At 34.8% G+C, this 111058-nt stretch overlaps 4 protein-coding genes and 1 long non-coding RNA gene across 6 annotated transcripts; 3 read left to right on the top strand and 2 right to left on the bottom strand.

Annotated features, from left to right (window-relative positions):
- Positions 1-27087: 27087 nt before the first annotated feature.
- Positions 27088-41740, bottom strand: LOC105218988 (netrin receptor unc-5). Of its 2 annotated transcripts, none has more exons than XM_011194896.3 (12): positions 41141-41740; positions 39477-40111; positions 39183-39399; positions 36979-37187; positions 36709-36787; positions 36482-36652; positions 36363-36410; positions 36046-36273; positions 35851-35979; positions 35624-35792; positions 35486-35559; positions 27088-29963 (listed from the first exon to the last, which is right to left on the bottom strand). In XM_011194896.3, exons 2-12 carry the CDS (start codon positions 40047-40049, stop codon positions 28621-28623), a joined length of 3240 nt encoding a protein of 1079 aa, XP_011193198.1. In that variant the 5' UTR covers positions 40050-40111; positions 41141-41740; the 3' UTR covers positions 27088-28620. The 2 variants fall into 2 exon arrangements, with proteins under 2 accessions (XP_011193198.1, XP_011193199.1); XM_011194897.3 differs by lacking the exon at positions 41141-41740 and adding an exon at positions 40219-40545.
- On the top strand, positions 30442-32023 carry LOC128922499 (uncharacterized). The gene is made up of 2 exons (XR_008471719.1): positions 30442-31140; positions 31211-32023. It is a non-coding gene; the product is annotated as an uncharacterized LOC128922499 (long non-coding RNA).
- An 8915-nt stretch (positions 41741-50655) lies between the features above and the next one.
- Positions 50656-52483, top strand: LOC105218992 (uncharacterized). Its single transcript, XM_054234825.1, has 3 exons — positions 50656-51106; positions 51168-51402; positions 51473-52483. The coding sequence occupies exons 1-3, from the start codon at positions 51065-51067 to the stop codon at positions 51766-51768; spliced, it is 573 nt and encodes a 190-aa protein (XP_054090800.1). The 5' UTR covers positions 50656-51064; the 3' UTR covers positions 51769-52483.
- A 20128-nt stretch (positions 52484-72611) lies between these two features.
- On the top strand, positions 72612-74284 carry LOC105218993 (uncharacterized). The gene is made up of 2 exons (XM_011194905.2): positions 72612-73555; positions 73984-74284. Exons 1-2 carry the CDS (start codon positions 72612-72614, stop codon positions 74282-74284), a joined length of 1245 nt encoding a protein of 414 aa, XP_011193207.1.
- Positions 74285-75930: 1646 nt separating this feature from the next.
- Positions 75931-101610, bottom strand: LOC105218994 (photoreceptor-specific nuclear receptor). The gene is made up of 11 exons (XM_029044702.2): positions 101213-101610; positions 89795-90059; positions 85127-85230; positions 82418-82532; positions 82256-82311; positions 81957-82193; positions 80989-81066; positions 80107-80312; positions 79241-79402; positions 78957-79121; positions 75931-76127 (listed from the first exon to the last, which is right to left on the bottom strand). Exons 1-11 carry the CDS (start codon positions 101256-101258, stop codon positions 75945-75947), a joined length of 1617 nt encoding a protein of 538 aa, XP_028900535.1. The 5' UTR covers positions 101259-101610; the 3' UTR covers positions 75931-75944.
- Between the last annotated feature and the right edge of the window lie 9448 nt (positions 101611-111058).

Genomic DNA, 111058 nt, shown 5'->3' with positions numbered 1-111058 from the left:
CCGAACTTAGCCTTTCCTTACTTGTTTTTAAATATATACAATCATATATTTGGTTTAAACAATTCAGCATATCAAACATACATAATTAAACAGTATTTTGATAAATTTTTATGTATTTACAAATTCCGAAAATTCAGAAGTTGGCACATCATCTCCCATGACGTATCTAAAAACAAGCTCTTACTGTGGACATCATAACTCATGATTGGTTCATCTAAAACAATATCTAAAACAAAAATATTTCGATAGTACATATATAAATCTAGTAAAAAAAAATAAATCTAAGGAAAAAAGATAATATTTATATTTAAATTTTTGACAGAATTCTAACCAAAAAACTCACTTTTTTGGTCAAAATATCGCTGAATATTGGCTGAAAAAAATAGCTAGATAATGTTATTTTAAAGATGTGTGCAAAATTGAGTTTTGAGATAAACGCGTTTAAAGTTTTACATTCGTACTAACGTGGCCTGATGGGTGGAATTTACAAAGGGTATATCTCTTAGAGTAGTACTCGGATTGATTTGATATTTTCGGATAATATTTAAAAAATAATGCACTATTTAATAAGACAAAAATATTTTTTTTCCAATTTTGACACCCATCTAACCCCTAAAAACATACGAGATTTTGGAAAACACCTCAAGTATGGTCAGTGCTTACGAAGATGATTTGAAGAACAGCCTAGGCGACGAACTAGTGCAGTTCGATGAACTGCTGAAAACAGATGTGGTTACTGTTATTAACAGAAAGAAACAAGAGCTTTTGAAAATGCAATTTTATGCACTTTTATTAAATAATTCCATAGAATCGTGTTTCCCAAACATACAAATTTACTTGCCTCTCGAATATTGTTTTTCAACGATGAAATTTATTAGAAATAATCATCACACTTGGATGAATATAGAGTATCATTTGCTTAAAGAAATCGATATTGAAAGCGTTGTCTCTAAGTTTTGTCCATATTAAATCCAAAAAAGTTTATTTGTCAAAGGCTCCTTGACAATATTTTCTACAGACCCGTGCTGGCTTAAGCCGGCACTGGATCGCAACAAAATTACACAGATATTGCATTTATAATGTAGCATCGCCCGTCTAAAAATTGGACTATATTTTATCAAGATATCAAACAGGAGGACCTCAGTGCATGTGGCTAATTTTTTACCGAAAATATCGTTAAATCTCTCAGGTATTCTAAAGAAATTCAAAGGAGATTTGTGTCTTCCGATGGACTCTATATATCGGTTAATATGTGAGACATCTAACAAAGTTATGTAAACGTAAAATCTAGTGGCTTGGTAGCAAAAATAGTTGCAATCGAACCAATGATTATATTATATATATTATTATAGGAATATAATACAGTGATCCCCGCTTAAGTTATCAGACTTATACTTTACATGTCCCCAGATACCTAACATGTGAACCTCAGTATCCAATATTTAATACATTTTCACTCAAAATATTTGTAAGCCTTTCATATATTTTATAAAAATCATCATATTTAAATTCGAGTCCTATAAATAGTGACGGATTAATAAGAACGGCCGCAGTCCTTCACGGCCTTACCACTTGATTTACGACCTTCGGCACGAATTGGGACAACGAGTGGGGATACCTAGTTTGGTTAAACCCTGGGCTGGTGGGTGCGGCATTCTGTTATCTGAGTATGATATGGTGACACACATCAGAAATGGTTGGCGGGTTAATATCGCAACCGCCTCCGTCTCGTTAAAACCATGGCAGGCCTCGGAGTACGTTCCCCCCGCTCCGACTATGAAATTAAAGTCAGACCGACGTCTGGCCACCAAGATTGTGAAGCGATACGGCGGTAAGCAGGAGGACCCGTCGTCGGAGCAGCATGCCGGCACGCTCGAGTTGGCCAAGAAAATGCGGAGCGAAGGAGGCAACCAGGTGGCGTTAGGGCGGAAGGCAGTCTCAGCAGTCAAGCGGCAAAGATCGCAGGAGGGAGAATCCTCTCTCGGAAAAACGCCGCGAACGGGCGCATTTCCATCATTTAGCCAAATCGCTAAACTAGCTGGTTCGATTGTTCTCGGCGTGTTCGACCGAAGCACGGAAGATTCATCATGGGACGAATGGAAAAGGATGGCCATCTCCGCCGTTTTCATGCAGTTAGTCAGAGGAAACCATGGACCACCGCCAAGGTGTGAAAGTGCCGGTTGGCAGCACGGGATGCACAAGCTGATAAGGTGTACCGCTGAACGCTCGGCAACGCTCTACAAGGAGGTAGTTTCTCCAGCGGGGGAAGTTTGGAAGAGGGCTTGAGGCTGTGGATAAGGCTGAACTGATGCTACGACGCTAATGGAGACGTTGTGACTAAGTGGTGCAGAAGGGCGTCGGCTGATCTCGGACTGGAGGGTTCTAGAGGACCATTCCTTCTTGGACCATAGATACATCGCGTTTAGTCTCGATGAAGCACTTCCGCCCAGCAAAAGCTAATGGAATTTTAGGAAGACGAACTAGGAACTATATGGTAAGAGACTCCGACTTGCTGGTTGGCCCCCATCTATGCGAACGGTATTAGATTGGGTCATATTCCGGGGTCTTGGAGGCAGTCTCTCCTCTTTATTATTGAAAACTCTGGAGAGGTTGATCGATCGGTACATTAGGGGAAGGATATCGCACACACAGAATTTACCATTTACCATACCCTTCTCGATATCGAGGGGTTTTCAATAACGTTCTGCCGGAAGCGGTAATTGGAGCCCTGAATAGCTTCGGGGTTGAATCCAACCTTAAGCATCTTTTTTCCATCCTTCTCTGCGATAGCACGATCGTTGCTTGACGACGTAGTTCTCATGGTTGAGGAGAAATTCCTAGGTTGTATGAACTTACGCAAAGTTAATTCGGCGTCGTAACGAAATGGGCTGCAGTATGTGACCATTCCGTAAATCCAAGCAAAACTGAAATGGTTCTGTTCACAAGACGGTACATAATACTGGAGACTTTCTGCCATTGATGGGCAGAACTTGTCTCCGTCCAGCGGATTGATTCAAGTACCTCATCTTGGATAAAAAGTTCTCATGAAAACCCAACAGAGAGGAGAGACTAAGAAGACCTCGGTTGTCTTATATTGCTGGATAGGAGCCATCGGAAATGGGGCCTCTCAAGTGGTTCTCTGGCTATATGAAACTACAGTCAAGCCAATTATGTTTTATGGGATACTCATGTGGTGGAAGTCGCTTGAAAAGGCCTCACTACCAAAAGGGCTAGTAAATATTAAACGAGCGGCTCTCATAAGTATGAGTAGCGCGCTCCGAACGACACCAATCTTGGTACTTAACGCGTTACTGCATATAGCACCCGTGGACATCGGTGGAAGATGCTTAGCTGCTGTTAGACTTAGGTTATAGACGGGTTTATAGACGAGTGCATGCCTGGGCACTTAAGTATCCTCGCACACTTCAACTTCATCCCGAGGTTATTGGATCACGTTTGGGCGGGAAGGAGTCGTTGGAGGAGATTCGTGATGAGCTTCTCCACGGATGGGTTGAAGTCGGCGGAAAAGGTTGGTGGGGGAGTTTACTGCCGGGAGCTCCGCATCAATCTTAGTTTCAGGCTCCCCTATTATTGCAGCGTTTGTCAAGCGGAAGTTGCTGCTATTAATGCAATGACGGACATATTGCTACCAAGCACAACAACTTTTGGGGAGGTGACCATCCACTCGGATAGTAGAGCGGCGATACTAGCCCTGAGGTCACTGACTATGCGCTCAAGGTTAGTTAAGGAATACCAATCCTCACTGTCGGTGGCATTGTTATACTTCTCAATTAGATTAGACTGGGTTCCTAGCCACTGCGGAATCGCAGGAAATTGTAAGGATGATGAGCTTGCAAGGTCAGGAACGTCAGACTCACTATTAGAAGCATGGAAGCATGTAGTGCACCGTTGTCCTGTTGCGGTATTCTAATGGACAGATGGGCCTCGGCTGAGCTGAATTGGCGCCATCATATGCGCAGGGAAGCGTGTTGGCGCCAATGCTTTACTTGATTTTTACAAGTGATATCCCCACTGACTCAAGTTATGTGACAGCGACATTTGCGGATGACACAGCCCTGTTAGCAGCAGGAGAGTCAACCTCAATATCTACCCTTCGAGTGCAAACAGCAGTCAATGCAATTACTAAATGTCTTGGGCTTCCAAGTGGCGCATTAAATTGAACGATTCCAAATCAATGCACGTAGACTTTACTTAAAAAAAAAAAACATCATACCATCCCATTTATATAAATGGTAATCCTATACCACATCGAAATAATGCTAAGTCACCGTAGATGCTAAGCTTCGCTGGAAAGAGCATGTCAAGAAAAAAGGTGTGAACTTGATTTAAAATTTGCTTAGTTTTACCATGTGGTCGGTAGGAGATCCGCGCTTTCAATCGCAAACAAGCTATTTATATATAATCAAGTACTAAAGCCAATTTGGGCCTATGGAGCTCAACTATAGAGTTGCTCAAGTCAAACCTGTATTGCCTGCATTCAGCGCATCCAAAATAAGGTACTAAGAAGTATAGTTAATGCTCCTTGGTATGTTAGATCTGCTGACCTTCACCGTGATCTTGGTGTGAATTCAATAGTAAACTAAATAACCAAACTTGCAAAGACTCACGAAATGAGACTTATGCAGTATGTAAATGAAAAGGCATCCAGACTCATCGGTACTGCTGAACGAGAAAACCGACTGAAACGTAAGAGGCCATCAGACTTAACAGGGCAACTTTAGCTGCAAATGAATTTCTCTAACATTTAGCTTTTATTTTTAACATATTAGGATTTGTTTATTGTTAGTATTTAATCATTGTATACTAGGTACAATTGTAATAAAAAAAAAAATAAAAATATGCGCAGTCGCAAGATTCCTCTGGCCCAAGGTAAACCGCGGTAGGTCTAAATAGCGAATGTAGAAGTTAAAAATCTCTTTCGATTTGTTGCGCTTTGTCGACTTCTAATTGGTAATCTTGAGGGAATCCAGGCTTCACAAAGTCTACATCAGCCTTACAACCTAACCTAACCCAATAAGAGCGTTCACAACTATGGACGATAATAACAGACAAAGTGTTTAACAAAAATTATCGCTTAAAATTATAAATTATATAATATTATAAACAGTGACGGATCCAGAATTTTTTTTTTTTTTTTTGGGGGGGGGGGGGGGGTTTATTACTCAACGTAAAAACTCGCGAAAATTCAGTTATTATAGGACACTTTTTTTCCCAAAGTACGAATTTGACGCTAAAAAAGCTGGAGAAATATTTTTTTTATTATATTTTTACGAAAACCGCTTATAACAAACAAGCAAATTTGCTACATTGAGACATTGAGTACCTTAAATAACGAACATCGGGGATTTGTAAGTACTCGGTTTAACGAACAACATGAAGAAGACATATGAAGAAAGAGAAAAGAATTAAAACTAAAACTTGAAAAAAAAAATCAAAAGAAATGTGCAAATTAAAAAAAAATTTGAATTTTATAAAAAAGCTTAAAATTATTGATCAGCACCAAATAGAAGTATATGTGTCAGAATTGGTCCATTTTGGATTTATTTGATTTGAATTGTTTTGTTATGGTTTTTCATTTTTAAACAAATGTTTAATAAAACAATTTATCAAACTGCAATTTACAGATATTTAACTCATTTTAATTGACTAAACAAAATCTTGTAACTTATTATAATTGCTTATAATTTGATGTGATTTTTTTGATCAATAACCTCATTCCAAACCCATATCACCAACATAAATTATTCTCTGAGTTTATGGGGTGTTTTAACACCAAAAAAACCCCGTGTATCCACCACTGATTATAAATATCTGTAAATAAAGTATATAAGAAAAATTATAACAAATACATAAAAACTGTATTATTGTTTTACAAATAAATTTTGCCAAATGAAGTAAGTTATAGAATTTTAATTAAAGCAAAAATTTAAAAAAAACAGTAAAATATAGATTTATACCCATTTTTATTTATTTAATTCGCAAAAAGTTTTATGTTCATACGTTAAAACATGTATCCTAAATTTTGTTTGTTGCAGTTTCCAATTGTTTGGCTCTTGACGATTGTATTCCATGCCTTTGTTACATGATTTATGCAATTCATAAGAGTAATACATACTTTTTGTTCGCCTCCATAAGATATAGAGGGACCATTCTAAAATTCTACCTCGACAGAAAAATTATAAATTTTGTATTATGCTCTGACCAAAAAGTTCGATTTATGGAAGAAAATTTGTTGCCTTCTATTGCCACTTCAAAAGTTCGAATTATGGAGAACTTCGAGTTAAGGAATGAAATTTGGCTTTTAAACGCTATTGCCAATTCAAGTGTTCGAGTTATGGAGATCTTCGAGTTATAGAAGTTCAAGTTATGGAAGTTCCACTGTATATATATTCTTAAAAAAAATACATGTTTGTTAAATATGGGACCATACTAAAGCTTTTGCTAACTTTCAACTTGATCCAAAGAAAAACATTTCAATTTAACTGAGACCAAAAGCTGTTGTAATCGGTTTCTAATAGCAAATGTACATGGAAGTCATGAACAACCCATCATGTACCCACAAAAATTTCGTGTTAACCAGAAGGAATCCCGCTGAGAGGCAGAGCAATTAAAGGTTGTAATACAATAAGCACCGCAAAAATAGTACATAGACCATATTATGTTCGCTTATGCACATCGCGAGTTGCCCTTAAAATCTATAAGTGCTCAAAAGGTACTCAGACGCATATCCTGAAAATGTAAGGCACGACGCCGCGTACGAGTACCTGAGAAGACCATGAGTGCACGTGCAGCGTGTTCATCATAAAAAAATCTTTACTTTGTGCACGTGCTCGGGATTTTCACATAATCAGAATCACAGACATCACCGTGTAGGTGAAACCTCCTGCTCTTTATTCGCTCTCGTCAAGCACGACAGATTCGACATTTTTCACGAATAAATGTAAAATGATGGTACTGCAGTCCTTAGATGGATACCTTGGCAACCGACCAACACCCCTAGTCACCATATTCATCCATATATATCTAAATTCACGGTGTTCATATTACAATAATACGTATATATGCATGTATGTGTGTACGTATCTGAATGTATGGCTTAGTATCACTGACTGGCACACGCCAACTTTTGACTTTTGAACATTTTTCTTTCACTGTTTGACAAAAATTAACAATCAACTCAACGATAAAATGTTTGTACATACATATACTATGTATTTATGTATATAATCATACAAATTTCACAAACCATGATTATATGTAGAACAATTTTGAATCTAAATGTGTTTGATATAAGTATTCAAAATTATTTCTTCTACATTAAATTAGAACAACATAATAAGTACGAGTACATTTATAATAATATTCTGGTTTTTCAAAGTATTTCTGGTATTGTTTAATCAAATTTAATTTGATAATGTACTTTGTATATTTGAAATCTTATCGTAATACAAAACAAATTTGGATGTGCAATGATCGATGCAGCCGAATATTAAAATCAACAGCCGTAGTTGTGTGAATTTTTTAAGAATGAAGAATATCCAATATACTACTTATATTGAATTTGAGGCAATGTATAAACCAAATGTATAAAATAAGAAACTCGCCTAAGGTTACTAAAACATCACAAATTGCAATTACATATTGGGTATAGAGTCAACTGGTCTGGCGAACTCATTATATTAGGTATATAGGGAATAGAGAAAGGTCTAGACTGAATTATGCCTTTTTGAATTTTTGACCATAAACAAAATTGTGGTCAGTAAAACAGTCCCACTAACTTTTATTAAGCAATATCACATATTAACTCATATAGGTATAAGGGACAAAATCAACCCGGAGATCGACAATTTTGTCGGTGCAAGTGGCCCTATGTGAAGAAGAAATGTGATCCTCTTTAGGTCATCCTGATTAGTTTTAAGTGTAACTTAAACTTTTAGTTAAACAAGATTATAATACTTAATGTTACAAGAGTCTATATATTTAATCAAAACCAATGATTTCGTGTATTGCTGAAATTTTTGTACTTTAATAAAATCCAAATCAAATTAATTTATCTGTCCTTCTCATTTAGGAAACCCCGAACTTTATAACTTCTTAAAATTAATATGGCAGCACCCATTGCAACCCTTAAAATGGCATACAAGTTAACGGGATGATATGCATAAGAAATTATAATAGAGAGCGTACAGTTCTCTTGTCAATAAGAATAATCAGGTATACTCAAACACGTGCTTTGTAACAGATTTTGACTACGTTACTATGTACATACATATCATATAAATATTTTGTAATAAACATACATATTTAGTACCCCACTAAAAGTATGAATTAATTTTCTAATTACCATAAATTAATATAATAAAAAAATCTTCATTGATACATAATTCATAAAAACTGTACCTTTAAAAATTAATTTAATTATGACATATGTACATATACATAATATGTAACATATTATGTAAAACACTTTAAGTAAAATTCAAAAGTGCGCGTGCAACATTGCAATGCCAGTAATGTTAATTTATTTCCAAAGTTTTTAGTTTTTTGTATGGTATCCAGGAGGATGGGATCATGTGTAGAAGTTTATGATTGCCATTCACTTGGGATTGGCCAGAAACGATTTTTTTCCACATGATTCCAGCAGTTCACCACTTCCGGTTTAGACTAAGTATGGCTCTGGGTAGCCAACAAACAGCCGTTTGGAGGCGAGCTAAAGTGAGAAGCCGAACCCGCTTCTGTGGTTGTGCGTAGGGTTTGGGACCCACCACATAAAATCGAATCATCTAATGAAAATCGGTTAGACTTTGGATTATTCGGTTATTATCGGATAAACGGTTCGTACACCAATTACATACATGGTAGCCATTGTTCTTGCAAACAACTTCTTAGAGCCTTGGCATACTTGGCGCTTATGTTCCAGATAGGACCATATATTTTTACTCAGGTTTATTTCAGGATTTTGCGGGGTACGTAAATGTCATTATTAGATAAAAGCAAAATACTTTTCTTAACTTAAGAGGTTACGCCACTCTGAAATTAAAAAAAAATATTTTTTGCTTAATTTCAAAGACTATATTCTAACGAGTATTTTTAGATGTTTTAACAAAAAATGTTTCATAATTACGAAAGTTATGATCATTAGAAGTTAGCGAGTTGGAGCGCGCCGAGAGTACATTTTTTTCTTCTTTTGCGTTTTTCTCAAGACCAAATTTTTTGAGACGGTGTACCCGATAACTCAAAAACTATTCAACCGTCTATTCAACATCTTCATAATAGATTTTCCACAGAGTGACGTGGAATTTCTTCGATTGAAAAATTTTAATCCAATTTTTTATACAATTCAAAAGCGGCTACGCCACTCTGTTCCAAATTTATCACTTTTTAAGAAAAACATTTGTTTACTTGTTTCAGACAAAATTGAAATGCCAATCACGTACACCATCAAGGAGTGCTCCGAAAGAATTGATTCACGCCAATTGCACTTTTAATAAAAACCAATATTTTTTTTAATATTATATTTATAAAGATTAAGATATGTATTAAATTAGCAATAAATGTAAAGAAGTCCTACCTCAAATAGTTTGGTAAAAAAAATCCTAAAAAAACATCCGATTTTCATGCGTTCAAGGTGGTGTAACCCCTTAACTTATTAAACTTTTTCACAGTTTGGTATGTTTATTTAAAATAATAGCTTCATTTCAATTAAGGCAAACTTTTTTATTTTGTATGCTTACTACGGAATCGTACCATTGCCACGTCCCCAAAATAACGTTCCCGAAAAGCTATAAAGGGCCACATATAAAACTATAAAATTAATGATATAATATCGATATTACAAGTAGAAGTGTTTGGTTCCGTAGATGGACGCATTGTCCCACAATTGCGCTTAATAACATTATACAACATTGGGGACAGAAATTCTACCAAACCATGTTTTTTTCAATATATGTACGTAAAAAAGTAATTTTTCGAAGTTAGCCTCTAAAATTGAAATATCTAAATTAGAATTTTGAATATACTACATATATATACTAATTGAAAAAAATTATTATTAATTACACGATTTTGTTACTAAAAAATCAAAAATATGGATAATATCAACCTTTTCATATTTCAATGGTGAAACTCATGTTATTAGGGGTAAGGCATGTATATTAAAGCACATAAGAACTTTGCTCTACCTCTATTATTGTGAATATGATTAAGCAACCTTTCCCCTGGTATGCGTATTTACATAATTTCTGTTTAAATATTTTAATAAAATACATAATATGCCATTAAACAAAAAAATATATAAAATGAATATAACTACTAAACATGATAGCAAATTACCTCTAACTTTATTTCTTTAGAAACTGAAACAATTTGCGATCAATCATATTTAACTTAAGTGTACTTCAAATCACAGAATATTGTGGTTTTTTTAATATTACATTTTTTAGAATATTATTTATTATGGGATGTAGCCACTAAGGAATAAAAAATAAGAATATATAATAAAATTTCCCTATTTTTTAAGGGAACAAAGTTGGATGATTGAAAAAAAAAAATTTATATTAAAAAAAATAGTGGCAAAATTTTAAAAATTTTAAAAATTTTAAAGCTTACTTTATTGTATGTATGCATATTTCTTCTAATTCAAATAGTAGATACATATATTTTTTCATTAATATGTTTTCCTGAAGGATTTATACTTCATTTATACATATACGGATAACAGTCTTAATCACATTAACAACCGTACCAAATTGTACCAGTACTTTTCAAAATACAAAGCTTTTATTCTTTGTATATCAGTATATATAAATAAATGTATGTAATTTTGTCAACATGGCCTTAAGACATTCATATAAACCTTAATACAATTCTCTGCTGGGGTAATTAATGTAGGATTTAACCGATTGTTGAGTTTTTGGGAGAATCCAAGGTCTCCTGGATCGCCAGTATATTTTCTAGGCTATTACTAATACTGGGTAAAGTAAAATATTCTTCCCTTTTAAAGTTCAGAATCAAATGCAAAACTCAAATCTCAAGTTTACAAAAAATACTTGTAATTTCGTCCTGGATTCAATGAAGAAGGTGATAAGCTATGCAACCTAATTTCCTATTAGAGACATTTTGTTTATATATATGTATATATAGAATTTAATTATTCTACTTCATACAAATCTTAAAACTTAAAATAAATAAAAAATAAAATTTTATATACAAATTTTTGTAAAGAAATTAAATTCTAATAACGAAATTGCGAACGGATTACAAACATATTTGGTATATTATTAACTTGTACTATTAGCCAAGGATTCAGGAAGTGTCGTTATTACATTTTGCTTCATGTTCGATATTCGTATATCATAATCAATCTAACTGGCACAAGGCAATAAATGCATGATATTATTGCAGTCGGAAGGTGCATAAAGCCACAAAAAACATTCTCATTTAAGTATGCGGTGGACTATTTTCACTGTGACATGAATTTTTCGCCTATTTTGTTAAATAGTTATTTTTACGAAAAATGCAGTCGAATTAAAAACATTTTTTGTTGTATTTATATTGTGAATAAAATGAACTTAAGAACCTCATTTAAATTTTTGGTATTTATATTACTTTTACATATTTTGCTCCAGTTAAAAGTGTTTCTTCTCAGGTGGACCATTTTCACTGTGAGTCACTGTATATACAGTGTCGGACAAAAATATTGGACTCATGCCTACCACGTCCATTATCATCTCCTGTTCTCGCAATTATCATTTTAAACATAAACAAATTACTCAGATTTGAAGAATAACTATTTATTTTATGAAAACAAACAAAATTTTAGAAACTATTTGACTCTTTACCTTTTTTTACGAAAAAAATTAACATATGCATTTCCAGTGCGACAAAACAAATTGGAATAGTGATTTTTTTTAATATTTTATAGCATAACCGTTATTTTTAATTATTTAACTGCATCTATTTGGATGCAGGTTTTTTTTTACAGCTCTAAACAATTTGTCCTTGTCTCCATTATCATTTTCTTTGCCTGTCCTTATATTTGAGATTTTAAAGAATATTGAGATCGGCGATTGAGCTGGCTGCTTTAGAATATTCATATTTTGTGCTACGGCCCAATAGTTCAATAGTTTCGAGATTTTTTTTGGCTCGTTGTCGTGTTGAAACGACCACAAAAGTGACATTTTTTCTTGATTTAAACAGTTTTGGATGCTCGATAACTTGTATCCCAATTGTACACACTCTCCTTTGTACATTACGACAGCTAACTATCATATTTCATAAGTCTTTATACACACTTGCAGCCGACTTATTTGGAAACTTGTTTAGTTCTCAAAGTATTTTTGAATCGTCACGCCATGTTTTAGCTTTCACAGATACCTTTAACTATATTACTTTATAATGAAGTTTACTGTTGATTTTTTGACACAAAACTTGTTACAAATATCTTTTTGTGATAAAACATTATTGTAGTATTTAATAAATAATGGTTTTAATTGAACTGAATGTTTATTTCTAGCCATGGCTTTTTGTTATAAATTTCTTCGAAAAAAGAATTTTAATCGCATCCCAAAAAATTTCTTATACAAAAAATCTTAGTTAGGCTAAAATGATGATGATTTTTTTGTGTCGTTATTCAAATTGCGTAGATAATGTAAAATCATCACAAAATAATCGTCGCCTATTCCGATAAATTGCGACCAGTCCAATATGTTTTGTCGCGGTGAATATCGGGTACTTGTAATTTGGTTCGTATAAAATTTAGCATTTAAAAAAATTATAAGTTTTATTATCGTTTCACTAAATAAACAATATATCTTTATATTTAAGTACTTTTTTTATATCGAAAATAGTAATTTGGACTATACGAGATGTTTTTAGCATTCATAGCCATCAGTCCAATATGTTTTACACTGACACCGACACTGTATGCTTAGATATTCAAAATTTTTCCTTGCTAGAAATTCTTCAATAAAATTGTAATTTGCGCTCTAAAGTTGAACCATTTTGCTGTTGTTTTTGTTTTGAATTCTTTTTGGTTGTTTTTATTCGACGTTAGACAAAAATATACATCCACATATCTAGGTACTTTACTAAATAATTTAATTAAAACAAAAAAATATGAAAAGAATTTACTCAGATACGAGTATTCATAAGATTTACATATATCTTTGTTTTTGCATAATGTTTATCCGTATTTGACCATTGGCCACCCCTGGAAATAGGCCATTATTATTCCAATTTCGACAACACAGCTTCAAAAGGAAGCCAGATGTTTGCCAAAAAATAATTTCAATTCGTAAGTACTTACCATGCAAACGGACGTAATGTGTATATATTACATATATTTATATGGAAGTGTACAAACATGGACCACTTTAAACGTGCATACCTGCCTTATTTTTAGGAATATGCTGTACATGATCAAGATTCTGTTCAATGCGGTATTTGTAGTTTGTTCGAATACAATGACAAAAACCGCGCTTTTTGAAAAATATTCTTGACGGTATTTTCAGCCAATTAATGAATTGTTTCGGACTTAACCTTGAAATATTTTAATGTATAAATGTATATAAGTATGTATGTATTTAGTAAAAGCTCATATACAACAGTAAATGGAGACTGAAATAGAAATTACTTATATATTAGCAGTAATACTGCTACTGATTAATAAATAAGTCTACTGGTTAAAGGATCGGATAAAATAGGTATTATGACATTCATATATTTTCTAAAAACAACAAAAGATGGTTAAATATCTTGTGTTCTACTTATCAAATATTAACCAATTAATTTTAGAAAATAGAATTTGTAGATATAATAATTAAAATAATTTTAAATTCAAGACAATTTTTTGGTTTAGATGTTTAATTTTTATATTACAATACTGCATTGCAGGACAGGCAGGTGTCACCAAGCTAAGGCTGATGTAATCCTTCATCCACCTCATCACTAGCGACTGGAGGGTACTAAACGTGGCGAAATCTTCAAACGGAGATGGAGGTCAAAGCTATATCCTCCAGATTAAAAAAGCGGCGGATAACATACTCCACTCGAGGTTCGGGAAGATGGCATGGGGCGTTGGCAGCGTGTACCTTCGCCTCAAAAAGCGCCACCCCGCAGATGGCAACGAGAACACTCTCGAGAAAGGTGAAATGGAGAAATATCTCGGCATTGAAGAGTTCATGGCGACTTCACTGGTCTTACAAGAGGTGGAGATGGCACCTGCCCAGCAATCTGAGGACGCAAAATCAGGAGCTGAGGGTACTTCAGGTGCACCTCCACAAGAGTTGGATCGCCTCAGCCGAGCTTCTTCTCAATTTAGAGAAGGGCGGCTACGACGTGGCTTTAGTCAGGAACAATGGATATCTTCGGGTAACGTGATCTCTGGGCTAAAGTCAAAAGATTTTATAACCTACACCTCGAGCCGAACCAACAGGGTAAGAACGGCAATACTGGTGAGCAAAAAACTGTATTCTCATGTTGATCTCAATCTTTCCACAAATGACCTTACGGTGGTGGGTTTAAAGGATGTCAAGGATGAGCTTATAATCCTTGCATCCTGTTACATGCCAGGCAAGCGCTGGTGGTGCGCGCCGACGCCAACGCCCACCATTCGATCTATGGAAGCCCAGACATAAATCAAAGAGGTGAGTCACTATTCAACTTTATTATTCAAAGTAGTTTAGTATATAGGACCCACATAAAAAACGTTCTAGATATTACTCTCTTTGCAAGAAGAGATGCATTGGTGGAAAACTGGAAGGTGCTAGGTACACCATCATTCTCTGACCATAGGTACATCTATTTTTCCATTCGATCGAAAGCTAAAACAATATGTGTAGGTGACTTCTACAGACGGATATTATTGTGAAAGAGACTCAGACCTTGTACTTTTAACTCTTATGAAGAACTAGAGGAGGGCGTAAACTTATGTACAAATGCTCTTAACAGGGCATTTCAATCCGCGTGTCTTCAATTACGGCTGAAGCGCAACACAAAGCCCCTCTGGTCGAACAAATAACTCGGGTCCTGCAGACGCCAGGGACGGGAGATGTTCAACTGGCCAAAATAGCAGAGAATGAGGAATGCTGGGGCGAAATATAAAGATCTTCTACGAGACTACAAAAAGCTAGTGCGTAGAACCTAACGTCAGTCCTGGAAAAGCTTTTTTGCAGTTTTGAAAAGACCAATAGGAGGCAAGACTCAGGAAGCTGTTATCCAAGAGCCCCGCTCCACCGGGTCTGATTCGCAAAAATGACGGGGAATGGACGCACAACTGTGAGTACTCATTAGAAGACCTTGTTAGTGTGCACTTCCCAGGTTGTAAGAACACGGTCATTCCTGAGTGTGTAGAGGAATATCTTATGAACTTTTCTGAACACATTATCACGGATGAATGGGCAATTCGCTCGTTCAGTCCATTCCAAATCCCCAGGTAAGGATGGAATCATTCCATCCATGATACAAAATATACCAAGGTTAGTTGTGCCGTGGTTAAAAACGATTTTTAGAGGATGGCTAAGGTTCGGGTATGTGCCGCACTCGTGGAGAGAAGCTAGGGTAGTGTTCATTCCAAAAGCAGGTAAGAACAACCAAGGAGTATAGGCCGATAAACCTAACCTCTTTCCTTCTGAAAACATTAGAGAAAATCATAGATGTGCATATAAGGGACGCAGCGCCCCCTGGCAGCCTGTCCAAAGCACAACATGCGTATACTAATGGGAGATCTGTAGTGACTGAACTCCATTCACTAGTATTTAATATCGAAAAGGCCCTGGAATATTAGGAGTATGCTCTCGGAGCTTTTCTGGATATTTCCGGTGCATTCAATAACGTTTCAACGGAATCCATTCTGAATGGTATCGAGTCTATAGGAATTGAACCTTTCATACGTCGGTGCGTAAAAACCCTCTTGACTTCTAGAAGGATAACGGCAGAATGGAACGATGCCAGAACGACAAAGGAAGTTGGTAGGGGCACTCGGCAAGGCGGAGTACTATCTCCGCTCCTTTGGACACTGGTCGTGAATAATTTGTTGAAGAACTTGGAAGGTAAAGCCCCCAAGATAGTAGCGTATGTGGACGACATAGCCATAGTAATAACGGGAAAGTATCTGCATATTATTAGCAACATTATGACCAGCACACTCAATACTGTTCTAAATTGGGCAACCCAAGCATGCCTAGGGTTGAATGCGGAAAAAACCTGCTTGTTTTTACAAGGAAATACAAAATCCCTCAATGGAGGTTCCCCTCGCTAAACGGAACGGAACTATCACTGAAGGACGCCACTAAGAGAGGAGAATTTACGTATAGAACTTTTGGGCACAGCTCAGTGCGTAGGGGCGGTTTGGCAAGTACCGACTACTTGACCCCACTTATGAACTGGGAAAGAAGATTCCGAGTGAACCTGGAAAAAGACGGCTGGCGTGCGGGAATGGTAACCTCACGCAGCGCATTGAATATCTACACGGATGGTTCGAAAATGGAGGTCGGGGTAGGTGCGGGAATATACTGTCCGGAGTTAGGTGTAAGGCAGCCTTTTAAACTTCCGAACCACTGAAGTTTTTTCCAGCGGAGGTGTTTGCTATTGGAAAAGCCGCAGAGCTAATCCACAATACAGCAGCCGGCTACTCAAAAGTTAATATCTTCGTAGACAGTTAATCTGCAATCAAGGCAACAACCTCGGTTTACATTTCGGCCAAAAGTGTTTTGGATACCAGGGTGGCAGTGGAGGGAGTTGCTAGGAACACGTGTCTTCACTTCTACTGGGTGCCAGGACATTAAGGCATTGAAGGCAACGAGGTTGTGGACGAAATCGCCAAAAACGGTGTAAAACTGTCTTCCGGAAACGCGACCGACATTGGCAAATCCATGCACTGTCTACACAGGGTCTGGACAGGGACATGACAAGAAAAATCCTAACACGTTGGACAAGTAGAAACCGCTTTAAGCGATTATAGCCGAATCCACCAGAGCGCACCACTCGTTCCTCCTTTTTGCTTTTTGGCGCCAACTGCAAACACCAAGTGAAGCCAGGTCACTTTGCACTTGGTCTTTCCACCGGAGTGGAGGTCGTCCTCTTCCGCGGCTTCCTCCAGCGGGTACTGCATCGAATACTTTCAGAGCTGGAGTGTTTTCATCCATTCGTACAACATGACCTAGCCAACGTAGCCGCTGTATTTTTATTCTCTGAACTATGTCATTGTCGTCGTATAAATCGTACAGCTCATCGTTCCATCGCCTGCGGTATTCGCCGTTGCCAATGTTCAGAGGACCATAAATCTTACGCAGAACCTTTCTCTCGAAAATCCCAAGAGTCGTCTCATCGGAGAGAGCAGAGAGCAGGAGTGCAAGTCTAGTAGAAAATCGCTCGGCTGTCGGTTGTGATTGCAGCTTTTCGACGTCGAACCTTCCTTGTGTTTGTTGACGGGCGTTCTTTGCTGCACAGAGGCGAGTGCGTATCTTTGCTGCTACTAGATAATGGTCCATGTCAATATTTGGTCCTCGGAGCGTACGCACGTCTAAAACACAGGACACATGTCTTCCGTCTATCACAACGTGATCGATTTGCTTTCGCGTGTTTCGATCAGGGGACAGCCATGATACTTGATGAATTTTCTTGTGCTGGAATCTGGTACTACAGACAACCATATTTCGGGCCCCAGCGAAGTCGATCAGCCTCAGGCCGTTTGGCGATGTTTCGACATGGAGGCTGAAATTTCCGACTGTTGTGCCAAAGACACCTTCTTTACCCACCCTGGCGTTAAAATCGCCAAGCACGATTTTGACATCGTGGCGGGGTCAGCGTTCATAGGTACGTTCTAGGCGCTCATAGAAAGTATCTTTGGTCACATCATCCTTCTCTTCCGTTGGGGCGTGGGCGCAAATTAGCGATATGTTGAAGAACCTCGCTGATTGTGACAAGACGTTCATCCACCGGGGTGAATGCCAGGACTCGGCGACGGAGTCTCTCTCCCACCACAAATCCAAAACCAAATTTGCGCTCCTTTATATGGCCGCTGTAGTAAATGTCACAAGGACCCACCTTCGTCCGTTCTTGTCCCGTCCATCGCACTTCTTGGATGGCGGTGATGTCAGCCTTTAGTTGTATGAGGACATCAACCAGCTGGGAAGAGGCACCGTCCCAATTAAGGGTCCGGACATTCCAGGTGCATGCCCTTATTTCGTAGTCCTTAAAACGTTTGCAGGGGTCGTCATCAAAAGGGGGGTTTCTCTTCCGAGGCTCTGATTGTTTTCTCATTGGGGAGGTTTTTTTTTTATGTGGTGGGTCCCAAACCCTACGCACAACCGCAAAAGCGAGCTTCGCCTTCTGTTGGCTACCCAACAAATATACCGGGGTGTAAAACCGCAAAAGACATGTGTAAAGCGGTAGACCAGAAGTACACCAAACTCCTACTGTCACTCGATATAAGAGACTGTTGGAGAGTTTGGTGGGAATACTTACAGGACACTGTCTGGTGGCGGCACATGCCATGAAGCGTCTCCTGTGCACCTGCCCTGCATTGTCAAGGTAATGACTTCGCTGCTTGGGGGCCTCACAATATGAGAATCTGGAAGAGGTATCGGAAGTGAAGCCTCAAAAACTTTCAAAATTCAGGTCAAGCGCAGGCATCCTAAGGGATGGCTACTCCTCGTGAAAAATGTGATGGCACTACATCTGGTATCGCAAAGGACCAAAATGGTCTAAGTGTGGCGTATTGGCCTACCAGTATAACCAAACCTAATTCACATATTGAAAATTACACTCTTAACCCTATGTGACTGATGCGGTACTAGCACACACCAACAGACACAAAAGTGTGTTTTGTAGCGATATTTTCCATACATCTGCTCTCTCGTTCTCTGTACCTTCTTATTGTGTACTCATGCCTAAGTTACTATGTTGCTACATAAATTATAACATGAAATATTTTTTGTTTGTTAAGTTATAGGCTTTAATGTGCCATTTAACATGTTTGTTAATTTTTTTTTTACCACTGGATTTATTACTTTTTGCTATCAACTGTTAAATTGAATTGAATGGTTAAAATGGTTAGTTCAAAAAAATTTATTTTTGAGTTGTTTTTTGATGATCTAATACAGGTCTATGATTTTTGCAGAAAAATCATGCCATACTGATAAATAACATATAACACCAATTTTCGCTTTGAATTAGAAAAATACCTTTATAAATAATAACTTAAACTTATAAACAATAAATAAAAATGGTTTTATTAGTTTTACAAAACGGAACTTGGAAAATATAAGACATAGAAATGGTGTCTGGTAGTCTACCACGTCATTAGAATTGTTAGAACTATATCACGTCAGTCACAGAGGGTTAAGATTCAATTAAAGGGGACCTTAAAGTTACTGGGGCGCCAAGATTTGAGGCCTGTTTCATATTAATTAGCCCAAAATAAACACGTTTTAAATAATAAACAAATTGATATCATGCACTGTTCGCGGGATATTCGCACATGAATGTTGGATTATATTATGTCAGTTACAGTGGAACTTCTCTAACTCGAATCACCATAATCACAAAAAAACTTCGAGTTAGAAAGACTTCGAGTTATAGAATTTTCATTAAAGCATACAATTTTTCAAAAAGCTGTAATATATAGATTTATACACAGTTTTATTTATTTACTTCTCATAAAGTTTCATGAACATACGTTAAAACGTATGTATATTCTGTGATTATGTTTGATTCAGTTTGCTATATTTTGGCTCTTGACGTCTGTATCCCATGCCTTTGTTACATGATTTATGCAATGTGTAATATCATATTTTTTATTCGCCTCCATACGATATAGAGGGACTCTTTTACAATTCTGCCTCGATAATTAAATTTTAAATTTTAGTTCTATTGACAATTCAAGAGTTTGAGTTATGGAGAATTTCGAGTAAAGGAAGTTTAAGTTATGGAAAGAAATTTGTATGAAATTTGAATTCTAAACGCTATTGCCAATTCAAAATTTCGAGTTATGGAGATCTTCGACTTATAGAAGTTCGAGTTACGACACTCGCGGCCGAAGGCCGCCAAAGCTGAAAGTAATTCTACTCATAAAAATTTATCATATTCATTTCTTTGATAATCCCCTGTGTTGGCTCGACCAGGCTTATTTTTTTTTTAAGCGTGGCCAAAATCCGCCAATGCGAAAAATAGTTCTACGCGGAAGAACTTGTTATTTTCATCTCTTTGATAATACCCAGCTCGACCAGAGTTATTGAAAAGAAAATCAATCACATTACACAGGCTTAAATGCATAAGTGCGCGCATCGTAAGCGGCGCAGCAAAAGATTTTTATCTAAAGACCACATGCAGACCGCGCTAATGTTACCCCAGTCAAATAATTATATATGCATTTCTGCTTTTGTTATATTTCTTATTCACTGTTATTTTTTGGATTTCGGTAAATGTGGAATAAAAGGTTGATATGTTACCGTTACTATGCAACGAAAATTGTTTCATACTTTTCTCGTTCGTTGTACAGTTACATTAAGAATGTGCTTGTGAATTGGGTATTGCATAGAAAATATTTATATGTGCAAAATCAGTTTAGCGGATCTTTCTTACTTAGTGTCGCAGCAAAAACTTTTTTTGCTAAAAATTATCAAAATTATTGTAGGAGCATTAACTTAATGAATTATTAAAAATTTGATTACATTTATTTAACTTTAAGCTTAAAATGCCTCGTGGTACTAGTTTATCAGCCGAGGAACAGTAATAATCATAGGAATGCATGAAAGCGGTTCCAAAATGGCTCTAGACCAAAGCAACATCGGAACTATATCTCAAAATTTCTTAAAAACCCCACTAATTATGGTATAGTGCGACGCAGCGGACCAAATAACATTGATGAGCGGTGCGAAAGGATGATTCGACGGCTAGTAGTTGCGGACTTGATAAGCAGCGATCAAATATGTACCCAGTTAAGACAGAAAATCTCAATAAATATACTTTTTCTAATTATACATAAAAATCAGTTTCTGAAACACACCTCCATGGCACCTAAACCAACGCTAAAAAAAGACACAATAAAGCACATTTGAGGTTTACAAATAAATACCAATTTTGTGCCGATGAGTGATAGCATACAGTCTTTAGTGACGAAAAAAAATTAAATCGCCCCAGGTCATTGCAAGAAATATTGGAGAGATTCGCACCAGGAACGACGGTCCTACTACAAGCGATGTTTTGGAAGCGATACCTTGATTTCATGGGCTGCACTTTGCTGCTGTGGAAAGCTATCTACATGTTTTATATTCGCTGAAATGAATGCTAATATCAATGTAGATCTTTTCGACAGCGAGTTAATAAAATTTGCTGGCAATATTTATGGCAAATAACTGGACATATCGAAAGGATAGCGCTTCAATCCACAAGAAGAACATCTTTAACGACCGGAAAATTCCGGTATTACAATGTGCAGCATTTAGTTCGAACCTAAATCCTATTGAGGATCTCTGGGAGAACCTCTCTGCTCCTCTTTTCCAAAACGCAAAGCAGTTTGAGACAGTACGTCACCTTAAATTAGCCATAAAGCAAGAATTTGCCAATATTTACATAACTTTTCTACAGTCAGTAGTTAATTCTCTGATTAAGCGGCTTAATTAAGTTTTAAAATATAAGGACAATTCTACTGACTATTAAAATAAACATTTCTTTCAGTTAAACTCAAATGTATAAGCTTTACTGGTATAAATAGTAAAATGCACATATAAATATTATTATAATTACTATTAGCCTAAACTTCAATTCTGTTTTATAGTTTAAAAAATATTTTGAAATTTGTTAATTATTTTTTTATATCGTATACATTAATAATAACAAACCTGCATACTCAGAAATATTTTGCAATTCTGTAATTTTTTTGCAAAAAGTTCATGCACATATAATTTTTTTACTGAGGTAGATAGCCAAGGACGCAGGGCTTTAGACATGAAGGATTCAAAAAAAATCTTATTAGATACACACTTCCCACAGTCCACGACGGGTAGTCCGCAACCTTTTGTACAATCTACTTACGGGGCAGACTTACTATCAATCCGCATGGCTAAAACATATACCGCCTGTGTCCGTCTAGCGTACACCCCATGTACGGGAAAACAAAATTATTCCTTGAAATTCCAAGAAAGAGTTCACCATCGCGGCTTTTATAGACGTGGAGAGGGCCTTCAATAACGCCAACACCGCTGCATTGACTGTTGCTTGATTCGACATCAACCAAAACATACTGGCTTGGTTGAGTCATATGCTCAGTAACAGACGAGCCGTTTATGATGGTGAATGAATAAAAATCTCTCACCAGATCACTTGCGGAACCCCACAAGGAGGAATCGTGTCCCCCTTGCTCTGGCAAGCGATTCTCTGTTTAGGGAAAAATCTCACTCGTTTATCACGGCTCTTAGAGAAAGCTCTGGAAATCTCCCCTATTTGGGCGAAGAGACATGGGCTCTTGGTAAATCCGGAAAAATCAGAAATCTGTCTTTTTACGAGAAAGACGAAAATTCCACAATTTAATCCCTCAACTCTAAGGGGTAAAACCATTAAACTCACTAGCTCCGTCAAATATCTTGGGGTCATCCTAGATAAAAAAATAAGCTGGGGAGAACACTCAATGTGTGTGTGTAGGGCTTCCAAATCTCTCCGTATATGGAACGCCTGCAGAAGTGCCATTGCCTTCGGCCCCAGATGGTATATTGGCTGTATACAAGTGTGATTCGACCAACGCTAACATATGGTGCATTAGTTTGGTGGAAAGCGCTAACCAAAAAGTGCCGGATTAAACCATTGAAACAGGTTCAGAGGACCTGTTTGATAGGGATAACCAGTGCTCTGAAAACAACTTCAACAAAGTTCTTGTAGGTTATCCTTGATATCCGGCCTAAAGGCTAAAGATCATGGGCCACTGGACCCAAACATTGCACCAATGGGGACATGGGATCATACTAAATCTTGTCACTGAACTCGGTTTGGATTGGTCCTGTGACCGGGAAACCGAGACTATTGGGGAAACTAAGGTAACGTCCTCCTTCCCCAGCAGAGAAGAATGGACCAACGATACAATCATACATAGTACCAATGGTGAAATCTATATATTCACTGACGGATCAAAAGGTGAAACAGGAACGAGAGCAGGATTCTTCTGTAAATACCCACAAACAGAAAGCAGCTTAAAACTAAACGACTACAATTCAGTATTTCAAGCTGAGATTGTCGGACTAAGGGAAGGCGCTAGATGGGCCTGCGCCCAAGCAAACAGGTCCATCAAGTTTTTTGTGGATAGCCAAGCCGCAATTAAGGCTATCCGCTGCGCCAACACGAAATCTCAATGTGTCAGATCATGCAAAGAGGTAATTAATAGACTAGCGAGAGAAAATTCAATTAGAATTATCAGGGTACCCGGTCATATAGGTATAGAAGGATACAAAAAGGCAGATGAGTTGGCTCGCTCAGGAGCATCTGGGAACGCAGTTCCCTTAAACTGTCCCAGACCTTTTAGTTCTCTCAAGCGCTGCCTAAAGCAATGGATGCTAGGGGTACATCTCAGGTCCTGGAGCATGTGCAACACGGATCGTACCACAAAACTACTATGGGGTAGTGAGACTTGGCATAGTAGAATCGGCTGAATGCAGGGCGTGCGCGAAAGATGACGAGACACTAGAACATTATTTCTGCGAATGCCCGGCCTTCTGTCGGTTAAGAAGAGATACCTTCCAAGGCTCCCATTACTCTAATCTGAGATAAATTGGGCGGCAGGGATGGAATAAACTCAGAAGCTTCGAGTTGTTCAGGTCACGATTATCAGGGTACCTTCGGGGAGCACAATGGGCCTGAGTGCGGCCGCTTGCGGTCAGGCTCTCTTCGCCTTCCTTTTCAACCCACCAACCAACCAATTTTTGCTTAAAAAACCTTTAATAAATAAATTAAAATAAAATTTGAATTTAATTGAATGTTAGCAATGTAATTTCAAATATTTAAAGTGAAAAAAGTGTGTAAAATGTGTTAAAGTGTGTGAAATTGCTTGTTGAAATTCCTCTTTCCAGCTATACCTTCAGATCGCGACGCCAAAAAAATCGGAATTGTGTTTGTATTTTTTTCCGGGAGATTAAGACAAAAGTAAAATAAATGTTTTCCAATTTTCGAAGTTAGCCTCCGAAATCGAAATACAGTAGTTTTCCGGAATTTTTCATTAATTCGAGTACTCACTTAGTAGTATGTTTTTCAATAAAAATTAGTTAAATTTCGTAAATTGCAGTTTATAAATTGTTTTATTAATTATTTGTTAAAAAATTAAAAACCATAACAAAACAATTCAAATCCAATAAATTCTTCCAAAATGGACCAATTCTGACGCTTATACTTCTATTTGGTTTTTTTTTATATTACAATTGTACCTAGTATACAATGATTAAATACTAACAACAATTCAATTCTAATAAGTTGAAAATAAAAAAAGCTAAATGTTAGAGAAATTCATTTGCTGCTACAGTTGCCTTGCTAAGTCTGAAGGCATCTTACGTTTTAGTCGGTTTTCTCGTTCAGCAGTACCGATGAGTCTGGATGTCTCTTCATTTACATGCTGTATAAGCCTCATTTCGTGAGTTTTTTTTAAGTAAAGTCTACGTGCATTGATTTGGAATCGTTCAATTTAATGCGCCACTTGGAAGCCCAAGACATTTAGTAATTGCATTGACTGCTCTTTGCACTCGAAGGATAGATATTGAGGTTGACTCTCCCGCTGCTAACAGGGCTGTGTCATCCGCAAATGTCGCTATCACATAACTTGAGTCAGTGGGGATATCACTTGTAAAAACAAGTAAAGCATTGGCGCCAACAGGCTTTCCTGGGGAACACCCGCTTCTATCGGTTGCAAATTTGAGTATGCATCCTTCTATTTGGTGCTGATCAATAATTTTAAGCTTTTTTGTAAAATTCAACATTTTTTCAATTTTCACATTTCTTTTGAATTTTTTGAAGTTTTATTTTCTATTCTGGTTCGATGTTATTTGATTTTTTCTCTTTCTTCATACATATGTCTTCTTCATGTTGTTCGTTAAACCGAGTACTACAAATCACCGATGTTCGTTATTTAATTCGTTATAAGCGGTTTTACTTAAAACGAATGTTCGATATTTCGAAAAACTTCAGTAATTGGTTTCGAAGATATAATACAGGATACGACTACTAAACACATTTCCCTTTGATATTTATTGTATGGTATGGGCTTACAAACGTTGTATTGAAAACTATGTCAAAAGCACCATTATCAAATTTTGTACATAGTATTTTCTTGACAGTCTGATATTACGTATTGAAAATGCATAAATACAATTTTTTATTCCGAATATTGTGTGCTATGCCGGGATTACGGAAATTCTGGATGCAGAAAAAATTCGTACTGATTTGACAGTTAAAATTCTGCACCTCAATGAAGATTTGCATGGCATGTGAAATTTGAATTTCTCTGCGCAGAGTCAGTGCTAACAACATTCAAATATTTAATTTTTGCGCAATGTCGTACAGCATTCTGAATTGCGCCCGGCAGTTCATTGAAAATAAACAAAAGTTCGGTTTCGCTACTGAAACAATATTTCATATTATGATAGGCTATTTAGCTCAGTATCCTAGAATATACATATAACAACCCTTATATTTTAGGAAAGCAGTCATGTTCACTAGATGTCACAGAGTTTTAAATTGAATAATATTGGTAATTTTGAAACATATTTCTCATAAGAAATGATGTAAAAATAATAAATAGTTGTGAAGAAGTAAACGAATCCGCACTAGTTTTTTGTCTCTATCCATAACGAGCTTTTCCATGTACAATTTGTAAAAAAATTAATATTGTACCAACATGCTGGTGTAGTGTATGCTTCAAGGTTCTTGGCACCATCAATTGATTGCGCCAGCATGCATGCTGGTGTATTGGCCGCTTAAGGATCTATTTCTTTTAATTTTTCAATCATAATCTTATAGCACTTATATTTTATTTCGCTGGTATAATTTTCCTCACTCCCAATTTCACATGAGCACGGCATTGATTCCTATAAAGCAATAAATTCTCCCCGAATATTCTTGAAAATTCCAATTAAATACGGTAAATTCACAATACACTACGCCAGCATGTTTGTGCAATCAGAAAAATATCAAAATCGTTTTGGTTTTACTCCAGCAGATTGTGCAATCACACCTCAATACACGATCAATCAGCTGAAATTGCCGAAATTTGGCTTAAATTAACAGTTAACTTTGCGCGCAATTAGAGTAAATCAATTTGAACCACATTGCAGATGCCAAAGGCGATGTAACCAATTATTAATTTACAATCTTAAAATTGGAAGATGTACCGCTATTTTTACCAAACAAATTTGGACGGTTTGGGAATAGATTTACAAAAACATTGGATTTTATTGCATTGCAACAAAAATTAAAGACTGTTTCTGTTGTATTCGTAAAAAACGTTCGATGCTTAAATACTTTTGACTACTTCCGTATTTTTATTTCCAAATTAAAATTCGATTTTGTCGATTTTCTCTATTACCATAGCAATTTTATAAATATCGATATTGATTTTTCTTAAAAATGTTGATGAATTTATATGAACCCTTGTACCAATTCTAATAATTTCGTTGTTATACTTTGGACTTTTATTTGACCATTTATATGGCTAAAAATCTTATAATTCACATGTTTCCGCTTGTCGTTAAACAAAAATATCACCTCGAAGTAATACTTATTTAATATAAACAATAATTTGAGGGAATACGAAAAAAGGTTGTTAAAAATCTTTCAAAAGTACAAATTTTAATATTTTATTTTTTCCTTCGTTCATTAAATAGATTTACTATCCATTTACTATCGTTAAATTTTTGGTTTATTGGTTTTAGATCAACCAATAACTAGTTATGATGTCCACGGCAAGATATTTTTTTTTTTATTACAATATACTTCAAGTATCCTTTAAATTGTTTTATATTATTATTATTATTGCATAAAGTAATCAAGACAATTCAACTTACCCCTTTTTCCGTTACATGCAAAATGCGGAAATACAACTATATATGGTAAATACCAAAACAATGTATATTATGCAGTGAGGTTTATTTATAAAAGTTATACCTAACATTATTTGTGTGAATTTGTCCCAAGAACATTCTAAAAAATGTAGAAGTTCATTAAGCTTTTGCTGCAGTTGTACACGATTAATTTTTAGTTTACAATAGTTATTCTATTTGAGCATATACATATGTAAATTACGATCTAACCATTTATGAGTATATTGTTTTACAGTCAGAACAAACTATATTTCGTTTGTATACATACTTTTACATCGTGTGTTTATTTTTCATTTCTTCGAAACAAATAGACACAATCCTATATAGTATTACGTGTTGAGCAGTCGTTTTAATTCTTATGAACTACATATAGATACATATGCCTCTCCATTCTTATTCTTAATAAACGGAGCATTTGGCACGGAATTTTTTTTTCGGTTTTGCACTTGAAAAAATTTTGACACTAATTGTCTTTCACATGCTTTAAGTATTTGACTACGCAAATAGGTAAATATTATTCGAATTTAGTTTGGTTTTTCCCACAATCGCGGTCATTTGTTAGAGCTCATTGTTAAGTAGTGCAGCAATAATCTGTTATTGTATGAATCTTTTACTTATAGATTTAATGCGAAGCAAATATTGAAATAATAATTGTTAATGATTTTAATAAATCAACTGCAGATAAAAATTCGAAGATAACGCTATGATGTATTTTAGTGTATATCTTAATATACGTTACGATGTACTGTGTATACAATGATTGAATGATCTTCCAATCCATAAAAGCGGAATAATAGAAAATCACTAAGGTATTTTAACACCATGACAAATGACATATATGTAAGTATATACATAAATATTTATATTATGACATTATGAGCTTGGACATAACTATTTTCGCTTCAACAGAGTATTAAATTGTTATACCATAACTACCTATTAAATCAGCATATGTAGAGAAATGAATTCGATCAGAACGCCAGTTAAATTCTTAAAACTTAATATAATTCTGCATGGCATATTCAGTCGTAGAATATTAAAAATCATATCATAATGTGTGAATTAAACTAAAATTAAAAGAAAACTTAAAAAAGTATTTGATAAAAAATGTATGTGTTACAATTGTTGATCACAGGTATTAAATAATTTTCTCAATTTCCTTTTATGAATGAAAAAAAACTCGATGAAGTTAGTATCATGTACTAGAATGTATAATCTGTAAATGGCATTCTTAAATAATATCAGTTTATAACGTAAGTAACTAAATTATAAACATTTGCAGTTGCCAAAGAAATGTTTTAAAAAAGAATTGCTCTTATCACTGGTTTTGACCGCGACTATGTACGAAATATTTTGGGAATACCCTACTATTTAAGTATCAAACGAACATGTTTGAATACTTAAACACACAGTTAAATGTACATGCAGTACTTATATTATAATATCTATTATTTTAATCTCTTAATTTTTCAAATAAAAGGCATCTCAACATATCAGTAATAACAGTGGTCCAAAGATCAAAGGTTTCTCACACCCAAAGTGGGCCAATAGTATCTGTAATAATTTGTTTTATATCCTCTCTGTCCATGTCACTGAACACTATTAATAATTCAACAATTGTACGCGAGGAATGTTTTGCTCGACATTCCCATAGATTGAGAATTTGTTCGGTTGGCGATGACTTTGTAGCGAAATATGCAATGTAGTGATCTGTGCGAAGTTTTTTAGCCAACAAACGCCAATCTTTTTCATCTTGGCGAGGTGGGTCAAGCGCAGCGCAGATCAGCCGCTTGCAAGTGCGTGGCAAATAAACGCTACTCAAACTATTCGTTTCGTTTATGTAGCTACTATCACGATCAATAGAAACAATTGCTTGATGATGCTGATTCTCATATGTTTGAGATAAAACGTCGTTTTGGGAAAAATTTTCGCTTGATATAATGAATGAGTGTACCTGCGACTCGATATTTTCTAAGCCACTTTGCTCGAAATCCACTTCAAATACCAAATGTGAATTCAGTGATCTCTTTATGCTGAATTCACAATGCAAAATAGAATTGTTATTCAAAATATGATTGTAGGGAATAATTTGTTCGTAATTGGTTTGTTCTTTGAGATCCCATGAACTTGACTCTGTATTACGAACACGAATGACTAAATCGCAAGTGTTTAAGTGAAAAGCAAAAGGTTCACTTTCCCCCATAATAGTACCGCCCAGCTTGGTCTCAATAGTCCTGCAAATGTCTTTGCTATTAGGAAAGTCTTTCACAACATATATTCGAAGACTACAGTTTGAGCTGCTCGGCGTTAATTGACTAAACGCAATAAGTCGCATTTCAATAGCAGGCAAGTATTCGGTGAGTGTTTTTGGTTCTGCAACGACTGCAAATCGTCCCAATTGTTCTGTCATAATATATAAATGCTTCTCTTCCAAATGTACGAAAACCGGTGTGTTTATGGTTTCCTTTCCAACGGAAATTATTTTACGCCAATTCGAGTTGATGTCGTAATAATCGTTATCTGCTTGGTATATATGCACGTGCCAGTGTCGAAGCTCAATTAAACAATGCGGTAGTTTGATTATAACTGGCTTCTGGAAACTATAACTACGCGGAGAACAATATACAATTGTACTGCAAACGAACAACGATTCGGCGCAAGGAATTGATATTCGGGCACTTTCGTCACTCAACACAATCATAGACATGTGTTTTTTCTGATTTTTACCAACTGCAAACTCTGGCACATGTAACATCATTTCTCCTCTATAAAGGCTTAAGCTGCCCCCACAGTTATTTATTACTTCGGTTACGACATTTTTAGATGCCGACGGTGAGGCAAAAGTACCTTTTGTATCGTATGTGGAGTTTGCTGCAATAGAGTAAACATTTTTTTGTAAATAAAAGAAACAAGCAATAAGTGAAGTTTTTCAAAACCTAAAAGTGTTGTATATAATACTTAGCGATCTCATAGGAGTCTTAGTAAATTTAATCAGTACTATAAGTATGGGTACTGTGATTAGAAAGATTTTTGATCATTCCGACGACAGTCGTTGTTTATGCCGCTACAACAACAACAAAGGTTTTTGATGGTTCCAATAAAAAACTTTTACTTCTAACCTTTTTAACTTTCCTTTAATTGGTTTGGTTACATTTATTCTACATCTTATTAATCACATATTTGTAGTGAGTATATTGATAAATTATTACAAACTGCAATAAAATGTTTAAAGTTGACACTTCTAAATCTATAGTTATAATTTAGAATAGTAGGAAACGTATTTTCTTTGATGAAGTAATTAAAATATTATAAAGGATTAGATTTGTCATCAAATTAGAATTTGGTAAGCGGTCGGGTTAAAACTGAATACTCAAAGCTCAAATGCTATTCTCTAAATTATATGAGTCAATATAAAATGGTATACTGACAAGTCGCAAAAATTTTAGAATTAATTTTCTGTATTGTGTGAAAGCTCAAACTGAACGCATCAAACCTAATTACGTCCGTGATTTAAAAGTAAACATAAAAATTAAAACAAATAACAAAATTAAACGCACATCAAATAACGACTCGGTCATGTCGCGAATGAGTAGTGCAAAAAGGAAAAAACAATTAATGACACTGGTCAAGGTACCTGTGCAAGTGATAATTTTTTTTCTCCTTTGCAAACAATAGATGATAACAGCGACGAAAACACAGATATCATTGTTTCTAAGGCAAAAACAATTCATGTACCACCGATTACAGCTATTAAGTGCACAATTGAACAACTGCATATATTTTGTAAACAAACAAAGATTTCAGATTATTCAATACAAAAAATCTCAATTGGGTTGAAATTGCATTGTGTTTTGTTTTGTTGGATTTTGACATAGCATCCCAAAAAAATTAAATCGGAAAATATATTATTATACACTTATGCTATGCTATTTGGGCTGGACAAGTTTGAACCAATTACAATTAAAAATTCTCTTATACAAATGGGACTTAAGTGTCTAGATGTTAAACTCATAGAAAAACGTAGACCAAACAACAGTGTCCTAATTCTGTATGTAGTATATTTTGAGAGACAATGAATTTCAATGAATGAATTAAGAAAAAACTATTCCACAATTCAGATGTTCGGGCATGGCTCCAGTCGCTGCGCGGTTAAAACATTTTGTGCCAACTACTCCGGACGCCATAAAACAACGGATTGCACTGTGCAAACAATAAAATGTGCTAATTGGAACGGTGATCATAGAGCATCATCTTATGACTGTCCAAGCAGACTGCATTATATTAATATTAAGAGTATATATCAGCCCAAGAGCAAGATCTCTCCATCGTTACTGCCAGGAAGGACTATGCATCTATAAAATCGGGTTCGTACAACGAAAGCTTCCCAAACATCTTAAATCAAGCGGCACCACGCTCTAAGCCTAGCTGGAATATTCAAGCCAGAACACAAGAAGTGAACAACATGTTTACCATTCAGGAAATTAAAGAACTAACTTTCGACTTCATTAAAAATTTATGTAATTGTAAATCTAAGGCTGACCAATTCGAAGTTATAACTAACTTAGCTTGTAAATTCGTATCATAATAATGCTTCATCGTTTACATATAACAATTTTTATAATCGTATACATGGAATGCCAGGGGAGTTGTCAACAAAAAAGGGGGAACTATTCCATTTCCTCTCTCAGTACAACGTAGATATATGTCTACTAACAGAAACCTGGCTAAAAATTAATACATGTTAATGTTATCATAATGACCGTGAGAATTCAAGAGGAGGGGGAGTAGCAATGATAGTTAAGAAAAATATTCGTCACCGTTTACTTCCTCTGTCCAACACTACGCTTATTGAAAACATTGGCATACAAGTTTCAAATTCCGCTCATGATTCCACTGATATATAAACAACAGTTTTCTGCTGACATTCACAAGTTAACAAGTAGAACTAACAACTATATCCTTGGTGGTGACTTCAATTGTAGAAATCAACTCTGAGGGTGTATAAGAGCCAACTGTTGGGGAAATCTATTACATGAAAAAATGGTTCCATACAATTTTCATATTTTCATATTGTCCAACATGGTTGTGTTAAACGAACTAAGTTCTGACCACTTACCGGTGTCAGTTATCCTCAATTCCCAAGTCGTTCACTCAAATTTTTCCAAGTTTGACTACAAAAAAGCTAATTGGGCACAATATTCGAGATATATCACTGCAAATTTACCAAATGTCGAATTGAACTCTATTTGTAGCAGGGGTCAAGTCGATTCAATGATATCTAATTTGAATGTAGTTATACTAACTGCAAGAGATTTAAGCATCCCCAAATTGAAATTTAAGGTTTCGCATAAGCCACTACCAACAGAAATTCAACAGTTAATGCATCTAAGGAATCATACTTGACGGAACTGGCAGCGTTACAGGGTAATCGCTGATCTAGTTCTCTTATATCGACTTAATAGATGCATAAAAGACGAAATGTTAAAACTTCGTAACAAAGACTGGAACAATCTTCTTTCAACTTTGGAGGAAAGATCTTCTCCCTTTTGGAATTTTACAAAAGTTTTAAAGAAGAAACATTCATGCATTCCAACGTTGAAAGATAATACAATCTGTTACAGTTCTCCTACTGAAAAATGCGAGGTTCTCAGTCATATTTTTAGTAAAATTGACACTGCCTCGGCTCATTTGAGTGATTCCTCTACAGAAGCGGATGTCTCAAATTTCATTTCGCCACTTAACACAGAAAATACGTTGCCTTCCGATAGTTTCTACATCAATTCTGAAAAATTCGTACATTATTAAAGAATCTAAAAGCCAAAAAATCTCCGGGCATTGACGGTATTAACAATAGCTGTCTAAAAGCTCTCCCAAAAAAAGGGGTACGTTATTTTGCTAATATAATTAATGCATGTCTACGGTTGAGTAACTTTCCTAAGTTATGGAAAAAAGCTAAAATCATAGCAATTAAAAAAAAACTAATAAACCACCAGACGATCCATATTCTTACCGTCCCATAATTTCCCTCCCTTCACTTATTAAAATCCTTGAAAAGGTAATTAAAGAAAAATTAACAGCTTTCATTGAAACCAACAGTTCGGTTTCAAAAAAGAGCATAATACTGTTCACGCCCTGGTCAGAATAAGAAAAGTCATAAAAAGCAATTTTACAAGGAACCAATCTACAGGCATTTGTTTTTTTCATTGGGGGGTGTTTTTATGTGGTGGATCCCAAACCCTACGCACAACCGCGAAGCGGGTTTGTCTTCTCACTTTAGCTCGCCTCCAAACGGATGTCTGTTGGCTACCCAGAGGATACTTGGTCTAAGACCGGAAGTCGTGAGCTGCTTGAGCCACATGTAAAAGAATCGTTCCTGGCCACTCCCAAGTGAATGACAGTCAGAAACTTTCCTCACTTACGTGAACTTCTACATATGACTCCATCCTCGTCTACCTGGGAACCAGCATTAACAGCAATAACAATGTCAGCCAGGAAATCCAACGCAGAATCACTCTTGCCAACAGGTGCTACTATGGACTAAGTAGGCAATTGAAAAGTAAAGTCCTCTCTCGACGAACAAAAACCAAACTCTACAAGTCCCTCATCATTCCCGTCCTACTTTACGGTGCAGAAGCGTGGACGATGTCAACATCCGATGAGACGGCACTAGGAGTTTTCGAGAGAAAGGTTTTGCGGAAGATTTATGGTCCCTTAAACATTGGCAACGGCGAATACCGCAGACGATGGAACGATGAGCTGTATGTGTTATTCGACGACATAGACATAGTCCAGCGAATAAAAAAACAGCGGCTTCGCTGGCTAGGTCATGTTGTTCGAATGAATGAAAGTGCTCCAGCTCTGAAAGTATTCGATGCAGTACCCGCTGGTGGAAGCCGAGGAAGAGGGAGCCCTCCACTCCGATGGACGGGCCAGGTGGAGAGGGACCTGGCTTCGCTTGGTATAACCAATTGGCGCCAAACTGCCAGAATCTACAGGCATGGCACTAATGGATATCAAAGCTGCTTTTGATTCAGAGGCATGATGGACTCCTTTACAAAATGAATCAATTTAACTTTCCGATTGAACTAATTAAAATCGTTCAAAACTTTTGAAAAAATCGTAGTTTTTCAGTGCATATTGGAACCAGTCAATTCCCATATCTCGAAGTCCCAGCTGGATGTCCCCAAGGCGCTTGTTTATCCCCTATGTTATACAACATCTTCACAGCTGATTTTCCCCAATTAAACGAATGTAATACATCAATATTTTTGATGACACTGCTATCATAAGTTATGGAGAACTTTCTGTAGATATCATTACTAACATACAATCAGCTCTTAACGCATTGACCAACTATTTTACTAAATGGAAGATTCTTATAAACTCAGGCTATTTTTTTCAGTAGAAAACGAAAACCATGTTACTTGCCCCAGAACTGCGTTGGAAGGAGCAATATCACTGTTCCTTGGGATGATACGGTAAAATATTTTGGTGTTATTCTGGACACAAAACTAGAACTCTTTACTCCCTCATAAATCGAAACTCGGGCCTCAGCACTTACAACAAACTACTCATATTTAAATCAATTTTCCAACCAAAATCGTTTATGGTGCACCAGCATGGTCTTATATATCAAATTGCCATTTAAAAAAGTTGCAATTGTTACAAAACAAACTGTTAAAAATGATTTTGAACCTCCCATGGCATCACTCCACTATCAATAATCTTCACTTAATTGCTAACATAGAATTAGTATCCGATAGACTTTATAAGTTAACCCAGAATTATAATTCCAAATGCTGTAATTCAATATATCAACATATAATTGAACTTGTGTCTTAACCCTAGTATAAGCTTTTATATATAATCCGTAATACTATTTTTTTCAAATGGGATTTTTACCTTAATTTTGCCCCCAATTATACATATATAACAATTTAAAAAAAACATTTAGATTATAAAAAACGTTGTTACAATAAAGCAGAAAAGAGAATTGTTTGTCTCAACTCTTATATATAAAGTATTATTAGTCGTCAACACTTTTGTATATACAATTTTGACAATAAAACATAATTAATTAGAATTAATTGTTTATTATGGCTGGTATTGTTACTGGCGAATCGAATTAAATTTCAGGGGAATTTCGCTCTTTAAATTGCGAGTAGCGAGCCCATAGCAAATTCGCCTAAAAGAGCCGAATGAACCTAACCTAAATAAAAACAATATTCTTTTCAAAGACAACAAAAATGTCAAAAATGTTCGTGTGACATTTTTCAATTATTTTCGTATGACAACAAAAAAAGTTAAGCGAATGTGTTCATTCTCCAAAACGTTCGATTCGCCAGTGACAATACCAGTATATAAATAAATAATTTATATTTAAACAATCTTACATGTATCCGCCGTGGATGTTTCTGGTGTATCTGTGATGTACTCCACACTTATTTCATCTATTGGGTTAGTATAACTGTAAATTGTAAAAAGACAAAGTTTGAAAATCAAGAAAATGAAATAAACATAATAAATTTTACTTGGCTGATAAATTCGGCACATCATAGTGATGTTCAGAAGCTTCACAATTGATTATATGATCATTAGACATGAATCTATTATCAGAACTGGGATAGTCGTAATTGACATTTGCAGTTTCAATATTAATTCCCTTCTTGTTTATTCCTGGCATATAATCTGAATTCATATCTGCAAATAAAGCTCAATATAAATAAATATTTGTATAAAGTACGATGAAAATTCTTACTGGTCCTTGTCATATTATAATGAGAATTCATTGCCAAATTCCGACGAGCACAGTAAATTAAAACAGCACCAAATGCTACACATACAGTTATAACAAAAGCCAAGCCAAGGTAAAGTGTCCAGTCGAAGCCTTAAAATACGAAATAATGTACGTAATTTTTTTTATTTAATATATATTTTCTAAATTAGATCGCACCATCATTTCCGATTAAACAGTGCTCTCCGCGACATTCTGCAGTCTGAATATCTTTACCGGTGCACTGTATCTTTCCGAATCCTAGACCAACAACGCCGTTATTAACAGGCCCATCATGAAGTTCAACACTCAAATCTTCAGTGACTGGATAAATACACTTTCGCCGGCGCATTTGTATACAGTCAGGCGAACACGAACTCCAATCACTCCACGGTGTCCATTTGCCCACTAAAATAATAGTTGTCCATAATATATTAGATACATCATACACATCGTCGTTATCTTTATTTAATTCATAATTCCACCATTAAACTTACATTTCTTACTGGCATCATATCCATCAGAGGTTACTATTTGAGTATCTTCTGTTTATTTAAAGTAAGCGAAAGCATTAATATCTATATGAAAGTTATTTTAAGACCTTATAAACTTTTACCTAGACAAGATATACAGTCTGCAGATTTCTGAACTTGTGCACCAGAGCATAACGAGCCTCCATTCATAGGAATGGGATTATTACAAAAACGAACTCTCTTTCGACCTTGACTTAATTTTCCTAAACATTTGCAATCTCTCCAAGGGCTCCATGAACTCCAACCTCCATTAACTACAGAATAACGAGAAATTACACCATAAAATGTTGTTGTTGTTCTATTTGCTTACCGTAGACTATTAAAACCGCCGAGTCCGATATTCTTTTCCCAGCAACATTCTCTGCACTGCAAGTATAGTTTGCCATATCCTGAATATTAAAGAAAAATAAGTATTCTGCTTTTATAAATTACTGCTGTATAACAATAATGCATTACATACACATAATAAATTCACTTATGAACAAACGGATATATTAAGTTTTTTAATTATAAATAATAGTTTGTATGCGTGTGGATATTTTCCAGTCAATTGTAAATGCATATAGGTTACATAAAGTACCTGCAAAGATACGACATCAAAAGTTATTGTCGCGGCATGAGTAGATATAACTATTCCGTGATCAATAGCATTTGTAATCGGAGCATTGTTTTTGAGCCATGTTATTTTTGGTTCTGGAAATCCTAACGGAGGCTCACAATGCAATTCAGCTTTGGAACCCAGTTCAATCTTCAGCGATGTGGGCGAGGAAATGAAATGTTTCCTTATATCTACAAAATGGAGGTTTAGTTAAAAGAATAAAAAGTACATAGTAAGTAGTTATAATAAATATACTGAAACGCTACAATAAGAAATTAGTTGAAGCATAACAAATCACACCACGGTGGTTGGACCTTTCTGAATATGACTAGAATCCCTAATAATAAACATAGACTACATATGGGCATTTCCGTCATGTCGAACGTGACAATCGCACACATTTCAACTAAAAAAAAAATGATGAACTAAAATGTTTTTAAATTTTGACAGTAGGATTTTTTAATAGCTCTTTATTAGCCCTACATTTAGTGTTAAGGTTGATTTTGGAACGGTTTTCATTTTCAAGAAAATTGCAAAAAACCAACGAATTCGCACGGGACAAAAAAAGTCGTTTTTGGGGACAACGATTTAAACGGCGATTTCAGTGAATTGTAAGGCAATATTCAAATGTTTTTTATTGTAAAATGTTGCGCATTGATGCCTTTAAAATTGCTATGAATTTTACCCAAATTAATTTATAGTTTTTTTATTAAATATTTATTCATTCGCAAGGGACATGTCGCACGGGACATTTTTTTCCATCATAATATTTATGTTGATTTTCCCGTACGTGACATATTTTAAGTAGTAACCAAAAACAAATATTCAGATTTTTGAACAAGGCTTTTTATTTAAATTATATACAAATTTACCGTTTGTACTCAAAATTTTGTGAATTTTCTGCTTATATTTCCGATGCAGTGATAGCAAGTGTTACTTTTTGATGTTGCACGGGACATTGAAATATAAGATAATAAGAGAACAAAAACTTGCAGTTATTTGCAATCGCATGCTTTCTTGGTATGCTACTAATCGACTAACCGAATAGGGCATTATTCGAATAATAATATTCGGTTTGCACTATTCGTATAGTCGTCAATCATCGACTATTCGATTAACCGCTCATTTTCGACTATTCAGTTAACCGTTCGTTGTCGACTATTCGAATAGTGCAAGTTCATTAATTTTCTTATTTTTTTCTATTTAACAAAAAAGTGAAACATTAAAACTAACATAAAACTTGATATAAAATGCCAAAATTGATTTCAGTAATGACAAAATATTGTTTTTTTTTTATGTAATGACAAAATAGTTTTTAACCATTTCAAATGGGCGAATGTATTACATCAGTATTTTTCATAAAGCGTCTATTTTGATATAAGGAAGTTAAAAGGTTAATACTTGTTGATTGCAAGCAGCTTCTACATGGTGTCATAATGTTTCCAGCAATGGAGAACGTCCTCTCTGATTCTGATAAAGTGTCGTCGAATAGTCGTAACATTGCGATTAATCGAATAGTACTAGCCGGTTAATATTCGTACGAACGGTTACAAAGCGGATATTCGAATAATCGGTTTTCATGTTAATCGAATAATTTTAAGAGCCCTACTTTGTACCCTTATAAAGGTTTTACACAAAGCAAATATTAATAAATGATATATTTCTTTAACAATTCTGACGAAAAAACAAATGAAGTAGAAAAATCGAAATGAGAAATGTAGCTCCTATGCGTTTTTGTTCGCCTCCATACGATATAGAGAGACTCTTTTAAAATTCTACCTCGATAGTAAAATTTTAAATTTTTTACTATGTCCTGGTCGAAAAGTTCGATTTATGGAGGGAAATTGGTATGAAATGAAAATTTTCTTCTATTGCCCATTTAAGAGCTCGAGTTATGGAGAACTTCGAGTTATGGTAGTTCAACTGTATACCGTTTAATAATTTCTAGTATTAATATTCGATTCCTTTTGATTTAAAAAACATGTGAGCATGCCAGATTTTAGCCCTTTGAAGCTACACATAGGAAGATTTTAGAAAAATAAATTATTAAATACTTGATTTTTATAATTATACAGTTATTATATTTTAATGTACTAGCGGACCCGACAGACGTTGTCCTGCATGATATTTCAAGCTAGGACACGACACACAAAAAAATTCATTAAAATCGATAAATTGTTACTTACATGCAATGCTTATAGTAGCTGATTGGCTTTTAGCAACTCCACGGGAGGACCATGCATGGCATTCACATTTGAAGGGACCTTTGCCAAAATATTCATCAATCAAATCGCGGTGTATAGTTGCAGTTACTTCTTCAACATGAACGCCTGTATGAGGATCGACGTGTTTATCATGCGTAGAAGGAGGAGGCTGAGAACTACCGCTGCATTTAAAGTTTAACTATGAAATTAACATTAATTTACTTTTTTCCATCATATATTTTATATATATGCAGGCAAACATTTGTAAATACTAACTTGAAGTGCATGTGCTGCTTTACATTTAAGCACTCCTGGTCTATTTTTGATCACATAGATGTCCTGGGGTTCTGTTAAAAAGATTGGTAATGCAGTACCAGACTCCGCAGTATTAATTTTGTCTAATATAGGACCAGAAGATCGCTCTTCGTATTCAACGTTTGATAGTTCGCCATTATTAGTAATATTTATGTCTTCATTTACGTGAAATTCATTCTTCACATGATTTGTAGATTCCAAAACCACCGTTTGTTTGCGATGTATAGGTTCTGTGACGTGGTTTGGATTTTCATTTTCGTGAAATGAAATATCTGAATCTACTGGAAATTCTTCGTTTTCCACTTCAATTCCGCTTAGAAAAACCCGTCTTGATTTAGGAAACACTTGTTGGGAACTATTAAAAGTACTGTTTTCATGAATCCTTGAATGCTTATTCAAGATATCTGTTGAGGGTAAATTGTAATTTCGTTGCTCAGAGATTAAGACAGTTGTTCGTTGTAGATTTGCCATAACTGCAATCTTAAATGTAATTAAGAAAGCAATAAGAATATCACATTTCCTAAGCTTTATCATTTTATTTGTTTATAGTATTTCCCAGTTTTACAAATTTAATACAGAAAATCCTTGCTTTATATCTGCAAAATAAAACATTAGCGATAACATATTAAATCTGACGTAACAATTTGACACAGAATACTACTAAATATAACTATATATAATCGTTCCTGTAGGATTTGCTTACTTTATCAATCAAACTTATTTGTATAATGGATTACTACCAGTGTTGCAACTAAAATTAATGAGCGTTTCATTTACAGGAAATAATGCAATTAAGAAACATCGCTTGCATCTTTACATAATAAACAGAAGAGTGTTCAATTACATATTCACAAATAATGTATTCAAGTCATACGCGCGGCTCTTCTAGATAAGTTAAAAATTTAATGCGAGAATAGTTGGTGCATTTCTACTTCTTGCCTATACACTTACGATGTGCATACCTACATACGTAGGTATGTATGTACGAATATGGGCTCCACAAAAAAAATTATAAATACATATGTACATTTGTGATCGTGAATTGAATAGTGGAGTTTAAATGCAGAATTAATACATAAGTTTACTATATATATTTCTATTCTTAAATTTGACAATAAATTGAAAAAAAGACGTAAAACATATGAGCACATATAACGAATATTTACTTTTATAATATACATTATAAGCTAAACATATCGCCTTAATACGAACTAAGTATAGCTTGCAACTTTCAATTGATTACTATTTTTGTAGTTTAAAACATTACTCTTTTTAAATATCAATTTTTTAGTATTCTATTAGTCACACATTAGTGCGTTTTAAAGTATTTCTAAAATAAGCGAAAGTAGTTTTTTTACATTCATACATATAATTTATTTATTATGTGGATATTTAATTTTGTTATAAAATATATTCTGATTCAAACAGTCCATTTACCAAGTTTTAACAAAATCTCAATAGCTATATTTTTCAAGAATATGTATTAGAAAGTAAATTTTTAATTTCAATAAAGTAGCTTCTTCGTCAAATAAAAGTAAAGTAAATAAAATATTAACAATTATATCTCATACAGTTTATGACTAAAAATATATATGTATTTCATTTTATATTGAATTCAAACTTACTTCAATTAATATCAAGCATTCGTCTATTTTTTGAGTTGTGGTATTGCATTGCAACCTAAAACACTGAAAATACGTCCCACACTAAAGCAACAGCGCACTTCAGGAAATGTGTTCTGCCCATAAATTAAGGGTGCAGTTCGCTTTTCATTAGACTGTGTCATGATATCGGCATATAGGCAAAATATGTACATATAACTTTCAACATTCCACATATCATTTTATCTGTTTGAAACATTCATGTTTGGGATTATAGTACCACAATTTTTTATTTGCATATTTTCTTCAAATGTAAATCCTGTCCAGCAATTAGCAAATATTAACACACGCACTCAATAAAAGCAGTATAACTCCAAGTATCTTTTTCTTAGCTTGTTTTCAACCAAATGTATGTTCTTATATATACATACATAAGTTAAATACGGTGGAAGTACAATTACTCATTATTTCAAGTATTCACTCTCATCTTAATTCTTTAGCAAATTATAACTAATACTACTATTTTCACCGTCAATCGCAATTAAGTATGTGTACACTACTCCGTTGCCAACAGCATCGTAAAGGCATTCGACTGCAATACGTTTAGCTCTAAGCAACTTTAAAAACGTAACACAAGCCTAGAACACTACGTCTTACGTTATGTTAGAGATGTACTAATCTACACTGCAATCGATAAGTTTTGTTCTTTATTGAATTGCATAACTCCATAGATGCATACGTATTTGTGTATACCGCACACAATCTTGGTGTGTGACTTGCCTCCCGGCACTGAACATTTAAAGTATTGTCATGGAATCTAACATATACACACGTTTCATTAGCCTCCTATGTTCAAACGATTTTCCGAAAATTTGTCCATTGGGACTTAAAAAACTCATAGAAATTTCAATATAAACGTTTAGCAGCTCTCTTTGATACTAGACTTAAGCAGCGAATACACTTGCAGACTTGTATGCATACCGGGTCGCAAGTCAGTTCACTGTACACTTATGCGACAAGTTGTTCATACATCATTTCGTTGCAATTTTTGAAGTGAGCGCACGTTATGGCATCGGATGATGCAATTGTGGCGCTGCTTGTAATTTCGGGATGCGCTGAAAATGAAAAGCAAAAAAACGAAAGCAACGCTTTTGGTGCGAACATATTTGTAAAGATTTTACTGAATTCTCTCCTGTAGGAGTTTCATAAGCCTTTAAGGGTTGTTTTATTTAAATTTTTATTGAAAAATTTTGAAAACTCAGCCGTTGGTACTTCATCTCCGATCATGTGTCCAAAAAAGGCTCTTGCCGTGGACATTATAACTCATTATTAAAATCAAAAAACCAAAAATATTTCGACAGTAAATGATCGAAGGAAAAAAATTATATCAAAAATTTAAATTTTTTACAGATTTTTAACAAAAAAAAACTAAAATTTTCGGCATATTTTGGCTCAATAAAATATTTGTAATAAAAAATATATATAATCCTTAGTTCATTAACTGCATAATGTTATTGCAAAGAAATGTGCAAAATTTTAATAAAATCGCTTCATAAATTTTCGAAATATCGTGTCGCGCCATGATGCGTTCACAACCTTCCACTGCAAAAATGAAGCAGATCGGTCTGCGTATCACACAATACACTTTGCTACCCGTCGCAACGACGAGCAGAAAAATTTAAACATTTAAATTTTGTGCATACTTGATAATCTCGTTATATGTAAACATAATTTTAGCTTTGAAATATTTGAAAACTTAGATTACTTACTTCACACAACTTCAACCTTAGGTATTATGTGCTGAACACATATAAGACGACAAGCGACGAGCGACATCTGTCAAATATTAAAATACACGCGTTCTTATGAGACAGATTTTTTGACAACAGGATTGTAGTTGTCGTTGTCGCTAAATTAAAAATGTTTCTAATTTTGGCGACAACAATGGACAGCTGTAGAGTTGCCACTAATATGTGAAATGTAAAATTAGTGGCAACTCTAAGTTATAACAAATATGATGTTATTTTGCCAGAAGAAACGTAAAATAAATTTGACATAACATTTATAATAACAATCGATTATTTAAAACAAATAAATCGACCATTTTTACATTTTTTGCACAAATAATTTCACTTTAAACTAAATATGTAAATTTTATTGAAGTGAAAGATTTAGTACGGCAACAAAATGTTCAAGACGCTGGCTTCAAAGCGACATATGTAGTCAGCTGTATGTATACACACAGCTGTATGAAACACACGTACTTGCAATCATTATTACACCATAGAAGCGATGTCAGGTCAGTTGCGTGCTGACTTCACAGCATTGTATAAGCATACAAGTAGCAAAAGAATCAGCTGGATAACGGGAAATTTTTCACAGCTGAGATCACCTGTTCGATTTACTACGTATTTCGACACAGAGTTTTAAATAAACGTACTGCAAAATGGAAATATTTTTGTGGATTTGGAAAGAAAATATTAATGAAAAATTTCATTCGTAACAATAATTAATTGCGTATGTATTGCTCTTCCTCACCAACTCTGAGGTTGCAATATAGGCGCGTTACCGATTTTTTTTTTTGGTGTTCGGTTCCCCAGAATGCCTATTTTCACCCATATAATATACGAGTATACAAAACTACTTTTATTAATAAAACAATAACAAAACAATTATATAAAATTCAGGTAGGCGTTACCAATATTTTTTTTTGGTGTTCGGTTCTTCCAGAGGCCTATTTTCACCCATGTAATATATACAAAACTACTTATATTAATAAAACGATAACAAAATAAGTATATACAATTCAGGTAGGCGTTACCGATTTTTTTTGGGTCTTCGGTTCCCCAAGAGGCCTATTTTCACCCTTATAATATATAGAATACTACACAAAACTAAGAAATAATAATAGTAAGTATATAAAATAAATAATAAGTATATAAAATTCAGGTACAATTCAGCCACGTTTAGTTGCAAAACAATCTACTTGTAATAAACAAAACAAATATATATATATATAATTCAAGAAATAACGATCTTAACAATCTACTATGTAATAACAATATATACTAAAATCACCCACAGCGAAATCCTAACTAAAAAACTCTATCAAAAGAATAGTGGTGGAGAAAAGGGTTCTAAACCTGGTACACGAAACGGTTTAAAAACACAAAAATAAAAGTCGTCCTTTTAAAATATCAAGTTAACTATGAAAATTACATTAAATTAAAAAAAAAAAACATACAAAAAAAAAAAAAAACAAAAGACACAGATTATATTCCGACCCATATAGGCAAAAAGACAAACGGACCCAGATTATATCCCGACTAATATAGACAGACAAACATTTTATCACGTCGGAATTACAGTTTTCACAACAATAATAGGGTTCTACATCCAGCATTTTTGCAAACAATATTTGTGAAAATCCGATTCTATGGCAAATAGAATCAAATTGCTGTGTATAAATCTCTTCGATTTTTGTTAAAAAAATCTATAAATTCGAAAGGTGGTTTAGTAAAGAAGAAATCTTTAATTTAATTCAGTAATACCACCATCAAATCTTGCTAATGGCATTAAACAATTATGTTGTTTAAAATATTTATAGTACATACATATATCCGCAAAAATATACGAAAGTATTTTTATGCAAAAAGCTGCTTTCATCGACGTCCACATTTTCCTCAACTTGGATTTTTTGAAATGAGGTGGGTTTAGTAGGTCTTGGCTTGTCTGAAAAGATATGAAAAACGCTACGCTAACATCAAATCGCTTGTCTGAAAAGATATGAAAAACGCTACGCTAATCATAGACCCCCCCTCTACGTATATGTCCGAAAAAATTTTCCAGTTTATCCTGAGTCAGTTTTCTTGTCATTAAATGTGCGAATCCAATTCGCGTCCAAACGAATCATACACTTTAATGGAGTTAAGGAACACCTCGGCTTCTTCAAGAAATTGAATTATTATTTGAAGTTGAGGCAATTCTAGCTGGAGAAGAACTAAGATGTATCGGTCTAAAAACTTCACACCCTAATTGTATAAGTTCGTTCTGTCCAGGTACGCTACCTACTTGTCCACTACAATCAATAACCCTTTCTATATTCACCGCAGATGATAATAAACTTAATTCTAAATCTGGGGTTGCCGTCTTCGCCTGCAAGAAAGAGACCCTTCCTCATTTTAAGGGAGAAATGCCTCTGGCCCGCAAATAAATGCTTAGCTGTTGGATTATTTACGCCCAACAGCTTGATCCATTCACGCCGCCTAGTTAAAAATAAAAAAAAATACACAATAAATAAACAAGGTATTGACATGAACATATAAAAGAAAAGCGAAAATTTTATCTAAAGTACCCTGCAAGACGAGTAGAGTTACTTATCTTATGGAATATTGGTTTACCGGTAAAGAAAGTTTGCATTATTTTTTTGGTCTCTTTTGTTCTAGCAGCAGGAAAAAAGTTACCATTTCTCCTCTTTTACGGCATGTCAGTGTGATTATCTTGCTCGCTCTCTCTCATTGATTTTGGTGCCAATGCTGCATATGGCTTTCTGCTCTAATTTTTCTTTGTTTTGGAAAGGCATATGTCACTCTGTGGTTAGCCCCCCTGTAGTAGTTTTTTTTTAATCAGCCATCTATCAGTGGAGACTGTTCGATTTATCATTTTCAGGGTAACCCTTTAATCACAGGTATTGATCATTTGTTGGGTCACCGTTTCGTTACTTAAATTTGGTTCATTGGTCTCCATTGGTCTTCATTGAAATTGAAATTGTTTTATATATATATTTATTTATTTAATTGTATGAGGTATTTACATTTATAAATTAGTATGGTATAATGTTTTAAATTTTTAATAATCATTATAGATTAATTTTTAAATATTAGCATTGCAGTACAAAGTAAACTTTAATTTTTACAAACGTTTTTGCAACTATCATTTATACATAGACATAATTTATATATTTTACAAATAAAGTTAGTATTAAGTATTACATTTTTATTTTTTGTAGTTGTTGTTATACAATAACAACAATATCAACTACTATTACGACTGTTATTAGTATTCGAACATTCATTTGTATAATTTAACAATATTTTACATTTAAATCTAATTCATAATTTATATTAATTCATAATTCAAAATAAATACATTAGTACTAAACGCGAACGATTTCCTCATAACTATTCTGTAAGGTTCCAACGAAATTACTCAACCAATATCGTTTGATGTCAATTCCACATAATCCTATCTCATATGTACATTATAAAAGGGTTCTGCTCGTCGGAAAGAGGTTGTGCAACTGCTAATCTAAATGTCCGAAGGAATTTGTTGTTGTCTTGTTTATCATGCCTGAAAAATATTAGAAATAGAAATTGTTATTAACGATTAGAAAATATGAATATATTTGTATTCGTAGTACAAATCTAAGAAAAGTTGTAACTATTGTAATCCTCCTTTTGTGCAAAGTATTTGTGTTTATGGTCTGAGTAGGCAATTGAAAAGTAAAGCAAAGAATGTATAATAATAAGAAGGAGCAAATGTTAGCTGTGATAAAATGTTATTTGACATTAGGGAACATCGAAAAAACCTCGAACACTATAAAGGAACACACCAAAGTGTATTCAACAAAGTGAACCAGGTGTATGACATATCACAATTTTTTACCCGAATGTGACATGTTTGTTGCCAATGATTTAACCCATACATTTATTCAAAAATTCAAAGTTTGAAATTCAAAAGTAAACAAATTTCAAACCAAAAAAAAATATTTTTTAAATGAATAAAAGAAAATGCCGAATACTTTCTGCTTAGACAAAACAACTCATGGAAGCAATTTACTAAGGTTTTGTGCTCCAACTGACAAATTGCAAACAATTTTATCAATATATATTATATTGTTAAAGTTAAAAAAGACGGGTTAATGTAAACAAATACATGTATTGTTTACTATTTTATTGTCAAAAGCGGGTATGTCAAATACTTAGTTCACTTTGTTGAATACACTTTGGAACACACCATTCAAAAGGGGAAGCAAGCCAATGTTTACCACTCTATAAGGGAACTATCAATTGTGATCACCACCATATAAAGGAACATGATAACGGAAAATGTATGCATCAGAGAAACTACAACACACTATAAGCAAAGAATGTATAATAATAAGAAGGAGCAAATGTTAGCTGTGCTAAAATGTTATTTGACATCAGCGAACATCGAAAAAATTTCACACACTATGAAGGAACACACCATTCAAAAGGGGAAGCAAGCCAATGTTTACCACTTTATCAGGGAACTGATCAATTGCGTGCACCACGATATAAAGGAACATGAGCAAAGAATGTATAATAATAAGAATGAGCAAATGTTAGCTGTGCTAAAATGTTATTTGACATCAGGGAACATCGAAAAAATTTCGAACACTATGAAGGAACACACCATTCAAAAGGGGAAGCAAGCCAATGTTTACCACTTTATCAGGGAACTGATCAATTGCGTGCACCACGATATAGAGGAACATGAGCAAAGAATGTATAATAATAAGAAGGAGCAAATGTTAGCTGTGCTAAAATGTTATTTGACATCAGGGAACATCGAAAAAATTTCGAACACTATGAAGGAACACACCATTCAAAAGGGGAAGCAAGCCAATGTTTACCACTTTATCAGGGAACTGATCAATTGCGTGCACCACGATATAAAGGAACATGAGCAAAGAATGTATAATAATAAGGAGCAAATGTTAGCTGTGCTAAAATGTTATTTGACATCAGGGAACATCGAAAAAATTTCGAACACTATGAAGGAACACACCATTCAAAAGGGGAAGCAAGCCAATGTTTACCACTTTATCAGGGAACTGATCAATTGCGTGCACCACGATATAAAGGAACATGAGCAAAGAATGTATAATAATAAGAAGGAGCAAATGTTAGCTGTGCTAAAATGTTATTTGACATTAGGGAACATCGAAAAAATTTCGAACACTATGAAGGAACACACCATTCAAAAGGGGGAAGCAAGCCAATGTTTACCACTTTATCAGGGAACTGATCAATTGCGTGCACCACGATATAAAGGAACATGAGAACAGAAAATGTATGCATCAGAGAAACTACACCACACTTCAAGGGAACTACTCTATAGAAATTGACCACGCAGATGTTCTTTGATATGCGCATAAGGGGTAATTGGAATAATGTGTATTGTAAAGAAATAATTATTAATCGCACAAGATTTACGAATTTGCCTCCTCATCAACCACAAATTCGCACACAATTCTGTGATTTCTAATTGGATATTTTTCATGTTCTCTATCAATGAGGTGTAGTTTGTCGTGTTCCCTCATAGTGGTGGAAAAATTGCGTAGAGGAGTGTATATCGCTTGTGTTCTAACTATATCACAATAAATGCATTGGTCTTAAAGTTGACTTTGGTACTGCGTGCTTAGCAACTCCAAATATATTATTCGAGTTCAAATCTTACTTGAAGTATTAATATATTTTTTGACTTTTTTGTTTTTTTTTTATTATATTTTATTTTATTTCCAATTAATTATTATTCATTTGATTATTGGTAATTTCGTCCTATAATTTTTTTTTTGCAATTTTTTTCTATTATATTTAAAATATGATAATTATTTACATAAGTTTTTTATTTTAATTTTAATATTTTCTCTATTTATATTTATATTATATTTATAAAAATAAAAATACAAATATATACACATATACCATAAGCTCAGTCGGTATATATTCATATGTATCAATCGTACGTATGTAGCATCTTACACGTACTTCGAAATACATACATTCATTCACAAGTATATCTGCATATAAGCATAAAAAGGGAATTCGCGAATGACCTACAAACTTACAAGTGTACGTACATATGTATGTAGAATACGAATTGGCAACCGTCATACGAACAACAACACTATTCCTTCATATGCGTAACAGCAAACTCACCAATTAGAATATGTGAATGTGAATGACCGACAAAAAACAAACCAACGCGTATACAAACATACATACATGTGTAGCTCACGACGAAAAAATATGATCATCAAGAAGCAGAAACAACAATACGCCAACTCTTTTCCCCGCTGCAGACGTCGCTGTCGACAAACTGTCTCATCGCGACGATGGCAAAAATTATAAATCATATTTCGTTGCTGATGCTGAAGTCAAAGCGAAAAGTGGCAACAGTGCAATCAGCTTGACAAAAATCACAAAAGAATCAATTTTCATATTTGCCAACAATTGTGGCAGAAATATAAAATATGCGAAAAATAAGACTTCGGACAGGATTTGAACCCGAGCACTGCGTGCGCACCAACCGCACCATGATAGATGTTGCAAACGAGTCAGCTTAATTGATATTTCATAATCCATAGGACAAGATGCTCGTTCTAATAGAAATATGAATATGATTCTCGGTCACTGCCAGTTTTCTCTTCTGAAGGAAATATCAGAAATTGTTTGAATTTGTGATTTTTAGCATCCTCCAGACAAATCGCTTTAAGGCAAGGCATACGCGGAGATGTGCGCGGCGCTTGCGCTTATGAATGAAGTCCACTTGCTTTGTTGTTGATACGCATGCGTCTTTTATTTTTGTTGTAGGCGAGTAGTTTTTTCTGAAGATGTGACAAATGCGAGGAATGTAGATTTGTTTGTTCACATTTATAAGTGCGTACATATGTACATATACATATATATGTATGTATATTTCTGCACGCGTAGTAAAAATATTTGAACATAAACATTGTTATGAAATTTGCCGACGGCAAATCAATGATTATACGTCCTTTGATAGTACGTATTATACGTTCTTTAATTATACGTTCTTTGCTTGTGTGAACAGATGACAAGCTCCTAATAATTTAATACTTGTGCGCGACATCTAACGTATGATAGTCAATAATGGTGTATTCCGATAAGAAATTAAGTTTAGAACCCAAAATACAGTGGTGGCGGTGAGTTTGCGTGTGTGAAAATAGAATATAGAAGGGTTCAAATAAGGCCCAAGATTTTAAACGAAAAAATTAGAATTATGCAGTATTTGTAAAAATTTGTCGCTACAAATGTTTGATAAAAATTAAAGCATTCATCGTTTGAAAAAAAATACTATATGCTAAATGTAAATTGACAAAACTTACCGAATATTTTGTGAACGGTTCAAGAACGATGACGACCAGAATACGCCATAGGATTACCGTTAGCTTTTTTGTGTTTTAATTTCCTGTGACGTGATGTCAGTATCATGCGCGCAAAACCAGCAAACGAAATAAAAACTGCCGAAGTGCACGGTAGTACAAAACAATAGAACCAAACCAAAATGTGAAAGTGAGCGGTAGTGCTTTATTATTATTATATTTAAAATTCTAAGTGAAAAATATATTGATTTGAAAATGAAGTGTGAACAGTGAAATGTAAGTACGGAAAAATCCATAAAGAGTTTTCTCACTTTTACAACCAAAAAAGTTCTTTTAGTAATAATACATTAAATTTTATTTACAAATATGCATTATAATATCGAATCATTTTATATATGTCGATGTTTGGAATCTTGTTCATTATGAAATTTTTTCTACACATTATTCAATATGGTTCACTATGGTTTACATTTCCGTTTTCCATATAACAATTTTCCATTCTGACGCGAGTGACGTCATTGTGGCGTAATGTGGTCTTCTATCATTCTTGGCTGTTTATAAGAAGTTGACAACAACCAGAAGAGTTGTATTCCAGTTCCAATTCGATCAGAATTAATGTAGTAAAATAATAGCTGTCATCGATTGGCTAACTGCTATAGACAAGCCAATCGAACAAACTTTCCAAATTTTTATACGAACTGGCAGCACTGAAATCGAATTGTCTATACTTGGGCGCACTGAAGTTTTTGACAGTTCGTTAAAAAAACAATTTAATTTTCAAAGTTGGAAAAGATTTTATGTTAAAAACGAAAATGGAAAACAACGAGTATTTTAATTTGGTAAGAAAGTTGTTTAAAAATATGTAATGTATTGTATTTTTACTAATAAATTATTGTGCAGGTTTCTCAGTATTTACAAAATGAAGAGGAGCTTATGATTGGGAGTGCTGGTATACTAGCCTTTTTAGATGAATTGCCATCTAGATCCAGCTCGGAATCTTCATCAAGCTCTGAGGAATCGGAAAGGGAGGAAACCTCTAAATGCCAAAACTTTTGCCAAGTCATTGATGGCTATGGTGAGAATGAATTCAAATCGCACATGAGATTGCGGCGTTCGACCGTGGAATTTTTAATAGGTATGTATTTATGGACGCATATTTTCTTTTTATTGACTTAATAAATGTATTTGGGCATTCTTTCTTTCAGAGAAATATACAAATAGCATTGAGCCCAAAACAAATACTGGTGGAAGAGAAATTGTACCACCTAGAAAAAAAATTTATATTTATATTTGGTACATCAGTAACACCGTCACTTTTAGGCAGCTTGCTAATTTGTTCGGAGTGTCTTCTTCAACTGCTTGGACTATAGTACCGGGTGTGACTAGTTGGGTTATATCGATTTCTTTCGAATACGTTCGGTGGCCAAACAGTACTGTCGCAGTTGCAACAAAAGAAAGTTTGAGGCAAGATGTGGTTTACCAAATGTTATCGGTTGTATAGACTGCACTCATATCCGTATAAAAGCTCCTAGAGAAAATAAAGAAAATTATTTCGATAGAAAGCATACATATAGTATAGTGCTTCAAGCAGTTGTGGATGCTTATAAAAGATTCGTAGATGTAACTTGTGGTGAACCTGGTTCTCTTCATGACAGCGTTCTTCGTAGATCGCATCTTTTTGCACTAGCGCAGACAGAATCAGAGAGACTATTTCCAAATGAGGCTTCCATTTTGGGCGATTCAGCATACCCTGCTACAAATTGGTTGGGACCACCTTTTAAAGACTATGGAAACTTGACCGCATCGCAACGAAATTTAAACAAATTACACTCTTCTACACGTTTAGCTGTAGAAAATGCTTTTGGTTTGTTAAAAATAAGATTTAGAAGAATATTACATTTTACTGAACAATCAAATATTTGTTTTGTAGTGAATATAATTGTTAGTGCTTGTGTTCTTCATAATATATGTATAACTGTCGATGATTTAAGTATTGAAAATGACCAAGATGAAGATTTAGAAAACAGTTTACAAGATGAGTCCCATGATGTTCATCAACAAACAAATAGTAGTAGGCGAGATGAATTATTTCAATATTTGCAACACCATAACTTAATATAAATAAAAACATGAAATTTAAACAAAACAACTTCTTTTTATTTCAAATTGCTTTATTACATTCATTACATGAATGAAACAAAATAAAGATTTCATGAATTCATTATCTTAAAATTATAAAAACTTATCAAAAATTCATTTAAATTCTATATATGTATATACAAATTAAAAAAGTATCAAAAATTCATTAATATTGATATATACACATAAAAACTTTAAAAAATATCACAAATTCATTAAATTGCTATATACACATTAAAAAAGTAACAAAAATTCATTAATATTGATATATACTCATAAAAACTATAAAAAATATCACAAATTAATTAAATTACTATATACACATTAAAAAAGTAACAAAAATTCATTAATATTGATATATACACATAAAAACTATAAAAAATATCACAAATTCATTTAAACTTAAAAGTAATTTAAATTAAAAAAGTGTTAAAAATTCATTTTACATACTTAAATAACTGAAACCTATTACCTAAACAAAGATCTTTTTAATATTGCCACTTTTTCATTTTCAATATCCCTTGTAGTTTGGAGTACAGAATTGTTGAACTTTCTTTTCTCCTCAAGCTTCTGTTCCTTAATTTTAATTTTATTTGCGTAGTAACGCTCTTTTGCACTTTTTCGTCGACGGTTGAGTTGTGTTGGTTGCAGCGGAGTTGTTGAGGAATGTGGGACCGAAGATGAAGTCGGGAGGGAAGATGTCGTCGGTAGGGAAGATGTAGTCGGGTGGGAAGAAGTAGTCGGGAGGGAAGAAGTAGTCAGTAGGGAAGATGTAGTCGGGTGGGAAGAAGTGGTCGGTAGGGAAGATGTAGTCGGATGGGAAGAAGTAGTCAGGAGGGAAGATGTAGTATAGTCATGACATGTATCGGGAAGTGATTGGCTGATAATAAGGCCAACAGAGAGCGTATGGCTGTTTCTAGCCAGTACACTATCTCCGAAAATTTCTTCCATATCTAACATGTATGGAACAATACATGGTGATGCACCCGTTCTGCTGGCATTGTCTTTGGCCGTTTTATACGCCGATAGCAAAGTGCGCATTTTATTCTCCAATGCTATCACTGTTGTTGAAGAGTTCTAATGAAAAGAATTACCTAAAGTTTTTACAAAAATATATACATATATAAACTTTTAACTTATGGTGAAGCCTTGTGCCAACACATGAGCGTATGCGTTGCGTTTTTTTCTTTGATGGAGAAATTCTTCTCTCCGGGCTAAGTAGCATTTTAGTAGCCCCTTGGTTTCTACCACCGTCCATGTCTTAGGTTTTCAACAAATTTAATTTTTATTACAGTTTATTATACAATAAATTCAATACAAAAATACTTACGATTTATCTTCGCCTGCAATTTTCAATTTCAAATTTGTGTATAACAATTTTTATTATTTTGACAGTAATTTGTCCTTTGAGCCGTTCACAAAAGTAAAATGGTTCTAAAATGTGTAAAACAAAACTTGGTAGCACTCAGCAAGCGACGATTGAAATTTTAATGAGGTATTCGCATACTCTCCAGCACGAATTCAACTAGATATCTTTGTTGTTGCTTTCACATGTAAAATTTTTGACAGGCGAGCAGCGCCCAAAGATAGCGAGCAGAGACGTGACCAATCGATGGCAGCTAATGTGACGATCACGTATGCCAAAATAAACTAGAATCGACAATCGCAATCGATAATCTCTCGATAAAATTCTCGAATATTGATAAAGTTATAGCTAATATAAAGAAGAGTACCATATAGCGTATTGCAAAGTACTGAAACTTTAAAAGCGATTATCCCAAAACTGACAAAAAACTATCATTAGTCGCCATTTTGAAAGGAAAAAATATTACTTTTAAACTATAGAAAGATTCAATAAAATTGTGATAAAAGTTAAAAAATAATAATCGATCCAATCAACTGTCAAAGTCGGGAAGATGATTTAAACTCTCCACTTCCAATGAGCTCAGTGTTCTACATACCTATGTACATACATACAGTATACCAAGAATTAGATTACACATTGCAAATAAACACACTTTTTCACTTTCCTCAGCAAACATATCGCTTTTTATTTCCGTTTACGATTTTTTTAATCAATCGGGATAGTTGTCAGAATCAGAATTCAAACCGTCTAAGCGTTTTTACAAATAATTACAGAATTTGCGAAAGAAAAGACCAGTTGGTTTAAATGGTTGAGTGAGACTGAATTTACTAAATTTACAATATATTAATTATAATGGTTCAAGTTAATGGTACAATGGTATTTCTGCTTGCAAAGCATAATTACTTATTTTACTTATTACATACTATTTCATCAAAAGTTATTTTTTTTGTAAAATTCTGAATATCTTCATTTTTCATAGTTACAATATTTTCTTTAATTTCTTCGCATTAAAGCATGCATTTGCTTATGCATCGTTATTACTTAAATGCTGACTAAGGTTAATGAACTCAGGTTATTCAAGTTCTCGGAAATATTGTGAATTAAGTGGTTTTTTTTTATATCTTTTGATTTTTACAAAAGCAAAGGAAATGGTGTCTTATTACATTTTTACAGTTTTATTGATTTCCGGTTGTCTGGTTAATTTCGTTAAGAAATTCAGCAAATTTATCAGTTTCACTATTTGTTGTTGGTTTATTCATATATGTAAATACTCCCCCTTTTAGAACAGAATTCTCCTGAATTCTTTTATTTAATTTTATTTTTATATACTTATGTTTTTTAATAATGAGAGTAGCTATTAACAAAATTATAATAATGCTTAGGATATTGCAAATATGTGACATATTTGTATGTATTTTCAATTTAAAAATGTTTTCCATATTTGATTTATGTTTCCTACTATTTCATCAAAAGTAATTTTTTGTAAAATTATGAATATCTTCATTTTTCATAGTTACAATATTTTCTTTAATTTCTTCGACAAAATTAGAAAAATAATAGTCGTTAATTTTAATTGAACAATTATTAAATCTTATTAAATAGTTTCCAATTATTATAGGTATTTCTTGATAACATGTATTCTTCATCTTTAAATTTATTGCATTTTTAATAAAAAATGTTTTTCTTTTCATTTGTATTATTTCGAGTTCTTTACATTTTATAAGATTACAATTATTTCTTAAGATACATTGGTTGCTAATTTTCATTTGTTCTAATGATTTTATATCTTCAAATATTAATGTTTTTTTATAGGTAAATATTTCTTCTATTTTTGCATCTATTTCATTATTTTCATTGTTAGGTATTGGTATTATTTTTCTTATTTTTACATTTACAAAATTTTTTGGTATTTTTATTCCAAATACTAGAAATGTATTATTTACCATTACTGTTCCCAATTGTAGATATTTAAGCTTATTATAATCGATATTATATTTTATAATTTCTTCATTAGTTAAAATGTTCGGATGTATTATCCCATATTTAACGGATACAACATTTTCTTGTATATGTTATATTTTACTTTTTAACTTTTGTGTATTGATCCAAGTATAAAGTTTGTTTATATTCTTCATATATAAATTTATTTATTGAATTAAGTTCTTTTTCAATTTTTAATCTATCGCTTTTAACAATTTCTTTTAAATGTTCAATAGCTGATGCAAAATAGTTAATTTTAATTTGTTCGTTAAGTGAGTCATTCGTTCGTAAAAGGTGTGTTTCTATAGTTTGTCTGTCATTTTCGTCCATTGTTCCAAAGAGCCATTTTGACATACTGCCAATAGCATTAACTAAACCTCTTCTATTCCTACTTTTAACTGGCATTCGTGTCATTAATTTATCCCTTTTGTCCAATAACTCTCTTTGTAGTATTTCTTTATTTTCTATTTTCATTAAGATTATATTGTCGGTCATGTCATTAATAATATTTTCTAATTGTGGAACATCAATCATATGTAGTACTATGTCGCTATCTTTTGGAATTTCCTGATCTCTAATCTGTAAATTTTAATGGTCTCCTTATATTACTGATATATATTTTGTCTAAATTTTTTTTTCTATATTTAGGCTGTTCCTTGTGCCTAACTACTGTATAATTTTTTATAAATCCTTCCTTTCTCTTTTCCTTATACTTTTCTTTATTCAGATTTAATTTATTTATAATTTTATTCTTGTCTGCTATTAAATTGTTTTTTACTTTTTGACATGTTTCGCATTGGTTAATTACTATTTGTATTAACTCTTCTAATATCGGATAATAAATTTTATTTCTAAGTTGATTATAAGTTTGTTGTATGCCTGAATGCATACTTTCTCTAATATGATATAGCGAAATTTCTTTAACCGCTTCGACTTCTGTTTCTATATCTTGTGTTATCATTGTGCTTTTTATGAATTCTAAATGTTTATCATTTGAAAACATTTCTATTAGTTTCTCTTGAACTATATTATACTGTCTTTCAGATAATTCTGAATAAATTCTTACTTTTCCTTTTGCTATATATTTTCTAAATATTTCACCCAATCTATCGAAATCATATTCAGAAATGAAAATAATTGTTTTGCCATGATATGTTTTTAGTTCTTCTGTGTCATTATTTGTTAAAATAATTTGAGTTTTGTATTTGTTTACTATTTCATTTTTTTATATAAAAATTATCTTGTAAATTTTCTTCTGCTGAATGAATTGTTTGTATTGATATATTATGATCTATATTGTTAACTACTTTTAGGGTTATTTTCTATATTTTTCTCAGTACTTTCATCCTCTTTCTCTTCTTTTATAACGTCTTCATTATTTTCTATTATATATATATATTTGGCGTAGGAACCGCTTTAAGCGATTATAGCCGAATCCACCAGAGTGCGCCACTCATTCCTGCTTTTTGCTTTTTGGCGCCAACTGGAAACACCAAGTGAAGCCAGGTCACTTTGCACTTGGTCTTTCCACCGGAGTGGAGGTCGTCCTCTTCCGCGGCTTCCTCCAGCGGGTACTGCATCGAATATTTTCAGAGCTGGAGTGTTTTCTTCCATCCGTACAACATGACTTAGCCAGCGTAGCCGCTGTCTTTTTATTCGCTAAACTATGTCAAATCGTACAGCTCATCGTTCCATCGTCTGCGGTATTCGCCGTTGCCAATGTTTAGAGGACCATAAATCTTGCGCAAAACCTTTCTCTCGAAAACCCCAAGAGTAGTCTCATCGGATGTTGTCATCGTCCACGCTTCAGCGCCATACATCAGGACGGGAATCATGAGCGACTTATAGAGTTTGATTTTGGTTCCTCGAGAGGACTTTACTTTTCTATTGCCTACTCAGTCCAAAGTAGCACCTGTTGGCAAGAGTGATTCTGCGTTGGATTTCAAGGCTGACATTGTTGGTGTTGTTTATTGCTGGTTCCCAGATAAACGATATTATCTACAACTTCAAAGTTATGACTGTCAACAGTGACGTGGGAGCCAAGACGCGAGTGCGCTGACTGTTTGTTTGATGACAGGAGATATTTCGTCTTGTCCTCATTCACCACCAGACCCATACGCTTCGCTTCTTTATCTAGTCTGGCATACGCCAGGAGCTATACACTCTTGTAGAAGATTGTACCCTCTCTATTTAGCTCTGCAGCTCGTATTATTTTTTCCAGCAATAGATTGAAGAAGTCGCACGATAGTGAGTCACCCTGTCTGAAGCCTCGTTTGGTATCGAACGGCTCGGAGAGGTCCTTCCCGATCCTGACGGAGCTTTTGGTGTTGCTCAACGTCAGCTTACATAGCCGTATTAGTTTTGCAGGGATACAAAATTCAGACATCGCGGCATAAAGGCAGCTCCTTTTCGTGCTATCGAAGGCAGCTTTAAGATCGATAAAAAGATGGTGAGTATCGATTCTTCTCTCTCGGGTCTTTTCCAAGATTTGGCGCATGGTGAATATCTGGTCCATTGTAGATTTTCCAGGTCTAAAGCCACACTGATAAGGTCCAATCAGTTCGTTGACGGTGGGTTTTCGTCTTTCACACAATACGCTCGACAAAACCTTATATGCGATATTGAGGAGACTTTTACCACGGTAGTTGGCGCAGATTGTGAGGTCTCCCTTCTTATGGATTGGGCAGAGCACACTAAGATTCCAATCGTCAGGCATGCTTTCTTCCGACCATATTCTACAAAGAAGCTGATGCATGCACCTTATCAGTTCTTCGCCGCCGTATTTGAATAGCTCGGCCGGTAATCCATCGGCCCCCGCCGCTTTGTTCTTCTTCAAGCGGGTAATTGCTATTCGAATTTCGTCATGGTCGGGTAATGGAACATCTATTCCATCGTCATCGATTGGGGAATCGGGTTCGCCATCTCCTGGTGTTGTCTTTCACTGCCATTGAGCAGGTCGGAGAAGTGTTCCCTCCATAATCCCAGTATTCTCTGGACATCCGTTACCAGATTACCTCCTCGGTCCCTACATGATAATGCTCCGGTCTTGAAACCTTCTGTAAATTTCCTCATCTTTTCATAAAATTTTCGAGCATTACCCATGTCGGCCAGCTTTTCAAGCTTTTCATACTCACGCATTTCGGCCTCTTTCTTTTTACGTCTGCAAATGCGTCTCGCTTCCCTCTTCAGTTCTCAATATCTATCCCACCCCGAACGTGTTGTGGTCGATCGCAACGTTGCGAGGTAGGCAGTCTGTTTTCTCTCCACTGCGGAACGACAATTCTCATCGTACCAACTGGTTTTTTTGGCGTTGCGGGAGACCAATTGTTTCGGCTGAAGCGGTATGCAATGAGTTTAAGATGCCGTTCCACAGCTCCCTTATATCGAGATGTTGATGAGTGCTCTCAGAGAGCAGGAGTGCAAATCGAGTAGAAAGTCGATCGGCTGTCGGTTGTGATTGCAGCTTTTCGACGTCGAACCTTCTTTGGGTTTGTTGACGGGCGTTCTTTGCTGCACAGAGACGAGTGCGTATCTTTGCTGCTACTAGATAATGGTCCGAGTCAATGTTTGGTCCTCGGAGCGTACGCACTTCTAAAACACTGGAGACATGTCTTCCGTCTATCACAACGTGATCGATTTGATTGCGCGTGTTTCGATCAGGGGACAGCCACGTTGCTTGATGAATTTTTTTATGCTGGAATCTGGTACTACAGACAACCATATTTCGGGCCCCAGCGAAGTCGATCAGCATCAGGCCGTTTGGCGATGTTTCGTCATGGAGGCTGAATTTTCCGACTGTTGTGCCAAAGACACCTTCTTTACCCATCCTTGCGTTAAAATCGCCAAGCACGATTTTAACATCGTGGCGGGGGCAGCGCTCATAGGTGCATTCTAGGCGCTCATAGAAAGCATCTTTGATCACATCGTCCTTCTCTTCCGTTGGGGCGTGGGCGCAAATCAGCGATATGTTGAAGAACCTCGCTTTGATGCGGATTGTGGCAAGACGTTCATCCACCGGGGTGAATGCCAGGACTCGGCGACGTAGTCTCTCTCCCACCACAAATCCAACACCAAATTTGCGCTCCTTTATATGGCTGCTGTAGTAGATGTCACAAGGACCCACCTTCTTCCGTCCTTGTCCCGTCCATCGCACTTCTTGGGCAGCTGGGCAGAGGCACCTTCCCAATTAAGGGTCAGGACATTCCAGGTGCATGCCCTTAAATCATTATCCTTAAAACGTTTGCAGGGGTCGTCATAAAAAGGGCGGTGTCCGAGGCTCTGTGTTTGTTTTCATTGGGGAGATTTTTTTATGTGGTGGGTCCCAAGCCCTACGCACAAAAGCAGAAGCGGGCTTCGCCTTCTCACTTTAGCTCGCCTCAAAACGGATGTCTGTTAGCTACCCAGGAGATACTTGGTCTAAAACCGGAAGCCGTGAGCTGCTTGAGTCTTATGCAAAAGAATCGTTCCTGGCCACTCCCAAGTGAATGGCAATCAGAAACTTTCCTCACTTGCGTGAACTTCTACATATGACCCCATCCCCCATTCTATTCTATTCTACTAAAAAAATCTGCTACTTTGTTTTCTTTTCCTTTTATATATTCAATGTTAAATTGATATTCTCCTAATTTTAGCAACCGTCGTTGATGTCTTGGTGATATATCCTTTCCTCTATATTTTGAATGTAAATATTTAATTGGTTAATGATCTGTTACAAATTTAAATTTTCTACCGTATAAATATGGTCTAAAGTAATTTACGCTCCAAATAATTGCTAAAAATTCTTTATCAGAGTTATTTTTGATTTTTATATATTTAGATCAAAAATAAAAATTATTTTTGATTTTTATTTTTTTAGATCAAAAATAAAAGTTATTTTTGATTTTTATTTTTTTAGATCAAAAAATAAAAATTAATTTTGATTTTTATATTTTTAAATCTATAATAATTTAAAAATCATACAATATTTCGCATATAGTTCACCTAAAAATCATGATGGTGTAATCAAAACTTTTCTACGATGTTCCTTTATGTATGATTTTTTTTTATTAAAAATTGTAAAATAACTCTTATTTCCGGTCCCTGCTTTAAATATTTTATAATTGGTTGTTCTACCTTTGCATAATATTTAACAAATTTTCTATAATAGCCGGTTATACCTAAAAAGCTCTTTATCTTTTTTCCCTTTTTTGGTAATTCTAATTCTTCTAATACCTTTATTTTGTTTGGGTTAGGCTTCATGCCATCTTTTGTTAAAATGTGCCCAAAAATTCTGTTTCCTTTTTTAGAAAATTACACTTATCCATTTGTATTTTCAAATTTTTTGATTCTAATACTTTGCAATCAATCAATGTTCCTGCAATGTTGTACTAAAGATGAGTATATCATCTAGATATACTACAGAAGTTTTATTTATAAAATCTCGTAATATTTCATTCATAAGACGTTGAAAGATTGCCGGTGCATTCTTTATCACGAATGGCATTCTAGTAAATTCATATAAGCCATGAGGAGTTACGAACGCTGTCTTACACCTATCTTCCTCTTTAATTGTAATTTTATGGTACCCTTTTGCTATGTCCAATGTTGTAAAATATTGGGCACGTCCCATAGTTGAATATTGATTCTATATTTGGTAAGGGATATGTATCATCAATAGTTACTTCATTTAATTTTCTGTAATCTACTACTATTCTGTATTTTCATTTCATTGATTTGTCTTCGAACTTCCTCTTCGTGTTGAGGAGGATATCAGTATAATTTAGAATTAATTTGCTCTTCTGTAGGGGTTCTTATTTCGTGTTGGTTTTCTGTACTACTAGTTAATTTTTCTCCTTCTTTACATAAAAGCTCTTCGAATTTCTTCAATAATGCCGTGATTTCTCTAAATTCTTCTGTATTTAAATTTTTATTTTTTTATTAGTTGCCTCTAAAGTGCATATTTCACTGAAGTTGAATGGTTTATTTAAAAAATCTGACTCTTTTTTATTTAATGAAATTTTTCCTTCTATTAAATTTATCATTGTATTTAAATGATTTAATAAATCGATACCTATTATGAAATTATATTTCCTATTTTTTAATGGTAAATTAAATTCTATTGGTGCTTTAGTATACACTTTGTGGGTAATTATTTCATTGCTTGTTACTGTACTAATAGTTATTTTATTTCTAAGTGGAATTTTTCGAAATTCGTTTAATTCCGAATCCACTAGACTTATATTTGCTCCTGTATCTATAAGCGCAACGTGTTTGGACCTTATCAGTGTGGCTTTAGACCTGGAAAATCGACAACTGACCAGATATTCACCATGCGCCAAATCTTGGAGAAGACCCGTGAAAAGAGGATCGACACACACCACCTTTTTGCCGATTTTAAAGCTGCTTTCGACAGCACGAAAAGAAGCTGCCTTTACGTCGCGATGTCTGAATTTGGTATCCCCGCAAAACTAATACGGCTGTGCAAGTTGACGCTGAGCACCACCAAAAGCTCCGTCATGATTGGGAAGGACCTCTCCGAGCCGTTCGATACCAAACGAGGTTTCAGAAAGGTGACTCACTATCGTGCGACTTCTTTAACTTGATGCTGGAAAAAATAATTCGAGCTGCAGAACTAAATAGAGAAGGTACAATCTTCTATAAGAGTGTACAGCTGCTGGCGTACGCCGATGATATTGATACCATCGAAAGCAACAACCGCGCCGTTCGTATTTTGGACTGAGTAGGCAAATGAAAAGTAAAGTCCTCTCTCGGCGAACCAAAATCAAGCTCTACAAGTCGCTTATCATTCCCGTCCTGCTTTATGGTGCAGAAGCTTGGACGATGTCAACATCAGATGAGACGACACTAGGAGTTTTCGAGAGGAAAATTTGGCGCAAGATTTATGGTCCTCAGAACATTGGCAACGGCGAATACCGCAGACGATGGAACGATGAGCTGTACGAGCTATACGACGACATTGACATAGTTCAGCGAATAAAAAGACAGCGGCTACGCTGGCTAGGTCATGTTGTCCGAATGGACGAAAACACTCCAGCTCTGAAAGTGTTCGATGCAGTACTCGCCGGAGGAAGCCGAGGAAGGGGAAGGCCTCCACTCCGTTGGAGGGACCAGGTGGAGAGCGCGGAACTGCGAAGGAAAGAGACGAGTGGCGCGCTCTCGTCGATTCGGCTATAACCGGCTAAACGGTTCAACGCCAGTCACACACACAAGCTCTCCGAGGCTTCCTTGTAAAATAAATATAATTATTCACTTCTTTGTTATCTTCAAGTTCTCTATAGTTTTGCCTAGACGATTGCATAGGTTCGTTTTGCCTAATTTGATTATGTTGGTTATGATTCTGTCTGCATTAATTTGGTTCATTTTGTCCGAAATTTTGTCTATAGTTTCCTAACATTTGTGGTCTTTAAAAGTTACCTGAATTTGATTTATGATTGTTATTAAATCTTCCGCTATTTTGTTTATATTGGCCTGATGTGGTATGCCTAATGTCATTTTGGTAAATTTGGTTATATGAATCTTGATTATTTCTATTTCTATAATTTATGTTGTTTCTTTGTCCATGTCCTCTATCAGGATATCTACTATTATTTTTGTCATTTGGATTATCTCCTTTTATTTTAAATTTTCTATACTCTGGTCTAATATTGCTATCTTCTAATCTCCTACTCATTATCTTTATTATGTTATTTAAATTTCCTTCTTCATATATCATGTAAAACAAGACTCTTTGAATCATTTCTTTTATTGTGTTCACTAGTAAACTGTCCATGTTACTCAGGTCTATGTAGTTGTCACCTTTATAATATACGGTCAATTCGTCTGACTTATATTTAATGTTTTGAATTTCTCTAATAAGATCATTAACATAACTGACCTTAAGATTTCCTATTTTCTTGTAAAGAAAATGTCAATTTCTTCTTTATAAGTTGCCAATTTTCTGGTTGTGGGATGTTGATGATTGTATCCTTAGCTTCGCCTTGAATGGTCCTATAGAATATCGTCCTTACTAATTATTTTTGAAGTCCGTTGTCGTTAACTGATGAAAGCAGGTATTCGATACTGCTAAAAAATTAATTAATGACGATGTCTCCGGTCCCCGTGAATGTTGGTAGATCGTTGACTGTTTTCAATAAGAAGTTTCTGCTATCACTATTCTCCTCCGTTCGATTCCTCAGTTTTAAGTATGCTTGCCTCATCTGCTCTAGCTGCTGTTCTCTGCGGGCAAGTTCTTCCACTAAGTCCCCCGCTGCCATCTGAGTCTGCTCGTTCTCCATCTTCCTTCTTTGGTCGAATTGTTCTTGTCGCTTCATTCATTTTCGCCTTTTTTAATTTTTGTTATAAGTGTTCTCTGCACTTTATTCTTAGTGGTGTCCACTTCAACTTTATTTATTTTTCTAATTTTCGTTTAATATATATGTATGGTGTGGTGTCGACTCCGTTAGTGTTCCTTTTTTTAACAAACAAAAAAAAAAAAAACACTCGCACAATAAATGTTCACTACACCTTGGTTTTGGTGGTGTCTATTTTTGTTTTGTGTTTGACTTATATATACATATTTTATTATATTCTGGAAGGTCTGGTCAACTCCTGAGTTGGCTACAGATTCGCAGAAGTATATTTGGGTATTATAAAAGGGATTTATGCGAAATATATATTTTTGGCATATGGACGTAATCGGTCCATTGAAAACCTATAAAGAGCTATAATTAAGCTATATATAAAGTTATGAAACTAGTATTTGGTACAGAGGATCACCCATATTTGGATTTAATCTTTTGCGAAAAGTGGGCGTGGCTCCGCCCCCAAATTGGTTTTTTGTATATATCTCTATATAAACCAAACTTTCTGCAGTCACTTCCCTTACGTACCCAATCACACACTATGAAAATAGTCGAAATCAGATAATAAGCACGCACACCTTCCATTCAAAGGTTATGTTGAAAATTACTAAAATTGCGTTAACTCACTAATAGAAAACATTTGAAACACTAAATTTTACGGAAGAAATGGCAGAAGGAAGCTGCACACAAAGATTAAAAAAAATGGAAAATGGGCATGGCGTCGCCCACTTATGGGTCAAAAACTATATCTCAGAAACTACTCGACAGATTTTAATGAAATTCGGTTCATAATATTTTATTGACATCCTAATGACACGGACGAAATCGATTCAAAACCACGCTTATTTCCCATATAATTAAATTTTGAATTCCATCTGAATCCTTCACTTTATAATATATACATCAGGAACCAATGAAGATGGCGGAATAAAACTAAAAAAAACTGTTAAAATCGGACTAATCGGTGCTTAAGGTAATTTTACACCAATAATATCGGTAAATCTCCCTGATATTGTAAGGTAATTCAGGAGGAATCTTATTCTTCTAATAGTGAGACTCTGTGGCAATAATGGTTAAAATCGGGTCATAACTTCTTCTAGCTCCCAAATATCTATTTATAGGTTTTTAAAAATATGGTGGGCTTTATTTCGCATATATTGTTTTATATGTGAGATATCGTAGCGTATAGTATTAAGTATAATATGCATATGTACATTGGTGGTGAAAATGGGCAAAGCATTATAGTTTGAAGTGGTCCAATTATGATCACCAATTGGGAGCTATCAGAAATATTTTCTGTTAAACTCAAAACAGCGTATAATATAATTTGCAGATATTGATATGTTATTTAATATTGTAAAACATACTTTTGTTCTATCATCAATAGTTTTAGCAGCGCTTGCGACGAAAGACGTTTTAGGGCACTCTTTTTTACACTTTGGACTAAGTTAGTTAAGTTTTAATAAGGATACCTAATTCTTTCCTAAAGAAAAGAAATAAAAAGAAATAGTTGTTGAGTTTATTCATTCCAAACATACATACAAATCTTTCCTCTTTGTAATAGTAGTATAGATAAATCATGAACCAATAAAGATAGTAAAATAAAACTTTTCAGATATTTTAATGTAATTCAGAGGTAATTCCTCTAATAGTGTGTTTCTCTACCAAAAATGTGATGATTTTCGCTGTATACTTAATAATATTAAATAAATAAATTGCGAGAGTATAAAATGTTCGGTTAGCCCTTCCGAACTTAGCCCTTCCTTACTTGTTATTTTATAAGATTTGTAAAAATCTGATTTAAATTTTGCCTGCAATGGGACGAGATAAGCACTGCCCGGCTTATCAGCGCGATCTTATAAAAAAAAATAATTTCAAAAGGCAAAACGTATAAAGAAGTTGAAAATTTAATTGATTGTTCACCGACGATGATTCAAAACGCCTTAAAATCCTGGAACTCGTGGCCGTCCGGCAATAACTGACAGATGAGATAAACACTTAGTAAGATTCTCAAATCAGTATCCTTTTACACCTGCAACGAATATTAAAAAACAACTAGGATTGGAAGCAAATGTAGAAATCATTTGTAGACGATTACTAGATTGTGATTTAGCAGCTCAGCCCAAGAAAAGTATCATTGTTATAAAAAACCATGCGGCCGAATTGCTGAAGTTTGCAAATTACCACTTCGATTCGCCCTTAACGAAATGGAGAAACATTTTAATGACAGATGAATTCAAAATCATTATATACGGTGCTAGGGGCCTGCACAAGCCAAAATACAGTTAAACATGGGGGATCCAAATATTATGGTTTGGACATGTTTTTCATTTTATTTAGTCGGACTGATATACGGGATTAAGGAAATCATGGATCGTACTATTCATGTTCGAATTATGCAGGTAGTAATTTTACAGTACGTCCCCAAAGAAATGCCACTACTTTGGGTCTTTTAACAAGACAATAATCCAAATCACACAAGCAAGTTGGCTCACAGATATTTCAGAAAAATAGGGTTAAGGTCATGGAGTGGTCTGAAGAGTCTCCAAACCGCAACCAAAATTTGTGGTGCGACGGAAAGGAGGCAGTTGCCAATGCCCATCCAACTAATAATACTCAATTTTGAGAAACTATTGAGCGTGCAGGAAATCAATACAAAATGAACGATGTGAAAAACTCATTGATTCAATGGATCGGCAATATGACGCAGTTATAGCCAACAAATGGCACGCTACTAAGTAGTAATTATTTCTTATATAATTAAGTGAATTTTGAAGTTAATTTCTTTAAGATTTTCATTATTACCATTAACTTTTTACACAGCTGAATTATAACTACTATTATTTTGACCGTCTCTATAAGCAAGTACTTTCGAAATTAAGTTTAAACAAGTAAGGAAGGGTGTAACCGAACATTTTATACTCTCGCTATTTATTTATTTAACTTTATTAATATTATATGATACACAATTTGACCCACATATTCGTCATATATATTGTATAAAGTCCATTGAAAGTTGGAAACCCTAATATTAGGTTAGAAGCACCGAGGTCCTCATGTTCGATATATAGGGCCTTGAAAACCTAAGGTCCGATTTCGGCGATTTTTAGAATGGGGCTGCCACACTATAAACGTAGTATTTGTGCAAAGTTCTGCATCGATATCTTCAATAGTGCTTACTTTATATATTGTAAAGTAAACGATTCAGATCGTCTTCAAAGTTCTGGTATATAGGAAGTAAGCGCGGTTGTGAAGCGATTTGGCCTATTTTCACAACCATTTATATCATTGGGATGTAAGGAAATTATTACAAACCAAGTTTCATTGAAATCGGTCGAGTAGTTCCTGAGATATGGTTTTTGACACATAAGTGGGCGACGCCACGCCCATTTTCCATTTTGTAAAAAAATCTGAGTGCAGCTTCCATCTGCCATTTCTTATGTTAAATTTAGTGTTTCTGACGTTTTTCGTTAGTGAGATAACCCACTTTTAGTAATTTTCAACCTAACCTTTGTATGGGAGGTGGGCGTGGTTATTATCCGATTTCAACTATTTTCATGGTGTATGGTGGGGTACGTAGGAGAACCGACTGCAGAAAGTTTGGTTTATATAGCTTAATTGGTTTGGAGATATATACAAATAACCGATTTGGAGGCGGGGCCACGCCCACTTCCCAAAAAAATTACATACAAATTTGCCCCTCCCTAATGCGGTCCTTTGTACCAAATTTTACTTTCATAACTTTATTTATGGCTTAGTTATGGCACTTTATGTGTTTTCGGTTTTCGCCATTTTGTGGGCGTGGCAGTGGTCCGATTTCGCCCATTTTCGAACTTAACCTTCTTATGGTGCCAAGAAATACGTCTTCCAAGTTTCATTAAGATATCTCAATTTTTACTAAAGTTACAGCTTGCACGGATGAACGGACAGACAGACATCCGGATTTGAACTTTTCTCGTCACCCCTCGTTTAGTTTTAGGACTTACAACCAATCGTTATGTGGACAAAACTATAATACTCTCGTAGCAACTTTGTTGCGAGAGTATAAAAATATTAAAATGAATTAATTTCTTAAGTTTTCTTTTATGATTATCATTTAAATAAAATAAATTGTCAAAATAACAAGTAAGGAAGGGCTAAATTCGGGTGTAACCGAACATTTTATACTCTCGCAATTTATTTATTTAACTTTATTAATATAATACACTATTTGACCCATATAATCGTCCATTGAAAGTTGGAAACCCTAATATTAGGTTAGAAGCACCGAGGTCCTAATGTTCGATATATGGGGCCTTGAAAACCTATGGTCCAATTTCGGCGATTTTTAGAATGGGGCTGCCACACTATAAACGTAGTATTTGTGCAAAGTTCTGCATCGATATCTTCAATAGTGCTTACTTTATATATTGTAAAGTAAACGATTCAGATCGTCTTCAAAGTTCTGGTATATAGGAAGTAAGCGCGGTTGTGAAGCGATTTGGCCTATTTTCACAACCATTTATATCATTGGGATGTAAGGAAACTATTACAAACCAAGTTTCACTGAAATCGGTCAAGTAGTTCCTGAGATATTGTTTTTGACCCATAAGTGGGCGACGCCACGCCCATTTTCCATTTTGTCAAAAAATCTGAGTGTAGCTTCCATGTGCCATTTCTTATGTAATTAATGTTTCTGGCGTTTTTCGTTAGTGAGTTAACCCATTTTTAGTAGTTTTCAACATAACCTTTGTATGGGAGGTGGGCGTGGTTACAATCTGATTTCCTCCATTTTTGGACTGTATAAGGTAGTACCTAAAATAAACGACTCTAGAAAGTTTCCTTGATACAGCTTTAGTAGTTTGCGAGATATATACAAAAAAATTGGTAGGGGGCGGGACCACATATGCCCCTTCATAGTGCGATCCTTCATACCAAATTTTACTTCCATAGCTTTATTTATAGCTTAGTTATGGCACTTTAAGTGTTTTCGGTTTTCACCATTTTGTGGGCGTGGCAGTGGTCCGATTACGCCCATTTTCGAACTTCTTATGGTGCCAAGAAATACGTCTTCCAAGTTTCATCAAGATATCTCAATTTTTACTCAAGTTACAGCTTGCACGGACGGACGGACAGACGGACAGACAGACATCCGGATTTCAACTTTTCTCGTCACCCTGATCATTTTGATATATATAACCTAATATCTAACTCGTTTAGTTTTAAGACTTACAACCAACCGTTATGTGGACAAAACTATAATACTCTCGTAGCAACTTTGTTGCGAGAGTATAAAAAGCAAAGTAAACATTTAGCAAATAACAATCCTACATTTTCTTTATTTATTTTCTACATTGTGCACACTACTATTATTTTGACCGCAACTGTATCTAAGATCTTATACATACTTAGCCGTCAAACAATTTTGTTGATTCTCAAATTTAGATGCGTTTGAGAATCAACCTTAATTTCAAATCTCAAACGTTTGTTTTCAAATGGCTTTTAATTTGAAAACATAGCCATACTCAAACTAAAAAGCAGATTTTAGATATGAAATTTTCCTTTGTTCTCAATTTGAGAATGTCAAAATCTCAAAAAATTTTTCAAAGATTTTTGTATACATATTTCCTTATATATTGAATCTGCTTTGTTTAAAGCCTAACAATAAGTAATAAAATCTTAAATCTATTTACAACTAAAAAAGCTCAGGAATGTGGTTGAGCTGTTTTGGTAGAACGGTGCTCTCTAGTAGGCTGGTAGATCTCTTCTTTTTAAACGTGTTTAATTGCAGGAATGTACTAAGGCATTAGTCAATTGGTTTGCATGTTCACGAAGTTTTGAAATATATTTCTTTCTGCTGTCCTCTATCTCCTTCCATAGGAATATCAAGATCTTTATGGATATTTTCGTTACGCATGTACCATGGTGGTTGTTCTAAGCATTTTAGATTGGAATCTCTGAATTATATCAATGTTGGTTGCACAGGTCGTAACCCACAGTTGAATACCATACATACAAATCGGTTTTATGTTTGAATTGTATAACAGGACTTTGTTGTCTAGGCTAAGTTTAGAATTTTTGTTTAAAAGACAATTTAAATTTGCTGCTCTTAACTTCATGCAGGTTATTTTACCCGCTATATGGGGGATGGGGTCATATTCGCTCAAGTGAGGAAAGTTTCTGATTGCCATTCACTTGGGAGTGGCCAGGAACGATTCTTTTGCATATGACTTCGGGTTTTAGAGCAAGTATCCTCTGGGTAGCCAACAGACATCCGTTTGAAGGCGAGCTAAAATGAAAAGGCGAAGCCCGCTTCTGCGGCTGTAGGGTTTGGGACCCACCACTTAAAAAACCTCCCCAATGAAAGACCGAACAGAGCCTCGGATGAGAAACCCCACTTTTGATGACGACCCCTGCAAACGTTTTAAGGATCACGATTTGATCCCTCAATTGGGAAGGTACCTCTGTCCAGCTGGTTGATGTCCTCACACAACTAAAGGCTGACATCACCGCCATCCAAGAAGTGCGATGGACGGGACAAGGATGGAAGAAGGTGGGTCCTTGTGACATCTACTACAGCAGCCATGTAAAGGAGCGGAATTTTGGTGTTGGATTTGTGGTGGGAGAGAGACTCAGTCGCCGAGTCCTGGCATTCACCCCGGTGGATGAACGTCTTGCCACAATCCGCATCAAAGCGAGGTTCTTCTACATATCGTTGATTTGTGCCCACGCGACAACGGAAGAGAAGGACGATGTGACCAAAGACTTCTATGATCGCCTAGAATGCACCTATGAGCGTTGCCCCCGTCACGATGTCAAAATGGTGCTTGGCGATTTTAACGCCAAGGTGGGTAAAGAAGGTGTCTTTGGCACAACAGTCGGAAAATTCAGCCTCCATAACGAAATATCGCCAAACGGTACGATGATAATTGTCGTTCCGCAGTGGAGAGAAAGCAGACTACCTACCTCGCAACGTTGTGATCGACCACAACACTTTCGTTGATCGTTTATTTCGTTTATCTGGGAACCAGCATTAACAACACCAACAATGCATTGACTGCTTGACGAAGTTTACCCAACTTGAATGCTTCAGGGTATGACGCCTGGTGAACCAGTGTTTCAAACGCAACTTTGAACGCTAACCACTTGCACATGTTTCCATCGAATGACGGAATAGCTAACGGATCTAATTTAAGATCAACCAAGTGGCCATCCAAAGACGTAGTGGGACAATCGCGCGCTCCATCGGTGATATTGGATTCCACCTTTAACGATGACATTAAACGATTTAGCTTACTGCATACTTTCTTGTAAAGCTCCTCTACTGTTTCCCAAAGCGCATCATGTGAACCCATCTCTGTGGGCGTAGCTCCTCCAACCAGATGATTGTGATTCTGCACGAATTGCTCGAAGTGTGCTGAAACTGATCTGAGTTCTTGTTGATGAAAAACATCCTGATCATCAATGACGCCATCAGACACACGTGCGTGTGTGTGTAATTGAATTCACCGCAGATGTACGCCAGTTGAGTTCCGCCATGAAAATCACTCAATTATTAACAAACAAAATTTAAATATTTGTCCTCACAGGAGGCACCAAAAAATGTTAAGTAATTAATTTTACAGCGGGTAGAGTTCCAATAGAATCTTACTTTATTTGACCTTACTTATTTGGTTCGACCGTATTGTTTGACATCAGAACAGAGAAGGACTAGTGCATGTATGTCCTGCACTATTTATAGTATTTTGTAGGAATTTAAAATAACGTAACATTGAATTCGCGTAAACAAATAGCATAGCAAACAGAAGTGGATGATAAAAGAAAGATAACAAAGTAAACATAGATAAGGCATTGCCAGATGGGAATTATGACAATTAGGAGTAAATTTAAATATTAGGACTAAAATTAAAACTATTAATCTTAAACAGTATGAATGAAATGATTGAGCACTGTCACGAATTACGGTCAAATGAACAATAAAAATTTTCGAATCCAAAATAAAACAAGTAAGAAAAGGCTAAGTTCGGGTTCAACCGAACATTTTATACTCTCGCAATTTATTGATATATTTTTATTAAGATAACACAGAATTTGACCCAATTTGAAAATCCTATAATTAGGTATATGTGAGCTAGAGGAAGTTACACTATTAGAAAAAAAATATTTCTAAGGGATGGTATGCAGTTCGTACACTACAACAATGTGCTCGTGACAATTCACAAATACACAGCAAACTACACTTGCTCGAACGGCGATACTAACCTCATTTTATGTTGAGGACTTTCTAACAAAGCGCTACAGAGGCAGTGGAACTGGCGAAAAACGTGGATGCCATTCTACCTGCTGGGCAGTTCACCTTAAGAAAATGGAATTCGAACGATAGTTATTCCATATATTTCATTATTAATATTCATTCAGCGGCTGTAGTCTGCGGGCCTATCTTGGGACACATCATTACCTGATGATCTTTGTCGCGAGTGGCTGAAGTATAGATCATTGCTTCCAGGGCTCAATCAAGTTCGCATCGGACGGTGGATAGGTATGACTTCACATGTTCCAACATCGCTTCATGGTTTTTGCGATGCTAGTTCACACACATACGCAGCTGTCATCTACATAAGGACATCGTGCTTCGACGATTCTATACGTTTCACCCTTTTGACTGCACGTACCAAGGTGGCACCACTCAAGGCCGCTACTATATCACGCCTGGAACTTTCGCCAGCACTATTACTCGCTGAGACACTTCAAAACGTGCGAGATGCAATGGGTTTGGTTGATGTTCCCTGCTATCTGTGGTCAGATTCTGCGATTGTATTGTATTGGTTAAAGAAGAATCCAACAACACTGAAACCTTTCATATGCAATCGAGTTCGTCGAATACAGGAGCTGACATCCCCCACCCGTTGGCATCACATCCGTTCCGCTCAAAACCCAGCTGATTGTGCCTGCAGAGGCATCACACCTGAAGAGCTATTGGTACATCCACTCTGGTGGCTAGGCCCGAAAGAGAAATTCATTATCTATTCTATCAACAATGATACATTACTCAGCAAGGACGAGTCGGAGGTTATAGTCTCTGAAACTCGTAACACTAATAAGATTATCACACGACTTTTGAGGACAATTGCTATTATTCTTCGATGGTTAAGAAGGCGTCGACATCTTCGCAAACCGGTCATAGTTACGCAGGAACTAGATGACGCACTATACACTATATTAAGTTTAGAGCAAGAGGAACATTTTTCAGATGAAATCCGACATTTGAAGTCTCGTTCAAGTTTGGTATCATCCTCTCGAATTTTGCCTTTAAATCCATATCTAGACGAGAATCAGATCCTACAGGTTGGTGGACGAATTCATAAAGCCGAATTAGCAAATGATCAACGATTCTCGATTATCTTGTCAAAGTCAACGCCATTGGTGAAGCTCTTATTACAACAAGCTCATAAAGTCACGCTACATGGTGGAACACAACTCATGCTGTATACTCTTCGTCGACGATTTTGGATTCTCAGTGCCAGGCAGGCGGTTAAGAGTTTCATCCATAATTGCGTGATCTGCCGGCGTCACAGAGGGAAAGTGCTGAAGCAACAAATGTCTTCCTTACCAGGGCAGAGGATCACAGCAGCACGGCCATTAATTTCATCTGGTGTAGATTATTGCGGGCCTTATCAAGACATACCTGGCCATATTCGTATGTATGGGCACTAAGGCTGTACACATTGAAAATGTAGATGACCTGTCGGCACAGGCATTCTTAGACGCTTTCACTCGTTTCATCAGCAGACGCGGTCCTTGTCGTGATTTATATAGCGATAATGGGACAGCCTTCGTTGGAGCTAACCGACTCTTAAAGCGGTCAGCGGTCATTTGCTTACTCGGGCACACATTGGAATTTCATCACCCCCAGAGCTGCGCATCAAGGCGGTCTCTGGGAGGCTGCGGTGAAGTCTGCTAAGCATCACTTGACGCGCTGCGTGGGCACGCAAGTCTCGTGGTATAGTCAACTGCAAACATTGACCGTTAAAATCGAGGCTTGTCTCAATACTCGTCCGATTACACCACTGTACGTTGATCCTGAGGACAAACTTGCCTTAACGCCAGGCGATTTCTTGATTCGGTCGCCACTCCTGGCGGTCCCTGAACCAGATATTCAACAAATTCCTTCCAACCGATTGAAACATTGGCAATGGATACGTCAACTTCATTAACGATTTTGGGAGAGGTGGAGTGACGAGTATCTCATTCTGCAGAGGCGGAACAAGTAGCGACGCACACCGGGTGAACGATATCGTTCTAGTTAAACAAGAAAACATGCCTTCCACGCATTGGTGTCTTGGTCGAGTACATCCTGGAACTGATGGGGCAGTCCGCAAGAGTCCTAGATAACGAGGATTTGGAGTCAGTAGACTCGACCGGGCAGGATGTTTAAGATTAATAGTTTTAATTTTAGTCATAATATTTAAGTTGACTCCTAATTGTCATAATTCCTATCTGGCAATGCCTTATCTATGTTTACTTTGTTATCTTTCTATTATCATCCACTTCTGTTTGCTATGTTATTTGTTTACACGAATTCAATGTTACGGTACGGTTACAAACTACTATAAATAGTACAGGACATACATGCAGTAGTCCTTCTCTGTTCTGATGTCAAACAATACGGTCGAACCGTCAAATAAAGTAAGATTCTATTGGAACTCTACCTGCTGTAAAATTAATTACTTAACACATACAATGACGATCAATTAATCATAAACTGAATACACAATTAAATCAATACTAACTTTAAGTATGAGATTATTTGCGGATTAGGCCTGAATAACTATATGCAATAAAAATTTGTTAAGGCATTATTTGAAATATTTATTTTGTAAAAGAAAACTACCACACAATACATATGTATATATACATATATACAATTTACTTATTTAAACAGTTTACTTATCCCTACGCGTCTTAAACTTGAAGTTTTAATACTATTTTGAACAATTATTCTATTATTATCTACAGACATACATTATAAGTAAATATTTTGATTAAGGGTGATATTACTGTGGATGCCATAAACCGTTCGAAACTTGAGATGATCATATTTTGAGAAAGAAGCAACTATATTAGGCTTCTGGATGAAATAAGGAGAGTATTACAAATCAGCTTCAAAAAACCCGAATATTAAATACTTTATCATGTTTATTTGTTATCTCAGCTTATCTGTCGCTAATATATCTCCATTAGTAACCGATATATTATCTATAAAGATAAGTTAGTTATTATTATTTAATTAATTATTATTAATTAATTTTTTTGGATTGTTTTTGTTTCACTTGTTTTCCACTAAGGTTTTATATATATCCATAATTTGATGCGGTTTTCGGTATCTTTCCAACTAAGGTTAGCCTTTGCAGATACTTTCATCTATTCGGATGACTTGATATACTCATATGTGTGTAGGGAGGTGGTGGATTTCAATCATCATAAAGCGGAATCCTTCTTATAATATGTTATTTGCCGTCAATAAAACAAACCATTATCCTTACCAGTTGTCAGATATTCTGGAATTCTTATAAAATACTTATATTCATACATATTTCCAATTCAAAGGTTGTTCTATTTAGTTAAAAAATTAAAAACTCGTCTCAAATTCCCAGCTTTTCTTATATTATTTTTTGGTTGGTTAGATCTTCTAATTAAAACTTAAGAATCGGCTAAAACTTCCTGTTACATACAATTATTATATATTTCATAGAATACATCGCTCGTCTTTTACCTAACACTTTATTCGGGCTATTGGAAAACACATTTTCATACTATAGTACGTGTATGTATGTACATATTTTTATATACAAATGTTTCTACAAAGCCATCATCTCAGTTCTTATACATATCGCAGAGTACTTTTTCCATTGGCGTATTTCCAATTGTACGTTGAAAATATATTAGTTCGATTTTATGAGAATTCACAGTCCGTAGAAGAGGCAACATCAGAAGTAGACGACCAAATCGTGCGATCTGCGTAAGAAATTGTGATTTTGTATGTTGAGATAGCATCACCTATAAGAAAAATTAAAGCATTAAACTTGAATATTTAAAAGCATTTGCAAATACGCAAAAAATAGTAGGTACTATTTTTATATATACATATGTAATTATTTTGTCTGCATCAGTAATTAAGAATATCCCAAAAACGTAAATCAATGTGAACTTTCTTTGCTTATCTTTTATGTAACTTCAGTATAAACAAGTAATGAAGGGCTAAGCTCGAGTGTAACCGAACATTATATACTCTCGCAATTTATTTATTTAATTTTATTAATATAACACACAATTTTACCCACACATTCGGCATAAAGTCCATTAGGAAACAAAAATTAGTATGCATATATAGTATATGGGGGCCGTATCATGGACCGATTTCAACTATTTTTGCTGCCTAGCTTCATTTTATCCAAGATTATGTGCTCACTAAATTTCGCTGATATACATATCTCACATATTAACCGATATATAGTATATGGTAAAGAGTCCAATGAAAGTTAAACCCCAAATATTAGGTATATGGGAGCTAGGGGAAGTTATCACCCGGTTTCACTCATTTTTGTCACGGAGACATATTATTAGAAGAAAAATGTTCCCTCTAAATTTCTTAAAAATATCTATGAGACTTACCTATATTTTCGGTAAAAAAAAATTATAAGCACTGAGGTCCTCAAGTTTAACATATGGGGCCTTGCAAACTTGTGGTCCGATTTCGACGATTTTTATAACAGCGATGCAACACTCTAAATGCAGTATTTATGTAAAGTTCTGTTCCGATATGTTCACTAATGCTTACTATATATTGTAAAGTAAACGATTCAGATCTACTTCACAGTTCTGGTATATGGAAAGTAGGCGTGGTTGTCAACCGGTTTAGCCTATTTTCACAACGTATCATTGGAAAATATTACAAACCGAATTTCATTGAAATTGGTCGAGTAGTTTCGGAGATATGGTTTTGACGCATAAGTGGGAGGTGGCCCAAATCTTCTGTACCTTCTTTACCATGTAATTTGAGGTTTATACTGTTTTTTTCTTTGTGAATTAAGGCGTTACATGGGTTTCGTGGTTTAAAAAACCCGATTTTTTGTTTTATGGCTTTTTAATTTCTACAACATCTCAAAAATATTATCCTAAATTTTCAAGTCGATCCGAATAATAACTAGTTTCGGAGATACAGCCTTTGGAAGATGTGCGCTCCAAGTCAGGTATTAGGCGTGTTTTATTTGACCACCACAAGCTAATAGCTAAATCATGGACAAATAAAACGCATTTAGTTTATTCCATACTTTCGCTTAAAAATGAATTGTGTTGGCAATGCGAACCCGAACTCTCAGCTGATATTTCATTTATTTGAAGAAACTCGGTTGAATTTAAAAATCAAATTTTCCTTTCGTTTACCGCTTTTCTCTAATGTTCTGACCTTTTAAGGAATCTACAAGCATTATTAGATCCGGGATGGTCAAGATAAATATGGGTAAAATTTTTATTGCCATTTTGCACATCGATAGAATTTCAAATTTTGGTTTGTTTACATTTTTATCTATCAAAATGGGGTTTCTCGCTATTGCCAACTACTTTTTTTTGAAAAAAAACTAACTATTGTGAATGAAAAAAAGCGATGAACTGGCAATGCCTCTAGTTCAATATACAAGCTATGATAGCTGTGACAAGCCAACATAATTATTTATTTTTTTTCAATTACAACTATTTAAAAAGAAACAAAATGTCCGATATTTTTATTTTTTTTGGAAAAATGTCTGCCAAAATTCCAATTTCCTGATCATTTATATATATATAACCCAATATCTAACTCTTTTTTTCTGGGTGACACAAACAACCAAGTGTGAACAAAACTATAACACTCTCTTTGTTGCGGAAGTATAAAAAGTCGTCTTACACATATTCTTTCGAATAGATTTTACTAAATGAGCAACAATCGCACCAACAAAATGGCTTTATTTTAAAATATTAATAGTGATGTACTCATTATTTCATATATTAAAGTTCAGAGAGAAATGTAATGAAGGGTTAAACATTTATTTTTCTACTCTCGCAATTTGAAAAGCTCTAAGATAGGGAAAATTATCAGATGTTTGCAAAACTTAATACAAAACTTGATTGAAGCATATAAAAAGCAATCGTTTTTAACAAGGAATGAAGTTTTTCATGAAGTTCCGCAATTAAATGTCTGTCAGAAAAACATTTAAAGAAAACTGATTATACATTTTCCTTATAATCCTTGGTTCTATGTAGATAGCAACGCTATACTCTATACACAAGAATGATAGAATACAAGATTACAACATACATTTACCGTTAGCTATTTTGGTTTTAATTTCCTGTCGCATGACGTCATAAAGTCCCGGTGCACGTTAGTACAAAACAAAGTAAGCGGTAGTGCTTATTATTATTTAAAATTCTAAGTGAAAAATATATTAACTTGAAAAAGAAGTGCGTAATGGCGGAATTTAATAACAATAGTACAAAAAATCATATATAAAGAGATTTGTTTACTTTTCCAACCAACAAAAAAGTTGATTACGACCTCTAGCCTTTGGTTTCGAAGAGAATGACTTGCAAGACGATTTTCAGTTTCAGATTAGGATTCTCCATCACGGAGTCTTTTTGATACTCTCACCTGGGACCTATTTCCAGAAAGTTGAGATTCTAGCAATAAATATAGCCTATGTTACTCGGTGTGAATGCAGTTTTCCAATGGTGAAAGAATTTTTGAAATCGGCACAGTAGTTTATGAGTTTATTCATTACAAAAATATGTACATACAAATCTTTCCTCTTTATAATAGTAGTATATATGTATATACATATATATAAAACTTACATGAGCTTGATCTTGAAGATTTTCTATTTGCGCAGGATCTTTAAGGCCCCGAGTTTCGGGCCGAAATAAAACTATTGCTTTCATGCAAGCAAATTCAGCGGGATCGACTAAAACTGCCTTGTACTTGTAGAAGATTTCATGTAATGTCCGTACACTGGCAGCTACCTGGGAAATGTTTTAGTATACATAAAATCATAAAGCTATTACTACTGATATGATATTAAAAAATGTTAAATAAACAATCAAGAAATTGCAATTGCATTTACCTACGTGTATGTACTTACTTCTTCTTTAGAAACGCAGTTCTCACTTTCTTGTGTAGCGTCATAATTATTGCAATGTTCCGAAACTGAGAATAAAGTACATCCTGTAGGGTCTAGAGGAATGCACCATTGAATGGCATTGAGGAGAAATAGATCCGACCATGATTCTTCCAATAGTATAACCTATAATGAAACCAGGACAATTATAATATCTTATTAAACATGATACTAAAGTCGTAATTAAACTCTAGATCGAGCATTTTGGAGATCAAATAAATGAATTTAATACTTTAAAATTATAAACATGCTGAAATAAATTTAGACAACTAATCACAGGTTAACAGATCCTAAGAATTCGGTTGAGTGCTTGAAAGCTTAATTATATGTATATATTGTCAAAGAATATCGTCCATGAAAAGCAAACAACATTACTATACAACCTTTGTACAACACTGAAGCTTTCTGTTGCTTATATGTTAAAGATGTTGAGTTGTCTTAAAGTGTAATAGGGATCTATTACATCTAAAAATATTGCTTAAGTTTTTTTTTTGCTTCAATTGGTATCTGTTGAGCTGGCTTTAGGACAGGTATTTTTCAAAGAGGAATTTTGAAGTATTCAATAATTTTTTTTAGTATTAATTATGACAACTTATGACGGCTAAAAAGTGCGAACTGAGATAGCCTGTCGAGAGGATATGGCTTTTCTATTCACCTAATCTATAAATAAAATTTTTATTTCGTTTTTACTAAAGTATGATGAGTAAATATTTTGTTCACAAAATATGTTATGTGAATATTTCTATTATTTTGTCCAGTTTTAGTTCTCACAAAATATTGAAGTTAAGAGGGACTTATAATTACTACAGTGGATTTATAAACAACATTACCTGATCTCTAAACGACAGACTCGCAAAACTTGGTAAATTCTTTGCCCACTTTACTGCCATAAAGAGAAGGCGAGCGCTGGTCTCATAAACTGTCTCATGTGGCTGAACATACAAGTTTTGCGGTACAAATGTCGGTATCGTAAAATGGCAATCCAGTTTTTCATTCCGCAGTGGCTCCTCATCATTGGTAACATCGATGGAGTCGTCTTAACGACAAAAATCCATATTAATAAAATTTGCAAAATTACAATGCAATATAGGTAAAGGCACTACATATCGCACGTCAAACAATGATGTGATCATATTTGCAAATAACATATTCCAATCGTATATATATTTTAATTCGCACAATTTAAAAAAATTCTGGTTTCTGATCTAAAAATAAATATGTTCTTAGAACATATAGACATCTAACAATGGTCATTTTAGCCGTCGGATGATGAATATTTCGTCTGGCTTTATCGAGTGTTTGTTTAACAGTTATCTCCTGATGGAAATTTTCAGTTATTTGCACACATACATATGCACACATTTATAAAATAATTTTATTTTATTTTAAACAGTTTAAAATCACAAATGTAACACTATTTCTTCCGAGAACTGATATTGGGTTTTTTGCATTCACTGTTCATCAAGTGTTGCAAACTTTATTTTATTTTTAAATTGGTAAAAATGCTGTTATATTCGTTATAATTGGATAACATAAATTATGAAACGTTTCCTTGATTGCTTCTAGTAACTTTTGAATTCATGACACAGTAGGCGGTGGACTTCAAATAGCAAGTTTACTCATTATTTAAATAATTTCAAAATTTAAAATATATAAAATCTATACCTGGGCCGACGTGCGATATAGTTACATATTTATATATGATCATTTACCATCATTATCATTATCATGAACAGAACTGCCCGAACTTATGGACGAGACACTTCCTCCGACAGGATTTTTATCTAAAACTTAAATAAAAAATTAAATTAATTATTAGGTAAAAATTTAAAAACTGAACATACATATATGGACAGGTAAATACTGCTTGTTACGTTTATTAATGGACTACAGTTGCTCTCCTTTTTGCATGGTTAACAGGTTAGTTTAAACCTAATTTAGAATTTATTTAATGCTATTAACAGCAATGTATTTGTGACGTATTGACGCATAGAATTTTGATTTTATTGCAAAAAAGTATACAATTAAAATAAAAAATCCGTATAAAAAAGATAAAACGTGTAAAAATGGTAACTGGGAAGTGTACAAAAACCCCGTGTAAAAAGGAGATCAACTGTATATACATACAGTGCGCTGAGTATTGTCAAAAGGAAAACATATACATTGTTTTGTAATGTTTTTTTCCATACTTATTGTTATTAATAAGTATTTTTGTTATTAATATTTTAAAAGAAAAAAATATTATTTAAAAGAAAAAATATTAGATCAAAGTATTTGAGGAAAAGCTTGGTAAATACCTCGAGGCACTTAAGCGGGATTCATTTAAGAGCCTTTCCCGCTTAAGTGTCTCAAAAGTCTTGCATGTTAAGAAGGGGCACTTAAGCGGATATTACTGTATATATTTTCCCAAAGTTCATAGGTGGAACATAGAGCCTCAAATTAAAATCTAATTTCAAATTCTATTTGATAGCTGAATACAGAACTATGTTTATGGCTTACTATAAATATTAAAACTCGACCGAAAAAATGCCAACTGTATTCTTCAATTCGTATTTTCGTTAAAATAAATCGTTTGTATGATAAATATAACTTAATTACAAGTGAATAAAAAATAAAAATAACTTTTATGGCCAGGCATTTGTATACGACCATGTATTTGTATTTGTATATGAATATGTACCTGTATCAGATATAGGGGAACTCGGATCTATTGAATTCGTACTACTTGAGTTTGTAGACACAGAGACTGTTCCATTGGAAAGATCCATTGAGGTCGTAAAAGAGTTTTCCTTAGAGAACTGCAGATTGTTGTTAAATACCGAGAAACCGCCTGTCTGCGATACATTGGAAGAAAGCTGTAAGGCCTTTGAAATGTGATTGTGATGTAATCGCCGATTTGTCGGAAGATTCGATATAGCTGAAAATCCATGTAAAGTTAAACATATTCTATACGATTGTGCTTACAAAATAGCAATTTACAGGGAGGTGGTAGTAATCCAGGGCCATAGCATGGTGGAGATAATAAAACGGGTGATCTGAAATGTAATGTATACGAAAGATGTAACTGTGTGATCAAATTGTTCTATGTTAATTGAAAGTATTATATTGAAAGTCGCACATTCGTATAGGTGAACGTCTTACCCAAAAACTCCTACGGCTACGGCCGCTTCCCGCAAAGCTCGCCCGTGTTCCATCTCCCGCAGCGTCTCAGGACGTATAGTAGCTGTGTTTCGCGGCTGTCGCTCATTTTGCACTGCTGTAATTGGAAAATAAATGAATTCGGGATGTGTAAACCGCACACAGCACTTATAATAACTTGTCATCGAAATTCCAAGCGAATACACCCTGTAATCTAAATACACGGCATGACAGCAAATATAAAGCCTTCAAGGTGAGAAAATGTACTCGTTACATACGTTATATACACTCAGTAATTTGAATGTGCCTTAGTAGACATGCTGAGTGTACGAGTGTGAATGAGGAGGTGCGTAATTGTTTTGAGGTCACGTGCCAGCGCCACTGGCCATTTAAATGTTTAAATAGGTTTTAGCATAGGAATACGAGTATATCCACACTAACTCTTTACAATATCAAAAAAACAAAGATAAAACATAAAAATAAAAATGTTAATAGACATATAAGTATATAAATACATGTCTATATGATAATTATTTACTCGTATACATATTTTTTGAGCTTTTTAAAACAAGGGCGCACTTTCCTTAATTCTAGTCTGCCCATTATTTTCAGTGTAGGTATATGAACAATACATATCTCTAGTGATAACTCTAATAAAAATACATATGCATATACTGTTGGTCATAGAAGAAGAAAAAAGTGGGTGCGTCTCACTTTTTTCTTCAAGGACCTGTTCTATTTACTACCACGTATGATTTAGTTGATACAATTTTTTTCTTATGAAAGGTCAAACAGTGTTTGATAAAAAACTGCTCACAATTGTGATAGCATAACTGTGCATTCAAGGATTTTAGAAACTTCGATTTATCCACGTGGGCTTTCAGTTAGTCATTAAATTAGACGATGAAAACAATTATTTTCATTAATAAAAAAACTTAATATTAAGAAATTAAGTGTTTTTGGATAATATTAGAAAAAAATAAACTTATTTCACTCACAAAGACTTTTAAATCGAAATATTGCCAAACAAATAAAGTGATGCTCCAGAACTCTTGATAGATATTTAAAGGAACCAGTGAAATATGAAAAAAGCTTTAAACGGCGGGTTGGCTTGCAAAGTTTAAGAAGAATGAAAACAGTAGTAAGATAAAGAACCATTAAACAATTACACTTGGTTTGAGCGAATATGAAGTTATTGCAAACGAAGAAAGCAGTACACTTTACTAAAAATAGTTTTCATAAGTCTAATATTGACTCTCACTAAAAATTAACGTTTAAAATATGCTATTGTTCTTCCAAAAATTAATTACTTTCAGTGCGTCTATTCTAGTGACCAAGAAAATATGGCATTTTTTAAACTGTTCTAAAAAGATGTTTGAAAACATACAATTTTGTTAAATTTTTAAAGTCTTTTGAATATTAACCTATTTCAAGGACCATGACATTTGCATATCAACTTTTATTTAATTGAATCGAAAATAAAAGTTCAAAGCCGAATACTATTTTAAGTACGGGTGCGTTCAACCTATTTACGAAGAGTTTGTGTAAGTACATTGATGATGATTAGCTATGTAAAACTTTAAATTCCAGTGTTTAGAAAAGGAATAATCAAACAAAAAACATGCCGTGAACATTTAGAAACAACCAATGTCAAGTTTCTATACGTAAAAAGTTGCAATAACCTCACTTAATGGATTCAGAAAGATTTTGAAGAGACGAATTTTCAGATTGAATTAATCACTGAACCTTATTGATAAATATTCCATGCACAAAAAATTTCATCTTAGGAATTGGGATACTCGTTCTTGTGTTCGTTGTGATGTTCTCAGACATATGTTTTGCTTACAATATTTCTCATTCTTTTTTATATGTTTCTTCTCATCCGACTTTAATTTATTAATCATATTAGAGCCTTTAGTCTTATGAAAGTTATCTCTCAGTTTTGGTACCAAAATAAATTGTACTAACCGAAGTAATTATTGAGACTAAATTATATTATGTTTACCAAAGAGTAAAGGTATCTCACATATTGTGCGTTGTAAGGTTAATCAGAGCGGTAAACTGAGATTAGATGTATAGAGATAGGATTGTATGAACTAATTTTTACTATTGTGACATCATTGCGTAACTATCGCTACTATAACTACTACTTTAAAATTTTAAGCAGGATTGGGCTCATAGGTGGTGTGTTCGTAGATTTTAGAAAAAAGATAAAGCATCTAACTGGCCTATGCTGCTTATTGTATTTGAAAGGGCATCGATTACGACTGTCAAATATTGGTTAACAAGTATGTACGTTATCATGGAGGTTAACGTGTTAAAAGAGCACGATCTCGTACTGGCAGTAGTATTAAGCTGTATACCGCCGAAATAGTGGGCTTAGCGCGCAAACCGCAAATAAAAATATTAATCACAGCTTCTTTCTTCATTTTAGTTTATTAAAAATGATAGCTATTTACTAGCACCCTATTGTCTTGTTAATATGTATTTTGGAGTTTATTCTACAAAAATTAAAATGGACCGTGTTGTCATGAACGAAAAAAGAGAAACTCTTTGCTTTTAGTTTCTACGTTAGTTTGACAAATTGAGATAAAATATTATATGACAAATATAAAAAATATATTTTATTTAATATGGGAATCTTCAATTTCAAACTATTTGCCAATATCTATGATTATATTTAATAATACTACACGATTATTTTATACTCACCATCTTTATTCATCCCCATTTGAAGGCACTTCTTAAGACGGCAAGCTTGACACTGATTTCTATGTGCTTTGTCCACAATACATCGACCTGTTCCGGCTTGACATCTGAAATATTAGTTTTAGTTATTCAGTCATTACTTCAAAAAATAATTTTTGCAAACATTTTACTTTAGAAGTTACAAATTATAGTCTGATGTCGGCTTATTTCCTAAATTTTTATAATAAGAACGATAAAACAAAGACTTTGTATGTACGTATAGGGCATGTTTAGCAACTTACATATAAGTAGAGAGAACGGAAGATCTACATAAAAGTGCAATCTCAGATTTTTCAAACTAACAGCAATTATTATACAGCCGTGACACCAATGATTAGATTTGTTTACAATCTTAGTCCAAATAGCTTTTGTGGCTCTTAGTAGATTTATAACTGGTCAAAATAGTTTGTCACTAAACGTATCAACTCCAGTCGGAGCTGCATGAAAATATCGCTAAACGCGCAATGCAAATGCCATCACACGCAAGTGTCTACAATCCAATGTTAGAGTTAAATTTCAATTTCTTTACGTCTGATATCGGGTTATTGCTCAATGAATTAGTCTTTGGGAATATACTGACATCTGAATATTTCATCGACCCTAGATCGCTAAAATGCCGGCCACTCGAAAATTCGTCTAAATGTTTTGGGGAGAGTTTGTCTCACCCATAAACATTTTTGCTAAAAGTTTCGAATGATACTCGTCATAACTCAATATTGTCGTAATTGGGCTAAGGAAGAACACTCTTCAAATAAACCATCTAAACTCTAAATTGTCTAAAAATTGTTTTAACGGACATTCCATTCCAGGAGAGGTCTCTCTCTTCCTCGGCTTCCACTAGCGGGTACTGCATCGAACACTTTCAGAGCAGGAACCCTTTCGTCCATGCGGACAGCATGATCTAGCCAGCGTAGCCGCTGTGTTTTTATTCGGTGAACTATGTCTATGTGGTCGAATAACACATACAGCTCATCATTCCATAGTCTGCGGTATTCGCCATTGCAATCTCCTAGTGCCGTCTCATCGGATGTCGACATCGTCCACGCTTCTGCATCATAAAGTAGGACGGGAATGATGAGGGACTTGTAGAGTTTGGTTTTTGTTCGTCGAGAGAGGACTTTACTTTTCAGTTCATAGTAGCACCTGTTAGCAAGAGCGATCCTGCGTTGGATTTCAAGGCTGACATTATTATTGGTGTTGATGCTGGTGCCTAGGTATACGAAATTATCTACAACAGTTACAGACAAGTGGGAGCCAAGACGCGAATGCGCTGACTGTTTGTTTGATGACAGGGGATATTTCGTCTTGTCCTCGTTCTCCACCAGACCCATGCCCTTCGCTTCCTTATCCAGTCTGGAAAAAGCAAAACTAACGACGCGGGTGTTGTTTCCAATTATATCAATTTTATCGGCGTACACCAGCAGCTGTAGCTGTACACTCTTATAGAAGATTGTACCTTCTATATTTATCTCTGCAGCTCGTATTAGTTTCTCCAGCATCAGGTTAAAGAAGTAACACGATAATGAGTCACCTTGTCTGAAATCTCGTTTGGTATCGAACGGCTAGGAGAGGTCTTACCCGATCCTGACGGAGCTTTAGGTGTCAGCTTACACAGCCGTATTAGTTTTGCAGTGATACCAAATTCAGACATAGCAAGATGGTGGGTGTCGATCCTCTTTTCGCGGGTCTTTTCCCAGATTTGGCGCATGGTGAAGATCTGGTCAGATGTAGATTTTCCAGGTCTAAAGCCACACTGATAAGGTGCAATCAGTTTGTTGACGGTGGGCTTTAGTCTTTCACACAGTACGCTCGATAGAACCTTATAAGCGATGTTGAGGAGGCTTATCGCACGGTAATTACACGACAGAGTACAGTGAGGTTCCAACCATCGGGCATGCTTTCTTCCGACCATATTCCGCAAAGAAGCAGATGCATGCACCTTATCAGCTCTTCGCCGCCGTATTTGAGGCCTGCCGCCTTGTTGTTTTTCAAGCGGGTGATTGCTATTCAAATTTCGGTCCCACAGTTCTCTTATACCGAGATGTTGATGAGTGCTCTCAGTAAGCAGAAGTACAAGTCAAGTAGAAAATCATTCGGCTGTGGGTTGAGATTGCAGGTTCTCGATGTCGAACCTTCCTTGTGTTTGTTGACGTGTGCGCTTTGCTACTCAGAGGCGGGTGCGTATCTTAGCTGCTACATGATAGTGGTCCGAGTCGATTAGTGATGAGCGATATTTCACAACCGGTGATTTTATATTTATATTTTAAGTTATGAAATTTTTAAATTAATATAATTAATAATTAAAAATACATTTTGACTCAAATTAATTAATTAATAAAAAAAAATATTTTAATGATGAGCGTCGAACCTAGGGAATTTGATGGATATGCAAAGTAGGAAAATTCGTGCGTTTAATAGATTGTGCGAGAATTCGCCGATTGATGGTAGGCAATTCTGATAGTCATGGTTTATTATATTTATATATTATTCATAAATATTTTTATTTAATTTAATTTTCTATCTATTTTCCATTTCATTTTTTATTTTTTTAATATACATTCTTTGGTTAAGTAGCAATATCAGTTCGAAAGTAGCAATCACTGCTCAGTGATCACAGTAGCAATTTTAGTTGTGATTTTGATAATTTTGGATACGGTGATTACAAAAGCAGTTAAATGTACCCAAAATGTATTAATTAGTTAATTGTGATTACCAAAGCAGGTAAATTTTGGATATTGTTAAAATTAATAAAAATGTAAATGTAAAAAACTAAAAAAAAATGTGGAGTACAAATTCTCATAAATTCGTGTTTTTTTTTTGTGATCGCAATAGCAATATAAAATCACAGCGATTTAAAAATAGCAATCACATCAAAAACACTGGATACATGTCGTCCATCTATCACAACATGATCGATCTGGTTGCACGTGATTCGATCGAGGGACAGCCAAGTAGCTTGATGTATTTTCGTATGCTGAAATCTTGTACTACAGACGACTTGAGAAATGAAAAAATGGGCAGATAAAAAAATATATTAGGCCTACATACTAGGGTCTTAAAATTATTCGAATAACCAGAAAAGCGATTATTCGAAGATTCGGTTTGTAACCGTTCGTATGAATATTAACCAATAATTAACTAATAATATTCAAATAGAGGTAACATCGCTTTGTTACGACTATTGGAGTAATTGATCTGCTGCGACTACAATAATACGCTTTGGAAGATCAACCCATCAACAAAGTTATTTTTTACATTTAGTTTGTTCATATACCTTGTCCGGATTGAGAAGTTCTTATTCAACAATAAACTAAAAAAATCCTACATTATAAATACTATTTGAAATCTTAAAAAAAAAAAATTGGTAAGTTTTCTGCACAAAAATTAATAAAATTATTTAAAAAAATATATATTCACAACTGTGCTGTATGTCAAATGTCTCAGAGCAATATGAGATCATAAAAGATAAGATTTAGTTTGGAGTATGTAGGATGATTGCGAAACCAACGCTTATCCAGTTTTATATATTATATCTGTAAACATTCATTTCCATATTTAATTTAAAATAGGGGTCATATGTAGAAGTTCACGCAAGTGAGGAAAGTTTCTGACTGCCATTCAAGGCCAAGAAAGATTCTTTTGCATATGGCTCAAGCAGCTCCCGACTTCCGGGTTTTGACTAAGTATCCTCTGTGAACAACAGTCATCCGTTTGGAGACGAGCTAAAGTTAGAAGACGAAGCCTGCATCTGCGGTTGCGCGTAGGGTTTGGGACCCACCACATAAAAAACCTCCCCAATAAAAGACCAAACAGAGCCTCGGATGAGAAACCATATAACTAAAGGCTGACATCATTGCGACAACGGAAGAGAAGGACGATGTGACCAAAAATGCAAATTCAAATCCAAAATTGCTTATGTATGTATGTATATAATGGTGCCCTTAATACTTGTATCTGTGCAGATGCATGAAATATATTGGAAAAGAAAAACCAATATATATGTATAAAGTTAAACCATAATTTGTAATACCAGAATTGATTTTTTATTCAATAATACTATCTTCCTTTAGTCATCACAAATGTCAACTCACTTTATCCCATCCCAAGAGATTGATATGGAGCTTAAGATGTATACACTTAACCAAATGTGACCACATAACATACAGAGAGTGTTCGAATACAGTGTTTGAGCTATTTGAAAGGGATGAAGGTAAGCGCAATGTTTAGAAGCCATGGATTATCGGAATGCGTAGGATAAATATACATACATATGTATATACATACACTTACACTAAATATTTATACATATATGTGCATATGAAGTCCATGGAATACGTGACGCCAGTTTTTCATCCCTTTTATAAAGTTCGGTTTATCAATCATTTGAGGGTTTATGCAGAATAAACAAGTATGCGGGTAAATTTTTTTGTGGAATTTATCCTTAAAAAATCAGTTAGTATGAAACTCTTGTTTTGCAATTCCAGTTCGAAAAAGTTGATAGACAATTGACTAGAACTATTAATAAATATTTAATAGTATAGAATAATTAAACAGTTTGCTTATTTTAAATCACTTATACATATACATATGTATATGGTAAATAACGATTTCATAGTACAACATTAAACTAACCTGTAAATGAGTTTCCGCCGCACACTTCGTTTGAAAAATCCTGAGCAACCATTGCAGGCTAAAATTCCATAATGCTTTCCTGAACTGGTATCGCCACAGACTACGCAAATTAATCCCAAATTTTGACTTTTTAAACGCGCAGATGCAGATGCAGGGCTGGTTTGCTCAATATTTGCCGTCGAATTCACTACTGAGTGCTGACTCCAAGGGACTAATCGATTATGTGGTGAATAGCAAACCCGGTTTGTGTGTGTGTTAAGTATTTCTGCAATAAATAAATACACTTGCTAAGTTGATTTCAATTAAATTTCATTTCATTGAATTACAAATACTCAAATGCATATCAGACTCTTTTCTAATCCGGCCCACAACTGATGTATTCTTTGCTGACTTTGCGTGCAGCATGCCTTTGAATATTTACATCCACTATTTTGTTATATTATATTTGCCCATGAGTGAAGTGTCGCTCATAGGGTCGAGTAATCTACAAATTTATTTACACATTCAATTAGGGTGCCATTAAAGCTTCGCGGCAATCTGTGCACAAATTTTACTCTGGGGACAATTGTTTCGCCATCACACCCTAATTTGATTGTAGTGATTTTTTGATGCACTTAACCCCAGAAAGGAGCAGCGCTGAAGCATTGGTGGTCTCATTTGTTACGGATGGCTGGTAATTTCATCAAATATATTCACCAATACCAGCAGCAAGTGTTAGCCACAGTCGTTGGGATTAACGTCATATGCTTGAATTTTATGCTGTTAATATTACAAAGATGATGTTGTTATGAGACCAACGTTGTATCGCCCCAATGAAAGTGTTAAAGTTTTTAAAAGCCAGACTTAATGCAAACATCTCATATCAGATGTATGTATACATGTACAGTAAATAAGTGGATAACTATCCGGCAGTAACGGAGAGTGATTGTACATTAACACACACTGATGCATAAATTTATATAAATCGCTCAAAATAGTTACATTAATTGTATTGGATTACCAGGAATTATACTGGTTTTTTACTATAATGGTACATTCATTTGTAAGAATTTAATTAAAATTAACTCCACGAGTATCGTATTGAATGTATTGTAGAAGTTATCGTGATAGAAATCTCGAAATGTATGCTCCTACTAGGGTTAAAACCCGACTCAGTGGAATTTAAGTTAACGCAATTCAACTGCAGTTCAACCAAACCAAAATTTGGTGTTACGGATTTCAACTAATTTGAGCTAGATTTTACAGATGATAATTTTAAATGAAAATTTTAGACAATACATACATTGAAGTTATTTTTTATTCATATTAATAGTCGGGTGTCGAAAAATGTTGACCTTTATTTTATTTTTAACGACCGGGGTAAAAAGAAGTCTGGACTGTACGGTAGATGGCTTATCAAATCGATAATTTGAGTGCTCAAAAATGCAGTTGATTCCGTCGATGTGTGAAAGCTCCCAATGTCGTAGTGAAGAGTAATCCGTCTTCGGCAGTTGGTTTTTCTGATTTATTGAAAGAAAACTGGCAAACAAATAGTTATGTACCAGTCAGAATTTACTGTTATGCGGTGTTCTATTGATATGGTTGCGACATGTCCAGTTTTCCCAAAAAACAGGTAAACATTTGCTGGAAGTCCAACAATTTTTGTTGGAGTCGGCTCATATTGAAACAGCCATACAGCGATTGTTTACATTTGGGCTCATACGCGTAAATTCGCCTTTCATGGTGTCATAGACATGTTTCGAAGCACCGCTATCTATATTTTTATCGACCATTTGACACGAACCTTGTTGACCGATTGGAAAATGTGTGGGATCAATCAAATACAATCAAATGTTCATGCTGGTCGCACTAATGCCTATAATTGTCTCAATATCACAATAGGTTTTTAATTTTTCAAAAGGTACTTTAACGGAACTAGTAATTCTATCGATTCATCACGTTCGTTTGTGAATTATAATCAGATTTTGTTTCTCATTAACTCATAATATGGGCCATACGTTCACTTTGTGTCACTAATATATCCTCATGTCAACAAACAGATTGGACCTTATCTGTGTGGCTTTAGACCTGGAAAATCCACAACTGACTAGATATTCACCATGCGCAAAATCTTGGAGAAGATCCCTGAAAAGAGGATCGACACATACCACCTTTTCGTCGATTTTAAAGCTGGTTTGACATCACGAAAAGGAGCTGCCTTTATGCCGCTATGTCAGAATTTGGTATCCCGGCAAAACTAATACGGCTGTGTAAGTTGACGTTAAGCAACACTAAAAGCTCCGTCAAGATCGGGAAGGACCTCTCCGATCCGTTCGATACCAAACGAGGTTTCAGACAAGGTGACTCACTGCGATTTCTTGAAACTATTGGTGGATGCAATCATACGAGCTGCTGGCGTACGCCGATGATATTGATATCATTGGATGTTTATACCAATCTGAGAGCAGACCTTCTATATAAACTTCACAATATAATTTGGTTTTTCTGGTGTTTATCGTTAGTGAATTAAAACTCTTTTAGTAGATTTCAACATACCATTTGTATATGGTATGGTTATAATACGATTTCCTCAATTTTCATGCTTCACCTCCTTGTGCAGGACTTATGCCTAAGACAGACATATGGTTTCCGTACTACGATGTGTACGACAATAAAAGCTATAGAAACCATGTACCAGCATAGTGACACACATGTAGTATTGTACTATATTTACATCCATCAGCTGATACACATAATTTCAAGCAAAATATAATTATGAATAACAGGCAGGAAAATTTATCCTGACTTAGTTATAACTTCAAACAATCTTAAAATATTATTATCCATTATAATTATTACTTCTCAACATATTTTTCACATCATTTTTTCAAATTTTGTTTTTATACTCTCGCAACAAAAGTTGCTTAGAGAGTATTATAGTTTAGTTCGTCCGTCCGTCCGTGCAACGGATAACATGAGTAAAAATTAAGATATCTTGATGAAACTTGGAACACATGTTCATTGGGACCGTGAGAAGGTTGCTTTCGAAAATTGGCAAAATCGGCCACGCCCACCAAATGGCGAAAACCGATAACACACAAAGTGTCATAACTAAGCCATAAATAAAGTTATAAAAGTAAAATTTGGAACAAATGATCGCACTAGGAAGGGGCATATTTGGATGTAATTTTTTTGGTGAAGTGGGCGTGGCCCCGCCTCCAAATCTGTTATTTGTATATATCTCGCAAACCAATAAAGCTATGTAAACCAAACTTTCTGCAGTCGATTTTCTTACGTACCCCACCACACACCATGAAAATAGTTGAAATCGGATAATAACCACGCCCACCTCCCATACAAAGTTTAGGTTGAAAATGACAGAAATACTAAATTTTACAGAAGCAATTATAGAAGGATGCTACACTCAGATTTTTTTACAAAATGGAAAATGGGCGTGGCATCGCCCACCTATGGGTCAAAAACTCTCTCTCAGGAACTACTCGACCGATTCGAATGAAATTCGGTATATGGTATTTTCTTGACACCCCGATGACACGTATGGATGAAATCGATTCACAACCACGACAACTTTCAATATAACTCAATTTTAAGTCCATCTGATTCCTTCACTTTATAAGATATACATAAGGAACCAATGAAGATAGCGAAATAAAACTTTACACAAATGCTGTATATGATCCGTGGCATCATTTGTGAAAAAATTGTCGAAATCGGACTATAACTTTTCAAAGCCCCGAATATCGAATATGAAGAATTCAGAGCCCCATGGTAATTTTTCAACGAAACTTTCGGTAAATCTATCAGGTATCTTAATTTAATTTAGAGGAAATATTTTTCTTCTAATAGCGTAACTTCCCCTAGCTCTCATATACTTAATTATAGGATTGGGTCAAATTGTGTATTATCAATAAACTGCGAGAGTATAAAATGTCCGAACTTAGCTTTTCCTTGCTTGTTTTGATTACAGTTTATTTTGAATTTAATTTATTTTCCGTATGTCAAAATTTCAGAAAACATATGATTGTGGCAGAAGAGATTAAATTATTATTCTCTACCAAATCCACCAAGCACCATCCACCATTGCTTCACCACCTCCACCGTTTTCTTTACTTAATCACTTTTCATCAACAGTAACAGCAGTGAATCGCAGATGGAAATTCGATCGATAAAGTTTTGTGTAAAGTCGTGTGACTGCCATACTTCGAGCTTCATCATCAAAAATACCGATTGCATTTATATTTACAACGTGAGATAAAAATTACTAAGGCCATAAATTGATTTCTTTTTACAAGATCAATTTTTTTTTTCGAAATTGGCCTCATAGCTCTTATTTGTGCTTCAAGGAAAAAGCTATACAACTGGCGTAGCTTGACTTGTTTGGAGAAAATGCAAATAACTTATTTTTTCTACCTACATACAGAGGTAGTCAAAATTATTTACACATCGGACGTTTTTTTACAAGTTTCACACAAAAAGCATTCACTTGTTGTTGTTGTTGTCGCAGGGTCACAAAATGCTATGTTGTTGTAAACCTTGATCTATTCCCGAGCGAATGAATTCGGTTTGGCAAGAATAGCTTGAAATATGGCGGAGAAATAGGCAAATGAACTGAAGTCTTGCAGTTGACAAAAGTATTTACACACGCCGATTTAGCCTTTACCCTTGGTTTGGTTTAAGCAAGAGTAGTAATTGAATTCTATTGCATTCATAATAACTTAACTCAGCCATAAAATATCAAAAATGGTAAATAAAATTCCGTAAACCAAGGAATCATCGATTATAACTAGATCGGAGACTGTTACTAAGTTTAAGTCTGGTGTTTCGGCTTCGGAGTTAGTAAAAATGTATAGAATTTGATGAAATACTGTTTATACTGTTATTAAAAAGAAGGACACGAAATATTGCAAGGACAATTTAAAGATAACTGGGCGGAGATATGTGATAACTCAAAGAGAATGCATAAGGTTAGTAGGAACTGTCATACAAAATACCGCAATTAGTCCTGTTAATATTGCAGCAGCTTCGAATCAGCATATTGGACGAACAGTAAATGATGCTACACTGCTCAGGACATTAAAGAAGTTAACATAAATACCTGAAGTTAGGCAAAAATTGGTTAATTTGGTCAATATTTCTGAAAATAAAAAAACGATATGCCAGTCATTTGCCTTAAATTGGATCCTGTAGCTTGTCGTGGTCAGATAATGCCGAATTTTGGTTCCAGGGCTTGTTTAGCAAACGCTTTATGCATTTACCACGTGAAAATAAGAAATATGCAGCTTAGGCGCTAAACAGAGTCGAAGGTGACATGCTGATTTTTTGGGGAAGTTTTCCTTACTTAAGTTTTCGAGATTTGCTACTAATTTAGGGACCCTACATCATCCGGATATATCAAAATTCACATGACCATGCCATTGTAGTGGTTAATCGGCCTTTTCCAACTATTGACTACATTTTACAACAGGACAATGCTCCATTTCATGAAGGATCTTTACCTACAAAAGTTTTAAATGAAGCAAATCAAGTTGACCTCCGCACAGCCCTGATGAAAACCTTAGTCAAAATGTTTGGTCTTTCGTTAAATATCAGAGGACGATTAATATAATAACCGAAAACGCCGAAATTACCAACATTTGGTCTAAATTAACTGTTAACTTAACTTGTGTTGAATCAATTCGAACCATAAAGCAGGCTGTTATTGATGCCAATGCTAATGTAACCAATTTTGAATTTATCGCCTTAGAATAGTAACTAAGACTAAACATTAAAATTTAAAGTTATCATTAAATAAGAACAGGATAATAGAGTTCAAGTTGTGTGTAAATACTTTTGACGCAAAAAAATGTGTGTAAATAATTTTTACTACTGCGAGTCTTCAATTCATTTGCCTATTTCTCCGCTATATTTCTATCTATTCTTGTCAAACCGACTTCATTCGCTCGGGAATAGATCAAGGTTTACAACAACATAGCATTTTGTTACTCTGCGACAACAACAACAAAAAGCAAAAGCTTTTTCTGTGAAACTTGTAAAAAACTTCCGACGTGTAAATAATTTTGGCTACCTCTGTATATGTATATTATAATTATACTTTATTTAGTTTTGAATATTAAATTAATTCAAACAAATGTACAAATACATAGTAACTTGCATTTATCGTATTTATAAACTGAGTTTTTTACTTATTTTGTGACATATTATAAAGACATTCAAAGACAATGTTTTGTTTATAATAGTGTTACTCTGTGTCAAAAATGCGCAACATCGGGTCAATACTTCCTCTATCCCCCATATACCTGATATACGGATTTTCAAATTTCCGGTAGACTTTAGGCCATATATCGGGAAATATGAGAGATATCCTTGCAAAAGTAAGTGAGACCAAATATGAACCTAACAGATACAAATAAAACAAAAACAACTGAGACTTTGACGACCATAACTACTGTAACAGGGACTACGGAAACAACGTATCGGAATCAAAGCACGGAATCCGATGAAGATGCCCAACTCACCTCCAGTCAGGAGACGATAAAAAGTGCTGCCGGAGGTACCAGACATAGTACGCCGGTAGCGATAGCAGCTAACATAGTGGGAACCAATCAGAGCAATCGGAACCTTCCGAAGAAATCGTAAAACAGAATAAGTCACAAAAGAGGAAACGAGCAGTCGGAAACTCCACACCTACAACGATCCAGGAAAAATGGGTACAGATTGACGTCAGATTGTCGAGTCTAGTTCTAAGCCACATAGTCGACAATCCGGCGGGTTCCCATCCAGAATTTCGGAAACCCTTAGGGGTTACAGGGTGATCAAATGCACGTACCAGGCCTCCATGGACTTCCTTACGAGTAGCGTCGCCAAAATCTGCGACACCATTGTAGGCATCAAATTGAAACTTATACCCGCCAAGGACATACCAAGGAGACATTGCAAGGAGACTCGCATTTGGCTACCCCTTTAGAGGAGCCAGGCGAAAATCTCCTCAGGTGTATTAAGCCGCGAAATACGCAAAGTGGACACCCTAGAAATGTGTGATTTTTTGATTTTCTTTAAAAACAAAGAGTTATATGATAAAATTTGTTATGCTACTAGATTTATATAAGTATTTCCAACATAAATAAAATTTTCAGTTAAAAATAAATCTTTTCATTTAGATTTTATTAGAAGCCAAAATAAAATATTTCCGATATTTGAATTTATGGTATATATTAAAAATATTCTTAAAACTAAACGCGATACCCTAACGATAGAGATACCAAAATGTCTTGATTTAATATTTAGATTTGGGTCAATGGCATGGTGCAGAATCATCCTGAAGAATTACGATGTCCATATAGGAAAAGTGCTCTTCAATTGAAGGGGCCATGTTCTCCAGTAAGAGCTGTTGATATTTAATTGAGTTAACATTCCCATCAATTAAGGGCAACTTTCCAGCCATGATAAGAAAAACACCACCAGATCATTAGGGTCCATCCTGTCTAACGGTACTTCTGACACATACATTATAGAAACGTTCACCAACTTGTCTGCGAACGTGCGACATATCATATGAACCGAAGGGGTTAATTTTGAATTTATCTGAAAATATGACTTTTCTCCAATACTCCTTGGTCCAAATTTTGTGCAATTTAGCCCACTGGAGGCGTTTTTGTCGCATTTTTACCGATGGTTTTTTGGGTGGCCAACGGCCAGTTAGTCCGGCTTTTTGGAGGCGCCGTAGTATAATCCATGTTCTGATTTCGGTTCCCTTCGATTACAATGTCTTCAACGGTTTTGAATTTGTCCCGAATTTTAATCCGCTTAATATAGTGGTCTTCCTTGACAGTAGCCCTCTTCGGGCGTCCGGAGCTAGCTTTTCGTTTTATAGACCCAGTCTTTGGACATTTTTGAAGACAAACACTGATAGCTGTCTTACTAAACTTTATTTGTTCACAAATTTAGCATATACTCAAGTTCTGGGATCGCAAAGCCAAAAGTGTTGTTTTATCAATTTTACTCAATTTTGGCATTTTTGCACTTTCCATTTTATTTGCAATGACGTGTACACTCAGGAAAATAAATAAAAGCGTTTTCTTGTATCTGAATAATGTACTTAGTATAAAAATTACTTTCTTGTATTATATATGAGAGTTTGATTTGTTAATACTACATCGATTTGAAGTCACTGCAAGTAAGTGTCCAGTTTTTTTGTCCGCTATTGTATACGTAATTGCATTCTTATGTCCTAATTATAGCACAACAGTAAAGATGGAACAAAAGGTAAGCAATTTCTTTTTGGTATCAGTGTACAGGCAAATAGCCCTTTGGTCGATGACTGGAGAGTGTCCGAGGAACACTCCTGGATTCTCTTCGGCATTCGCGAAAAATACAGTACACCCCTCCAATATCGAAACTCTAAAAGAGCAGCATAGGATAAATTTAATAGGATAGCAACAAGAGGACTAACTATTAGCCAAAATAGTAATACGATCAGTAACACTCAGGAACTATATGTTAATGTGGAGAAGATTGCAAAAATATTAACGATTTCGTTCAATCAATCCACACCAATAGCAGTTCTAAGGAAGAGGAATTCCCCACCTTGGTGGGACAGAGACCTAAATAAACTAAGAACATTACTAAGGAAAGCTGTCAATGAAAGCTAGATATGGCAACCATACAAAGATATCTTGAAGCAATACAAAAAAGCAGTCAGGAAAGCAAAAGCAGGCTCTTGGCAATCGTTCTGCACATCGATAGAAAGTTACAAAGAGTCTGCTAGAATGAGCAAGGTACTATCCAAAGAGAACATCAACGATGTATACATAAAAACGGAGAGATGTACTTGGGCCTCCTCAGCGGAAGAGGCCATGGAGGTACTCACAAACACACACTTCCCTGGTAATAAGCAAACAGCGGAAATGGAATTTTAAACTGAACAACCTGCATTTACAACAGACCAATTGAAAAAAATCGCTTATGCTATAAATAGTTTCTTACCGTATCAAGCAGCGGGCCCGGATGGTATGATACCCATAATCCTACAAACCTGAACATGAAAGAACCAATAGTTCAAAACCTTGAAAAGATATACAAAGCTATCACTTAAACTATCACACATACCAAGGAGCTGGATAAGAATCAAGGGAGTGTTCCTACCAAAAGCGGGTAGGAGAACACACGATATGCTGAAGATTTTAGACCTATCAGTCTTACCTCTTTCTAAAGGTTCAAAAAAGACTAATGGATATACACATAATATCAATAATAGCGAGCACTCTATCGACGGCCCAAAATGCGTATATAAAAGGCCGATCGACAGAAACTGACTTACATGAGGTGGTTAACGTAATAGAAAAGTCGCTACATCACAAACAGTATACAATGGTTGCCAAGTTATGTAAGCGGAGGAACTCCTCAAAGAGGGTCCTAACTGCGCTTGTATGGGTGGCGTCACTAAACGGAATACTGCATGAACTCAACAAAGGTAGGGTGAAAGCAGTAGCATACGCAGATGATAGTATCAGGTCTTTTCCTTCCACTATCAGTGAGATTATGTTAACCTAAGGCCCTAAGAACATTTCACCAATGGCCAGCAGGCAATGGCTTAGGTATAAACCCGAAACCCGGGTAAGGCTATTAAACCAAGATACCCAAATTAATCTTCTGGTACAACAATTTCTCTGTCCTCGACAGCTAAATACCTAAGGGTGCACATGAATACCAAACCTAACTGGAAAACTAATATTGAAAACAGAATAAAAAAACCATATGTGCCCTATTAAACCTGCAAGAGAATACTAAGCAGAAACTGGGACCTCAAACCAATTATTGACTTGTGTATGAACACGACCGTGATCAAACCAATACTAACATATGGAGCTCTAGTTTGGTGGCCAGCATTAAATAAACATTAAGATTTTGAATGGATTACAGAGCGCATAAGTCATGTCCAACTGACGCACTTAATGTACTCCTACACCAACTGCCCATAGACGTTTTCATACGAGAAACGACTCCGGATATTAATTCTCACGTAGTCTGCAATTGTGCTCATTAGCAGAAAAACTCAACCTGTTCATTATCTGGGTTTCCGGCGACAGAAACATTTTCGGTAACGAAAAAGCAGATGAATTGGCAAAAACAGAAGCCTCCCTAGAAGAATCCGAGGCGAAAAAACACCATGCCCATTAGGAACTATCAGAAGAGAGATATACACACATTATGAACAAATAGCTCAAAACAGATGGAAAGCTATAAACAAATATAAAATAACAAAACAGTTATGGCCTGAATATGACAAGATAAAAACTAAGGATTTATTAGATAGATCCAAGAAAAGCAGATGCAGACTTACAGCCACAATAATAGGGCATTAGCCATTTGGAGAACATGCGTTGAAAATGGGTCTGCCCCATAACAAAGAAGAAACACGTGGTGGTGCCCTCAGCAAGATTGATAAAATTCGACTGTATTTAAAATTTTGTGCAGATCCTGGATTCCAAAATGGTATAGTAGCCACAGATATTGGAGCCCATCAATCATCTGTGTCGCGAACTATTGCGGAAGTTGGAAACTTGCCAGAGCAAGCGAGTGGATAAAATTCCCGATGCTGATGGAATAAAAGATGCTCAAATGAAATGGGAATCAAATTATTGCTTTCCATTTGCAATCGCAGTGATTGCTTGGACTCATATGAAAATTATAACCTCACAAATCAAAGCGATGAGCATATTTGTAGAAATGGCTTCCACTCTATAAATGTTCTGTCAACTTGTGGAATGGAAAATAACTTTTTACAAGCGTGGACATATCCTGGCCTGGTTAAGTTCATGACTCACGCATCTTACGAAACAGCGAGGTATGTAGAATAATGCAAAATGCAATGAAGGATGATTTACTTCTCGGGGATGAGGGCTATGGAATATGCCCATGGCTCATGACACCATTCCGGAACCCAACAACACTAATACAGTTACACTATGGCATTGAAATTAACAAGCAAGAGTTCCTCATATAATACAAAAGCGACTTTAAAATTCCAAACTGCGCGGTGACAGATTTCCAATTTTTGAGTATAGATTATGAGAATAGTTTATGAATACCACAACGGCTTAGGTATTCATAAACTATTTTTCTGAGACACCTCACTGCTGAACAGAATCAACTATTGAACAACTGATTTCTTAGAATTTAGATTTATTTAATAAAATTGTTATATGTATTGTATTTTTCCGAAATTTCTTTTAAAATATCGCATGCCAAATTAAACTGGGGCCACATTCACATTACAGTTTTAGTAATCATTTCTTTTTAACGAGATAATATTACATGTTTAATATTTTCACCCACAAAATTTACAAGAGTGTAAATTATTTTTGTTCATTAACATGGCCGAACACGACGTTTTGCATTAATTACATTCAACATTAATACCTTGCGGTGCAGTGCATCTTCCGGGAGAAAGCTCATTTTTATTCATTTTCACTTCACTGTCTAACTGATTAAAATGGTTGGTAAAATCAGTGACTCAAATTTACAATGATATTTATGTATATATCTATTATTTATACATTTATTTAATATGTGTTTATGTTTAACAATTTATAATCAATCAATTCACGGTTTCTATTATTCTATTAGCAATGGATTCATTGCAACTTTGTCCATTAATGCACAGATTTCACTTTTCCACGACGTTAAAATTCTCCGAGATCACCACCAGTTCTGTGATGTATTTCGACTTTTAGGACCGAAATCATGAGTAAGTAATTACACTACACAGCATCGCAGAGGACACAGATTCACGATGTTCGCTCTTCGGCTTGCTGTTTGAGATTTATCATAAAACCAAGACAGAAGCAAAACCGACATGTGTCTGCAACCCCGAAAAACCGTAACATGCAATCACCAGTAATACAGCAGGAATTATGTATACCTACTTCATACGCCATTGCCACCACCTCCGTCAACAGGCACAACCAAAAGGGGGCTGAGCATCAATTGTTTTGCTAGTATTAGTTTTTGCGGCCCATTTTAAATGTATTCATACGTATGTATGTATGTACATGTCCTGTCACGAAGCATCATTGCTACGAGCTATACTAGTTTTAGCCAAATTTCAAGCCTGAAATTGAATTAATCAAAAAAGTACTAGTTTAGTATCAACTGGAGTGCAATACATTCAGTAATTACTTATTTGATTGCTCCGATTCATAAAAAATTATTGCAAATATTTACTTTTCCAACTAATATGGTTTTTAATAAATAAGTTTTTAAATGTTAGTTATTGATTTATTTTCTTCTATTTTTTTAACCCGAATTATGGTAGCTTTTGATTTATCTATATTGACATTCGTATGGAGAAAATGCAGTCGACTTAGCGACTCATACTAGTTGTAAAATAGTTCGTAACTAGTTGAATTAACTAAAGCATGCATATATGTATAATTCCACATATACATACTATATGTGTGTATGTACATGTATATGACAAAGCCATGATACTAAGAAATTCCTAAAGTGCCACCCACCGATGTCAGCAATTGTCTACAACAAATATGCATACTGCATCGAGTGTCGTGCTTGCTTTGATTCGTTCTTCTTGACGTCGAGTTTTGTATCTTTACTTTTTGGTGTATGTAGTAAGCCAAGCCACAATCTCCAATAAACACCCATCATTCTTTAACAATGAGGGGTCTACAGATACATACACACATATATCGATTTAAATAGAATAATGAAAGTACATACAGACAAGTATATAAATGTATAAGCACGAGCCCAACACATTTTCGTCCCATTTAGGATACATACATACCAACAACAACTATAATTTGATTGACTTAATCCATTTTCGGTCTGGTTTATTCTTCCGTGCAAGAAACTTGTGCACACATATGTACCTAAATGTATGTACATTAAAATATCAGTAATTCGTATCTCCAAACGACTATAATCATTCTAAATAACATAATACTATTTTCACTGTTATTTTGTGCCCTCAATAGTGGATCCATTTTTTGGGAAATAACTTGTTGGTTTTGCATGAGAGTCACTCCAACCAATAATGTATGTATTATATATAACCCATTTTTTATTAATTTAATATTTAGTTTATCTCGAAATGCATCATTTAAAAATTTAAAGGAAGCAGTAAGTTAAAAACTCAAGTTAGTAATAGTGTTTGATGTTAATTTATAAGAATGAGTTTGTTTTAGCTACATATCTATGTACTTAGATATGTACGTATATAAATTTGACAATGATGGGAAAACTTCCCATAGGGAATATTGCTAATGTGCCGTAGATATAGGAGTCAAAATATATTGACACGAAATCGAAAATCAACACCTTCTGATCTAAAGTAATGGATAAATATGTTTATTCAAAATTTAGGAATCCTAAATGTTGAACATAGTACTTACTAAGGCTGAATGTAATGAATTCATTAAGCAATTTTGCAATAAAAATAACAAGTAATATAAGTTAATTTATAAAATTGTATTTTGTCAATTATTAAAACCAAAATATCTAAGGAACGAAATAAGGTTCGGATATGTGTACGACCATTTCGAAACTTTAGAATTATCGAACAGTATGAAAGTTATTATCTTATAAATTTATAGACTTATTGCCGGATTCCGTCCAATTTTATTGTGGAAATTTACGATTGGAATGTTGTCAGTTAGTTAGTAGGATGTCTATATTATACTTGTCGACATTCCGAACATTCTGGTTTATTAATATGTACCCATTTATATTATTTTATAGTGTTGCCAGCGTTAAATAAACAAAAGTATGTTACTTTGTAGAACTCAAAAAAAATATATGTGAAGGAGATTTATTATATTTATGTGTAATTAATGAAATTGTATATGTACGTATATATATGTTATGCTCGAATTACTATTATTTCAAATAATTATTGCACATGAAATTTTCCAAACATATTTACATAGCTCAATGAATTTAGTTTCGAGGTAATATGTAGTAGATTTTTTAGTTGATATGTTTATGCGTCGTATAAATAAAATTAAAAGATAAGTTAATTTATTATATTCATACTTGTTCCTTAGTTAGTATTAATATACGTAGCGCCATATCGACTTTTGCTTTTGGATATTTTACCATTGAATCCAAGTCGCAATGAATGGTTTACAATCATTAACCGTTAAACCAACAAAAAATAGCACACCGAGTTAAACCACACCCAGAAAGGAGGAGCGAACACTGGCCTAAAAAGTGTATACCATTTTATTTTGCTTCCCTTTTTACAGTAAGCGAAAAAGGGAGAGAGAAAATGCACGCATATGTATATATGTATGTATATGTGAATTTGTGTAGCCGCTTAACAAATGCTCTTATGACAAACAGTGGTGGTTGTTGACATTTGAACAAATGATAATGCTTATCCACTATACTACATAACATACCTGCATACAGTGATACGCTACCACCTCACAAATACAGACACATTTTCTGATGTATGCTCTTTCATATTGCTGTACCCACACTTGCACTGGTGTACCAATTCATATACATATTTTCCCAAAAGTCCTGGGAAAATGCTTTTTTCTACAATTTTCGATTTTTTTTGAGACCATCGATTTTATTACTAAACAAATCGCAGTATTTCACAGATATACATAGTACTTTTATTTCAATCATATATTGACTTACTACAGGTTGTATGACATTACAGGTATAGATTTACGGGTATATGGATCTTATAAAGTAAATTTTTAGCATTTTTACAGCTTAGCCAGCATGTAAGCTGGATGTTGATTTCAAACCGATCTGTAGAAGCTAGTTTATAAACATATGTAGACCACTGGTTCAAACTACCCCACAAAAAGTAGTGTCAAGTTGAATCAGATCCAATAAAGTAATAATAACGACGATGATGCATGACTGATAATAACGTGAAAAATAAATATGTTACTTCTAACATTTGGCGATATATCTTCAATTTTAGGAATGTATTTACTGATAATAATTGAGAGATTTTTTGACGATAAATATCTTTGCATGGGAAAGAGCCAATTATAAACGCTAAACATATGTGCCTATACTTATTAGAGACCGACCGATTAATCGGCCTTGCCATCAGCATCGGCCAGTATCGGCCACCATTCGTCTATAGTTCTTATACAAACAAGAGCCTTATTCATAACCTTATATGTATATTGTATTTTTTATTGTGTTGAATTATTGCAATTAATGAATTTCGTTGTTTCATCAAATTTATTTTACTTTTTTTTAAAAGCCAAATTTTTCAAGTAAAATTATCTCACATTATATTTTTTTAATATTGACTAAAATTTATATACATATACTGATAAAAGATGGTACACATCAGGCAGTTGTCAAGGATGAACCCAGTGGAGGTAGAAGGTACATATAGAATAGTATATAAGCTTCTCTATACATGAGGTTTTATAAGCCCTCTACTACTTTGCATGTGAATATGTGGTAAACTAAACTAAAGCTATACTAAAAACACAAAGAGAAAATTTCGTCTAACCATAATTGGTACATAGTTAAAATAAAGGGTTAATAACCACGCACGTATTTCACGTAGTGCTTGTGTTGCACTGCAAATCTACTAAAAATCTTGTAAAATTTAAGTCCAAGGATCAGAAACCATTTATTTGAATCACTTACTTATGCAAAATTGTAATTGTCATGTTCCGCGGTTTGGCACTAATTAAAAAAGTTAGAAGTCTTTAAAACCATTTCCACTAAATCATGACGGAAATTAATAAGTGGAAAAAAGAGTAAAAAACTAAACAACCTATACAAAAACTCTCAATGTTCAAAAACGCTTACCGTACAAAACTGCATTCTCATAACTTTATATGTATGACATTTGTAGAATATAATAGATATTACGCCGCATTTCCAGATATTTATTGTGAGTACCGACGGGTATTGTATAAAGAAATCAGCTTTTAAGATACAATCGAAAACGTGGAATGCTTCAAGTGACTCAAAACTAAGACGCTAAAGTTTGTTCAAGATTCGTTCACAATAATTGAGTTATTAAATGTATTCTGTAAAAATTAAATTGAAATAAGAATTTTTAATTTCGAATTTTACTTTCAGAATACATTAAATATACACTCAGTTGATTAGATTGGACAACTGGCTACTGAGGAATGTAGTACCCTTCAAATATGCGAAGTTAGTCAGTATTTTTTTAAATTACGGTAGTTTTCCGAAATAACGAATATTCGATTTCACGAAAACCGCTTATAACGAACCAGCTAGTTTTTACATTGAATACCTTAAATAACGAACATCGGGGATTTGTAAGTACTCGGTTTAACAAACAACATGAAGCAGACATATGAAGAAAAGAGAAAAAAAATCAAATAACATCGAACCAGAATTAAAAATAAAACTTGATAAAATTTAAAAGATATGTGCAAATTGAAAAAATGTTGAATTTTATAAAAAAGCTTAAAATTATTGATCATCACCAAATAGAAGTATAAGTGTCAGAATTTGTGCATTTTGAAAGAATTTATTGGATTTGAATTGTCTTGTTATGGTTTTTCATTTTTTAACAAATAATTTATAAAACAATTTATTAAACTGCAATTTACGTATATTTAACTAATTTTTATTGAAAAACATACCTCTAAGTGAGTACACGAATTAACGAAAAATTCGATGTAACGAGCATTAATGTGTTCGTTATTTCGGAAAACTACCGTACCCGTATTTAGCAGTTACAGGACTTTTCGCCTAATTGCACAATTTGTTGAATTAAAAGATTTCCCTTTTTATACTCTCTATTATAGTCATGTTCACCTAACGGTTGTTTGTAAGTCATAAAACTAAACGAGTTAGATATAGGGTTATATATATCAAAATGATCAGGGTGACGAGACGAGTCAAAATCCTAATGTCTGTGTGTTCCTGGGCAAAATGGGACCATTACCACTCCCACAAAATGGAGTAAATCGAAAATACTTAAAGTGTCATAACTAAGCCATAAATAAAGTTATAAAAGTAAAATTTGGTACAAAGGATCGTCCTAGTAAGGGCCATATTTGGATGTAATTTTTTTTTGGGGAAGTGGGCGTGACCCCTCCCCCAAATAGGTTATTTATATATATCTCGCAAACCAATACACTATATAAACCAAACTTTCTGCAGTCGGTTCCCTTACGTACCCCACCATACACCAAGAAAATAGTTAAAATCGGATAATAACCACGCCCACCTCCCATACAAAGGTTAGGGTGAAAATTAATAAAAGTGCGTTAACTCACTAAAGAAGAAGAAATAGCAGAAGAAGCTGCACTCAGATTTTTTTACGAAAAGGAAAATGGGCGGGGCATCGCCCACTTATGGGTCAAAAACTATATCTCAGAATTCGGTATATAATATGCTCCCTGATGACACGTGTGGAAAATGGATGAATTCGGTTCACAATCACGACAACTTCCCATATAACTAAATTTTGAATTCCAGCTTATTCCTGCACTTTATAATATATACATAAGGAACCAATGAAGATAGCGAAATAAAACTTTTCACAAATACTGTATATGAATTGTGGCATCACTTGTGAAAAAAATGTCGAAATCGGACCATAACTTTTCAATGTCCATGATATCGAATATGAAGAACTCAGTGCGTTATGATAATTTTTCACCGAAAATATCGAAAAATCTTTCAGATATCTAAATTTTATTCAGAGGAAATCGTTTTTTTTAATTGTGTACAGAGACAGAAATGGTTAAAAGCGGGTTATAATTTCCCCTAGCTCTCATATAGCTACTTATAGTATTTTCAAAAATACGATGCGCTTAATAGCTTATAAATCGGTTAATATGTAAAATATCCAAATTAAGTGAGCATATACTCTCAGATATAATGTATGTTAGTGATGAAAATGAGTGAAATCGGTTCAGGAATTACCTCAGCCTATATACTATATATGATGATTTTCGTTTTTCTATAGGACTTTATGCCGAATATATGGGTCAAATTGTGTGTTATCTTAATAAAAATATAGCAATAAATCGCGTGAGTATAAAATGTTCAGTTGCACCCGAACTTAGCCTTTCCTTACTTTTTATATGAACAGTTTGTTCAATTACAGGAATCATGCTTGATTGGACCACCAAGTGAATTAAGGGGTTCGGTGAGTTTCAAGATTTGAAATTTTTTTGTCTTATTAAATAATACAATACTAAAATATTATCAAAAATTATGAAATCGATACGAGCCCATCGCCCATCATGCCACGTCAGTATGAATGCAAAACTTGAAACGGGTTTATCTCAAAACTCAAATTTTGAAGTCAATGAACACTTGAAAAGTTATGCAGCGATTCAGTTAAAATATTCCACACGTATTTATTAAAATTTATTTTGCGAGTTAGAAAATGCGAAAATTTTACCAATAAAGTAAGTTTTTTTTCTTCAAAATCTATCGAAAATTCAAATTATTTTTTCCGTCGTTCATTAAAAAGAAATATTTTTGGTGTGTTGATTGAACCAATAATGAAATAATGAACCAATAATGAATTATGCTGTCCGCGGCAAGAACCATTTTTTGGACACTTCATGGAAGGTGAGGTACCAACGGAGGAGTTTTCGGATTTTGTAAATAAAAATTTTTGTTTGAAATATGTATCTTTTTAAATATGTATCTTTGAAATACTGAATAGTTTAAATGAAATATATGATAGTATACGTTAATAAAAAATTGTAAATATACTCATGTTTTCAACATCTGAAACCCACATAACCCCTTAAAGGCAAATACATATGTGCACTTAAAGTTTTTCATATATGTATTTGCATATTTTTTACCCTTAAAAGAAAAAATGCAATAACAGAAACCATTTATATGTACCTATTTATGTACATAACCATTTTTTTCAAATTTATTATTAAAAGGATATACAGTGTAGATTAGAAGATTAGTTTTTTCAACAATATTATTTGGTGGAAGTAACCGGGGAAAATAAAAGGAAAATAATTTTTGCTGAAATATATATTTTGAATCAACTAAGCGGAAAACAAAATAACCGATAACCACGGTTCAATTAAACGGGGAAACCAATTAACCATAGGGTCATTTAAACGAAAAGCACTGTATTTTCATTCAATTTAGAGAAAAGCAAACATTCATTCCGAAATGCAAAAAATAAAATTTTGTTATATTTGATTATTACAGCCTATTTGGTTTTTAACAGTAGTTTATTGCCAAAAATCTTAAATTCTTATTTGGAGAAAATAATTTTAAATATTTAATATCCAAGTGTTGCAATCGTATTTGATCGGAAATTAAAGATGATTTTTGGATTTAGAAAGAGAGAAAACAGTGGAAGGAAACAATTTCAAAGTGGCACCCTTCACTTATGCCGACCAGCATTTGATATGCAATCATATTCTATTTATTTTAATACCTCATCAGGCGTAATGGACTTTAAAGAATACTTTGTTCAACCAATCAACAATTGATGAACTAAATCAACATTTCAGATTCACCGGCAAAACATGTCAAACGCAAAACCAGCAATGTGTTTCCGGCTGAGTAACTTAAAAAATTGAACAAATTCATATGCACAGTACTTACCATACACACCAAGGAAAGTACAAACCGTTGAACAAAGTCGAAGGGGCATGCAAAACTCTGGAGCTATGTAAATACATATGTATTGTTTTCACAACAGGTAACAAAACGACACGTGATTCGCATTAAATGATATTTGGAAATCGGTAAACATGAGTATACGCTGAATATACAAATAATCATATTTAATATGCTCTGCTGTATGGTGGTGGAATCTTGTTTGAAACAATTAACGAAGGGCTATGTTTTTAAAGTTCAAGTTCTGTTTTGTTGGATTAGTTGTGTTCTCAGGTTCTTAAGATCACCGTTCCATCAAGGAGACTTCCTCTTTTTCAGAACCGTTATCGGTGTGGATTTATTGAACGAGGTTGATAAAATCTTTTCTATCTTCTCTTCTTCTCTTCTTCTTCTTCTTGACTGGCGTAGACACCGCATACGCGGTTATAGCCACCATGCATCTCTCCTTTTGACAGTTTAGCTCCAATTGGTTATACCAAGTGAAGACAGGTCCTTCTCCACCTGGTCCTTCCATCGGAGTGGAAGTCTCCCTCTTCCTCGGCTTCCACCAGCGGGTACTGCATCGAAAACTTTCAGAGCTGGTGCACTTTCGTTCATTCGAACAACATGACCCAGCCAGCGTAGTCGTTGTCTTTTTATTCGCTGGATTATGTCTATGTAATCGAACAACACATACAGCTCATCATTCCATCTTCTGCGGTATTCGCCGTTGCCAATGTTTTGAGGACCATAAATCGCAAAACCTTTCTCTCGAAAACTCCTAGTGTCGTTTCATCGGATGTTGACACCGTCCACGCTTCTGCACCATAAAGTAGGACGGGAATGATGAGGGACTTGTAGAGTTTAGTTTTTGTTCGTCGAGAGAGGACTTTACTTTTCAATTGCCTACTCAGTCCATAGTAGCACCTGTTGGCAATAGTGATTCTGCGTTGGATTTCAAGGCTGACATTATTATCGGTGTTGATGCTGGTGCCCAGGTATACGAAATAATCTACAACTTCAAAGTTATGACTGTCAACAGTGACGTGGGAGCCAAGACGCGAGTGCGCCGACTGTTTGTTTGATGACAGGAGATATTTCGTCTTGTCCTCGTTCACCACCAGACCCATTCGCTTCACTTCCTTATGCAGGTGGGAAAAAGCAGAACTAACGGCGCAGGTGTTGTTTCCAATGATATCGATATCATCGGCGTACACCAGCTTTAAAGTCGACAAATGGATGGTGTGTGTCGATCCTCTTTTCACGGGTCTTCCCCAAGATTTGGCGCATGGTGAATATCTGGTCCGTTGTTGATTTTCCAGTGTCTAAAGCCACACTGATAAGGTCCAATCAGTTTGTTGACGGTGGGCTTTAGTCTTTCACACAGTACGCTCGATAGAACCTTATAATCGATGTTAAGGAGGCTTATCCCACGATAGTTGGCGCAGATTTTGGGTCTCCCTTTTTGTGGATTGGGCAGAGTACACTGAGATTCCAATCGCCGGGCATGCTTTCTTCCGACCATATTCCACAAATAAGCTGATGCATGCACCTTATCATGCGGCGCTCTTCGCCGCCGTATTTGAATAGTTCGGCCGGCAATCCATCGGCCCCCGCCGCCTTGTTGTTCTTCAAGCTGGTAATTGCTATTCTAATTTCGTCACGGTCGGGCAATGGAACATCTGT

This window comes from Zeugodacus cucurbitae, chromosome 6 (genome assembly GCF_028554725.1).
Source record: "Zeugodacus cucurbitae isolate PBARC_wt_2022May chromosome 6, idZeuCucr1.2, whole genome shotgun sequence".
Classification (NCBI taxonomy): Eukaryota; Metazoa; Arthropoda; class Insecta; order Diptera; family Tephritidae; genus Zeugodacus; species Zeugodacus cucurbitae.
The sequence above is the reverse complement of the archived record's forward strand: the minus strand, read 5'-3'. Positions and strand labels throughout refer to the sequence as shown.

Bases quoted from the DNA above. Each gene is read 5' to 3' on its own strand.
- LOC105218988 (XM_011194896.3), bottom strand. From the start codon at position 40,049: ATGATAAAGCTTAGGAAATGTGATATTCTTATTGCTTTCTTAATTACA. The intron at 36,411-36,481 runs GTAAAAGTTTAT...TTAAATAAACAG, and splicing joins AGACTGTATATCTTGTCTAG to AAGATACTCAAATAGTAACC. The intron at 35,980-36,045 runs GTGCGATCTAAT...TCGTATTTTAAG, and splicing joins CTGTTTAATCGGAAATGATG to GCTTCGACTGGACACTTTAC.
- LOC105218992 (XM_054234825.1), top strand. From the start codon at position 51,065: ATGTTAAAAACGAAAATGGAAAACAACGAGTATTTTAATTTG. The intron at 51,107-51,167 runs GTAAGAAAGTTG...ATTATTGTGCAG, and splicing joins ACAACGAGTATTTTAATTTG to GTTTCTCAGTATTTACAAAA. The intron at 51,403-51,472 runs GTATGTATTTAT...TCTTTCTTTCAG, and splicing joins GACCGTGGAATTTTTAATAG to AGAAATATACAAATAGCATT.
- LOC105218993 (XM_011194905.2), top strand. From the start codon at position 72,612: ATGACTTCACATGTTCCAACATCGCTTCATGGTTTTTGCGATGCTAGT. The intron at 73,556-73,983 runs GTATACTCTTCG...CATCACCCCCAG, and splicing joins GGTGGAACACAACTCATGCT to AGCTGCGCATCAAGGCGGTC.
- LOC105218994 (XM_029044702.2), bottom strand. From the start codon at position 101,258: ATGAATAAAAATGAGCTTTCTCCCGGAAGATGCACTGCACCGCAAG. The intron at 85,231-89,794 runs GTTAGTTTAATG...CTAATATTTCAG, and splicing joins CGGCGGAAACTCATTTACAG to ATGTCAAGCCGGAACAGGTC. The intron at 82,194-82,255 runs GTAAATTGCTAT...ATGGATTTTCAG, and splicing joins TGGATTACTACCACCTCCCT to CTATATCGAATCTTCCGACA.